This window comes from Pezoporus wallicus, unplaced genomic scaffold (genome assembly GCF_028554395.1).
Source record: "Pezoporus wallicus isolate ANWC-B61680 ecotype Strahan unplaced genomic scaffold, APGP_CSIRO_Pwel_v1 contig_8746, whole genome shotgun sequence".
Taxonomy (NCBI): domain Eukaryota; kingdom Metazoa; phylum Chordata; class Aves; order Psittaciformes; family Psittacidae; genus Pezoporus; species Pezoporus wallicus.
Genome location: NW_026642307.1, coordinates 1 through 144,179, shown reverse-complemented (window position 1 = coordinate 144,179; position 144,179 = coordinate 1). Strand labels below are relative to the sequence as shown.

The following is a 144,179-nucleotide window of genomic DNA, read 5'->3' as shown; positions in this document are numbered from 1 at the left end:
CCCTTATTCCAGGTTCCTCAGTGTACAATCAAAGCCTCTCAACTTGCCCAAGTCACAGATGAGTAGCTGCTAGCTTCCTTTGATACTGACTTGGTTAACAATCCTAAAACAGGATGGGATAAATAATTCCTGGCACACCTCACTCCACCCTCAGTCATGATCAAAGGACTTGGAGTCACAGGGGCCAGAGTCTCCAGCTGGAAGAGGACCATGGAAAGTCTGCATTTCTGATCCCTCTCACTGGATTTTACTTCAGAGATTTGGAAAGAGTAGGTTAATGCTTGACAGTTACAGCCAGCTAGGAGTCATTCTTGCTATAGAAAGCAGTGGTGAATCCTGCTTGTTTTCAGGACTTTGTATTTTGGGGGCTAAGTCTTTCAAGCCGCCTGCCTCAGATTGTCATCTTACTTTGGCAAATGCCATTTCCAACATATCATTCAAGCCACAGCAATATGCTGCCTTGTAGACCTGAGCCCATGTGTAATGCAGGTAGCTTATCTTGGCTTTTGGAACCACTGTAGTTTCCATTAGCTGACTTGCACATCTAACTTTCAGTGTGCTCTAAGTACATTATAGCTGGTGTTAGCAAGAACTGCCTTCTCTCACTGAACCTTTCCTTATCGCATCTTTAAAAATAAGCAATGGTACTCAAGGGGACCCTCTTTCTCCTCAAAGAAACACTCACTTTTAATTACCATCTACTAAATAAAGCTGTTCTCACTTGTTTCAGCTACCAGAAAATATACCTAATTAGATAATACACCACACACTCATAAATAACCTGTTAACGGGGACACAAGGAGAGGGAGATACCAAGCGTAGGCACAGATGTATTCATTTGGAAAGGGTATTACATCCTTATGCAAGAGGTAAATGCTACTTTATGTAGCCAAAAAGTGCTAATAAAAGGACTGTATATTTACTGTTTTTGTTTATGACAGATTTATAACAAATCAGCAAATTAGAAGTAACAGAAGCAGTGTTTATTTTCTATCCAAAACCACAGTCGTTTGTACTCCTGTTTCATTGACATAAGCAGCTTTTCCTACTTCTCTTCATTCCTGACTGATTTGAGTAATTGGAAATTATTTTAGACTTGTACCATACAGCCAGCTATGCCTGATGTTTTTATCCTTGGTACTTCTCTGCCCTTTTTCCTAATCAGAGAGCACTTCTTCTATGTGAAGGTTTAAACAAATTACATCCCTCTTACCTGACATGAATACAGAGCAATCAGGAGTAAGTGGTGCTGAAACAAATGGTTTTGCTTCAGTTCCTTTGACTGGGGGTATGTTAACCTCTTGGTGAACAGTGATTACAGGAAGAGGACATGGTGAGTGTGATTCAGCAAGCGCTAATTTGGGTTGTCCGCACTGTTTGGGTATAGATCTACAAGTGAAGGATGAGCAAGGGTCCATTCGCCCTGCAGGTTACCCTACTGTTTCTCAACCAGTCAGCAGTGCAAAGCTGTGCTGCTTGCAGCCCCAGTCACCCCAGCCTGGCGCCGTGAGGCTGGAGTTCCCTTGCTCCTTGCAGAGAGCAGCAGGCAGCACACGTGCATAGGCACACACCTGCACACACATTCAGAGGACAACTCATCACCAGCCAAGCTAACTGCACTGCTGTAAGTGCTCTGTGGGGATCAGCTTGATCCGTGACAGGTTGGTATGATACCAAGTTTGTGAGCGGGGAGGTGAAGGCTGGCAGTGGTGCTGAACATATAACTGCAGGGAAAGTGGGGGTCATGGCATGCTATGCCATGCCTGGATTGGCATAGCAGTGACAAGTTGTTGCCACCAAGCCTCAAGAAGATGCCGACTGCTTGAAAAATGGCAAGCCACATCCCCTCACTGTTTCACTGGAGTCAGTTTGGGGTTGGGAAGGCAATGGCCCCTCTAGCTGTGCAGGGGGTGCAAACCCTCAGTGAATAGGGCTTGGCTGGTGCCAACTTGGGGTGACGGTGGTGGGAGAAGAGGTTTGTGTGCCTGGGAACACAGCTGCTGTTGGTGCTTGCCCTGGGACATCACAGGACTTTTTGATACAGCAAGTGCTTGTCTGTGACAAAAAGTGTCAGCATAGCCAACTATGGGCCCTCAAACAAGGTATGTTACGCCTTACATAGCTTAGACAGCCTTAGATAACTTGGGTAGGATATACCATATATACCTACTATGGCTATACTTGCATCTCTGATGGCCTTTCTTGGCTACCACTTTGTTAAGTGAGAGAGTGACTTTTCTCCATGCTCCAGATAGCTATGCCAATGAAGCTTTTACCCATTAACCATAGCTTTACAGTATTCATTCTTTGTAAAGGATAAAGCCATTCACAGCTTCACCAACCGGGAAGTATGAGATAAGCAAGTACCCAGACAATGGGGATGATTCTCATGCAGCAGAATGACCTATAGCACTGGCATACCAATGTCAGCCCTCTAGGGATGCCCATGGGCTGTTTTCCCTGGGCATAGTCCTGCAGTGCCACCATCCAGATGACATTCCCACTCAGAGGTAGGGCTGCAACCGCCCTGTCTGACCAGGACCTCCTGCAATCCAGGGCTGTGCTACAGGGATGGGAGGGCAAGTGCAAGACTCGCTGCCTCCAAACCCCACTTTGATCTCTGCCAGCCTGCTGTGTGCCATGGAGCTTGCTGGGGCAGTCAGGCTGGCTGTGGGGGCACTTGTGTATTTGTGTGCCCCAGGGTTTGTGCCAGCCCTGTTCTGCATCTGCTCTGACAGACAAGCAACCTGAGGCTGTCACTGAGCAACAGGGTGATGACGATAATTTAGGAAATGGCAAACCTTTTGTGCATGTCTGCATGCTGGAAAATACATCTGGGAAAGGTTAAATCTGTCTTTGCAGCAGCACAAAACACATTGAAGTGAATATTGTGATGGGTATGCTGCCACTGGAAGGAGATTAGTGCCCCTGTTTGTGGCAAAAGATGCTGCAATGTAAAATCATGTGCCACAAGGAGACTTGCAATGTGCTGCTTGTTCTCTATTTCATGTTACGATGAAGACTGGGGCTGGAGGTTGGGTCTGGATCTTTTTTCTTTTGAATCAAAAGAATTCTGAAGATTCTCAGAATCTCCTCTTGGTGGATTGCTTGTGACGAAAGCTGATGCAGAAATAAATCACTGCCAGATGTTACCTGAAAAACCTGTGGTGCTGTTTTCTGTGTCTTCTAGGAAACAATTGGCAGTTACTCATTTAATTGTCTCATTTCTGCTTGTTTTTAAAGACCAAAAGGTCAGCTCTTACCTGAAGTTTTCCTAGAAGACTCTCAACGATGAAGGGGAAATGGTGTGGTTTGTGAAGTTACAGGCATTAGCAAAACACATTTTCATACAGACATTGCTTAAACTGTGTTTCAGTACTTGTTTTGAGTATGCCCACCTAGTCAGGGATAGAGATGTATGATTAAACAGAAGCAAATGAAGTCTTTTGTGAAGGACAGGGAAGGAAGTGGGAAGCTGATGCCCAAGCTGGTCCCCATCCTCCCTCCTAGGTAAAAATACATGCATGTCCAGCTGTGAGCCTGCTGGACTCACCTGTTTGCAAGCAAATACTCTTCATGTGTTTTGGAGGGGGAAAAAATACCGTGCAGCTTAAGACATGGAGGGGGATGTGTAAGATGCAAGACAGGCCCACCACAGGATAGATTATTCTTGTTAAATCTGATTCTGATACTCTAGATATCAGACCTGGATATCAGACCCTTTCCTCTCTGAGTTCTAAAAAGTCTGCAGAGCAAGGTATAAGTTTACCTGGAAAAGGAGGAGGTTGAGATGGGCAAAACTCTAGCTAAAGTGGTAGGGCCTCAGGCCCCGGGGAGAAGAGTCAGAGCAACAAAGGGTCCTTCCCCAGGGCTGTTTCCAACACTGATCTTAGTCAATACTTTTGTCATAACCTTGACTCAGAACATCAGCATGTGCTAATAAAATTTGCTGATGACACAAAACTGGGAAGCAACATCAATTCAGACATGTTACAGGAGGACCCCATGAACCTAGAAAGTAGCAGAAAAGGGAGGAAATTCAGTAGCACAAAAAAACAAGGTCATACATTTGGAACTACTCATTTTTTGCTGTAAGCAAGGAATGCATCAGCTAGCAGCAACAAAGATTTTTCCCCTGAGCAAAGGGCAGTTATGAATGATAACTTGATGCAGCTGTGAAGAGGGAACTTCAGCTTTAAAATGCTTCCAAAGAGGTATCTCTGTTAACAGTACCTCAGGAAGGATTACATTAATGCCACTGTACAAGCTTTTGGTTAGCTCTCATTTGCAGTAGCAGGTACAATTCTTGCTTCCGGTTCCCAACATAGATTTCTAAGGGACACCAAATTAGGATGGAGAATAGTTATCAGGATAATCAGAAAAAAAAAGGCTGTATTAACAGAATACTTTTACTAAAAGCTTTGGTTTGGGAAACTAGAACAAAATCTCAAAAGAAAATCAGCTGCTGTCTAAGTGTGCTGGGCACAAACACCGAGGAAGAAGACCTGTTTAAGCACCAGGACAGTTTCATCATAAGAACATAAGAATACACATGTTTAGACTGTAAATTAAATGAAATTTAGATTAAATGAAATTGGTTTAGACCACTGGGATAGCCAGAGTCTGGAAAAGGCTTCCTAGGGGATCATGGAGTCAAATAATCCACCTACTCTTATGTGGAGTTTGGTGAGTTAGTTAGAAAAAGGAGCATATACCTGGACTTGGGAGAGTAAACAAACCTTTTCTAATCATTTGTCCTATCCTAGCATGCTTCCTCAGTGCTATTCATCATAGCATAAGTGGTAAAACACAGAGATGTATGGATAGCTTTCAAACTCCAACTTTATCTCAGGTTTCTAAAGATTTTGAATTGAAGGTGTTCATTAGCCACGCAATATGTTCTGCTTGCAAAGTATTCCAGTAAGACAGTGTGGACTCAGGTTTTTAGGTATGAAGTAGCAACACAGAATATAAAAATGAGATTTTTAAAGATGTGTCCAAACCACTTGTTCAGAAGAAAAAAGAAAAAATCTGACTATGTCAAGGTCTTTTAATACCCCCATTGAAAGAATTGGAAGCAGTAAAGACTGAATATTTCTATTTTCCAGGCTATCTTTTGTATTTTCCACAGCAAACAGATTTTTCCTGTTTACCAATCTCCTTTGAAAAACTTCCAAGAGGCTCAGAAGATGCTTCCTATCTGTCCAGTCACTGCAGCTCCACAGGGACCTACAGACCCACAGTGGTGATAATAAATATATATGCCACTCGATTTTTAGGAATTTTCACCTGGCCTCACAAACATGGAGGTTCTTGAGCTGGCAGGTTGGCAGGGAAGGCACTTTTACTTGTGCAGCATTCATTTTTTGATGCCTACAGCACCATCCGACATGACGGAATTGCACAGCTTTTCAGGGCACGTCTTTCACAGTGTTCTATTTATAACGTGTAATCACAAAACTAATGAATTACTGTCACTTAACAACTGGGACTTCCTTCCCTAAAAGCTCTTTGTTTTTAAGTCGTCACTCATCTATTAGTGAATTTTCCAGTAACCCAATGTATTTGGAGACTACATGGAAAGGTATGACTAATGCCTCCCTGCTCATGTTTTCCCACTTTCCTAGTAAATCAAAAAAGAGAAGTAGGCAGAGCATGTCCATCTGAGCATTGTCCACCTCATGGGCTCCTCTTTTCTGTCACATTTTCTGCATATGGTTCTGCTTCCCTGCATCACAGCCTACCCTGCCTCTCTGCAGCCTTGCAAAAGTAATATAGCAAAAGACCAACTGGTAGGTTTTGCACTGCCCTTAGCTAAAGGCTGTTTCTGTGTGACCAGCTCAGGCACACAGCTCTTGTATCCACTCAAGTCCCATTCACAGACCTACCCTGTAAATATGCTTCCTGTTACCTACATACTACTCCCATGCAAGCTGTTTCTCCTTCCAGTCATCCCTAGTCATAGCTCTCATTTTTCTTTCCCTCCCCCAAGACATCCTCTCTTTCACCCTGGGCTGTCTGAGTCCGGTTCTGACACGTCATCTCAGAAGACTTTCCTACACCCATACAATAGCCTCCAGGCTCACTCTCATTAGGCTAGCAGCTTGCCAACGTTTTGGCACTCCAAGAGCTGCAGCTTTTGAATGGATACGTCAATGACTTCTTTTTGAAACACATTCATGCTCTTCACTCAGCTCTCTTGGAACAAGCTTTTCCTTATCTCTACAGATCTTGTTGCTCCAGACCATAGCTGAGAACAATAAACAATTTAAAAACTCCCGGGGAATATCTTAGGTGTATTTTCACATGGCTTTCATTACATCCCAGCACGCTCACACATGTTTATGACTCCAAGTTCCAAGCGCAAAGCCACACTTTCCCAAAAGACTTAGTTCAGATTTTGGTTTTTTTTTGCTGTGCCCCCTGAACTTTGGATGCAACCCCCACTTTGCCAGTCCTGTTCATCTTACAGAGAAAAAATTTCTGTGTTATACGCTGAGAGCCAGGGGTTATGTGAATAGACAGAGGGATCCATCACTTTCCAGATACTAAATCACTTTTTCCTACTCATTCCAGTGTTTCACGGAGCTGTAAGTACGTCCTTGATGCTTTTCACTCTCTGAAACACCCTTCTGTCTTTCTGCCACTGAGGTAAAAAGAAATTTGCCACAGGTGAGACTAGCTAGGAAAGCAAGAGTGCACTGCAGTGACAGTGCCAAAATGCGCATTGTCAGAGGTGTGAAGTTGTCTCATCCTTTGTGATCCTCTGCACACAGATGGCTTTTGTGCTAGGGAAACAGCACCTCTCCTTTTCCTGAAATACCATGGTGTGGGGAGGGGAGAGGCAGATGTTTCTTGAACAGTTCTTCATCTGGCCTCTGAAGGAGACTGGTCTTATTATTACTTTCCTTAAATACTATGCAGTGGCACTGAAAAAAATACCTTTTATTCCACACATTGCTTCCTTCAAAGAAAGATGGTTTCTGGAAAGAGGAAATGGCTTTTCTTAGGTTCCCTAAAATAGCTGGAACACACAGGTGAGGTTTTGGGCACACAGCCCTTTTTATGGTTCCTTTCTCATATAATTGCTTTAGGATGTGTAACGGATGTACAGCACACATTAGGCAAAAAAGAAAAGTTCACTTCAATGCTATTAGCATGAATGAGAGCTTGGCAGCAGGACCACCCTTTTCACTTCTGTGGTACTCTTCTGTTGAAATTAGGAACTGCTTAATTATAGCCTGCTTGAATGGTGCTGGTCATTTGAACTGTGTCAAGGGGAGAGTGGGCAGGTGATCTGCCCCAGCCTGACCTGCAGAGCAAGGGCTAATAGGCATAAGGAATGGTTTTCCCCATCCAACTGCCTCAACCTCTTTATAGACTCACTAGATTGAAATCATTAACAAAGCATTTTCAGACATGTCTTACTATGCAAACAAATGAGCCTAGAAAGCTTCCAGGGTTCGTTCCTAATGCAAGCAGCAAAACAGAATTAGTATCTTAGCTTTCTCCTGGAATATTTCTGTCTGAAATATTCTGAAAACAAGTAAATCCATTGAATTTAGCAGAGGACAGAATCACACTAAAGCCCTTCAAAAGCACTCTGGGAAAACAATGGCACTTCCAGCGACCTTCCTCCAGCACATCAAGGAGGAGAGAACAAAGAACCGTTTTATTAGGCGTGTGAAGAATGGTGTTATTGTTCTTTTATTTCCTACACATACACGCCCAAATAGAAATGAGCCCTTCCTCCAAACACCAGGCAGCAGACGCTCTGTGGATGTCTCAGCTGATAGGTCTCTGCCATGACAGGCAGGAACGCGAGTACCGGATTGCTTAACAAGCACTGAGCAAGCAGCTGTAACCCCTGGCAAGTACATAGTTTTGGTTTTTTTTTGTTTTAAGCCAAATTTGTATATAGGTCTAAAGAAGTGGCTCTAACTTGTCTCTATGTTTGAAATCTCATTAGTTTTTCTGTTGATTCATTCATACCTTAGCATGTAACATGTCACATGCTGAAACTTGACCTCCGAGTGTGTTACAAGCCCAGAGAAAAGTACAGGCTTGATTAGCATCTCCATAAACAACAAATTTCCAGTAAGAAGAAGGATTTCTGGAAGATGATTGTAGCAGGAGCTGGTATGACGTCCATCACACCGCTGATGGCTGTACAAGCTTACCATCCAGCAAGGGTTCCTTTCCAGGTCAGGGCCCCAGTGGCTGCTTACTGAACGAAGCTGTTGATCCTATAGGAGTTTACAGGAGAAAAATGTCAAAAGTATGATGACCACCAGCAAGTGCTACTGCTTTTAGTATGGAAACGGCTGCACGCTGCCTGACACAGTAGTGTCCTAACCCAAGCTTACCAGATGGGAAACCACAACTCTGGTATGCATGGATCCATCCTCTTTTCTTTGTATTATAGCTATGCCCTTCAGCCTGATGTTCAAAGCTAGTGGAAAAATAAAAGCAATTGGAAGCACAAAAAAGATAGCTATCTCTGAAGTAAATTCCTTTGTGGCTCTGAGAAACTCTTCCCACCAAAATACTTGAAGAATCTTTTAACAGAAAAGTCAAACTAATAGGAGAAACCATGGCAGCATTGTTTTCCTCACAGCTGGCCTTTGGTTGCTGAGCCCCTGAATTTCTCCTTTCTTCACACTTCACGCAGGAATCCCGATATGCTTTCTTGCAGTATGAGTAAAGCTAACTGCAATTGCCTTACGATTGCCCAGGCTAGGCAAGGGCACATCACCAGCTAATGCTCAGTAACTCATTTGGGGTGGCAATTCATCTGACCCACTGGAGGCACAGAGTTCATCTGAGCTAACTCTCCCTTTACAACCAACGGAAAGGAAGAGGAAAATCCAGAGCAATTCACCTTACTCTCAGTCAGAAAGCAAAAACAGGCCAGTTGACTCATGCCCAAAACACACCTATTTCTGCCACTGACAGTAAAGGGAGCCTTGGTGATGTAAGCAGCCAGAGGGGCTTTGTTTCTCAAAGAAAGCACTTCCCTCACCTCCAGGAGCTGTATGGAGAGATGTTTCCTGCCCAAGCTCTTGCTACTCATAACTGAGGCCATCATTGCCTTTCATATCTGAAGAAGACCTGTTTCAATGGAGGGTTTGCTGAGGTGCTCTTCAGTGCCTCCCTGCTGGCATAAAGTGCTGGGACCCTTGAGTACCAGTCTTACCACCAGAATTTCGGGTGCACATGCTCACGGCTGCTAGGGCTGCTAGCTCACACCTTCACCTCATCAAACTGGCCATTTGATGACCTCACTTGAGTTCACGGACTTGTTCTTCTCAAGTTTCAATGTCTCATTGATCAGGGCTATTACACCTAATTACTACTGCAACTGCTATTAGGGTTAACAGCAACCCTTGTACCCCAGATAAGCCGGCACAGGTGCTAAGTATCCTCTGTCCCCTGCAGCTTGGTATAGGGCAAAGCAATGTCCTTCCTTCTTCCCCTTCACGATCCTCACTGCCTGCATCCAAGTCTGGTCATGGGGAGAAGCCCTCCAAGGTGCATAAGAGCCAGAGATGTCCAAGATGGCACCCGGTGGCATGGAGCCACAAGGGATCCCCTGCAGCCTGGTGGCTGGCAGGCTGTCTCTAGCCCTTAGAGGGATGTAGTAACCCAGGGAGAGTGCTCACACCTACACAACACACATCCCAGCTCTGCCAGGAGGCACCTGGCAAACACCGAGGGGCTGGAGCATTACATGGGTTTATAAAGACATGCAGTCACTCAGAAGTGTGAAGCTCTTCAGTCGAATAGGTGGGACTTCAGCTAAAAGAAACGAAGGGATATCACCCAGCAAGCAAATGCAGCACAATGAGAATTTAGCATGCAGAAGTAAAAAATAGCTGCTGCGTAGTTCGGAAATACAAAAATAGTTTGGCCGTTCCCTTACCCTTTCCTTTCAAACATCACTCCCTGGCAGCCCCGGGGTTTGTTTGTGTCAGTTGCTATGGGGAGGCTGTGCTGCAAAGCTCGTTCCTTCCACTGAGGAACCAGCCCAGGGCTCACAGCTCTGTAACGACATTAACTCAGACTTTCTCTCTCTCCCTTTGAACATCTGGCTTAGCGTATCTTGATGCAATAAAGCATCACCACATCTCCCCTCCTCACAATGGGTTTTCTGCCCTTTCAAAAGAGCTGTGGTGGCTGTGGAAGGCATGTTCGTATCAATGAATGCTGTTGGGGTGCTCCCTGCAATGAGTGCCATCCACCCCATGAAGTTGCTGTTTAACACCCCATTACCCCTCACAGGAGGAAAACATTCCCTTGGCCACATGCAACCCCGGGAAATACCCTGGGCCAAATTCTGCTGTTCAGGCTGAGTGTGCTGGTAACCTGACCCCGCAGATCCAGCTCTGCCAAGGAAAGCAGTGCAGGGGAACAATGCCTTTCCCCTCTCTGCACCCTCAGGGCAGGATGGAGGCACAGCACAGCAGCCAGGGCACCCATGGGAGTAGAGACATGCCTGCCCCATAGGGCATGGTGTTTGGCAGTGAAGTGGTGGCACTTCCAGCACTCATCACCCTTGCAGCAACACAAATGCTTCTCCTGTGTCTGATAACAGCATTGACAAGTATCTGCAGGCAAGGGCTTGCAGTGCTCTTTTACCGCTCTGGCTCTATTCATAAGTGGCTTGTAGGAAACATCAGGTTCCTTCCCACACACCTTCACCTCTGCCCTGCACCCTCCCAGACGCTGGGTGCCTCAGATCACTGTGCTGGCCAGGTTATCGATGTGGCAAGCTGCACAGCTTAAGCCATTCACCCCTCTGTATCCACTGCCTGGTCAGGAGGCACATACTTTATGGACTGCCTGCTGTCCATCACCTCCTAATAAATGCATTTTGGCACCCTGTCTATTTGCGAGTTTAAACATTCCCATCTGCAATAAACCTGTCTTGCTCGCCCCACAACTGTCTGAGCGCCGTATTTCCCTTTCCTGCAACGTTCAAATACACTGCTTGGCACCTAAAGGTTTCACATTTATATAACACCTTCTATGTTTGCAGCACTGTGCAGACATTCATTGCCACCTCCCAGCACCCTGGCCGGGTCGGCATGCAAATATTACTCCCTTTTCTTGGGTGGGAGGACCGAAACAAAGTGAAAGCAGCTTGTCTTGGAGCACACTGCTGTGCCTCCCCAAACAAGCCAGGTAGCTCCCGAGCCTCCTTCCCCTTTGCAAGAGCATTGTGTTCCACACAGCCCACAGACCTTCTCACACCAGGAGCCCTTCCCGACGGCTGGCAGAGGTGTTTGCTCTCCATCAGCTTGGCTGCCGGGGCAGAGCATCAAGTGAGCAGAGTAGGAGTAAGAAATGTTTCCTGCTGGGGAACTGGGTTAGGGCTGCTGTTTTCACACCCACGATGAGGAAACACCCAGCTCTTGAGGGCAGCCCTGACCTTCTCTGCTGGCCAGGCTGTCAGTGCTGGAGCTCAGCTTCTTAAAAAGGCAAGTGTGAAAAATGTGAGAGCATTTTCCAGAGCTCATGGGTGGTTCAGCTGCCATGCAGGCACGGACAGGGAGGTTGTTATGGGAGCAGGATGGGGGATTTACAACCTCCCCATCTCCAGTCCTGCCTCAAAGCATTAGATCTCTCTAGTCCACAAAGCCAGGTCTCTGATTGCTATTACGCAAAATAGATGGGGTTTTCCACTTTATATTTCCATCTGTACCCTTAATTCTCATTGCCGTAAGGGTCAGGTACCCCGTGACTCAATGAAACAAGAAGAAAGCCGCAGTTGCCGTCCCGCCTATTCTTATACACTCGTATTTATATCTCAGCTCTGTGATCTCACTGCCCAGAGGCTCAAACACTAAACACTGAGTATGGTTTCTGCAGAGCTGGGCTGATAAGGCAGGTAACCATCAAAGCAAAGCGCAGCTTCAACTGCTTTAAAAGGAGCTCCTCTGACTTTCCCTAATGGCTCACAGGTGGGGGGAAAAGGACAACTTTATTCCTTTTCCGTAGGGACCAGCGTTTATACGAGCTGGTAAAATACAAAGGTTTTTATTTCTGGCAAACTCCTTTGCCTCTGGGCTGGCGCAGGTGAGCAGAGCTTGGCTGGTGCAAGGTGTGCCATCCAGCAGCACCACCTATGGTTTTGAGTCCTGTCAGGCGCCGAACTCAAGTGGTTTACAGCTGGAAAGTCTGAATGGGCCACACTTCAACGACTTTCTAGGGTTTTTCCTCCTCACATGAGATTTGACTGAACATGATAACTTACACTGAGTTAATTTTCGATTCAAAAGCTTGGTCTGTATGTATCAAGGAAGTGCTTAATGAGCAACAATCACACCCTTCCTCACATCACCCCCTGCAGCATCCACCCCTGGGTCAGACACAGGTTTTGGATGTGTTGCTGAAGCATTGCACAGCCATGTCCATTAAAATAAAATGAGAGAAAGAGGGGGGTGGGCCCAAGTGCATTAGGAAGTTTTTCAGGAGCATTTCAGTCATTTTGATGGTTCAGCAGAAATTTGGTAGCACACCCACACCAGCTACACATTTACCTGCACTGGAGCTTAGCGTTTCAGATTCCAGGTCATATTATCTAGGCTAGGGCACTGTTTCAAGTTATTAGTTTTATAGGCTGCTTGTAACTACAGAGAGCAATTTAAATAATTACATCCTTGCCACAAAGAGCTTGAAAACCGACCTTGCTGGGCAAAAGGCGAATGGGAAGGTGTGACAGCACTGCTGGAAAAGCAATCAGCTAGGGAAGTGGGCCAGAAGGGAGTGGGAGACATCCTTGGTGGAGAACTGCTTGGGATCTCTGCTGAACAGGCACCTCGCTTCAGCTGTGCCCACAGCAGGTATCTGAATACCTCCCCACTGATACAGGCAGGAGTCAGGCAGCCTTAGCACTGAACAAGCACATTGATTGCACCGTCCACGAAGAAACCCCTTATCACACCTGGTTCCTCTTTAGGAAGAGAGCTCAGAGCTTGGAAACGGATGGTGAGTGCTTGGGCAGGGCTGTCCCCACCCTGGGGAGGCTGAAGAGAGGAGGCTTCCCCCCCACCAAGGATGTGACTTCACAAGCGTTAATCTTCCTATGTAAGACTGGACAAATAAGCAAAAGACGAAGATCTGGATGCAAGGAAAATGGAAACCATGAGGTGGATGTTGAAAAAACCTAGGGAAAATACTAGCTCAGTTTGCACAGGGGAGGGCATGAGCTCTGCAGCAGCTGCTGCCCACAGGCTGTGCACAGTACATGGGGGGAGCCCCAGAAAGGCCTGCTGCTCCTTCCCCTCGCTCTCCCCTCTCTGGCAGGGAACCACTCTTGTTCTGTATCAGTTGCTACCCAGAAAAATCATGGGGGCAAAGGGGAGAAGCCATGCTGTAGCCAGCTCCCACAGACACCCACCACCTGGGGAGCCACTGAATGGGGAGGGTACCAGTAAATAATCCAAGGAGACAAGTAGTTGGCGTTGTGGCTGCCTGGCCAGCCATGCTGTCCTAGGATAGGAGAGCTTTCCTCGCCTGGCTATTTCTCCTGCAGTGGTAGGGATGGATGGGAGCTACCTGCTTGGCCAAGGTCACCTGCATGATGCCTCTGGGTACTTCTAGTATCATGTTTGCCAAGAGAAAAGCACTACAACCATTTAGTGGAAATGATGAGGGTTTATACTACAAAATATGTTTAGGGCAGCGTTAGTCATCTGCTGTGGGTGTGATTCAAGACCAAAGTTAGCTGACCAGATTCCCTATATAGTTAAGAAAGAGACCAGGAAAGACAGGGGTGTGATCCAAAGTGCCTACGTTATATGCCTGAAGCAAAACAGAGTCAATAGTGCCATTGTATACAGAGTGGTATTTTAGTTTCTGGCTGTACTGAATTTTCTGTGGAATCTGTGAAAGTAAAACAATCTTTTAATACTTCATCAAAGTGGTTTTCCTTTTTTCTGCCACGAGCAGGAGGTATCACATGTTTTGCTGGTATGCACTCACCACCAATAAATGGCACCATTTTGCCTACACCTACCAGGTGTTCTTGAAGGTTTCATGCAGAACCAATCCAAAAAACACCCCAGGAGCAGCATTTCTTTCCATCACCTCCAAAGCAGGGCTGGCAAGGAGTGCTGCAGGGGAGATCACAAAGAGGAGCTTTTCAGAGGCCTTAGAAATTCAGTGCAAATACACAGAAGTGGAAGAAATGGAGTGCAGAGAGAGAGAAAAGCACAAGAGCTCTGTGAAAGTTCAGGTTGTAAGGGCAACCCTAGGCAGTTACAATCACTCACAGGTGAAGGGAGCAGGAGCCTGGAAGATAACGAGAATTAGGATTAGTGAAACACAAATGACGGAATAAATGAACCAAAAATGTATCTGCAGGGACATGGGTCATTTACTGCCAGCTGTCAAGAACCTGTGTAAGAAAGAGTTACTATCTTTAGTTACCCATCATCTGAGGAGGCAGAGAAAATGACGCAGTGATGTAGCAGAGCTGGAAAAAAGCAAACATCATTAAAAGTTCATCTATCAGGGAGAAAGGGGCAGGCCAGTTAGCTTAATACTAAGGTTGTCAGAATTCAAAGCTATTCAATATCTAAGCACTTCCAAGGTTATAAAGAGAACAGCCAAAACTCTGCTGCCAGTTTTCTTATCAGATTTCCGAATTCCCTTATTTCCTCCCAGTCAATCATTTTGCCTTCACACTACACTTCAGATTCTGGTTCTTCTTCCCTCCAACATCAACTTTAAGCCCACTTTCCCCTAACTGAAGATGTTTGCATGTTTGTGTCAAACAGCTTACCCAGTGACACCACAATTTTCTATCTTTGGAATACCCAATAACATGTCTATTTCCATACATGCTTTCATGATTCAAAGTGATGCAATCTCCCAGTTAGCATCCATCAATTGTTCTTCAACAGTTCCCTGGGACTATTTGTTATTGGCAATTAAGTTTTGTTGGTCGCATAAAGCTGTGTGCCATTGTTTCCATTTCCTGACTGGAGGACAAGGCAAGTCATTTCAGTGCTAACATTAACACGGCATGATTTTCCATTTGCTTTGCAAACACTTGTACCTGCAGCTTTGAAATAATCATGCTTTGAACCACTGTGGCAGAACAGTTCAGTTGACCTAACGGTTGTGACAAGCACATGCAAATGAAAGGAAAGAATGATTAAGCAAATTTCCTTAATTATATGCACAAATATGAGTGGATTTTTGGTTTAATACTGTTTACCCGGTTCTCCATTGCCACTGTTAGCCTGTTTTCCCATCTTTGTGTTCTCTTTCTTGGTCGTTTCCTTTTCTTCCCACATTCCTAAGATCTCCCTCTCTATTCATTCTGCTACCTAGTGAGCCTTTCTCCTTCCTGAAATGGCTTATCTTCAGCAACCCTTAAAGCAAATGTTCTCTATTACAAACTCTGGTATTACTTGAAATCTAATCTCCTCTTTAGCAAAGTTTGTTTGGGACAGGTCTTGCTTTTCCCTTGGGATTTGCTTTGCACAATTTTTAGCAAAACATTTTAAGTAGTTGAGAAAGACCTCAGCTGAAAACTCTCTCTAAAATAGGACAGCAGCCACAATAACAAAATCAGAGATTGCAAAGGAAGAAAACTATTATTAAAGGTAACATAGCAAACCTGTTACACTGTCCGTTCTGCTTTTGAGAGGTTTGGAAGCAGGGCAGAAGGGGAATATGGTGTGTAACCAAATAATCCACACTGCCAGCTGAATAACCTCTGCACAGCCTGGCCAGCTATTTGCAGTGGACTTAACATCTGTTCTCAGCATTGCAGCAGCAGTAATGTTGCTCTTTTGATGTCATTTGTCTGATGTGTCCACATCTGTGATCATTTTGTTCTTTTCACAGGAGTCTATTCTAAAGATAAGATGGGCAAATTTTCCTGGATAATTGCAGTGTGAAATCTTAAGAGTTAAACATGACTACGGAGGAAACGTCTCTTTTTCTTAGGGGAGGAGGTGTGACTTGCAGAATGTATGCCTTTCAGATAAACACCAGTGTGATGAGCTACCAGTGCGCACTGCTGTTTCTTCCTGGCATGCCCCACCCCAGCAGAATTACATTTTCTGCCCATACAAGAAGTGAGAGCTTGTGGCATACTCTACTTCGTTCAAATGGGACACTCTTAAAATAAACTTAATGAGGCAAGCAAACCTCTATGCTGCGCTATCAAAGGAGAAAGATCTGCACACACATCAGTAAAGAATTTCATTGTGAAATACTTGACGTTGACATGCAGCTAAAGAAACACACATCAACGAAATGGAAGGAAATAAAAATTAAATTGCCCAATACTATTTATCTCCATTCATTCAGCCATGCTCCTACACAATTTTCTACCAACACACTGCAGTGAAACTCAAGACTGCAACAGGCTCTAGTTATAGCTCCCTTCTGGATTTTAGAGCTTGGTAAGGTAGATGTGTTAAATTAGTAGTCTGGTTTAAGCACAGTTTTTGCTTCCTTACTGTCCCAGTCACATTGAAATGGTGTCTGGAGATACAACATTATGTCTTTATATCTTTTATTATCTCTTATTACAGCAAACTCAACACACAGAAATATATAATAGACCTAATAATAGAAATCAGGAACTTGAGACAGCAATGCAAATCCTTGATCTCAGTAATACAGTAAGCACTTAGAAGATGCAAATTTGCCTTCTATTCCCTCAGGAAAGCAGTCAGCCAGCGACTAGGGAGCCAGGCCAGGGTTCACAGGCCTGCACCAAGACTTCCAGTGCAACCAGAGCTTCCTGCATGACCTTACTGCAGCCACTTAATCCTGTAGATCTGTTTACAGTTGGTAGAAGGAGAATGCATGTTTTCCCTATCAGAGGGTGATTATGAAGGCAAAATCCCTTAATTGCTGTAAGGATTTATAAATTCTGAGGGCTCTGGCAACCTCTCACTGTATTTTAAACTTATTTCACTACTGTATCTGGAGGTGCAGGTCAGACTAAGAGGCTTGTGGTCAGGCAGAGCCTCCTCTCTCAGGGCATGGCTAGACACAGTTTTGGTTTGAGATGCTATAGATTTAGAGGTGATCTTACTCCCCAGCTGCTTGCCACAGTTTTCAAACTGGGGTGGTTGTGCTGCCACAGAAGCTGAGTTTGAGGAGAGCAGCCTGTAGAGCTTTAGAGCCACAGCTATAAAATGTACAGTTTAATGATTAGTTAAACTGTTCTGCCATCTACGTTTAGATATGTCTTGTGTTAATCATGTGCTCAATCATCCCTGAAACAGCACAGCCAGATACTTCCCACCAAAGTTCATGTTCTCAGCCACAGTCACCGACCACGGCTGTGCAGCACAGAACGTAACACCCATGTGGGGCATCTTCCTTGTACTTCAGCTGTATTCAGACTCGTGTTAGCAAACTTGCAAGTTTAGAATCATTGACACTGATTTTCATTCAGATGCCTCTACCAGCATGAGGGAAGGTCCATGAGGCTCCATGTCTGGTTATCTCCAAGAGAGAAACAATACAGCCTGGTCAATGAAGGTAAAGTTCACAATAGATTGAGGGAGTTCTGGCTGTGGCTGGCAGGAGAATCAGCTAGTCGTACCATATAGGGTCATGCTCAGCATGTAAAGCTGGGGGAGGAAGCAAGTGGGGAATGTCCAGAGTGATGGCATTTGTCTTCCCAAGTAACCATTACATGTGATGCTTTCCTGGGGATGGCTGAATACCTGCCTGCCCATGGGATGTGGTGAATGAATTCCTTGTTTTGCTTTGCCTGCATGCACGACTTTTTGCTTTACCTATAAAACTGTCTTTATCTCAACCCACAAGTTTTCTCACTTCTACCCTTCGGATTCTCTCCCCCTATTCTCACTGAGGGGGAGTGAGCAAGTGCCTGTGTGGGGCTCAGATGCTGGCTGGGGTTAAACCATGACACTGTGTCAGCACTGTTATGCTGCCCTTCCAATCAGATGATTGGGGAGGGGGGAAAGGGTTTTGGCAGAAGCATTTCAGATATTTACCTCTTTGAAAAGTTTTCCACTGAGTTTTCACCCTAAAAAAGAGGTGATTCAGGTCATGCTGCCTGCCAAGGCATTTTAAATGTGCACAGTGTCTCTTACAGGCATATACCACCCAAATGCCAAGGTAACTATTTGAAAATACAATTGCTGAATTTGCAGTCAGCAGAGTAGCTCATTGTCTTGGGCAAGAGGAGTTCTGCATACACCCCGAAGTGTTTGTAAATACCATTCATGCAACTAGCCACCATTTTGCCTTTAAATTAGCAGGCTAAATGTGAACCTGGCTCAGAATTCAGAGATTCATTTTCTTTGCCTCTGATGCCGTGCCTTCAGCACTCTCCCCTTTGCCTTGTACAGCCCCTTTGCAGTAACAGCACCTCTTAGGAGTGCACACAAAGCTCTAGTTTATGACCATGGGAGCCATGTCCCCCGTCCTACCACCCTGCAGTGATACCCACGTGCTTTTGAGAGTAGGGAAAAAACGGAGAACAAAATGTAAAGCAAATTGACTTCAGCATGCTTACTGTTACATTGTGGCTCAGTCACACCTTGGCATCCAACACAGGCACCTCCTAGAAGAGCCAGTAAGGGCCAAATGAACCAGTCACCCATCACTCCCATGCTCCAAGAAGAGCTCTCCTCTTCCCTGTCTCACTCTACTGGCAAATCTTTGTTTGCAGACAGCTTGATCTCACTACTTCTTCTTCATTCTCCTCTTCCCACCGGTTAGGACAGTCATGTAAAGGAACACCTACTCCCCGATCTCAGCAGTGTCTCTGTTTTACATGCAACAGCCTTTGGATAAAATCCAGAGGAAACATTTGGGTCAGCAAAGAGATGACCCAAATGCAAGAAGAAGCCATAGTGGCTCCTGTGCAGGACATTGCCCCGCTCCTTGGGCCCTGTGAATGGTGCAGAATATGTGCTTCCAGGCTGAGGCAGAAGATGATTGGACATTTGCGAGATCACAGCTTCAAACTTAGTCCTTAAACGGATCTGTGCTTGTCCTTGTGCTTGCCTCTCAGCTCTACAGGCTGCTGCCAAAGCAATGCCCCCACAGTTGAGAGCTTAAGTTGTAAACAAGGCAGATTTTCCACGGGAGTTTCCCAAAGGTCCTAAAAGCAGTGAGATATCCAACCCTCTGTGGTTTTCAGCTGTGCCCATTACTCAAACATGGAGCATTTCAAAGCATATTTCAAAGGAGGCTATTGTCCCGGAAAGGTACTAAGTTGTTAATCATTTGACGTTGGTTGCAGGGAAAGGGGAGTTTGCAATCCATTAATGACTGCAGAATCACTCAGCAGCAGCACATCCGAGGGAGCCTGGGAGATACATGAGCTGCGTATGAAAACTATTTTATTGTGAAAAGTGTTAAAGGCATCCTTTAAACTGCTCCTCCTTGGAAGGTTTTATTGGCAATCCATTCCTGTCACACCTCAGGTTAAGCTACTGTAGATCTTGCAGCCATTTATTTTAAAAAACATATTTTATTTAATTGGAGTCTTGAAAATTGGTGTCTTTGAATCCTGTGTGTGCCCTGTGAGCAGCTGTCTGGGCCCCCTTTCAAGTTGACCTTCACTGCAAGGCATTCAACTTAACTGTGTTTTACTTTGTGTGACTGCCATTACTAAAGGACCACTGCCACACACTGGCAAGCTTTGAAATATATATTTTCCTAAAGTCCCTCTGGTGGGTTTTTTCCATCCATCATCTCTGCCTCCAAAAGGATTTGTGTGGAAATAAAGTTTCTCTCTTTTCTTAACCAGATTTATCCCTCTGCCCAATTATACCAGAGATGCTGCACAATCTGCTCTGCAGGTAACGTGAAGAGTCATCACCACAGCAGCTGTTGGTGGGAGGAGAGGGCTGGACATAGCATGGCAAACTGAGCGTTTACATACAGATACTTTTGCAACACATCAGCAATGACCAGGAAAGTCATAAGGGGAATACTGCGACTGCTCTGAATTTGTGGAGGTCTTTGGGTGAGCAGTTGAGGGTCTTCCATGTCTCATCAGCTTCTGAGAGTACCTGAGAAAGTCTTAGTGCCATAGCACAAGGACAGTTCCAGTTCAAGGGTAGCTTGCTACAGAAATCTCTTGCAGGCTTTCAGTGCTGTATCTGCACAGCCATGCCTGGGAACATGATTAAACTTGTCTTAAAGAAAGAGACACTAACAGAGGTTGGCAAGAAAAACATCACTCAGGCTTCAGGTTCAGCTTGTGCTGACACTTCTCAGGCATTAGAGAAGGACAGATCCTTCACTGATTACCGGGTCAGACAGATGGGACCCTGTTTTTAGTTCAGCATCTCAGCTCCATCATTTTATTCTTCCTCCTGCTGGGCATTATCAGTGACACTGTGGTCTAAACCACAGACCTGAAAGGATAATTCTGGTTTTTTACTACCTTTGGCAAATAGCTTACAGTCATGATTACAGAAGTTTGTTTTAACTGCTTTTGATAATCTGGGTTGTCCTATTTTATGCAACTATTTTGCTTTAACGGTTTTCTAGCTGGACTTTCTTCTTCTTCCCTGAAACTAATGTCCATGACCTTTCATCTTGCTTGTAAGAGTTCCTTGGTCCTGCCTGCTGGGTGCTGTGGTGTGTAGTAAAAGCTTGCCCCATACCTAGTGAAGTTAACTAGACTGCAAACACTGATCAAGCAGCACCGATTAGAGCAGTGCCCCACATCTGATTAAACTGCGCTTCAGACGGAAAACATTTCTTCTGTAGCAGTACGTCAGCAGCTGTTCAAGGCTGTTACCAATGAAGAGGAAAGCTGATGGGAAGAGCAGTTTCAGAAGTTGTTATTATGCTCCAACAACTCCAGCCCAGCCAAGTCAGAGGTGGAAAGAGACCCCTCAAGCCTGTGTCTTTCTGACTCAGTACAAGATATATACAAAATAACAAATGAAATTAGTTCCCCAAAAAACCTAGGAGGGAAGGTTTCTATTAATCATTCCTAAAAGCTTGCAACAGTGAAACTGTATTTCACCTGACTGAAAAGCATCATTCCAGCTTTCTTCTTTTGTTCATGTTTCTCACGTCAATCCCTTGAGCTCTACTGACTTGCAACTCACCTGCCACAACTCTTTTGTAAACACATCCCAAAAGTTGATGCTGAGGTTGAAAGACATGGCTTTTCTTTAAGCTAAATAGTCACATAAAACTTTTGCCTAATTATTGTGGTCAGATATAACTGCTGTGATTTTGTTGCTGTTGTTGTTACGACATTTTTATGACAGCAAAAGTCTTAATATAGACTCAGCCCTTCAAACATACAGATTTGCTTTTGTATATCTTGCACGGGTCACCATGCCTACAATATGTATTGGCAAAGCATTTTTGCCTGTGTGCACTGCCTGCAGCCAGAGGGCTGACCATTACTCTGGCAGAACTTTTGGGTCTAAATGTTGCCCAAACCCCTCAATTCCCATAATCACATGATGGAGTCACCAGGGCTCATGTGCCTGAACTCTGTAGGTGAGTGCTTTGGAAAATGGGAGGAGATCAGAAGCTTCTTTTCCCCTCTGAATTTGATAATTTCAAGTGAATACTCAACATTTTTCTGCAGCACATGTAAAAGACAAACAGCACACCTTTGCTGAAGACTGTCATTTTTCCAGCTTGTTTTTCCCTTTCTCTTTTTGGGGGGGAGGTGGAGGTGGAAAGCAGCAGGTTCATCTTTTCTGAAGTGTCTAGCCTTTAAGTGTTTTTGTGCCGTGTCAGGCATTCATTATAGCCCTTTCAAAGGAGAGGTTCCTGCATGATTTTTCACTACATCTCGTTTGTGCCATGATTTCTAGGGGTTCACCCTCCTTTTGCACTGAGGGACCGTATCCCTTCTTTCTTTTTAGTTGAAAGATTTTCTGTAATTTTTATCAGTTTGTGATAATAGGTGTTTGCGTAACAGATTGGCTAATAATTAATTAGACCTGTGTGGCAATTTTATATGGAAAGCCCGTGTATCTTAGAAATCCTTTTAATCTCAAAAGCCAACAAACAGATCAGCAAGCAGTTTGTCATGGAGCGTCAGTGCGATGGGACCCAAGTTCCTCCAGTAGTACAAACAGCATTCAGAGCAGTAGGGAATGCCATGAGAAATGTGCGTAAGGACACAAAAGGCGCTGGTGCCTAAAGCAGTCTTAGCCTGACCTGTCACACAGGTCCTGGCCACAGAAATGTATTCTTTCTCATGGCATCAGCACAGTTTTCTTGGCTGCATCACTTCTATGCTTAGCTCGACAACCTCCACCAGCCACGACAATGTATAGCTGAGCATCCTTCTCCCAGCTTTTCTTGCTCAGCACCCTCGATGCATAGCAAGACAGTGTAGGCACAGCTCCCTAACAGCTGTGGGTGCCAGCTTCCCTCAGTAACCATGCCACATGGCAGGAATAATCTCCTGTTTGTTTTCACACATGAAGAGATGATCTCCTTAGGTCTTTCACAGTATGCACGTTACTGATACAGCCCAGCTTTCACTGCCTTGGGTTATCTGTGCCACCCTTGGTGTGAGAGCCCTCTGCCCCACGTGTCACCTACCCAACCAGCTGCACAGGGTGAGATGTGAGACAGCTGTATCCTGCCCAGCATGGGCAGGTTTCCCGTGTCCTGTGCAGCACCCTGAAGCTGCTTACCCTGTTCCAGGGTTCCTTAATACCTTCACCTCTTTCCCATTTCACTCCATTTTACCATGGGGTTTCCCACTCTGTCCTTGAAAGCATCTGAAATCACTTATCAAAGGAAGGTACTGGAATAAGTGTTCTGACCTGGTATGTCCTACTGCAACATCATTATTGAACTTACCAGTCAGTAAATCTTGCCTCATTTCTGCACTCTGCATCTGCTGTCTGCTTGCCTGCTGAGATAATTTCTAGCCCTTTTAGCAGTTCCATCCTTCTTACAGCATCCACTTTTCCTGTAAAGCTCAGAAATCCCCATCTGTCTGTGCAGAAGATGCTAAAATGCCAAGTAACAAATTGTTGTCATGCGCTATGCCAGGACCACCCTTGGCATTTCCTGAGGCATTTTTATGTCTCACTTTTAATTTACTAAACTTAAAGCTGCTTGAAGCACAAAGCACATTTGCCCTCGTTTCTCACCCTGGTAGCCAACACAGCACAAGCCTTTGTGTAACATGAGGGGCTGTGCACAGTGAGAGCAGGATTTCTCACCTCCTCTCTTGTTTGGCACCATGTGGCTCCCCAAACCCTGCTTTCCCCATGGGTACTACCCAGCAGGCAGATGCAAGCTCAAACTTCATTCAGAGAGACCCTCTTTCTGCCCCAGGGAGATGGTATTTACACATGACTTTTCTTTGCAGGGGACTTGTGTAGTGCTTTTTAAAATTGCAATGCTTTGCGATGAGATGCAGTTTCCCGGAGGGCAAGGTGACCGTGGATCCACCTTTCATCCCGACATGCTGTTGTGCAATGTTTGGAGAAGCCTCCTGCTTTTATTGGTCTGCGCTTCGTAACTCATCTGCAAAAGAGAGCTCTGCACAGCCAAACTCAATAGAAAATATTCTCCTGGGGAAAGAGAAGTAATCTCTGGGCTTTGTGTATGCCTACAGCAGGCATAAATTAAAAGGGTAGGTAGAGGCTCTGAGGAGTTTAAGCCAGCCAGGGTACTCACACAGTGCGTACATTTATTAAGGATAAGGTTTTTTTTCACAGGGAGCATTACTGCTTCACATCTGGCTTTCACAGTTGTGGTAAAATACACATTGGCACTTTAAGGTGGTGGGATCGCTGTGAAAACCCTCACTTTGAGTGGTTCCCTAGTAGGAGACCTTGGCACTGGGAGAGGGCAGGGAGGAAATCCTGGAACAGACCGAGAACTGAAAGAAAGCACAGCTAAATGTCATAAGATTTAATTGCTGTGAATAGGGAGTTTGCCTCCAAAAGAGTCACAGAGGCCTTTACCTGAAGGAGATAAGGTTGGAAGTTGGATAAGGTTGTTTGGGGCTTTCATGCCCTTTTGCCAGCACACAGCTACCTTCTGCCTCCATACAACCCCAATGGGCTGCAGGCCAATCAATAAATAAGTGATGTCTGTCAATACCAGCACTCACCCCTCACTGTGGCAGACTGGTGAGACTGTGCCGAGCAGCTGAGGTCCCAGCACCAGGAGCCAGCTGTGCTTCCACAAACAGCCTGCAGGCGAAATGGAAACCAGACGGGAACCTCTCCAGCCCCACCGGGCTCGCCTTCCATCAGGTCTGCAATTAATTAAGACTGAAGGGGAGTTTTTGAATAACCCCTTTGTGGAACAAAATACACACAGTCTAAACCCAGCTGACAAACACAACAAAACTGACTTCATGGTTTCTTATGAGAAAACCATTAATGGCTAGAGAAATGAAGAAACACTTTGTTTAAGTCAGTGGTGTGAATGCAGCATATTCAGATTACAAAGCAGTCCTGCCTTGCTATAATAAATATCATGTAGCTTTACCCACGGGTAACCAGGTATATAAAAGCCAGGAATAACACATTAGGTTTTGAGTTAGCATACGGGACCTACTATTGCACTTTCACGGAGTTCACTCACAAAGAGTCAGCGCTTCAACAGCAGCCAATGCCTCTGTCGCAGCAAGCCAGTGACAGGGAAGTCATCCGATACTTGCTGCCATGGCTCTGGCTTGGTTTCAGCTCTTCGTCCATGCCCTCCCTCGGTGTTAGCACCCAAGGGAGAGGGGACTGTACGCTAAAAGGTTTAATAAAGAAAAGTCTCCTTTACCTCAGCGGCATGTTGCCTTCTTTTCCACAGTGGCATATGTTACAGCCTGCTGACAAACAGTGGCAGGTTGCTCGAACAGGCAGGCAGGAAGAAGCAGGGAAAAAAGACTGCATTTGGGGAAAGCATTTACAGTCTCCAGACCTTAGTCAGGGTGAAATTTAATGGTGTGCGTTATGTGACAGATTAGAGCAAAGGCTGTAACAGGTTCCTTTCCCTGTACAGGCTGTGACAGTGGTATTCATCCCGTTTTACCACCACCACCAAAAAGCATCTCAAAAGTGTCCAAGCCTGGCTGTTTCCCACCCCGATGCCTCTTGCAAAGACTTTGTGTGAAGGCTGGTTAGCCTCTCTCCATTACAGTTGTGAACACATCACCCAGGGCCAACCATGACATGGGGAGTGTCAGTCCATGAAATAAATTCAGACCAACACATCGTATTTTCCTCAGGTTCTCAGAAAAACTGCACAGCACTCTATCACCTGCATAGCTTGACAGCAGTCATAACTGTCTACATTTGTCTCCGTCATTGTGGAGACTTTCACACATCAAGCATGCCAGGTGGGATAACAAACAATTGGTTTACTTCCAGAACATGAAAAGAATCCACTGAAAGACAAATGAGAAAATCCTGCTCCTACACCTTTGCCAGTCCTCAGAAACCTGAAAGATTCCACTCACTGAGGTGGTAAGTGTGCAAGTGCAAACTCAATAACAGTTTCTATGGGCTATATTCCAAACACTCACTTACTCACTCCATAGCAAGCCCAGGACTCATGACACAGAGTGATGGTTAACATTATCCTGTTGTTACCTGACAGTTTCAAACATCACTGGTTTTGAGGTGATCACTATAAGATGCTTTAATAAAATCAGTCTCAGGAAGTAAAGACGTGATTAGAAGTTGCCAAAAATCAGCTCTCCTGCAGTTTCAAAACCAAGATAATTTAAAATTAGTATTAGTGCATGGGTTTATCACAGCCACTGCAACAGGCAAATTTTTAGTCAACGGCTTATTCTTCCTCTGTGTTGTGTTCTTCCTCCACTGTTTCTTTTTTAAACACAAGCCCACACACAGATTTTGTCCAAAATACTACCAATAGCACATAAATACTGTTCATGTTGCTATAAATGGCACAGTTTATTACAGCAATTTGTGTGATTGTTGCTTTGCACAAGAATGTTTTTAATGTCAAAGCAAGAAAGCTGCTAAAATCCTGCTTGAAAGCATTTTCTATTGTCCATGGAGTATAAAAGGAAAAAGCCCATGTTTCTTAGCATTTTAATGATTTGATAGAGTACTGAACCTTAGGTCTGAATGCACAGCAAAGTACAATGACTTTGCCAATCCAAAGCCATGCAAAAGCATGGAGTCACCAAAGAAATTGCTCCTGAAACCCCCACATTAAAAGAGACAAACAAGGCCATAAAAGGGTCTGGGTCCAGCTACCCATGGCAGGCCAGTCCTCGGTCTGGAGTCTCTGCATCACACCAGGCATCCATCCAGGGACAGCATTCACTCACCTGATGTTTTATCTTGGATTAATTTTGGACAACTGCAACAAACTCCTCTGCAGCCGCCAGCAGTCTCCAATCTGCAGTGTCAAAACTCAACTGGAGAACCACTAGAGCCATCTGGCTTCAGAGTTACCCAGCACCTCCCGTATGAAGACAGGCTGCAAAAGTTGGGGCTGTTCAGCCTGGAGAAGAGAAGGCTGAGTGGAGACCTCATAGCAGCCTTCCAGTATCTGAAGAGGGCCTATAAGGATGCTGGGGTGGGACTCTTCATCAGGGACTGTGATAGGATGAGGGGCAGTGTGTTTAAAGTTAAACAGGGGAGATTTAGGTTAGATATACGGAAGAACTTCTTCACTGTGAGGGCGGTGATGCACTGGCACAGGCTGCCTCAGGAAGCTGTCAATGTTCCATCCCTGGCAGTGTTCAAGGCCAGCTTGGACAGAGCCTTAGGTGACATGGTTTAGTGGGAGGTGTCTCTGCCCATGGCAGGGGGGTTGGAACTAGGTGATCTTTAAGGTCCTTTCTAATCCAAACCATTCTGTGATTCTCTGGTTCTAATCTGGGATGTGGGGACAGGACTAGGGACCTCCAGAGGTACCTTCAAAGCCAAATCTTCTCATGATTCCATGAAAACCTTGCATTTTTTCCATTGAATCCATTTGACCCCTATTCAAAACAAGTTTCCATTATGCCGAATTTTTTTTTTTAAACCCTAGAAAATGATCTCTCAGCCCTACCTGTAAAGAAGAGGAAAAACAACATTTGACAATTATTTAATTTAACTGAACACCTGCTGCCTTATTATAATGGAGAAAGAAGCACTGCGAATTACATGCAACTCTAAAAATAGGAAGTGAATGAAGAAAACCCTTAAGAAATCCTCTGTGTACAATTTCTGAGAAATACAGTCATTATCTGGCTAGAAACATTAGCTGTCAACTAAATGCAACTTGGGTACATACAGGAAAAAACAACTCAGAACATACCCCTCTGAGTATCTAAAGATGAAATTTCCACACCTTCAAGAGCTGAATCATATTGTGCTTCCTATTACAAAGCTCCTATTCACTTTGGTAGTCAAGTATGCTTGGGAGCTGTACATTTAAAAAGAAAGGAGCTTTTGCTAGACAAACAGCAGGATAAAATGCTGTCATTTTGCTACCTGCCAGTAGAGCAGAGTGAGGTGGACTGGAGACCATAATGAATATAGCATCAAAGGAAAGAGCAACAGAGAACTTGAATCTTCTGCCACAATCTTCTGCTTTGGTGTTTTGGTTCAGCTTTCTTTAAAAGCTTCTGCAACAGAAATACAATCAGATATGTTACTTTTACCACCGGTGGTAAATTAAGCATGCTACACTCATATTTCTACTTGGATATTACAGTAGACCACATGTCAGTTTCCACCTGTCCATAATCTGCTCGATATTAAATCAAATTCATCTCATAAATACAGAAGTAAAGAATTAAATTTCTCCCACAAGGTATTAAATGTGGGTGAGTCAGCTTCAGTTTTAGCACAACTAATCTCACAGCTTCCTCACTGGTAGGCATTCAGATTCCCTCTGAAGTGCTGATGAAAGCACCTCTTGCCAGCAGACACTGCCTCCCACTTTGCCCTGGCCTGGGTTCAGTGGCAGAACAGCAATCCTATTTCTGGGGTTTGTTTCATAAGTACAGATATTGTAGCAACAGTCTGCAAAAGGCTTCAGGCATAAATGCCATGGGACAGGCACACGGTAGGATATAAGAAAGGGAAGAGGATCTCATGCCTGGAAAGCCTCTAGGCTTTTCTCCTATTATCTCTGTAATGAAAGGTATTATTTCGGGTTACCAGTATCCCTGTACCATGCCTATGGCCTTGTTAGGATGACAAGGTTATTCATCATGTCACTATTAAAGAAGGGTGTGCTTGTGCCAAGTGACTTGCACAATGGGGTCAGGACTGAGGTGGCTCCAAGGCCATGCTCCCAGGATGCCCGCCTGTACCCCCATATCCTTGCTGGGAAAAGGGAGTAAAGCATGCATTTTCTCTGCAAAATGCTTGCAGGTCTCTGGATGGAGAACACTTTCAATCGCCCTGAGCAGCAGATGCTTTGCAGTCAGGCTTGAAATACAGTGTTTTCCAGATTCAAGCAAATCTGGTTTTGTAACATGCTCAGGGAACAGGAATGACATACACTGCATCACCTGATGCAAAGACCTTCCTTAGCAGATGAAACTAACAGACCAGATAAATGTACATATTATTCAGTGCAGTTCTTCACCTGCAACACCAGATGAGAAAATAAATCAATTTATTAAACAGCAGTTTACATCCCTGATCATTTCTAAAAAAGGAAACAAAAAGAAAACGAAAACAAAAAAAAAAAAAACCAAAAACAAACCACCACAACTATGTGAATTCTGCTAATCTGCACAAAGAAGAGGAACCCACCCTTCCCAGGTTATTTAATGGACTCCTTACCCATTTAAAACACAAATGCACCCTTCTGAAGTACCTGTCTCTGTTTTCAGGGAGAATGATGAACAAAGACAGTTATTAGGATTTTGTTACTTGCTCCACAAACATGGGACCAGATTCCCTCGAGGAGACAATAAACTTCCCGTTGTACATCCCACTGAGCAAATTATTACATTGACATAAAACAGGAAGACATAAAATTGCCTCATAGAGAGATCTTTCTGGTCCCACATTTGTGGGATAAAGCAACCAATCTATCTTATCTCATCTCTTGAAAGCTGGAGAAGTTGGTAGCAGACCTGTCAATGGAGAAAGATAAAAAAATTGTAGCTGGTGAACCATCCCATCCTGAAGCCAGTGTCTAAAATACCTGGGATTAATCACTCCTGGAAGTTCCTGTCTCTCTCCATTGACTAGAAAGGGGGTTTCATGTGCGGCATCATGGTAAACAACAGTCTTTTGTTGCAACAACAATCCCATTCAAGACACTCCCAAAACGTCCATTTACTGTATGGACTAGAGGGTTTCACCCAGTGTTGCTAGGGCAACCATGGATGTATGTCACGTCTGATCCTGAAGGAGGGTTGAATGGCCCCAGTTCTGCAGGAACTGCTCCAGCTGAGTCAGAGCTGCTCATCAAGTGCTTCCCCTACAACCTGATGGCCAGAGAGGCACTTTCCTCATCCTTTTCTGAGTATAACCTGCATTTCCCATCCCACTCTCCCTGGACCTTCCTTTCTAGGCAGGATGTGTGGCACTCGCACCACCCACAAGCTCAGTAGCACAGCTGCCTTTGAGTGTGCAGGGAAGAGAGAAATGCCAACCAGAAGAGTTCCTCCACTCTTGGGTAGAGATGCTGATGGAAGCCGCTCTGCAGAAGGTTGTGCTTTGTATTCAGAGAAAAAATGGAAGAAAAAGGCAAGCATGTTCAAATAGAAACACCTGTTTCCCATAGGAATACAGAATCTGCCAGGCCATTCTCCTCATTGAATGTGAGGAAGGTGAAACCTGTTAGCAGGGACAGCCAGGCTTACAAAGAGCATCTGAAAACACATTAGCAGATGTAACAGCAGGCTGTTAAGATGTTTAACAAACACATCCAGAAAGGTGCTGGTTATTTGAAATTGTTCATAAAGAAAAGAATAACATCGCTCCTGAAACCTATAAGCTGCATTGAACTTGCTGAACACAATCCTCTACCTCCTCCAGGTGCATTATGACACACTCAGCGGGGAAAGCAAAATGTGCAGCACATGGCAGTGCGCAGGAAGCCCAAACCAGTGTCTTTGGCAGGAGAGTATGCACACAGAGGCAGATAAAGAGAGGAGAGACAGAAAAAACCTCTCATATTCTCCTACCAGTTCAACCAGGAAGTAACTGGTAGCAGGTCCTGTCCTGAACCTTTCTTTTTTGTTATCCTTTCTGTTTGTTTGCTGTGCTTTTTAATGAAAGGCATTGCAGGTATGTCAGCGGAGCTCAGACTGCACCACAACCTTGGAGGGATTTTCCCGGGGCAACCATCAAACCTGGTGAGGAAGAGCCCCTCCTCAGTGCAAGTGTTGGGGACCTGTTTCCCCAGCTTGCCTCTCTCTGCCACTTTAGTCCCTCACACAATGTGATGCACATAAGGCTCCTGTCGGGCTGGTGACCCACCTTAGTCTCCTCCAGAAACTGTGCCCATGCTGGTCTCTCCCCAGCCCACAGCACACACCCCCATTACAGGGTCCCCATAGGCAGCACTTTCTCTTCCTCAGCCTGAGCTCCCAAAGCTCCTCAGCCCACAGCACAGAGGGGTTTGTCACTGCCTGCCCCAAAGAAAACATTTCTCCCTGCACACCTGTGGCCAGCTCTGCTCTGACCTCCACTATCCAGCCCTCTTTCCCAGTGACCCCTCACAGCCCATCCAGCCCCCTCGTTGTGCCTCTTCCCCCCTGGACTCCACAAAGCCTCCTTTAGGAAATGACAAAGTAGCACAGACCCTCTTCTAGAGTGCCCCAGCACCGATTCACCATTGCTGGGACACACCTGCCTTGAATACTGAACATTCCCAAGGTTCATTGGCCTGCGGAGCCACCGACCTGCAAACTACCAGTGCCAACCACTCACCTTGCAGAGTAAAACCCTGAAGGGGGTCTACCTAGGCAGGTAATGAGATATTCCAGCATTTCTTTAAATACTTTGAGGAATGACACTGCTCTATAATCCTGACTTCCCTGCCGGGTTTATTTTTGTCTTGAAATTATATTATCCATTGGGGGATTGCTCACTGCCAGGAAGACTGTCCTTAAAGGAGAAAAATGTGCAGGGAAAGAGACCAGAACAAGACCCACCTGTAAAGCAGCAGCATACTCAGCACTTTATCAGCTCTTAAAAGCAATATGTTGCACACTGGCATCAGATGCAGACTGGGTCACCAGACTGGTAAGCGCAGAGTAAGAAGTCACACCTGAGCCCTTACACTTCCACCAACAGCCGGAGGCTGTGCCCCTGCAGTCAGTGCTGTGTCCTGCACAATGCTCCATGCAGAAAAGAAAACCCTTTTTTTTTCTTTTCCTGAAGTTTGTCCAGCTGTGTACAGCATAAAACTTTCCACGAAGACATTTGGTAGAGGGGAATACTGTAACCTCATTCACTTCATTTAAAGCCTGTGTTGCTTTCCTGTCCAAATAATACGTGTACAACTTCTTAATTAGTAAAAGGAGCTACATGGAAAAAAATAAGGAAGGAAAAACTCACCCCCAAAAACCCGGGTGAAACTTTAGCAACTCAGCTAAAATGAAGACGTGGCTGTCTCTGTTTCAAGCCATTCCAACCTGTGTCCACTGGGTTCTCTGGATTACCGTGGCACCCAAATTTGTCCAGAAATGTCAGACAAATTTACCACAGCAATTAAGCTGTCTGCCATCTGTAAAAGATTTTCCCAAGAGTTTTCCCAAGTTTTTTTCTTTCCCCGTGAAATACATTTAACTTCATTCTTTCAACGTTTCGCCTATCATTCAAGTCCATTAAGTATTGCAGAGCTGGCTAGGTTTTGAGGGCAACTTTTCCTTCTAAGGATTAGCTGTGCACTGGTGCACTGAAATTTTATATACAGAGTAACAGTCTGAATATGAATTATTCTTGAGGAACACTGCGCCTATTCTTGGGAATGGAGAAGTAAAAAATTTACTAGGAATTTCAGCCAAGGAGCTGAGATTAACACCCTTTATTCCTCTCCCAAATGGTGAGTTATTTCCAGAATACTAGACCAGGCTCAAGCTTAATGTCTCCATCACACTGCGTAAAAGTGCCCTACGAGTAAATATGTGCACTCAGCCAGTGACAATGAAAGATGTGGGTCTGGGTTCTTGAGCACATTGGAGAAAGTTTTAAGTTTTCTCAGCAACATTTAGGGTACTTTTGCGGTCCAAGTAAAACAGCAGTTAGGAAAGCTGAAGGGTATTCTTTATGTTCCTCCTCCTTCTAGCTCGCATATAAACTGCTTGTTCCCAACTGCCTAACACCGGTGGGTGTTCTCACTTCTTGCTATGGAAACTATATTTTTTATGTAACTAACTCTCTAAATACAGACTGCTTATGTGACAAATAATCAACCAGTCTACAACATGTTATTTGCTTTCCCTGAGTACTTACAGGGGTTTTGCAACTTTTGTTCTGCCATCGCATACCCAAATCCCGAGTCTCATAAAATAATCTCTGGAAAAGTCATCCATTAACAATTAAAAGACAGGAGACTTGGGGGCACAACCTTGCTCTTGTCACACAGACATGGTGTCCCCTTTGGAGCCTCATTTTGAGAGTTTGGAGTGATTTTATGCCATTCCTATGACTTTGCAGAAACATAAGATAAATTCAGGCCTTAGGAGGATTGAGAATAAGGATCTGGGTTTTAACAACACCCAGTAAATGAGTACATAACTGAGAGGAGTGGCAATTACAAAAAGAAACAGCGCAATCCCTCAGCTGGGTTCAGTGTAGGGCCTTCGAAATTCTTCACTGACAAGATCTACCTGTAAAATATGAAATGCTCCTTTGCTGTCAGAAGGACAGACTGCATTTTGGGAGGGTGATTCTGTGCTGTTAAAATCCATCCCTCAACCTCAGTGATTTCCTGGCTGATGCTTCACATTCATAAAATAAAGTAATAACGTAACACTTCCAGTTCCTTCTTTCAGTTTCTTATCACATCAGTTTTTTACTTTCTGTCTCTGAATTTCATCTGAATGAAGAAGCTCTTTGGACGCTTCATCCATTTCCTAGGAAAGTACCCTAAAGCACATGAAGGGCTGATCACAGATGAGTGGTGGGCTTCATGACCAGTCCCACCACACTCACTGGGAACACTAAGGCAACAAAATTCGGTGCACAGTCCTTGAGCTGGGCCTAAAACCCCAAGCACCATGCAGCAGCACTCACAAACCCTCCCAGCTGCAGGGCTTCTCTCCTCTCCTTCCCTGTGTCCCAACATCTGGCCACATAACATCAGCCCACACCTCACTGCACAGCACATCCCGTCCTCCTCCTGCTCTGGGCTGCCACCTCCGCTGTCCTTCACAGCTGCAAGGTGGAGCCAGACCATCCTCCTCCTGTGCCAAGGGACTTGGCTTCAGGCTGGCTGTGCTTGGCTGCAGCGGGCTGGCACAGCCGTGGCCCTGCTAGCCAGGCTGCCAGCCACCAGGGTTGGGGCAGCCAACTCGCTCTACCTTCATAGCCATCACTCATCACGTCTCCAGTGGATTTACTGCCACTGACCCCTGTACCATGAGGTAGCATCTCTGACTCACAGGTCGTGTGCCACACCAGTACAGGATGGCAAGTGTTGGGGTTTCTTTCTTCTGTCCACAGGCTGCTTTTCAACACAGAGAAGAGAGAAGCACAACTGATGTTTATTTTTGGTTGAGATGTTGAAAGCCATCCAAACAATATATCGAGCGCTATTTGGCTACGTCTCAGTACTTGCTGCGTCGAATACACATGCTTCGTGCTATGCCTGTCCTGTGCTGCTGTATTTACACCTAGGGTTGTAGCACGAATTCTGGTGGAAGAAGAGTTGACAGATGCCAGAAAGCTGCACTGAGAAAGTGCAACCAGTGAAGGTTTTGCTGTTTGTTCTTCTCTATATGCAGAAACGCAAATTTACAGCACCGAGATGTCTCCCTGCCCACTTTGCACACACTTTAAAAAACACTGCTCCTATGCAAAACAGCGTATGTTAGGCACTAAAAAATAACAATAATCAGCAACATAGAACACATTCTTTCCTTCAGATTTTTACAGCCCATGGGCCCAGTGCTGCTCACACCAAACTGGGGACGCAGAATCACAGCAAAACCATCAGAAAGGCCGTAAGCCCCTATCAACCCTGCAAGGCTCTGAAGATGAGACAGGGCAAGCACTGCCATTCCCCAGGCCTAGTATCAGGGCTGAAAAAGACAAGGGAAAACGGGCAGCTGTAAGGATCTGGAATAGATGGGGAACCAAGGAAGGGGATGGGGAAAAAGGTGGCCAGGAATGTCACCGAGAGGAGGTTTATACCCCAGGGCAGGCAGGGTCACGCACCCTCCTGCCCTCAGAGCCGCCTCATTCCCACTGCCACGTGTCTCTCCTCCCTCAAAAGATACAGGGTACACCAGTTAATGCCCGCACTGCTGATTCTCCCCTTCTGGGCTGAGGGTGGAGGGCCAACGATGTGTTAACCTTTGCAGTCTAACCAGTGTAACCTTTCCTGGGCTGGGAGTCCACCCCCTGGCTTGAATGTCTCCCCCTTGACCTGGCAGCATCCTCAAAGCTGGCAGCTGCAGGGACAAAAGCATCCCCCTGCTGTGTGCATCCTCTTGGCTCTGCCCTCTCTTCTCTAAACCACGTGGGTAGAGACTACAAAAGCCCAAGCAATTCCTTAGCAAGCATCTCTAATGCAAAAACTTCAGGGGTAGTATTTCTGAGACAGTTTGGCCATAGCTTTCCACCAAGTCACTGCTGAAGCATTCAGTCCAGGCAGCAGTGACTGAATTGATTCACAGAGATCAGGCTCAGACCCCTGTGGATGCAGCCGCTACTCACCCTCTTCTTTCATTCACTTATTTATGTGTTCATTTGTTCATTCATTCCTTCGTTCAGGGAACACAAGGCTTCTTTTCCTCAGTTACTTTTCACAAGTTACTTCTTAAAGTTATCCCACAGCTCCCTGGGGGCCCATTGACACCAGCACACCACTGGCAGCCTCCCCAGAAAGCCCAGCTTTGCACTCCCATCAGCTTCCTTTGGGGTCCTATGGACACTCCCTGCATCCCAGCTACTGCAGCCAGTCATCCCCCCCCTTGTTTTCAGCTGTGCCAGGGACACCCAGCCTCTGCTGCTCGCTTGTCAGTGGCATAACCGGCTGCAAAGGAGACAAACAATAAGGACCTTTGATGTGACACGAGCCTGCTAGGATCCCTTGGCGAGGTTTGTCTGTCTGCCCTGACAGCTGAACATCCTTCGGAAAACGTGCCAACAAAACAGATCCTTAACTGCACTTTCATTAAAGCAGCTCTGGCTCCTTCATCACTTTAGCTTGTGTAAGGAGGTGCTGTGACCAGAAGCCACAGAAACACAAACATGTACAAAACAAAGCTTGAAAAAATAGTTTTAGAACTATCTTCTCCTCACAATTTGTCCTGTCCTGGTCTCACAGAGACAAGCACAAGGAAGGTGCTGAACACTGAGCCCCTCCAAGGGAGTTCAGCTCTTCTTCCCCATCAGGACAGGCTACCAAACAGCCTGCTGAGACACCCACAGACACCTTCCTCCTGGCTTCTGAAAACAGCTTGTGTTCTTAAGGATCCCCTTCAAATGCTTCCACAGAGGAGGCGTGAAGAGTAACTTCCAGGATCAAGGTTTACCTTCTCTCAGGGGTGCCAGTTCACTTGAGTGCTTTCTGCAGGTGCCTAAAGGGGCAGATTGAGCCCTGGTTTTCCACAACTTTTCACTCACTTGCAAATGTTAGAAGGAACAATTCAAAAACCGTGTGACTGACTCAACCATTTCTTACAGTTTGAGTTCACTAAGTGCAACTGCTATATCATGGAATGGTTTGTGCTGAAAGGGACCTTAAATATCATCCAGTTCCAATCCCTGCCATGGGCAGGGACACCTTCCACCAGACCAGGTTGCTCCAAGCCCCATCCAACCTGGCCTTGAACACTGCCAGGGATGGGGTAGCCACAGCTTCTCTGGGCAACCTGTGCCAGCACCTCACCACCCTCACAGGGAAGAACTTCTTCCTAATCTCTAATCTAAATTTATGCTCTTTCATCTTAAAGCCATTCCTCCTTGTCCTGTCACTACATGCCCTTGTAAAAGGTCCCTCTCCAGATTTCTTGTAGGCCCCCTTTAGGCACTTGAAGGCTGTTATAAGGTCTCCCTGGAGCCTTTTCTTCTTGTGGATGATCAAGACCAACTCTCAGCCTGCCTCTATAGCAGAGGTGCTCCAGCCCTCTGATCATCTTCATGGCCCTCCTCTGGACTTGGTCCAACAGCTCCATGTCCCTCTTGTGCTGGAGGCTCCAGAGCTGTATGGAGGACGGCAGACAGGGTCTCACCAGAGCAGAATAGATGGGCAGAATCACCTCCCTTGACCTGCTGGTCATGCTCCTTTTGATGCAGCCCAGGATACCATTTGCTTTCTGGGCTATGAGGTCACACTGCTAACTCATGTTGAGCTTCTTGTTAACCAGCACCCCCAAGTCTTTCTCCTCAGGGCTGCTCAATCCATTCTTAACCTAGCCTGTAGCTGTGCTGGGGGTTGCCCAAAACTAAGCGCAGGATCTTGCACTTGGCCTTGTTGAACTTCATCCTTTTATTGGACAGACAACCTGAGTCACTTTCCTTCCCTTACCCTTGTTCATTCCCATGTTATTTGTTGCTGGCTAAGCTTTCACAGGAAAGAGACACATAACTTGTGCTTTACTCCAGTCTAGAGAATAAGGAAGGGCTATACAAACACACAGTACCTACCATCTGCCATATCTGAGATCACACCCTTTCTTGCAAAAGTAATTCCTTCAGCTCCGTGGAGCCATCCCACATCTCCACCACGGCGCAGTCCCGCTCAGCAAACCATTTGTGTTTACAGCAAACAGCAGCCACGGGAGATGGGAAGAGATGCAGAGGCCCAAAGGGAGCAGGGAACTAAGGGTTACCACATAGCCTGTGCTCTTAAAATGAAGGACACAATCAGGAAAAAATTAAGATAAACCATCTTGTCTGAGTGTCTGTGGGGAAAGGTGGTGCGCACAGCACAAGTGCCTGGTCAGCAAAGGCTGAAGCTCAGCTGCTGATCTTGCCCTTCCATTAGACCCCCTTCTGGCTTGAAAAGTCCTGGCCAGAAAATCCAGCTCCTATGGATGGCTCTCCCCTGCCTCTTCTCTGCCTATCTGCACCCTGTCATTTTAATGGCCTTCTGGTCTCTTTCTCTATATGAAGAGCATAAATTTCTCAATTCCCCAGACAGCCACATTCTGCCACAGCCTTCACTGATCTCTGCTAACAGCCCCTGGCACCACGCTAGTCACTACAAAGTTCTTGCCACACCTGGAAAAGCAAGGACCAGAAGTCCTGAACTCAAGCAGCCTCTGGAGGTGCGAACAGCCCTTCCAAGCCCAGAAGGACAGCACCTGCAGGAGGAAAAAGCTGGTGCTGAAAATCACCTTTTGCCACTTGAATTCAGAGTCCATTCTTTGTGCCCACCACAAAATGCACTCACCAGGTGCAGGGCTGGTTTGCCTGTGTGGTGTGAAAGCAGCGGTTACCTCCTCAAGCGTCAAGATGCATCCTACTGCAGCGGTGGGCTCCAAGCAGGTTCACTTGGTAGTTTTTTGTTTCTACGCAGTGTGCAACTTACTTACATACTTGGAAGGCACTGAATACACTGTTAATGCTCCCCAGGTTTTACTGTTATCCCATTTGCATGTGCATTTTGCCCTGCACCTAAATGTGTGGAACATTCAGGTTAAACATTAAATATATCATAGACCCACCTGAAAAAGGAAAATACAGCTAAAAGCCAATGCAACCTTGAGTGCCCAGCCCCAGATCATTTGATCAAAGGCAAAGCTCTTACTGATTTCACCGATACTGAAAGGAATTCAAGCAGGAAAATGGCAACAATAATTTCAAATACTGGCTTTCTGTTTCTCTCGACGGAAATCAATGTAAAATTGATACTTTGCAGCAAGCACCCCCCCCCCCAAAATAATTCCATAAATCAGCCTAATATACTTTATCATAATAGACATGCACAAGCAGACTTATGTATATGCTTGTGCACAGGCTGAAGGCTGGCTTTTTGATTTGTATATTATTTTTAGTGTGAGTTAAAACGCTGTCACTGAACAGCAGGTTATGTGTTCTCCCTCTCCTCAAATGAAGCCTCTTACAGAAGCATATAAATGAACAAGGTCCTGCTTATTTGTTTTCTATTTAAAACGTGTTTTCTGCAGGAACTCACCAAATTCACTTTGGGCACAATCAGACATAGTGCAGCTACGCTAGCAGCAGGTTGCTCCAAAGCATAACCTGTAAAACCAAACACCCAACGTGAACAACATCGCTGGTCTAAGCAGCATTCAGTACTACAGACAAAAGAAAACTTTGACTCATGGCATCGTAAGCCACGAATTCATTTCACAAAGAAACTGTCCCGGCAGGGACCCAAAACTGAACTTGGAGCAGAGGAGCAGGGAGCAAACACCGGGGTTTCACTCAGCAGTGCGGTTTCCCCGACGCCGGGCTCCATCACATTAAATACCGCCGCTTAGAGGGCAGCGGGGGTTTAAAGGAAAGCAGCAAGTACCAGAGCACTCAAACTCATACGACGTGGCAACACTGCCCTCCTGCTTCCTAGTGATTCCTGCCCTTGCATTCAACATACCTTGGATCAAGAGCTGTCCCGAGCAGCTTCTGCCACCACAAAAGTGCTGAAGGACTTGACTTGCTCTGTGTTTCCTTCAGTCTATTCACATCTCCTTGTTTAGGCAACAGAGATGCATCTCATTAGGGAAAACAGGATAATAAAAGCCCAAAGCTTTAATTTCATGGTTTTTCTCAGGGGGAATACAGGCAGCTATAAAAACCATCTCAAAACCCGCTGTTTGATTTCTGGGTTCAGCTTCAGGCTTTATAACTGAATTAATAACAAATAATAAAATTATAATTGTTCCACCTTAGAATTGAAAATGGTTTATGTCTGTTCTTTTCATCTGGTGAAATGCAATGGAAAATGACAAAAAATGGGGGAAACAGATCATTGGTTGGACTAGACTAATTCTGCTATTTCTGCATTCAGTGTTTGAGGGATGGCAGGAAGGGAAAGACCCAACACTCCAACCCTGGCGAGAATAAAATTAAAAAAAAATAATTAAATTAAAATGAAATTGAAAATATTAATCCCTGTGACCTGTTCCTGTCTGCTCTTATTGAAACAGCTGTCCTCTAGAGGCCAACAAAGCAAGCATCCTACAAGAGAAAGAAGAGAGGACATGTCCCGCTTCCTGCTCCATCCGAGGACAGGCCCTGCAGCCACTTGCAGCCCCTGATACTGCTTCAGGGAAGGGGCAAAGCCTGAGCACATCAACATGGTTAATTTAAATATACGAAGAAGTTTACTACTGTAAAGTAAAACAATGATGAAAGCCGTACCTTTTATTCTGTACAATATTTTACGTGAGCCTCTGCATTTCTTCCTTCTAGAAAGAAAAACAAGCTGGGATGTGCAAATAAACCAAGCAAACTGGAGGGAAGGAATAGCTTGCAAGGCAATTGTGAAAAACAAATAATGAGGTAATGAGGAAGGAAAAGAAAATGCTTCACAAAGAGAGGATGTGGGTCAGGATTTAGGGAAGGCTGGAAAGACTCAAAAGGTGCAGGAAAACAAAAAGCTTGGAAAGGGATATTGAACCCAGGAGGTGAACAAGACTGAATAACAGAATAAGGAAAAAGAGGTTTACAAAGAAAAGAACCCCTGTTTCCAAGCTCCTGTAGATCAGGCTCTGGGTATTGCTGCTGACAAACCTGAGACCCTCATGCCCATGTGTCCCAAACTCCCCCAGCCTTCTGACCTCCTTCAAGAGTGCAAAGCTCTCCGCTCGGTTCATCACATAAACATTCACACTTGAAAGGTAAAGTTTTACCCGTAAAGGTTGTCTGTGTGCTATATGCCTTAGGAAGGATATTTCCACTTCCAAGGGAAAGAAGAATGCTAGAAAAAGCAGATATAGGCACTAGTTTGTCCACTTCATTGCCTCAAAGCCCTATGGGTTTCTGATCTGAACCGAAAACATTACCAGTCTGTGGATCCCCAAACTATCCACTCCAGCACTCGCTCCCGTATGTCCTTTACCCTCCACTGTCATCAACCTGACCAAAGCTTTTCTGGTAATGAGCACAGTCATGAACCAACACAGCCACTCTCTGCTGGTGCAGCCCCAGTTCCCTCCTTCCCTCCAGGAGCACCATACAGACATCACCAACACCTCTCATCCCTCTGTCGGTCTCCCAGTGGGAAAGCCATGTGTGTAGCACTGTGTTTTCCTTCCAGAGAGCCTGGGGAAGAGAGGCAGGCTCTGGGAGTCCTGCTTGTGCATCTCTTCCTCCACACTCACCAGCATTTTGCATTGTCAAACACCACAGCTGAATGGTCCGACAGCTATTTTCACTCAGACATTACCACTCACTTAATTAGCATTGATCTGCACGTTTGCCTCATGCTGGCTATCACCTTCTAGGCTTTCCATACATGTCGGGTCTTCCTGACATGTGGCATTACTTTGATGCCTGGGAGCTTGACTTTGTTCTGCACTCGAAGGTCACGCAGAGTGCTTTTTCAAAGCATCCTTCAAGCCAGCTGCCTGACAATGACAAATCTTGGTTTATTGCCTTTCCTAAGGCCTCACAGTGTTTCCTAACAGACATCCTAGTGATATTCTCAAATCCGTCACTCTTGAAGCCAGATGTAAAGTAACCACAGAAAGCTGTATACAGCCATCAAACCATATGACCGGTTTTATAACTACTGGCAACCCACTGAACATTAAATATTGGATTAACATTCAACAGCTCTGCTGGTGCTTCCTGCACTTTGGCAGAGAGCTTTCCTCACTCTGCCGTAGGCTCAAGGAATGGGCTACAACTCACTTTCAGGAAAAGTCTCAAAATGGAGGACTTCGCTTGCACTATGCTGGACTTCCAACATGCAGCCAGAGGGAGAAACGCAACAGGACCACAGGCTGGGAGATGAGCCTGCTGCTCTCTTCAGCCTCCATGAAACCACTCTGCAACTCTTTCTTTACTTGCATGGCTGGCCCAGGCTTGTGTTCAAGCTGCCACCAACCCAAACCTACCCTCTCACATTAGTTTTGGTTCATTCTTCTCCTTGCATTCTTCTGAGAACTGCAGTCCCTTTGGGATCAGAACTGATTTTCCTGTGTGCTTGACTTTTTTCTCCCTGCGCACCTTAACATGAGCACTTCTCCAAGCAGGAACAATTTGCTCTGAGAGCTGGTTCCTGGTGTCTGCATTCAACTGATACAAGCACAAGTCCCAACATTGCCTTGTGCCTCCTGCCTACTTTTAACCAAGTAGCTTCCTCAGCTCTGTGTCCTTCATCCCTGCGTGCTGCTGGGTCAGGTGCCTTGCCTAGGGTCAAACCTGCTGCTGGTGTGAGGTGCTACAAGACCACAGGCACTAACCTGACCCTGTTACATCCACCTCTCTCCTTCATAAAGCACAGGCAGGTGAGCTGCGGTGAATGCCAGTGATCCTGCCAACACAGGTCATGCACTGCAGTCATCACCTGCACCTAATAACCCAGACTAGGAAAAAATAGACTAGAATAAACTAGACCTAGCTCAAACTCGCAGGGAGAGGCCTAATCCCAGGGGATGCCAAGCAGCTCTGTAGGAGAAACTGCTGTTGCCTGTGCACACGCGTTCCTCCTGACATGCTGCTTCACATCCAGATGCAGGCTGCACCGTTTTTAGAGGCAGGAGACTGACGGATGGACTCCAGCACACAGCCCAGCAGAACATGCCAACAGACCCATGACAGGAGTAATGACCGCGTTTAAAACACCATTTAAAGAGAGGTAACCTGTCAAGTTTGTTTATGTTGTAAGGCTCAGCTCCAGAGGACTCCGGCGTATTTCCAACACATCGAACTAATCGTAGTTTACATTTGTTTCACTCTCTATTAGAGGTGCTCCACTTTCCAGGAAAACTAATTTGATCTGCAGTGCTTGGCCGGCTGCAGCTTTCTGCAGGAAACCTGACCACCTCTCTGCACTGAATGGGGCTTTGGGTACCGCCGTGATCTGTGGCATGTCACCCTGAACGCTGCTACATGCCAAGAATAGTTCCAGCTTCCTCCACCTCGTGTCGTCTGGAAATAAAACATATGGAGTTAGCACGGCTGCTGATTGGATTTTGATTGTTCTGAAATGCTGCCAAGTTTAAAGTGGAGAGTGCGGCCTGAAAGGAAATACAGTAGACACTAGACAATTTATTTGTTTCTGAGCGGGGACCTGGCTGACAGGCTGCTTCGAAGGTGGCTAACAAGAGCAGCATGTTCCCATATGGAAACCATATGGCGAAATCGGCCAGGATCTGAAAACATGGCACAATATATGTTATCGTGGCAACAGAAAAAGCAGAGCGCTGTAAAAAAACAAGTGCCAATCACAACAGCAAGCTGCTGACGGATGGCGCTGATAACTAACTAAAATAGCTGAAATGCCAGCAGGGTTTAGATAAAGCGCCTCAGGAGCAGGAGAGGGAAATGGCGCACAGGGGAAGAAATCGCTTGGGCACCGCCAGCCCGGCGGTGTATGGGCACAGCCCTCGGGGCTCGACACGGCGGCGGATACCACACACCCAAAGGCTCCTAAAATCCTGAAAAGGGGGGGGGGGGGAAGCAATCCCAAGCGGCTGTGACCTTACAAAGGCACCTATTATCGCCTTGTCTCTTGAGAGCCGACACATCAAACAGGCTGAAAGTGCAAATATTTACATGTGGGAAAAGCGACTCCGAGCTCCGGAGCGACCGCGACTCACCTAGTCCCGGCCCCGGCCCCGACCCCGGTCCCGACCCCGGCCGCCGCAGCACGCTCCGGCTGCCGCCTGCCGCTGCGCCACAGCGCCGCCGTGCGGACCCACCGCAGCAGAGCGCCAGCAGCCGCAGGCCACGCCCCCTTGAGGCCACGCCCCCTCCCCGAGCCTAGCCCCGCCCCAACCCCGCTCCCCTAAGCCTGGGGACTTGGGAGAGGCGGAGCGGGGACATGCTGGGATGAAAACAAAGGGATTCCTTAAATTTAGGGCGAATTAGCTCATCGTCTTAACAGAGGAATGAGGAGGAGTAAACCCTTTCCTCACATCTAGGAATGCTGCATACCGGTACTTTTGAGAAAAAAATCAAGTCAACTTTGCATGGATTTAATAATAATAATGATAATAATAATAATAATAACAACGATAATATTAAAGAAATAAAATGGATACTTAATCTCAAAACAAATTAAACTTTCCACCGAATAACCAAAAAAACCTTTAAATTCTTTTTTTTTCTTTTCATTTTGTTCTGAAAGTGGAATTTTTTCATGCTTTTATGGACCCAAAATAACTTTTCCAAGGTTACTTTGCTTCAGTCAGTGAAGAAGAAATACCCACGTCATTTCAACTCTGAGGGCAAAAACAAGAGAAGGAAATAGCTAAACACACAGAAGCACGGTGCATCAGCAACCTGACAGTTGCCAAGGCCACGTTTCATACTGCTCATTAGCTGCCGAAATGTTTCTGGGACAGAAGCATTTTGTGCAAAAGCAGCATCGAGAGAGCTAAAGTGCATGACTATATATAGGTTACGCTACTGTGGTCTGTTAGGAATAAGATCTCCTGTTTTCTCATTTCAAGAACTACTGACTGATTTTTCATTATTTTATGATTTCGAAAATATAGGGAACAAAATACTTTAAACGTTTGTCCATGAAAAAGGCATTAGGTTTTCCACATTAACACTTCAAGACTTACAGCTTTCCATTTTGCCAATAACAGTTCAGGAACTGTTTTACCAGTTCTGCGTACTTCTACACATTCAGCTCATGTCTTCAGTAATATTAAGACCAAAGCAGTGATTTTGTGTTTATTAAATTAATGTCTGGTATATGGACAAGGAAGACTGCTCCAAAGGCCACAGAAATCAACAGCATTTACGCTGACTGAAAAAAACTCTCTAGGGAAATGAACATATTTCATTACAGTTTTGACTGGTCCCAAACACTCCGTTCACTCTTCCTGGAAGACCATTGTAGGATGACTCCTGCATGCTCCTACCCTGCATAACTTATGAAGACAGGCTGAGACAGCTGGGGAAGACAGTTGGAGAAGAGAAAGCTCTGAGGAGACCTTAGAGCAGTTTCCAGTACCTAAAAGGGGCCTATAAGAAAGCTGGAGAGGGACTTTTCACAAGGGCGTGAAGTGATAGGACAACAGGGGATGGCTTTAAACTAGAAGAGGGTAGACTTAAATTAGACATTAGGAAGAAGCTCTTTCCTGTGAGGTGGGTGAGGCACTGGCACAGGGTGCCCAGAGAAGCTGTGGCTGCCCCATCCCTGGCAGTGTTCAAGGGCAGGCTGGATGGGGCTTTGAGTGACCTGGTCTAGTGGAAGGTGTCCCTGCCCGTGGCAGGGGGTTGGAACTGGATGATCTTAGGGTCCCTTCAAACCCAAACCATTCTATAATTCTTACTGCCAGCACTGGGGTCAGTGCTACCTGAGATACAAAGTCCTTAACAGACACCATTGCCCTGGCTCACAGATGTGCTGTTGGTGAGATCCAGGCCCTGATGTTTTGGGTCCTCGATCACTGGGATGCAAGTGCCTGCATATGTCCCACTTGGAGAGTCTGAGCCTGAACATCAAATCCAAAACCTCTGAGAAGCATCAAAGGTAGAGGAGATGAGAGAGATGTCAAGAGAAACCCAAACATGCCACACGTATCAGAGATGGAGTAACTCCTGGTTCCTGTCCGAACCAGGCAGAAGCCGGGCGGTTCTTGGTCAGGACAGGAACTGATGTTTGAATCACCCGGTTTCCTTTTTTGTCGTCTCATTTTAAAGGAACAATAGTACCACTCATCCACTGTCCTTGTCTGTGTGCCATTTCCGTGGGCCTTTCCTTTATTTTCCTTTCTAGTTGCTGTTTGAGTTGGTTAGCTATCACTCTGGAGGTGGGGGGAGCAGGATATGCACAGTAGTGACTTAAAGATCATCAGTTGTATACACATGCAAATAAATCATGCCATTACAGCTACATTTATCAGGTCCCAACAAGCACATTTAATGCTAAACTATAAAGCCAAGAAATCAAAATAGAGATCTCAATCATTGCTTGTGATGATCTACCTGGTTAAGTAAACTAGCGTTTGAGAGGAAAATAACACTTATTTCATGCAAAAGATCAGAAGCTGTACGTTTCCAACAGCCTGTCGATACAAGCTCAGCAACTTTAAATCCATGTTTATGTTTTAAAAGTCTGTAAATGATTATGTAAGTCTATAGATACACATGCATGTTTACATTCACTGCAACTGGGAACACAAAAAAGCCTCTGGGATGAGTTTTAGCTTATTTCAGGATAAAGCAAAGGTTATCACATATTTCAACATCACCTCATGCACCACAATGCCATAGGATGATGCTCTTTTATTCCAGACATGAGGAAAGTTTTGCACTGATTAATGATAAAAGAGGAAAAGTTTGCCCCATCCCTGTCTCCAGCTGCAAATTCTTTTTGCCTGTGTAACACCCGTGATCCATCTCCTCCAGAAACAGAAAGGTCACACCCTGGTTGACACTACACCTGCTGCAGAAAAAGCCAACCAGACATATCTTTATGGGATCCAGCAGCAGCACTCACACTTTTCACTCCCTGAGACAGATTTTCAGTGGCAACCTTTAAGCACACCAGTCAGCACAGCTCACTGACTGACTCTCCTGTTTCCTTTGTGAATTCAGAAAATATAGCAAAATTCCAAGTTTTAATTAGTCAAAAGCCTCTAGAGTATTCCACTCTGCTCCTTAAGCAAAGCACATCAACTCTAGCCAGAGGTTGAGCACCTGCTTTTTCATTCTTCCCCTGGATGAGATCCTTGAGGTTGAAGCAGGTGAGACAATCCAGTTAGACCTGTGCATGCTCTGCTTTTCCAAAAGTTATGGCCAAATTGCCTTTGGACAAATAAAGGCAAAACTGAAGACCCTATCAGGAAATACTGGTAGAATCATAGAAAGCTTTGGGTTGGAAAGGACCTTAAGATCATCTAGTTCCAACCCTCCTGCCATGGGCAGGGACACCTCACACTAAACCATCTCACCCAAGGCTTTGTCCAACCTGGCCTTGAACACTGCCAGGGATGGAGCATTCACAACCTCCCTGGGCAACCCATTCCAGTGCCTCACCACCCTGACAGTAAAGAACTTCTTCCTTATATCCAACCTCAACTTCCCCTGTTTAAGTTTTAACCCGTTACCCCTTGTCCTGTCACTACAGTCCCTAATGAAGAGTCCCTCCCCTGCATCCTTGTAGGCCCCCTTCAGATACTGGAAGGCTGCTATGAGGTCTCCACGCAGCCTTCTCTTCTCCAGGCTGAACAGCCCCAACTTCCTCAGCCTGTCTTCATGCAGGAGGTGCTCCAGTCCCCTGATCATCCTTGTGGCCCTTCTCTGGACTTGTTCCAACAGTTCCATGTCCTTTTTATGTAGAGGACACCAGAACTGCACACAATACTCCAGGTGAGGTCTCACAAGAGCAGAGCAGAGGGTCAGGATCACCTCCTTCGACCTGCTGGTCACACTCCTTTTGATGCAGCCCAGGATATGCTTGGCTTTCTGGGCTGCAAGCGCACACTGAAGCCGGCTCATGTTCATTTTCTCATCAACTAACACCCCCAAGTCCTTCTCTGCAGGGCTGCTCTGAATCTCTTCTCTGCCCAACCTGTAGCTGTGCCTGGGATTGCTCCAACCCAGGTGTAGGACCTTGCACTTGGCTTGGTTGAACCTCATGAGGTTGGCATTGGGCCACCTCTCAAGAATGTCAAGGTCCTCTGGATGGCATTCCTTCCCTCCAGTGTGTTGACTGCAACACACAGCTCGGTTTCCTTGGCAGACTCAATGAGGGGGCACTCAATCCCACTGTCCATCTCTGCCCTGCCAGTTGTTGTCAGTCTAGCATTTGTTCTTTGCATTTAACAGCACCCCACCAACTTTTTCTTCCCAGAATTTGCACTTGCCTGCCATTGCTGCCAGCACAAATAAATCCCAGGGAAAGGCCAGGGGTCTTCTCACTAAACAACATAGTCTGAAGGTTTCCTCTACAACACCTGAGACTGGACACTGTCTGAAATGCAAGGATAGGAGGGGAGGAAGGGCAGTGTGAAAGGTGGACAAAAGACACAACTGGAGAAGGAAAAATGGAAGAGTGGGGCAAGTGTATGAAGTGGTATTTATCCCAGACTAAAGAAGCCGGAGGTGATGCTTCCTACAAAGAAAAAGAAAGCAGCTGAGGGAAGGGGTAGGGGCTTGTACTCCATTTAATGCTGAGTTAGACACATTTACTGATCTTCCTAAAGCCTTAGCTCCTAAAAACACGTGTCTTCACCATAACCTGAACTTTCATCACAAAGAAAGAAAGGAAAAGTTCAGCCCTCATAGGGTAAAATCAGCTTCTCAGGAGGCAAATTAAACCACCACAAACCATGCTCAGATTTTAACTGTCATGGTTTCTAAAGCTGATTCAGAGTTGGCACACTGGAAGCTTGCTACATCAATGGAGAATGTATATATATACATATATATATATATATATATATAAAAATATATGTGTGTGTGTGTTTGCTTGTCAGCGAAGTCTTTACCTTTAAAAGCAGGACTTTGCTTTGCTCCTAAAGAGACTCGGTACCCAGTCATGTCAGACTGGAATGTTTGCCTCTTGCCAGCAAGCTTTCCATTTCTGCCTCTCAAGTTCTGACCAAAAGGGTAATTTTTCAGTCATCAGAGAATGAGTTGGATGCTCAGGACTTAGCATCCCATAATTACAGCTTCAAGGTCAGAGAGCTGAACAGCACTAAAATAAAATATTAAAGAAAGACAGCTGAACTAAAAGAACAACAGCTGAGAAAGTTGGTGGAACAAAATACAAAAAAAAAAGGCTTTTTATCTTTTAAACACTCAACTAATTTTGTCCAACTGCAGTAACTTTTTTCATCTCATTTTGGGCACACCTTTAAAACAAACCACAACAATGGATGAGGCTTCCTGCATCCACTTCCTGCTATGAACCTTTCTAATTCTTTGAAATAAATATGGTTTGGGTTATTTTTGAAGGGGCAGTGTTTAATATCTGTCCCCCAGTGTGTAAATGTGTAGAATACACCAAAGATTTAACATCTGCTACAAATAGTTTCACAGAGGATCTCAAGTTCTCTAAGATTATTAGGATATTGTACAGGTGGCCAAATTATTAAAGCATGGTTTAAATTCAATGCTGATGTGCTTTCATAACATGCATTGGATTTTACAATCTGGTAGCCACATGTCAACACTGGAAAACACGAGGCTGACTTGCTGGAAGTTCAGACATTAAAAGCCACTTCCAAGCATTAGACTTGCTATGCAGCATCACAGCTGGGGCAGCAGACTGCTCTGCAGAAACACTTAGCAGCAGCCCCTGCTGCTACAGAGGTACTGTAAAAAGGCAAGCTCCTTTCCTTTCAGAGAAGTGACAGTTCCTATGAGCATTACAGCACTACTTTCTCTACCCCATACTGATCAACCAATCTCAATTTTAGCATCTAACTTGAAGTACGTTCTGCAAGTGTTAACACAGAGTGAAAACTGAGGTATACAAAGTCATGCAACTGCTTTTAATCCTGTTTCTTTGTTCACAAAGTACCATGGAAGCTAAATGAGGGAGAGCTAAATAAAATTGGTAGTAGAGACCCTACTTACTCTGAGTAAGACTCAGTAGTTATTTGTGTTTTGAGAGAGTTGCTTTGTAATGAATAAACACAGACCTCTTGCCTGATGCGCTGATGCTGTGCAGATCTCTGGGGAAATGGCTCAGGAGTCTGGGTCCTGGCTGGAAGAAGCACATGATTCACACCAGCATGTGCAACGTGAAAACTCACTTCTGCAGCCTGTGGTTTTACTGGGCTGCCTGAAGACCACAGAAAGTGGTTTTTAGTGTAAGAACTTGTGCACCTTCTTTGGGGGAAGCACGAGCTAAACTGCTGTGAAGGAGAAGAGATGCCATACTTGATTCCCTTAGTCCCATGGTGTACAAGTGGATGTCATTATCTCAAGAAGCAGACTACAGCACTATCTGAGCTCCTTGGGTCTGAGCTCTCAGCTGTTGTACATCCTAATAGTCAGCGTGCGTCTTTGTGCTTCTGGACGATCCACAACTGGGAAAGGGAATAGCACACGTACGAAGGGGAGCTGGGGTGATACTCGGTGAAGGGGCTGTTGTAGGCCCACCTGCTGTAAGCCATCCTGTTCACATTTTATCTTCCAACACACATAGTTTTGAACACACTCAGAGTAATCACATCAAGTACAGGACTCTTACTGCTTTACGTAGAATAACATCAGCTACAGCTGAGCCTGAATGAGAGCAGAGTCAAAAAACATTTCTGAACTGAGCTGATGAGAAATTCAATCTCCAGCATTGAGTTTGGGAAATATTTCCATCCAGATTTATTTTTTAAGGACAATTACAATTTCCCTTAAAAATTAAATGAAAAATTAAATGAATTAAATGAAAAACTAGAAGAGATGAAAGCTAAAAATATTATGAGCTTAGAAAGCAGCATCTCCATGAATGAGCCCCACAGAACTGTCTGGTCAGACACAAACCAAACCATTTGCAGTTAGAGCCAAGAAAAGTTTCACTGAAAATTATGCTAGGCAAACCTGCACCACATAAAACTTCTTTATGTGCCAGGTGGGAGCTCTGGGGATTCATACTTGGGTTTTACTTGTAAGATCCCTGGAACAAGCCTTGTATAAGATGACATTTGAATTCATAAAGATAGAAAATGTGCTTACCACAGCATCTGGGTATAAGTCTGTTTATTAACCATGACATCCCCCCCTGTGCCTCACCACCCCCACCCCCTCCTTGCAGATTGGAATTTTAAAAAATAATGCTATTTTTTAATAGTTGTTAAGAATAAATATTCCCCACATACACTCTCATACAGCTCCTAGAGAAGTGGAAGAACATAAAGTAAAAACTATAAGAGCAGGTGCTGAATCATCTTTTCTGTTGAATCCACTACTGCAGAGCATCTCTTCGCACATGGTGGCACTGCAGGGTGATCTCAGATGTGCTTGCGTCCTGACACTTGGAAGAAAACCCCAACAACAACAACCCAACAACCTGATGGAGCTACGCTGGGGATTGTTAATTCTGGCTGAAGACATTTGCACCAGCACTTTCTAAGTAACAAACAAAAGAATTGCTTGTTTCTGACAGCATCTGCAGTGTTTCTTGCAAGTGTCCTCCAGGGCTTAAGGGTGGAAATAGCCAGGCACAGTATCTGTGCTTGCTCACTGTGCTTGCTCACTGTGCTTATTCTGCACAAAAAAAATTACCCTTTTCAATCCAATTTGGAAGTGAATTAAGCGAAGCAGCACAAAGGCATTCTTTGGGACCTGTGAGGGTGTTACTCAGGCCAGCAGAGAACAGCTAACCCACCTTACAACCTACTTTTATTTCACAGCACTCACAAACATTAATTTTATAGGACAGTCAGTGCTAAGGTTTTCTTGACTGTGCTCCCACCTTTCCATACTGGCTGCCTCTGTTCTCACACAACCTTCCAGCTACAACCTTCCTACCCACAGGGTTTTGATTTCTTTCTTTTTTTAAGTGAGGCTGTTCATTCACCATTCATCTGTTCAGTAATCGAATTGTTGCCTTCAGTGATAGTGACTCTATTATGTTCATTCCCCTTTTTGTTAATTCCCTGTGAAACAGCAGATTGGATTTTAAAGTCTATAGAGATAATGGGAAAAAAGATAGCTTTCATTTCAGTAGACCATGAAAAGGGTTCTGAGTCCAAATCAGACCTAAGAGAAGAATTCAAGAATCAGTTCTGAACAGAAGAAACATAATGAGTTTAGCGCATTAAAGCACACTGTAATCTTTTGATTAAAACACAGGGGAAGAGCCCATGATCTTTTCAGGAAAGCTTATGTTAAGAAACTGCCCTTTGAAGGTACATCACTATTCTTACAAAACATTTTCTATTTTAAAGCAATTACCAGGATAAGGGCATAACATCCCCAGAAAGAACAGTAAAACATTTGATTATACAATTATTTGAAAGCAAAAACTTCGAGACTGTGGCCAGCCAATTTACCTTTAGTTTTCTTCCACATACGTACTATTTGGTGTCTTTGGTGTTCTTCTCTCACTGAAGACATCTCAGGATATGTTGCTGTTTAAGCAAAGCAAGTGCTTTCATTTTTACTCCTGAGAGTTAATGGCTTTCCACAATATTTATTGTATGGAATTCTCAAGCACTTTTTCTCATCAACTATTCTATGACATGTCAACAGCATCTCAGTGTTATACTGTAAGTATAACAGTAAGAAAGTCTTACCTCACAGCTCTGATCTCACTTGGCTAGACAAAATGCCCATTAATGCTGGTTGCTGTTATGTGCAGCAGTGTTTTTAGTTTAAAACTTTTAAAGGGGAAAAGAATGCAGACCTGACTGCACTGAAAAAAAAAAAAAAAAAAATCATTTCTCTCTCCTACTTTCATTTCATTCTTGGCTCATTTGGATTTTTCAATGCCTTAGACACAAAACAAGGACATATAAAAAGTCAGAAAGGACACCTGGGGTTGAAGAAAACACTTGCCTGTTTAAAGATTCTTTTTCATTACCTGCAACATTTCAAACATTTCAAATTTTCACATAATAATTCTATCCCCTACTTTCAGCATCTGCATCCAGCTTTGTTTTTACAATTCATCTTGTGAGTGCTCAGCACATCAGCAAGACAGCTTCCAGATACTTCACCTTGCTCACCCACAAAATACATGGATACCAACTGCGCATCAAATTGTCATTTACAGGGCTTGCTTAGCATTACTGAAGTAACTTTTGCCTGAAGTTGAGGCAGAAACAAATTCCTCCTTTATGAGCCTTAGTGGCACTCACTTGGCTTAGTCATCACACCCTCCAACACGGAGCACAAATGAAAACAGCAATCTTACCCTAAGATTCCTTCCTTCCATATAGCCATAGTCAAGTGATGCCCTTCAGGAGGGTTGCTTTGTCTGGGAAGAACTGCCTAACATTGTGAAGATGCAAACATCTTCAGGCATGGGGTTGGTGACCAAATCAAAATTTGCAAGGCAAACTCCCAGGATTTCCCTGAATTTTGCCCGCTTGACTTCCCAAATGTTTTAATAGTTTTTGGCATAGAAGTTGTAAAATCATGTATCAGAAGTGAAGTTCTTCCTCTGAGGCTTTGGCAACAAAGCACTTTGCAGGATGAGGCCCAAGATATTTGCTTCCGGTATGGGAAGGCTGGAGACAAGGAAGACTTAAATTGTTTGCTAGAGCCATGAATGAGCTAAGGAGACCTTCACACAGGAACAAGGAAAAGACGTGCAACATGCACTGGCATCAAGGATAGACTGACAAAAGAATAAAGTGCTTTTCTGTCTCATCTCCGTAGTGCAATGGGCATGCATGAATAAGGTTCAGGGAGCACGTCGCTCGCTAGAAGACAGGCAGCAGCTGAAAGCGACCTTCAGGACAAAATCTCCAAGATCCCCTGCTTCAGTGCCACAGGCAGCTTGGGATCCAACAGGAATATTTGGGCTCATGCTTTTATGCATGGTACCAGTGCTCCTGCTGATAGCACACAGGAAGGAGAAACTGTACAGGGAGGAGAACTGGCACATGTACAATCCAGAAGGAACATAATGGGATACTAAGTGCCCAGGAAGCAGAGCAGGGCATAATGTTTTCATGCTGCATTTTCAACAGGCTGCAAGAATTTCATTACTGGAGAGTAATTGCACTGTATGTGACCACAAAAACCATAGGGAAAATAAAAGCAGAACAGCATCATTGCTGTTTTGGGCATTCAAATGTGTAGGGTTTGTAACACATTCAAATAAACCACAGATTCGGACATTACCTTCTAACTATGTCTGTTCAGTCCTGTACTTAGAAACCTATGACCTGCACTGCACAGACACCAAAATGTTGCAAGCCAAAAGCCTCACCAAGGAGTAGAAGACAGTGTGGTGTTAATCCAGAAACAAAAAACCCACAAAGGGCCAGAGGGTTATCATAGCAAGTGGCTTAGATGGAAAACTGGAAAAAGAAAGCTCTTCCAATTTAATACTGTGTCTGGTTTCAGTATTTGCAATTAGCCCAATACTTTAAGAGACAAAATTGTGTACAATCACATTTCAGACACGCAGGCAAGAATGTACTTCTTTCCCCAAAGCTTTTGAAACCATCTGCCACATCTGATGAAAGAGCTTATATACTCGAAGTATAAAAGTATAACAAAATCCAGCAGCTGTTAGAAACAAAGAAAACCTTATTGCAGGCTCCTGCTAGAGACTGGAGAGCATAGAAGAATTAGAAAAAACAAAACTACAAACAAAACCCCACTTTGCAATGTTGATGCATGAAAAAATCTTCAGCCAGTGCTCATATCTTTGGAGATACCTAGGCCTCATTATTTCTGATGCTTCCAGAACTACCTAAGAAAGAAATATGAGCCACTTCATACATCAAATTATGGAGACAGAAAGGAACTGTAAATTAAAGTATCTTCTTTCATTGTCCTATGACGCTTACCATGTACTGGAAAAGGTTGGCATTTCAAACTTACACAGCACAACGCAGTTGACACTGATGAGTCTTACTGACTATACAGTGTGTGCATGACTTCCCTGGCATATATAGTTTCACAGCAGAGAACTACTACTGTGCAAAACTTGATCTCATCTGTGATGTGGACCACAGAAATATACCTGGATATGCAGGGTGAAACCCCTAGCTCAATAGTATTCAACAGAGAAAGCACCACATCCTGCATAAACATTTCCTGAACACTGGAGAGACACCACACCCTTTGAAGTAATAATCACGCTTCAGAGCATACTGCCAATACACCAGCTTTCAGTCTTTCAAATTTTATCATTCAAGTTGCCAGTGTTTTGTCTGCCACTTCTATTCAAGGTGTTTAAGAGCATTCTCACACCTCAGCATAAACCCAGTCAGTGAAAACTAAGTCATACTTCAGTGAAGAACTGGTCTGAAATGTTGCAAACTGCATGGGTGATAAAAACAATACTAGTTTTACAGTTCCTGTAAGAGCCTGCATATTTATTATTAAAGATATTTCTTGTTATGTACTTTATTCTGAATCAAACATTCAGTTTGCAAATAAGAAAATGGTGCAGGAAACATACAACTCTTTCAAAGCAACAGAATTCTCAGCTTCGATCACAAATACAAACAGGTTTTAATTCAAATCCTCCACAGAAATGGGAAAAAACACAAGATAACCAAACAAAAAAAACATGTCCTGCACATCATGCTTCAGTTTGTTCCAAATACAGTACCGCTTAAAGCAACAGTTGCTTATCTGTAATTATATTAACAGAATTTTAAATCAGTGTCTTAACTGATATGCAATTTGATCTCTTCATCAAGAACATTCTAGGCCACTGAACCTGTGATACAGTGTACAGTGGGGTTACTGAGGCTTGGGGTTACTTGCTTCTGTGGATGTTGACTAAGCTGACCACTTTCAAATCTGAAGGGATGGCAACTTCTGTTGCAGGAATACACTGTTCAAAAACGTCCACTGGACACCTAATATAAGCCCAAGTTAAATTAGTAGAGAACTTTGTTACCCTTCTGCTCCAAAAGGGTAAGTGGCATTCAGTTTAAAGATCTCTGCAGTGACACCAACAGCAAATTACCTGGTAGCAACAGAAATACTCTTAACACCATTTCCTTAAGCAAAATGTTAAACAGAGGGTATATATATAAAGTCAGAACTGCATGCCAATCCTAATACTTTAAATACACTGCTTAAATTGCTACCAACTTTCAGAGCATTTTTTGAGACACCTCAAAACTTGAGTTTTTGCTTTCCTACTACATACTCAGCATAAGAGATCTTGTACTGTTCCTACTGTTGCCAGAAATATGGACTTTTAAAGTGGAGAGATTAAATCAGTTTGCCCTGGCAAGTCCGGCTGAAGCACCTTCCAAGCCTACCAGCCTGTTTTCACCACGAGATTCCCAGCACTGAGAGAGATCCAACAGCAGGGAATGCTCCTGTGCCTCTACAGCTCCTGTTCAAGGTCTGAGGCTGAAGCTGCCAGCAAGGCTTTCAGCAAGGATCTGCAGATGGGAGCTACAGCATTTGAATGTGGGCACATCTCTCTGCCTGCCAGAGCTGCAGGAAGCAGAAGCATTCACAACATCAGTGATGATCTACTCAGTGAATCCAAGTCCCATGAAGTTCAAAACAGCTCCACATTCCTGCCTCCTAACTTGTGAAGCAAGCTTATTTTCCATGAGTAAGTTTTTTAAAGGCATTTACCCTACTTAATTTTGTATCAACACACGTATTAAAAAAAAAAGTATGTGCACACACGTGTCATTCATACATACAAACAAAATCACATACATAGATGTATGTAAAAAGATGCAGCGTGTTTTCTTCATCACAGACAAGTCTCTAAAGAGAACTAAATATTAGTAAAATTTTTGCTTCTCAAAGTAAAAAAACTAATAAAATAGGTGTTCTCATTAGAGCTGGACAGAATTCCTTAACTGCATTTCCTTTTTATATTTAAAAGGTATACATTTGGACAAGACAACTCCTTCAGGAGAAGAAAAAGAAGCTGTTTTCATATTCAAGGTATCTTTCCTAAGATTGCTCCAGAAGAAAGTCTTCCAAGCATGCAGAAGAAATGTGTGTGTTCGTAGTTATGAATTTGGAAGTAACAAAAATGAGTGCAGAAGTAAAAAAAAAAATCTACTGGAATTTATTCCACTTTTAAGGAAACAACTACAATTCCAAAATGTTCTTCGGTAGACAGAAGAAACTGGAGTTTATGAAAGTGCAGTCTGCATCATAAATATCTTCTTCAGATATAGATATTATTGTGACTTTCACTGGTTATCAGTAACTTCTTCAAGATCTTCGTGCTTTCAGATACATCCTAGGAAAAGGAAGAGATGATCAGCATTAGCTACACTGCTGGTAACAAAACAAAACAGCCTCACTGTCCTCCATTTCATTTTTTATTACCTTTAACATCAGTTTTATTAAAATGCTAACTCTGAGCAAAATTCAGGTCTTCTGAATGAAGGTTTTCAGAGATCTGCTAAAGGCTTCAAAGGAATTTGCAGTTCAACCACAGAAAGGGATTGATTTGTTGTTTTGCATTCCTCTTTGCTTGTGTATGAGAGGAAGAGCCAGCAGATTTGCTGTTTTCCATCAGAGTTTAAAAATTTACATACTGCTCTATCAGTCTGTGTAGCAGACCAGTAAAAAGCTATAATGAAAAGCATGCAGGAACTGAGAGTTAAAATAATTACTTTGGTACACATATATCTCTTCTGGCGTTTAGATGCAAGTTCAACTGGCAAAACTGAGAATTAAAAACATTTCAGGAAGAAGCAAAACGTTCAGTTTAGTAGCTATAATGCCATGATTTCACAGCTGCTTGATTAGTGCAAAATTCGTAAGAGTCATCTTTAGAAATTCAGTCTTTTAAGAAGTTACAGGCCAAAATAAATTTCTTCAGAAGCTGGCATGTGTGGTTAAGACAGGAGATACAGAGCTAGGAAAGAGACATTGTGCATATGAATGTGAATATAAAAAACATAATATGCTTTAAACATTTTAACATGACACACCTCCAAAGGAAACTACAGCTTAAATGATCACAAGAAATCACTCCCTGATATATAAGAGCCTGAAAAGTCAAAATGAAGTTCTGACAGAAGCTGCAGATGCATTACTTCTAAGCAACTTCCAAACAGATGTCAGAGCAGGGACTGTAGCAGAAATCACTGTCCTCTGTAATTAAAATCTGTATTTTACTGCCTTTTTAGGTGGAATCCTCACAGGAGTACATTAACAGCAGAACACAAGAGATGACAGACAAAAACAGACAAAACCTCCCATTAATTTTTAAACATGAAATTTTACCTTGACTAAACTCCTCAGGACTTTAGAAGAAAGCAGAGGCTTGAACGCTTCAATTGTAACAGTGTCCAGTTTGATGATATCAGTGTAACACTGATACAACACTGCAGGAATCTGCCACACTTGACAGTAACTCAAAACTAAATACAAGTCAAAAGAAAATGCGTATTACATTCAGCAGAGAAGGAATCTAAATTCTGTGTTACAGTATCACATTTGTTCTGGCCAGAACTTCAAAAGCATAAAAGCATAGAATCACAGAATGGTTTGGATTAGAAGGGACCTTAAAGATTATCTAGTTCAAACCCCCCTGCCATGGTCAGGGACACCTTCCACTAGACCAGGTTACTCAAAGCCCCATCCAATCTGGCCTTGAACGTTGCCAGGAGATGGGGCAGGCACAGCTTCTCTGGGCAACCTGCTCCTGTGTCTCATCACCCTCACAGTGAAGAATTTATTTCTAACATCTAATCTGAATCCACCTTCTTCTAGTTTAAAGCCATTGCCCCTTGTCCTGTTACTACATGCCCTTGCAAAAAGTCCCTCTCCAGCTTTCTTGTAGGCCCCCTTTAGGTACTGGAAGGTTGCTATCTATATATTCCATAAATTTCCACTGGAAGCAATGCCTGAAAGTTTATAAACTAACTACTCAGGATCTTAACCGCTGGACCATTCTTCATTCCCCAGGTACATGAGAAAATAAACCACCAAAATTTAGTCAAACATTGCTGGTACTTCTGGCAAATACTGTAGCTGGAAACTGTATTACTGGTAAACAAAAATGAGATTCTGTAAAACAAACAAACCAACAAACAAAACCCAACCCCCCGTAGAACTCAAAGTGTGAACAAGATAAACATCTTCTGGACAAATTATGCACTTTGAGCTCTTGCCAGAAACCTTTTCATCATGATGCTGCCACTAATTTGGTCCCCTATAATGAAAAGCCTGGCCCGGTTTATGACATTACATAATAAAAGTGAATCTAACTTTCACATGAGGTCGAGCAGTAGCACTTTGAAATCTGTTACCTGTAATATGCAGAAAGAACCTTATGAACCTCAATTTGGGTGTTCAGATGAAACCAACTCTTACTAAAATATACTTAGTTCATGAGCAAAATGCTCCCCAAAGCCCTACAAAGCATGCAATACGCTTTGTGAGGCTATGCAGAAGCATTTGCTAGTACTTACACCCCACACATAAAGGGTAAAAGGATTTGAGGGTGGTTTTGAAATTTGTCCTTATTTCACAAAGCAATATGCAAGATGTGAAACTGTTAGGAATTATTTTTCAAAAAGCTAACTTGTCAGCCAGTTTACACAATTAAGCATAAATTCTGATCATACTGGGATGCTCTTCAAAATTTATTTTGTGTCACCACCAGCAGCAATTGTTATTATTGGAACTGCAAAATACCAGCAGCAGGAAGATCTCGCACAATGTTGGGTTGTTCCAGCAGTGGGCAGCAGACCTGCTCTTTGAATTCTTTTGTCTTTAAGGCTTTCAGAAAGGGAGATGGGAGTGTTAAAGTGGATTCTTGAGTTTTGTAATCAGCTACAGGACACGTTGAAAGAATGGTTACTTGCAAGCCCTCCTTTCTCATACAACCAAAAACCTGAAATAAAAATGTTAATAGGTAAGCAACATTTATCTTCTCACTAACAGAATAAACCCAGAAAGATTTATTTCAATTTCAATGGAGATGGCAAAAGGCAGCTTAATTCAGGTTCCCTGGACTAAAATTCGAATTGCAGCCTTCAGGTAGAAATTTCACATGCACTGATCTTGGGATGGAGACAAAAAACCCCAAAAGGACAGCTAATGTATTTACCAAGCCTAGTGATTTTCTTGAGAGGCTTTAGGTTTTCAGCATTTCTGTTCACCTGCAAATATATTAAGCATTACTATTTTTACTAATGGTGATTGTAGAAAGAAAAAGGACTCTGTATAAAACCAGGCTGCTTATGACAGGAGAGCAGCCTGCTATGCTGCAAGACATCTGAAATTGAAATTGTGCTCCCCAGATGTTCCACAGTACTTAAGAAGAGTCTTCATTTTAAATACTCAGATTTTATTTAATTATATCGAAGAACCTTCATGTTTTTCACAGTCCTCCCCAAACTCAAAGCAAACAGTTTCAAAAACATTGTACAAAGCACACTTTTGGATCCATTGCATGCCACCACAAAACACCAACACACTACACAGTCTCCTACTGTTTTCAAAGAACAATGTCAAATATGACAGAATGTCATATGTCAGAATGAGCAGAAGCATGATAAACCTGCACCTTCCCTTCAAACTATCCTCTTCAGATTTATGACCAGTAAGGAAATAGGGAATTTGGTAAACATTACAGAAACTCCCCTGTTGCTGTATATGATACCAATCATGGATAGAAGGGAAGCTGACTGTTCCCTCAGATCAGTGCGTTACCACTGTAATATAAAACTGAACTAACTTTTCAGAAGCACATATATTTTCAATTTACCTTGCTGGAAATGCTATCTGGTATGCATTACTGCAAAACTTCAGCCTCTGAGTGCTCATTTTATGCTGAGAAAACACATACAAAAGTAAAAATCTGACTCAATAAGATAAAGTAAATGTATAATGTGAAGATGCTCAGCACATCAGGATTTATGAAGCATACAGGTCAGGTCTGTAACACAAACTAAAAGCAAAAGATTACCAGCACAGTGCTTCTGCTGATTTAAAAATACCAGTAACTATGAAGTCTAAAAATACTCAAGAACACTAACTTGGTAAAACTGCACACGCCTACTACTCATGAACACCCACATCTGAAGTAACACATTTGAGCAAACAGCTGGAAAAACACAAATGGGAGGACAGCAAACCGACCATCATCTTTCTTTTGTAATCCCAGTTTAAATGACATGCAAGAATGTGTGGAATACAGCAAACCCAAAATGGTTTAGGTCTTCAGGCTTCTAAACTTCAAAGAGAACCATTACCCCCACCAAAGTGAATGAAGCTCTTCAACAAACAAGGAACCACAAGAGTCTAGTTTTCCAAACTTGGATGTGAAACCCCTGTATCATTCAGTGAAGTTACCCCAGTTTTCCATCCTCTTTGTGTTCCTGTAACCTCTTTGGCCACTCACATTGAGCTGCTTGTACGGCTTTCCCTTGCAACCAAGTAGTCCTTCTCACACGCTGGCTGGGCCAGCTGGCAGCTGGACTGAGCAGGTACCACTCAGCTTAGGCTGAGGACTTGCTCTCAGTGGATGCCCTGCTTTTTACCTCACTCTCTGTATCTCTACCAAAGCCCTACCCAGCTTCAGCATAATGTAACAGCTTCAGAATCTCTGCTTGAACAACGAGCAGAGATTTAAAGGAAGGTAGGTTAGCAGACAGACAGCAGACAAAATAAGCCAATACTTCCTAAAGGCTAAGCAGCGACTCAAATCCATAAAGAAAATCAACAGTCAGAACATACTCCCCTGGCTTCCATCTTATTAAAATCAACAGGATGATATCTGGAGGGACCTGAATAACCCAGCAGCGTTCATGTACCGAACACATCCATTTGTCAAGGCATCATCCATCCTAAGTTTCACAATAGGTTTGTCTGGTCTTTGGCAGATGCACAAATACAGTTATGTTACTGTTTTTTAAAGAAGGATTCTCCAGAGCTGAAGTAAGCCACAGGAAATTTAATCCAAACAGGAAAAACGCTTGGAAAGTAGTTAAGGGTGACAAAACTGAAACTCTCCAAAAGAACTAACTGTACAAAGTTGGTAAATTACAATGGGCAGAATCTAAAAAGGAATTTCACAGAATCCGCCCATAGTAAATCTGTAGGATATTTAAGAGAGGCACAGGGAAAACAGTTATTTACAATGCTGTCATATTGAGAATATCAGAGAGGAAGAGGCACTTGCATCAAGCTGAAGATTCCCACCGCTAAGGTTTCATTACTCAATTTGTTGTCTTGCTTGTTTTACCTTTTCAAGCCACTGGAACTGCTGATCCTCAGCCACGTAACAACTGCACTGGCACAACCAAACCTTAAAAAAAAAAAAACAACCACCAAAGAAGTTGTGTAAGCAAGTGGTTTAAAGGGCACAAAATAGCTCATAATCACATGTAGAGATAACGTGACTGCAGCAAACAACTTGATGGCTTTCTTGGGCTTCTTCAACTCCATTTCGACAAGAGTTTTTCATTTACAACTGATGTGAAGCAACTGTGTTGTCAAATGTCTTCTTTGTACTGAACTGCACACACTAGAACTTGAAAAGTTCTAATAAGCTTAATGACCCTTCAGATTTTTTATTACATTAATCCAAAATACTGCAGTTCCAGTGGCTGCTTTGCCCTGGGCAGGGTAAGGGCTGGACAAAGTTGCTCTCTTTTACAGAAAGCTAAAATATAGAGGAATTCATGCATAAGCCACTTACTGTTGGATCAGATATTAAGCGGTAAAACAAACAGAAAGAATCTGTTGGGAGGACATTTGCTGTGCTGGATGTTCGACACCACTCATTCCACAGCTTCACAGCTCCAACTACTTCCCAACATACAGAATCCAGGATAAAAGAAGACAAGAAAGCTGCGAAGAAGAATAAATGCTGTTAATTTATCAAGAATAAAGTTTCTGTTCTACAAATAGATACCCAAACTGAGTTAGATTATTTCTTTGCAATCTCAAGTTAAAAAGAAAAATACAGTAATTAATTTTTAATAAGCATTTATTGACCAAATCCAGAAAATATCAAAAACGTGAGTAAGCTTACTGTATCAAGATTTAAAAGGTAAAGAGCAGTTCTAAATATAGAGATTCCTAACATCAAAACCATACATTCTCAGGAATTACATCACCATGGTCAACTTTGATTCCTTTAGCATTTACACTAAGAATGTAAATACTAAAATCACAGAATGCTTGGCTTGTAGGGGACCTTAAGAGATCATCTGGTTTGAACCCCCTGCAGTAGGCAAGGACACCTCCCACCAGGCCAGGTTGCTCAAAGCCCCATTCAATCTGCCCTTGAGCACTATTAAGTGTTTAATACTTCTTAAGTCTCTAATACCTATTAAGTCTCTAATACTTCTTGACATACCAGATAAAACAGATTTCTAAGAAATAAATAAATAATAAAAATGGAATCAGAAAGGCAGAACTATTACACTGGCGCTAGGAAGCAGAGACAAGAGAATGCATGACTTAGTGGCAAAAAGGGATCCTAAATCAAGTGTTCCTAAATCAAATTCCTGTCAAAAGTCACCCTTAAACAGAAGGCTGATCTAAATATCTAAAACTGGTTTTCAAGGAAAAACCTGAACAATGGGAAAACAAGTGAGCAAAGCTAACTTAGATATCACTTAAGTGTCATCTAGATGTGGCCTAAATGTAAGGAAGGTTTAAAAGTTTTTTATATTCACAGCAAAACAGCTACTGATACACTCAAAACCTTGCTCAGCATGTGTGGGAAAGGGTGAAGGTGTTTCAAGACTGCAGGCCTAATGAGTAAATAGCCACCTCAAAAGAGGTCATTTTGAACAAGCGAGGAATTAGAATGTGGAAAAGGGACTGACCAAGAAAAAAAGTAAAATAAAATAATTGTTGATTGGAAATAAAAGCATACTTGACGCACAATTTTACGTATTTGATGGACCCCTATTGAAAACACTAAACTGCACTGAGCAACTTGCTACTATTAGAAGACAACTTTCGCCTATTAACAAACAGTCCAGGAGAGTCTACCAGTCTCAGATGAAGGAACAGGGGGGTTGTCCCAATTAAAATCCAAACTCAAACCATACTTTGCTTCAGCCCTTCAACTAAAGATACATCATTTTACCATGATCTGATAGGAGGAATAGTAAGCTGTAACAAAAACTGCATTTTGTGTTTTACACACTAACTGGTTTCTCTGGACAGCTCAGCTGCCTCAGGGTTAAAACTCCACTCCCTAAACCAAGAGATGGACACCCTTAAGGACCATCCTCACAGCAGAGACCAACATTAAATATGTCAAAGGGAGCGTCCTGGCACACTTAAAGCTTTCTTCCAACCTCCCGCCTCCTCAAATTTAGTCATCGAAGGGCAACAGGATCTGAGAGTCTCAGGCGGTTTGCTTCTGCAGTCTGCATCACTTACCTGCAGCATTACGTCCTATTGCAAGTATAAGTTTAGAGCAGACAAACAGCTCGTCGGCAGAGCTTTCCGTAGGCACTCCCGACTTCAGTGTCCAGCGGACGTCGATCTCCCTGGCAAAAGATGTGGCGCAAGTGGCGCAGCGCTCCCCCTGCCCTGTCCCAGGCCGCCGCCCAGTCACAGCGCCAGGCCTGGCCACCTCTGGAGGACCATCCCGGGGGAGGCCGCATCACCGCGGCCGCGGGGCCCCAGGGGCCACGCCCGCCCCTTGGCCGCTACCTTTTCTTCTCCAGCTCCCTGCGGATGTCCCGGTCCTCGGGCGTCTCCTCGCACCCCTCCTCCGCCGACTCCTCATCGTCCACGCCGGCGCGGGACGGCGCCACTACCACCTCCCCGAAGAAGGTCGCCATAGTTGCCTCTTGGAGGACAGCGCGCCTGCGCGGTACCGCGGAGTTCCGGCTCCGCCCGCTCTGGCCCCGCGGAACGTGGAGAAGCGGTGGGAGCCTTCCAAGGTTCTGCTGGACGCGGACGCTTCCAGCGTCGGGCCCCGGCGGAGGCTGCAGCTGCGGCACCGGAGCACGGCTCGTCCCCGTCCCTCTTCCGAAGCCGCCATGCCAATCACCGCTTTGCGGTCCGGCGGGGAAGCCCCCCTCCTTCAGCTCCCTGCCCCCAGAGGGGAGCCCCCGCCGGCCACTGGGCTGCTAACACAGGGGCAGGAACCCAACTACAGCCAGGTTAAACGTGCCAGTCGTGGGCAAATAAGAGTACAGTTGCCGGTACAATGTACAGCTTTACTTTGGTCCGCTTCTACGGGTACATCAAAGTATTTAAGGAACTCGATTCTCTGACGCTGCTGTCTGGACTTTTAAAGTTTTCCTATGCCTGTTGTCACTGCTCTAGATTCAGGTCCTGATTTAGAACAGGCAAACTCCCCCCACCCAAAAAAACCACACTAAAAATCCCCAAACAAAACAAACAAGAAAAAAGCTAAAACAAACAAACAACAACAGAAAAACCACCAACATCCCCCCCCCAAATCCATTGCATGAACCAGCTTTAAAGACACTACTTTGCATGACTACTCCCCGATTTTACTTCCCTGAGTGCAGCTAAAGCAAATACAGAATGCTGTTTAAAATTACCAGGAAGATGAAAGAACAGCTTTCTCAAAGGCTTAGATTACCAGTTCTGAGGCTAAGCATGCACATTTAAATAAATGATTTAAAAAGCCCAAAATACAAAAAAAAAAAAAAACAACCACCATACATCAAACTCCCAAGAGAGCAAAACAGTAAAAGTCCTTTTCCAGTTTAACCATGCCTCCTCCTCCTGTAATTCCCTCTTGGACACAGAAATACTGAGGCTAGACCCTTCCCCTAGCCTTCAGGGTGACCATGTAACATGCAGTGCCCAAGTGTGGTGTGACGGCAAACACAGCAACTAAAATTGGTGAGAAAGGAAACCATCTGTCTAAGCCCAACCTGGAAATACAAACCTACAAGCCCAATTTTAAACTTAAGATTAATAAACACTCTGACGTTCACTTAAGAGCCAGTATTTATTCCTGCACTGGAGGTTATACTCCGAACGTAGAACATGGATCATAAACAGCTGCTGAACAATGCATTTGGTTCATGGAGAATATAAAAATACCAGTTGACCTACTCTCTTTTAACAAAGCTGCCCCTAAAAGGTCAGATACACAAAACCACCTTCAAGTTTCATCACTTCGTTGGTTTAGAAAACAACTTAATGAATTCAGATAAGCATCTATCTTGAATTTACAAAACTCTGCTGTATCACAGTAAGGACTATGCTCTGAATAAAATTCCTAGGGTGAGAATGATAAAAAAATAGGTTGGTTTTGGAGTTCACATAGAAGCTTTAAGGGGGAAAAAAATTCTCTCTATACTTAAATAACATTTTAGATAGCAATAAATAACCTTTTGGCACATAACACCAGCAATGTTGTTGGAGAGAAGTGGTTCTCACAAAGTGCTGGTAAGTTGTGGGTGGGCCTCCCTTTTCCATCACTCCCATTTGCAGAAGCATTAATGGCACTAATGACTGTCTGTGCAGCTGCATTAGCTCCCCCCCCCCCCCCCTTCCAGAAGTTACTTCAGTCCAATCCACTGGAAAACCAGTTCACAAACTTGCTATTTCAGTTAAAATGAACTGGGTGAGGATAAATCTAATACTCTTTAACACATCTCCTGCTGAGCAATGACCTCAGAAATGACTAGATGTTGCTGAGCGTGAGCAAGGGAGCCACTGGAGCCAAGGGAGGAAACCCACAGTGGGGAATGGGAAAGGAGTGGTATCACTACGCGCCTGGTGCTGAGCAGCAGACTGGGAGTTCCACCAGCACAGCTCCAAGAAAAAGCAAGGCATTCAAAAGTGCCACATGTTTTTGTAGTTGACATGTGGCCAACCAAGAATTGGCACATTTTTCCTGGAGAAATCTTCTCCTGCCCTCTACACAAGAATTATTTCCTATCAACAACAGCCACCTCAAACGTTTTAAAAATAGGAGATGTATTATTAATTATCAATCATTATTAATAATCAGAAACTGGTAAGGTTTAATCAGTGAGAAGTCTAACATTAAAGCACCTAGAAGTTTTAATCTGGAAAAACAACAGAAATGTAGCAAAAAGGTCTGGAATGTAAGAATCCTGCACCTCCAGTTTTTCATGCATAAAGAAAACAGAACAAGTGTTTGTTTGTTTTTCTATTTTATAAAGAAAACACACAAAACCCCTTAGGCCCAAGAGTTCACCTGCATTTCATACTCTTAAGTTTACAGTATAGAAGTCACATTGATGATGATAGTACTACCTGTCAGCAGAAACCCTCTCTTCACCAGTGCCAATAATATGCCTCTGCAACCAGCAACTATGCTTTTTCACTGGTAGCTGGTTGTGGTTGCAGTTACCAATAATGCACATACAGAACATTTAACGTCTGTACTAACACAAGTTGTAAAGTTACTAGCCTAGTGACCGTTCGTTACTCTTTAGATGCAATGCCAGCATCCACTAGATTTTTATAGTGTATAGCATTATGTATAAGCCTGTTCCTATTGTATATGATTTCATACAGCATCAGAGATGTTTGAAATCTGTTCTTGAATGTTGCATGACCTAGGTAGTATTCCATTGCAGCACCCATAACAATAATACTCAACATACTGCTATTAACCTGTTGCGCAGTGTTTTAACTTTTTTCCTTTTTTTTTTAAACTCTTGTTATATGTAATAAAATACCAGTAAAGACAAAAAAATTGCCCCTATAATGAGGCACATTTTGGCATCTGTGCTAAATGCTGCTACATGGGCAGGCAAGTGCAAGTCAAAATATGAAAAGGAGAAAGTCATCATCTAATCACATTCATAACTTTTTCATAGAAAAATATAAATATATTCCCTGAAATGTAGGACAAAGAAGAGCCAGCATCCATCATGAGTTCTAGTGCTATTACCAAAAAAAAAAAACCAACAAAAAAAAAACAAAAAAAAAAAGGTGGGCTGGCTTTTCCTTTTAAGGTTACGTTTCACAGTCTACATCATCTAAACCTCTGTCATCATCATCGTCATCACAATCGTTGTATCTCACAGTCCGTCTACCTCCATTCCGAGTTCTTATCTTAGAGCGCTGATTAGCTCTTCTATATTTGGTGTAATCCAGATCTTCAGAGTCATTTTCTTTGTTAGGTTTCCAACGTTTCCTTCTCTGGGGTCTTCTGGAAGGCTTCAGTGAGTTGGAACTAGTAATTTCTTTTCTAATCCCTTCCAATTTCCTTTTCCTTTTTTTTGTTTCTGTGGCATCACTGTAGACACTGTTACCAGTTCCAGAATCTGAATCAGAAGAACAACTGAAACTGGCTTTTGAAATCCCTGCGGTCCCAGGTGCTTCCACATTTTCTGATGCTAAGCTTTTTTCATCTTTCTTCCCCGTTTCAGATTCTGATGATTCTTTGAAGTCATCCAATAATTTTGATCTTTTGAAGGAAGCTCCACTTTTTTTATTTGGTACTTCGATATTTTTAGTTTCGTGTTTAGCTAAGTCAGCATCTACCTCCTCTTCAGAATTGGCTGTACAATGGTTGTGGGCTGAAGCTAACCGATTAGAACTTCTCCAGTTTCTCCCATTTTCCATCTTGTGGTTTATGGAATTGCCCTCTGAAGAGTCAAATTCAATATTTTTAAGAGCTACAGCACAGACAGTTTTGAATGCCTTCTTGCAATTATCATTCTGGTGCTGAGTTACTTTTATCTCTGCTTCAGATTCTGTTTTTTCGTTCTCAGACTCACTAATGTACTTTCTTTTAGGAGCAGATGATTCAGGGCAGGAAAGTTTTTTTCTGCCAGAAAGCTGTTCTTTTTCATTTTCAGACTTTAAGCAACCATCTACCTCTGAGCTGCTGATCACCTTCTTTCTGGATGCTGTAGACACACTGCCATGAAGCTGCATTCTGTTCTTTTTTACTGTGCAAACACTTTCTGAGCTTGATAATTCCTCCTTTGTATCACTCATTATCTTAATCTTATTAGCTGCCAAAGTGGCACATCTGCGTGGATTCTTCTTCTCATTAGACAGCTTTATGTGCTTCTTGTAGTTAATGATACATGTCCTGCTCCTGAGCACTTTCGCACTTTGTCCGGTCTCCTCAGATAGAGATTCTGCAAAATAAAGATTTAAAAGTTTAGCAATTTGCATTCCTGAAATAATTTGTTTACTAAGCACAACACTACCACCTCTTATAAAATACACAAAACCTTTTTCTTTTTTACTTCAGCTGTTACATGCAATTTGCCTTAAGCCTTTACTAAAAATACAGTCAGCTGGGCACAGGCTGACTGTATTTTTAACTTATTCTTAACTCTCAGGATTACTCTTTTAGTTTGAGTTAATGAAATGGTTTTAAAGTAACATTCTTTAGCATTCAATCTAGTAATTACCTCAGAAATTTCAAATTACCTAACTTTGCAAACAAATACTGTCATATTTCTAATACTTTTGTCATTAAAAGCGATAATTTTCTTCGTAGAATGAACTTTTAAAATTAATTATTGCATATTTTAAGCCTTCTTATTCTAAAAAAAAAGAGATTATAATATTTTATGGAGACACAAGCTCTGGATGGATTTCACAGTTGTTTCACATACACAGAGAACATTTAAACCCTTCAGTTCCTTGGTGACTTGCATTCCAGAAAGGCAATTTGCAAAGGTGGAAAAGACTCCCCAGCCTTAATACCAAGTACTAACTTAATACCCTTTGGCTATCTGAAGAAAAGAACGCTTAAAACTTAAAGACAACATCTGGAACTATTCCAAGAAAGGGAGTTAAAAAAAACCAAACCAAACCAAGGAGTAAGAATGCACACAATACTTTTAGCCAGGTTTTCACAGACAGGTGCAAAACACAGTTGTGTGTTTTGATAAAAAAAAAAAGATCCTTTATCATAATAAAGACATTATGTGTATTTTCAAAATTTCAGAACCCATAAGATTAAATGCAGTACTACATGATAAAGGAGTCCAGCTTTCCTGCAACACACTACTAGAATATTAAATCTATACTTTGTATACAGAATCTTAAAATAGGCGCAAATTTGTGTAAAACTCATCATTTTGTTTTTAATTAAAGATTTAATTAAAATTTAATAGAACTGTGCAAGGAACATCCTAAACTGAATTCTCCAAAAGTACAAACAAACTGCATAGGCAGGAAGAAGAAGGACTGAACAAACACCCCCCCCCCCCAAAAAAAAAAAAACTGGGAGAGCATTTAGAAGAAAGGCAATAAGATATGAAGGCATTGTTCATCAAGTTTACCATTGTGACAAGCTTCCCTAGAGCTCATGCCATCAAAGTGTAAACCTGGAAGTCCCTGCTGCAACTCTGGGTAGGCATATCCAGCCATACCTCCAGTGAGGTAATCTGCAGAGTGTACTACTATCCACAAAGTATTTCCCATTCCCTACTAGCAGGCTACACAACTTTTTAAATCTATAGAGAAGCATGCTATACGCTATATATCTGTAATATATATTACATAAAATAGACTATACACCATAGTACTATATATGCTATGATTTATATAGTAAAACATACTATATTTTACATGTAGTGCATATATATTATATGTATTAAAAATAACCAAGGCAAAGTTCCCACATAAAATGCTTACCTGGTTAATTATTTAGTAGATATGTAGTTATATAGAGATAGAGTATATATTTACTTGAAAATGAATGTTATGTAAATACATAAATACACATTAATATATGTGTCTCTATGCATATATTTATATAGAAGCATACACCTACTCCAGCAGTACTTAATGATAAAAGCCAGGTGTTGCATCTATTGACTGCTGAGGAGAAAAATGAGCCATAAAGGGCATCTGCTAATTTAACAATAATTATGTGACCACATAATGGTCATATAATTTGGTAATATCCCAAATTAGCTTAAAAATTAAGAAACTGAAATGGAAAATAAGGACAAGGGGGAACGGCTTTAAACTGAAAAAAGGGAGACTGAAATCAGATACTAGGAAAAAATTCTTCATTAGGAGGGTGGTGAGGGGCTGGCACAGGGTGCCCAGAGAAGTTGTGGCTGACCCATCCCTGGCAGTGTTCAAGGCCAGGCTTGGACAGGCCTTTAAGCAACCTATTCTAGTGAAGGCGTCCCTACCTGTGGCATGGGGACTGGAACTAGATGCTCTTTAAGGTACATTCCAACCCAAGCCATTCTGTTATTCTACGATAACTACTGTCCAAAGTTACATATCATTTAATTTCAACAAAACATCGGGGGAGTAACTCACAATACAAAGAAAACAAAATGCCTGAAAGTTACTTGCCTTTAAGGAACACTGTATAGGACACTGGTATATTCCCCTTTCATGTGAAAGAAGTTTCAGACTTGGCCCTATGTCTTTAACTATCCTGGTTCTGGACATACTGGAAATTTACTATTACAGTTTCTTTACTAAGTTAACAGTATACTGAGCCCTCTTGGCAGGTGACTTTGCAATAAGACCCAAATGATGCAAGTATTCACTACTGTATTTCTTCCTTAGTGACTTTTAAAGAATATTTCATGGCCTTGTAGAAATGTACTGATACTTGAGCTTTCTCCATAGTTAAGAGTTTCCTTTATATGGGGCCTCTTCATTTGAATCAAGTATTTTAAAAGGGCACCAGCTTAAAAATTTTGGTAAACCAAACACAGAGCGCAATCTTACTTCAGGACAGATACACTCCATAGCTAAGCAAATGCAAGTTAAGTATGGAAAGAACGATCATGATTTAATGACAGGGTTTTCATGGAGAAACATATTGCCTGAAATGTAGAAGAATGGTCCGCACAAGAACTGTGCAAGAATTCTAAATACTACACAGCTACACCAAAGAGTTAATAGTTTTCTCTCTGTACTGTGTTTGGTAACCTCCCAGTTCCAAACATGTCTAGACTTCTAGACACTGATGTCAACATCATACCTTACAGTTCTCCTTCCCACATAGTTATTTTAAAACAAGGAACACTATTACACTTTGTGTAGTCCAAATCCCCCCAGTCATTATCCAGTCATTAATCTTGTTATCCCCTTCATCTAGTGAATATCAAGAGTTAGACCTATTAACTTCAAAAATTTTACCTTTTCTAATTATTTTTGTTTTTCCTTTTCTCTTCCTTTTTCTTGTTTTTGAAGACGTTTCACAATAATTACTATTTTTTGAATCTGTCTCAGATTCTGTACCAGAAACGTGATTGAAGCTGGCACAAGCTCCAGATTTTGAACTCCTTGTAATTCTACTTGGCACAAAGCTCTCAGAGACAAAACTTCTCCTGTCCTCTCTGTCTTCTGTTTCAGATTCTGCTGTGTCCTCTAAGTCACTCAAGACTTTTGCTTTTTTTAAAGGAGCAATAAACTGCAGACCAGTTGCTGTTCTACTATTCCATCTATCCAATTCAGAATCCACTTCATCCTCAGAGTTGCTCACTGCAGGCTTATTATGTGCAGATGTTGACTGGTCAGAAACTTTCTGACTGTTATCATCCTCTGAATTATGGCTTTTGGAGTCATCCTCCAAAAAGTCTAGGGTGGGACTTTTCATTCTGGGAGATACAGAATGGACTGTCCCACGTAACTGTTTATGACCATTGCTCTGCCAGTTTTTCTGCTTCATCTGTACATCTGTCTCAGAATCTGAAGTTCCATTATCAGATTCACTAACAAATCTTCTTCGTGGAGCTGATGAACCAGGTTGAGAAAGGCTTTTCTTCTTAGTAAGCGGCTCTTCTATTTCTTTTTCACTTTCAGACTTTAGGCCTACATCATCCTCAGACCCCTCCAGTAACATTCGCCTGGCTGCAGCTGAGGCATTTCGGTGAGGCAGTTTTCTGTTTTTGCACCCTATGCCAATACTTTCTGAGCTTGAAACCTCTTCCTCCACATCACTCATTAGCCTTAACTTATTAGCAGCCACAGCAGCACTTCTGCGTGGAGTTTTTCTATGTCTACCAGTACTGTTACTGAGTGACTTGGATGTCACCACTGAAGTATTTTCAGAGTCACTTCCATATAACCTTTTTCTGACAGTTTTCCTTGTATTCCCATTCTCCTGAAGAGCTGCTCCTGCAAAGAAAAGGAAATATTAATATCATAAACATAAAAATAGCAGCTTCTTAAGTCTTGTCAAATCTGGAAGAGGTACAGCCCACACACGACAAATGCAAAACACTCCTGGTGAGTTATATGCTTTTGTTGTCTGCCACAAGAAATTACTTAGCTATGTCATAAATTTCAGATTCTTTCTAGTTTAGTGACAATTAGAACTTCTTTATGAATTACTGCTTTTACTTTAGACTGTTGTGAGACATTCCCTTTCACCAGGCTCTTGCTTTCTACTCTCCTCCCCTAAGAACTAATAAAAATGTATCTTTTTAAAAGCTGAGTGTAGTATTTCCAGAGTTTCAGAACTACCAACAGATAGTATCTGACATAAACAATTAAAAAAAATCCTAATTACACTTAGTTACATATATATATACTCTTGTGTCACTTGCCATTCATGAGAAAACTACTCAGCTCTTACCTGTTTGCTTTCTCTGAGCAGCTCGATTTCTAGTTATTCTACGATTGCTGTTCTTTCTTCTACATACACCATTGTGTAGAGGAGGTGACACAAGAGCTGTAGAGCTGTCTTTGCCATCTTCTGAGCTACTTGTAGAAGATGAAGTAGATGAAGAAGCCAAAGAACCTTCTATTTCACTTTCTGTTAGAAATAAAATAACAGTCAATTAGAATTCTATACATATGGTTAGCTTCCAGTTAAGAGCAACATTTTGCTGACCCAGGAAATCTTCAAAATTGCCTCATGATATTATCTTACAATACACTATTGGGCCTTAATGTCTTACATGTATGCAACTGATAGCTCTACAAAATCTACCACTCCATACTGATACAGTGTTCAGTGATAGGAGGCTTCTTTAACCTGTATATAAGTTTGAAGTAAAATAACTCAGCTGTTTCCAAATAGCAGAATTGAGAAAAGCATATTAGAAAGCAACAAAGAGATCTGACAGATCACAGGACTAATGTTTCTTGCTGATTTTTTGTCAAGCTGAGGTGTAGGGCCAGAAGAAAAAGATAGGCAAGCTTTTATGTCTTGTGGAACTTAACGTCATTTGCTAACTGTGGATGACAATTCTTATGTAACACACATGGGTGTATAACCTGTACTTCATATAGGACCATTTATCAAACACACTACACCTTCCCCTACATCACAGAATCATAGAATAGTTAGGGTTGGAAAGGACCTTAAGATCATCTAGTTCCAAACCCCCTGCCATGGGCAGGGACACCTTACGCTAAATCATATCACCCAAGGCCTTGTCCAACTGACCACCTTCCTAGAAGAGCTGCTTGAAATTAAGAAATTTTATTATTCTAATTGATGAAACTTAAAAGCATCAAGTAACCATGTGGTTAGCAGATCAACTTTTTCTTATCTTACTCAACTGAACTTTGCTGTGAATCCCCATATAAAAGCTGAAAAAAAAACAAATAAAAAAACCCACCAAAAACCTGAAACCAAACACAACCACCCACTTGACTGCAAAATGGATATACAACCAAGACAGCTCTGCCTCCAAGAAGCAAGCTATCCTACTGACAGATTTCCAATTAGGTGCAAGCTTTTCCCTTAACAGAAGTTATATAAGGTTACTGCATTCTATGGGATTTTAAAGCAGAAATTTCTATGTTTAGTACACAGATATTTTTATAACATTTAATAACATAGCAGGTGTCCACAAAATACACAAAATTCTGTATTACCCAGAAAACACTGCACAGAAACCTTGTCTAAAAAAAATTTCATGTTACAAATGCAAATCTCACAACAATTTAGAATACAATTGCAAATTATGGAAATTATAAAGGAAAGGAAATATTTATAGACAATTCATTGGTAAGACCAAGATGAAAAACCTCATCTGAAACAGATGCCCTTTCTGACCTGATGATAATGCAGAACAATTTGTTAGTGTTGTGGATCTAGCTTTTCCATTCCTTTCAAAGGATGCCAGGCATGCAGAATCAGAGGATTCACCAGAAGAACTATGGTTGTAATTGCCAGCATTTGATTTATGGCTTCCAATACAGGCAGCTCTGCTTGAGGTAGGTTGAGTAGAAGAATCTTCCTGCTCAGATTCAGTTTTTGCCTGAGGCTTTAATGGTTTCTGCTTCAGATTTCTAATGAAAGAGGAAAGAAGTAAAGGCAACACGAGTTGTTAAACTATGAGAAATGATGACAATTACGTACTTTAACAATACTTCTCTCTGAAAGCTTAACTAACTGTATGCCATATAATTTTAGATTTATGGAAAGGTAGTTACATTTGTGAGCCAACAAGATGTTTGACAATTTTAACTTTGACAAGGATATGCTTCAAGTACTTTAATTAAAATAACAGTCTAGACTCCTTGTGCTGTTGTGTGAGAGAAGACATTCTTTCTCTGCTCTGAGAAACAAAGGAACTAATAATGCCTTCTAGACAGCAATGTCCTTTTATTGTTTATCAGGAAATTGTAACAGCAGCCTCAATTTCTCTTGAATTCCCAGTCTCTTGTTAATTGCACAAAAGCCTCAAACTAAGTGCTATGCATACAAACATTACTCCAAAACAAACTGAGTTTCAAAGACACAAAGAAGGTGTACCTTTAGAGAAAATCTACTGTCTAAAATAGTGTTTGTAGATAAGCTCACTGATTCGATTCTTCCTTACTGTACGTGTTAAAAGTGCAACATGCAGTTCTGGAAAATCACTTGTTTTCACATTCAGAAGTACTACTTTGTCAGTTGCTCCCTTACAGTCACAGGTTTTCATATATTCATCGAAGTTCACAATTTGTATATGCTCTTTTTGCTATCCAAGCACTCTCACAAATAATCCCACACCTCAGCCCTACTAAACACCACTGACTTGTAAACAAGTTATATACAATTCCTCAGATAAGAATAAAAGGGTTGTTTCAAAGGAAAATTTCTTTCTATCCTGGTGTGTGTGTTTATTCCTCTGGGAAGATGCAGGAACTCAAGGAAAACTCCCAGGAAAGCTTAAAGCTCATTGCCGGGTATGCCTGTAGCATAACCCAACATGTATGGGTACATTTGAAAATGTACAAGTAATCGGCTGAAATTTTAAGATGAGAAAGCCAAACATGGCAAAGAAATGTTTTCGGTTTGGTTTTTTTTTTTTCTTCTCCCTTAAAACTCTGATTTCTATCCTTCCACTGCTAGAGACAAAAGGCTGGACAGTAGCAGAAAGGTATAAACAGAGTTTCACTTAAGCTTTTTTTTTTTTTGCTTATTTAGATTTCATCTCATACGTGAATTAAGAATGCAGAGTTAATAATGTCAATCACTACTTGTGTCAAAAGGTTGTTTTCCTTCAAAAAAGACATTATTTACCTACCCAAAGAATGCTACAGTAAGTACAAATTTCTATAAATTACATAGAACTTTCTCCTGCGTGTGATAAAACACAGAGTGCATGCAGCTTTGCAATCTTTGTAACATATACAGCAAGTAAATCTTTGTTTCATTCCTCATTATTTCAGTCGAATTAAATATTGATTCCTGACTGAAATATTAAAAAAAAAAAGCCAAAACAGAAAAAAACCCGAATGGAAGAAACCCAATCTTTTTCTACTCTTCGGTCCCTTCGCTCTTTCGCAGTACTTTCTAAACTATAAAAAGTATACCACTGCAGGAGAAGTTATAAAAAGTCTCACTTTTTTGAGCTAACCATTTAATAAACCATTATTATTTTCTTCATAGACTAAATATGACAGTCAGTATGAATATTAATCAGCTGTAATGTATCTCTACATCTTCATAATTCGGTTACCTGAGCATCTTGGTAGGTTGCTGCACTGAGCTTTGATTATGCAATCGTCTAGTATACCTCTGGTTTCTTCGTAGCTTTTCATTCTGTTTCTGACCATTTTTAAAATCTGAAACAATTCTTCTTATTTTCTCTTCAAATAGTGCTGACAATCTCAAGGTCATGCTATAAATCTAGATAAGAAAGTGGCTTATATTAAAACCAGAACCTTTCATCAAAAATAACACTTCCAAAATTAAAAACCATATAGAAAGGAAATAGAGAAAGCATGGCACATAATCTCATGTAATGCTAGATAAAGAAGCGAACAGATCTAATAGTTTATCATACTTCTCCCACCATTAATTCAGCCAGCAGCTTTATCAAAAATACTGATACACAAACTAATTCCAAAATAATTTCATTAAGACAGGAATAGCCCCGCCCGTATTAACAGCTACCTTTGACTTTTTGTTTGGAGTATAAGATTTTGCATTACTAAATATAAGCCTTATATCTTTGCACAGTTCCATTGGAGTGTCATAATTTCCAGCTTCCAGAGTTTCTTTCACTGTACCAAAGTCCATTGGAGTGTCTATAATATGTCTGTAATCCTAGAAAAAACATATGAAAAAAAAGATTCAAGAAGGTACAATGGAAAAATAACACTTTCAAATTTTATTTCTATAATTTCAGGGTAATTAAAATGACCACAGATTATCTTAAACATCAGCTTCTGTTTTCAGAAGCAATGCTTTTGCTAACTAGCTGTTTAAAGTCTCAACTACATTATCTCATATAAAGTCTTGCTCATTTACAAGGCAATCTTCAGAATTCCCAAAAGTTCATGAGCTGATACAATGTCACAAGCTTGCACATGCTGATGCCCAGTTTCAATTCTCCTGAGTTTCTTCAATAAAAACTACTCAGTAACAATAACACGCAAGTCAGTGTTTTTATTGTTAATCAAAATGAGAAATCAGACTGCTATAAAATGTCATGTAATCCTCTCCTTGGTGCATTTTACTATAAGAAAAACTGATCTGGTTTAAGAAACAAAACAAAACAAACCCAAACCAGCAAAACAAAAACCACAAAGCAAATCAAAACACCTTTCTCTCCTGTTAATGAGTTTTAGAGATGCTCAAGATGTTTTTAAAACCTGAAGACCCAAACTCAAGATGTGAAGTTCACAGAAGAACACCTGCATGCTTAAGTGTTTTTTCTTTGAAAGTCTTTTGGGTTTTTAGACAATAAAGGACCAAATTGTTAACAAGAACACGATGTAAACTAAGATAAAGAGAAGGAATAAATCAAGTTCACAGCTCAGGCTCAGTAAACAGGTTTTGTAGATAGTTCCTCAAGAAACTACTGTTAATTAAGAACATACAGATTAATCTAAAATCCTGTATTTCCCTGTAAGGGACAGTAAGAAAACAAGCAAAAAAAAATATTTGTAGACACCGTCACTGCTCTACAATTGTTTTGTGTTCTGTGTCAACATTTTGATGGATGTTATCTTAATGCAGTAGAGTACACAGCTGCTAATTCTAAGCACAGAGCAGAGAGATTTCTTTCAGTGGTTTGGGACTAAAGCCAAGAAGAGAACAAATAGCATCAAGAGCAATATGCAGATTTTATTATGGTACCAAATGTTAGAAGGAACACCCCCCCTTCCACCTCCAAAAAACCCAATAAAACCGGAATAATATTTATATCTTACAAGGTTAATAAGAACAACTTACAGGATACTGATCCAAATCAACTGGCTGTCTGAAAGGTTCAGAATCTTCACACTGGAAAATTAAATTCACAAGCTCCATACATTGCTTCTTCCAGCAGGTTTCATCATAGCCAGTTTTCACACTTCTTCCTTTTTTAAAGCCCCGGCCCTTGACAAAAAAATGTCAGAAGAAGACATTACTGAAACGTAGCAAGAAAAAGTAAACCTGATGATCTCTCTGGGATTATTTCTGTAGCAGAAAAACACATCTGCAATCATATTGGTTTATAACAAAAAGAGCATTACTAGCAGATTTTTTTTCCTAATATTAATAAACGCTGACAAATTATACAATTTTCTTTTACTGTCTTTCAAGGTATTGATTTTTAACACTAAGTCACAAAAAATACACCTCTTGACACCAATTTATTCTCAAAAGATTTGAGTAATATCCATCACTCAAAGTATTTTTTTCCAAGCATCTCAGCTGAATAATGCTTTTATTTCCATACCATACAGGCAAGTGAAAACTGTTACATTAAATGGCACTGGTATCTAACTTGTAAGAAAGATTTTCCTATACAACCACACAGAACAAGTGTAGAAGCATTAGCACAGCAAACATCTATTTAAGCAAGCCTTGTACTTCTTTAACATCAGAAAAATCCTGTTCTATGAATGTTTTAAACCCAAGCATCATTCCCACAGAATTTCAATACAGTCTCATTAACCAGTTTTTCCTGCCAGACTTGATTTAGGTATATATGGTAAAGATTAGCCAACTCACTTTTCTTCTTCTGTATGATGTTCTTGGAAGACATTTTTCATCATCCTGCACAAAATAAAATGAATCATCTTAAAAATTATGTATGAAAACACAGCTAATGGGTGCTCAGTGTCATTAAGTTTGATACTGTGGTAAAAGTACATTTTCATTCTAATTTCTTCCAGTAAGACAGAAGGTGAGCATATTTAAAAAATATAACATAGCATTTGAAAGACTTGGAAAGCAAGATCCTAGATATGACCACTGAAGATTCCCAACTCCAACTCTTCATACAAAGGAAAAACCACTGCCAGAAATTGCAACGAGAAGATACACATCAGGTTTAGGCCTCAGTGACTAAAGATTATCAGTAATTCAGTTCACTGGTAATAGATGCCACAAAACTTTGATTTTTGTTTGTCCTGAGTTTAGGAAATGACATCTTATGATCAAGTTACTTTTGGTAAAAAAACCTTACAACATGGAAGTACTACGGCAATGCTGTAGTAGTCAGATAAAGAACTAAAATGACTCAGTATAATTTGTTCTCTACATATTAATCTGCAAGGGAGAGCAACTACTTTGCAACTTTACAAAGTCTTATTAGTAAATGCCAAATTAGAAGTCAAAATGTGAAAAGGACATCAGTTTGGGCAGCTTTGGATACACTATTAATAAGCATACAGCACTGCAGATAACATTCACTGTGTAACAATTCTGCATTTTACCTTTATGAAATTCAAGATAAATGCATGTTAGTAAATTCTCAATGAGGCATGGAAATCTGATGCACAATTCATATTGTGGTATACAGAGAAACTGAGAGCCAAAGCATCACTGCAATCGTTATACAACTTTTCAGCTTTTAGCATTTATAACTATATGAATGACAATTTTTATTTTAGAAATAACCAGATGCATATAATTAAAACCACAATGAAAATAGCTGTTCATATATTCGAAATATTTATATCATGTTTCTGCACATTAAACATGTTTCAGAAATACAGTGCCACTCACAAAACACAGAACTGCTTTAGCTGATAGCAGTCACAGTACAAAATACATATTTATTTTACTTCTTAAAATTGGCAACTCAACATTACTTTAATAAACCATCTTCTCACATCATTCCCCATATTCATAATATAATCCACATTTAACTATGTAAATGGATAAATACAAACATCTCTGTAAAAACAACTAACTGAACAATTTTACCAATAATATTTGGAGGCTAGTGGCATTTTCTTGCCATCATACATTACTGGAATTATCCACAAAAAAGCTTACCAGATCAGCATCAAGGCAATCTTGTTCATCATCTGTTGTGCTACATAGTTCAAAAATGTTTGTACAGTTCTGATCACTGTAATGCAATTAAATCTCTGTTATTGGAATAGCAAAAACATAGCTATAATTTCCTAAATTAAACCCAGCCACACTCAAAAGTTATACTTCTACTAGAAGACAGTAACTAAGAATTAAATTAAAAACAAAACTCAAGATGATTATAATATTACATCTGAAAAACTGCTATACTGTGCATTTCAGAAGTAGTGAGGGGAAGAGGGTGAAATTAGCATTAGGGATTTGAAAGGGGCCTTCATGTCTGATCTACCTGCAGGAAGACTGCCTATGCTAACTTCTTTCAAAATAATCTTTGACTGAACTGAGTCAGACAAGCTACCACAACAACTTCTACACATGTGCTAGACAGCACAGAACTTAACTTTATAGGTTGAGCTATTTTCATTTCAAGTGACACTTCAATACTATAAATACTATAAATACCAGTGAATACTACTAAGGGAAAAAGTTAAAATGTCTCTATGCTGAATGTTTAAGCATTTTTCCAGTTAAGATAATACTCAGAATTATTCACTTGTCCTGCAGGGCACTGAATAGTAAGAAAACAAATGAAACAGTATTCACAACAAAGTGATGTTAAGATATTCTCCCACCATTTCAGAGCACAAGTATTCAAACAATAAATAGATTAAAATGCCACTTACTTGATAAACTTTAAGAGCTGGGTAGTGATCTTTTTTGCAGCTTTAGCGATAGCACTCCCAGGTTCATTGAAGGTCCTAGCATTGCTTTCAATATATCTGACTTCCCAAACCAATGCAGAGATTCTCCTTAAAATTAAAAAATATTGCACCTTTAATACTAAGCTAAAAAGCTTAAAAATTGCAAAAAACTTGGCAATTTTCTGTCCTGTTTAAGATAGACATCTTCTGGTTTAAATCTAATTAGACCAGTAGAAAATGCTACAAATTGAAGTTATAACATCATAGAGCTAGCACAACTATGTAATTTCATTTATAATTAATTTTTTCAATTCCTTAAAATTGTGAAGCAGTGATACCCCAAGTTCGCAGCTCTTTGCCTACAGAAATTCAAACTATTTCCCAAGACATTATTTCAGTCTTATGAAGGAGGAAAACAACTACTAATGACTCTTTGCTGTATTTATAGACAAACTGAATGCAAGTCCAGATGAAGAACACCCTTAAAGTTTCTTTTAGAACTATATCCAGCACATTCAGCAAATCATAACTCCATCATCACTACACTTCAGTTTCTTCCCTCTTTCTCTGCCATTAGTGTTTATCATTTAAAAAGCTGGTGCTACTATTTAACATGTCATCTCTGTGTTTAAGCCTATTTCTGAAAGTAATAAGTGCTTAAGGTCTTAACCCTCTTCAAGTTCAAAGCAACTAAAGCACAGCACTTCAAAATCTGATTTAAGCCCTCAGCACTGAGATAACTTTATAGTTTGTTTTATTAAAAACATTTATTGATTTACAAATTTCTCAAGAGAGCGTCAGTGTTCAGGTAACTCTGTCAGTGTGAGTCTGGAAATAGTGCCAGTGTAGGCCGAAATCAATTTCCTTAGGAACTAAGAAAATTCTTCATTAAAATTGAATACATTATTTATCAAAATTATTCATTAAAAATGAACACAACATTGCAGTTATACCAACCATCAGAGCCCTGCAACAAAGCACCAGTAATGCTGAATTCAGGTACTGGACTACTGGCTTTCAGAATGTTTGTAAAAAGAACAATTGCTCTTACTAAAAAAGCTTAATCTTCCCACAGCAGAAACTCAGGGCCACATTTGCCCTTGTTTCTACTGCTAGCACTGACCTGTAAAATCTGTTAGCCAGTCTTGTCCGGATGGTGTTCAGGTCTGTTGGATAAGCAATCACAGTACAGTACTTGGGATAGGTACACAGGTCAACTGGAGCAGCAAAAGCTGCCGAAATGTCTGTTAAGAAACAGCAAGATTAATTTAAATATTTCAAGGCTTGCATGCATTTGACAATCAAGCCAGGTGTTGAACTGCTTCTTGATAAAACCAATGATGTATAAAAATATAAAAAACTCAGTACAAACAGAAAGAACTGCACATGATGTATGAACATTTCTAGTACTTTGTCACAGAGAATTTTTAAAGGATGCCGTGGATGTTCTAGGGCGGATATTCTATTTGTAAATGTAACATTAGGAGAAAACTACATAAAGTTTAGATGACATGCTTACCAAGAGTCATAAGCTGATCAATACCACTGATAATCCGCTCACATGCTTCATCACGAGATCTCATCCCCCACTCCCCTTCTTGTGGTTTGTATAGTAGCTTCTCCACCTCTTCAAATGTCACGGAAACACTAGCTCCTAATTCTTCAGGCTGATCGACTGAAGAGTGATAGCAAACAGGAGAGGGTAAGGAGTGAGAATACAAACCAAGATAAATTGTTAAGCACTTACACATATTAATTACTCACATGCTCAAAACTGACAAAAAAATTGCCTTAAAGTGGAGTTTGAAGCCAAGACTAAAGGGAAAAGAAGTACACAAAAGGCATATAAAAGCAAAGATATCCCTTATTCACCTTTTCTGCAGTTCTGAATTTCCAGAAGTCCCTTTCCTCTCTATCTAAGCACTGGACTTAAAAGAGCTGTTCATATGCTTTTTTTTTTTTTAAATGCATAACCTAACCTTCACAGGATTTTATCTTAATGAGTTAATTTGTGCCCTGACTTTAACCACATGCAAGACAGGCAAAATACTTTGTGACATTCTTCCTGGTATTAACAAGAGTGATCATTTGGACATTTAATAAAATATTTGTTTTGAACACGGCAGATCAATCATTTCAAGGCAGTAAGAACTAGTAGAAGTATCAAGCTGTAATGTATGGTTCTGTGGAAAGAGTCCACTTCCAAAGACTAATGCAATCTGGCCAATGCAGAATGACTGAGTAGATAATGTGTCATCCCTGGTTATCTTTCCTTATTAACTCCATAGATATTTTTTACTACATCTGCAGTTTCTGCACTTTCATTGTTTTTGAAAAGCTAAGTTCCTCATTTCATTTGAGCACTTGAAGAGGAACAAACATTTGAAGGTTCCTATCAGACACCGTGGGTAGGCAATAGCATTTATTTGTATTGATTAGGACAACTGGAATTAGCAGATAAATTCTTTTCATTAGCAGATAAATCCAACAGTATAAAGCATGCAGGCTAACAGTAAGAACTTCCATTAGCATCTGAGAGTCTGTCCATTAAAAATGAAAGCAAGAAACAGGATAGAGTCCTTTTCAGTGTTACGATGACTAATCCATGAACATGTTACATACAAATTCTAAAATACATTTCAGCTACAAATACTGTAGCAAGAAAAAAAAACAAACAAACAAAAAACCCAAAAAACACCAGCCCAAAAAACTATACCAACTAAAAAAAAAAATACCCCAAGTTTCAGTGGGGAATCTTCGAAGTTTATGAAAAGGACTATTTTTCCTTCAGCTGAATAGGGTTAGTCTTAATAACCCCTGTTCAATATTACATTGATGGAGGCCTAAGAATTTGTTATCCACTGAAATAGTATTAGAGATGAAGCAGTTCTTCAAGAAAAAAAAAAAGGATAAAATACAAAAAGGTGCTGGAAAAGCTGAAGGGACAGAGGTGACTCACTTAGATGATCCTTCTAAGTCATCTTCAAGCTAAAACAAATTCTCCAACCAAACTTCCTGAAGACAACACTAAGAGAAAGCAGCAAGTAATGCTTCTACACTTACATAAGGTTGTGTCAAGAAGAACTCAACATGGTATCTGGCACTCCATTGCATAAGCGCTCAAGAGGGATTTTCTCCTGCAGGAGTAACAACTAAAGCAGAATGACAGACTAAAACAAACAAGACTGTCCTTCTCAAGCAGCACAAATATCTCTGCTTCACGTTCTTTGCAGCACCCTGGTACACGTGTCACAGAAGACTTGTCACAACTCCTGGCATTTTATGTATATTTTCATAGTATGACCACAGTCCTAATCTAATCGAGTAAACGGGTCACAAATCAGCACCCCAAGGAGGGTTGCAGTACTTATAGTAGTACTGCTACTGACAGTTAATATATGCAACAGCCAGTTGACACCAATACTGGACTACTAAGAAGGCTGCTAAAAACTGAATTTTCAGGTCCATATGCACCAGCTTTTCCTCATCCTGACAGCATTGTCTGTGACAAGAGTGACACCTAATACTGTATCTTCATAATCATAAGACAAAACTCATGTTTACCAGATATAAAGGGTAACAAAGTTGTGGCCTGCTAGTTAGTCCAACTTCAGTGCTATTCTTCTCCCATACATCTAACTTAGCAAAGTGAATAAAAAATGCTTTAAGAGAAGAGTGGCAATCATGAGGTACAATTTTAATTTGATCTGCAAGTCATTGAATTGAAGAAAGAAAGAAAATGCAAAGGAGAGCTAACCCCTGTTTTGTACTATACTGTTAACATAATAATGCTTTCCATAAATGCCCAAAACCTCTCTGCAAGAAGCTTTACTTCCCTACAGTGCCATTTTCCATCAAAAATAAGGAGTTACAAATTGTCTTCAGGCAATTTTTGTTATTCCTCTAGCCTAGTGGCTGCTGTGGTCCTTATCCTTGACCTGTTCAGAGGATGTTCTTCTCAATTCTTTGACCTTGTCAACAAAAGACAGACTAGCTTTTAGAGCTGTGTTTTAGGGCTGGGTTTTTGTGTTTTTTTTTTTCTTTTGTGTGTGTGTGTGTGGTTCTGGGTTTTTTTTTGTTGTTTTTTTTTGGGTGTATGTGTGTGCCCCCAGTTTTTGCATGGTAAGGTCACAGCTCCTCAGATCGATCAAACCTTAAGCTCTTAACATAAGGTAGTAACTTACTAGATCAAAGAAAGAAGTTAAAATTTCTCTGATATAGTCAGTAAAGGATGACTTACACATTTAATACTATCCAGACTTAAATTAGCATCTGTAGGATGTCTGTCATTACATTGCCAGCATAGCAATTTCAAGAATCCTAGTTCTTCATGCTATCAAATGTGAGTGGTTAAGAACACTACTTTTTACATTTCAATCCTTAGGAGGAAGAGCTGATATAAACAGCAACTTAAACCATAGTTAGTACACAGTGCTCACAAGAAATGGATACAATTTGTCTTGCTAGCAAAATAAATCCCGACTTAAGTTCATACATAAGACTTGTGAGCCTCTAGTAATATGACAGTCACTCAGTGACATATATGGGAAGCATTAACCAGTTCACAATGAATAAGAAAAGCTTCTGTATGTCAGGAGGAGACAGACAGTAATGAGAAAAATCAGATGTTTCAATTAAATCTGTGTGTGTGCAAAACCAAAACCCTGCTGATTATTTGTCTTCTATGAATTAAAATGTAAAATAATTTCAATGTAGCATTTCAAGACTGGTTTGCAGAATTTGCCATCGCAAGATACGACTGAAGCAGCTATCTAACACTTTGAAGATTGGACAGGTGGCTCCTGAGAACATCCACATGTATACAATATACTCATATTTAAGAAATAAAAAAATACAGTGTAAGCCTCCTGGTGTCTGGGAAACAAGCCAACTTCTAGCAAAGATTATTAAGAAAATTAGTATCTTTGACAGCTTATTCAGTAACTGCTCTCTCAATGCTTCACAAACTTTCCCTCCTCCACCCAGCTGGTACCAACAAGCACTGGAAAAGTAAGTTGAATAAGACAAGCCAGGAATGCAACTGTTTCATTTACAGTTAATATGGATTTGACCAGCAAACTTTATGAATTGCTGGGTTTAAACTACATGAAGGAAGGACTGGCTGACAGGAAATTATTTTATACATTCTTTTTATGCATTCTTCCCCCACCCCCTTATACCATAAGGTATTACAAACCAAGTTTTTTGAAACAGATGTTTCTGTTTCAAAGATGAAACTTGACATTTAGAAGTAGCAGGTTTTACTGCCTAAGATAGAGCTACGCATTTAAACTATTTCCTTCAAAGTTGCTCTGGAAGATGTAAAGGGGAAAAAAATTAAAATAAATAGGTATACTCAAGATATTTCAGCAAATCTGAAGCAAGACTGTCTTCAAGAACTTTCTTGCCTGAATGCACAAAACCACCCTGTTGACATTCTGTATGATCTAAAGGATAACTATTACCTCATCAGTAGATATGCACTGTATTTGGATGACTTAGCGTCAAGAGTCACAAAAAAGATAGAAATCGCCTAAGGTCCACTACGTGCATGGAATGAAGGAACTAGAAAGAGGAAGAAACACAAACTGTTTTACTGAGTTTCTACCTACCATTATCAGGAACTGGTTCCATGTCCCATGGGCTAAGTTTTTCAATTTCACCATTGTCCCATCTGATGGTCACCAAGTAGAAAAAAAAATAAAAAAAAATGTTAAGGTTATCTTGACTCAGAAGTATTCCTCCAAGCAGATTTAAATCACAGCTATATTTAGGTATTAATACAAATATACTGTATAAATGTGCATATAAACAAAAACATTAGCTAGCAATCAGCTGTCACAGTGCAAAAAGGAAACATTCTTCATAATGAATTCCAAATTAAGATTTGGCTTAATACTCCTATCCTCCTGATTTGGCTGTATGCGACTTGACATAGAAATCAATTTTACAAAGGACATATGAGGAAGTTACAGAAAACAAACAAGCCATACACTTGGAAAAATAACATCATCACGGGGATGATATAATAAAAGCACACAGGGAAAAAGATTTTTCTTTCTGCTAACCACAACGTAGCTGTTCAAGTCTATGGAATGTTTCAGAGAAAGAACAGTAAGTGATGTGTTTGGTATATTAAAATTTCATAAGGCACGTGAGATTACGACAAAGAAAACATTAAATATAAAATGACGAAACTGAAGTTAAGTAACAACCAAGAGGAAGCAAAGGCAAATAGAACTGATATTGACAGTGCACTTATCTATGACTTATGAATATAATTTTGAGGTATCTCCAAATCCTACCACATTTGGGCAGATTTTTACATGTTTTTAACAACACAAAAAGTATCAATGAATTTTGGTATTTCAAAGACATGAAATACCTGATTGAATCAGCTTAACACCCTACTGGTCCAGCTACACAAGTAATGCGTCTTTGAAACTATTACTGGGAGATGCTATTTACAGAGACCATAATATCCTGGTATAAGTCAATTCTACTTTTACTTCAGCATTCATGATCACTGTATTCCTCTAGGCATGTTTGTGAACACATCCCAGCCTATTTCCATTAGTACATGTTTACTCTTGTCTAATACCTTTTTGACCCTGTTGTTTCCACAGCTTCCTGTGGAAAATACATGTCCAAAGTTCACTAGCCCCAATGTTAAAAAAAAAAAAAAAAAAAAGGAAAAAAAAAACCAAGAAAATAAAACACAACACCCAAACTACTTTAAAGAAGTCCCCTACAGATTTCAACATGCACCTCTAGTTCTGTCATTACAGAATCTGGTGACTAATTCTTCTCTATTCACCATGCCTAGAACCTTTGACTTCATGAACTATGAACACACCCCTTTCACCATCACTTCCATCTGAAGAGAGAACTTTTTTTGGGTCTTTACCCACAAAGTATCTGGTACACAGAATCATAGAACAGTTAAGGTTGAAAAGCACCTTTAATTCATCTAGTTCCACCTCCCCTGCCATGGGCAGGGACACCTCACACTAAACCATATTGCCCAAGGCTCTGTTCAACCCAGCCTTGAACACTGCCAGGGATGGAGCATTCACAACCTCCCTGGGCAACCTATTCCACTGCCTCACCACCCCGTAATAAAGGGCTCCTTCCTTATATCTAAACTTCCCCTGCCTACGTTTGAACCCATTACCCCCTGTCCTATCCCTGCAGTCCCTAATGAAGAGTCCCTCCCCTGCATCCTTGTAGGCCCCCTTCAGATACTGGAAGGCTGCTGTGAGGTCTCCACGCAGCCTTCTCTTCTCCAGGCTGAACAGCCCCAACTTCCTCAGCCTGTCTTCATACGGGAGGTGCTCCAATTCCCTGATCATCCTTGTGGACCTCCTCTGGAGTTGTTCCAACAGGCCCATGTCCTTTTTATGTTGAGAACACCAGAACTGCACACAATACTCCAGGTGAGGTCTCACAAGAGCAGAGTAGAGGGGCAGGATCACCTCCTTCCACCTGCTGGTCACGTTCCTTTTGATGCGGCCCAGGATACAGTTGGCTTTCTGGGCTGCGAGTGCACTCTGAAGCCGGCTCATGTTAATTTTCTCATCAACCAACACCCCCAAGTCCTTCTCTGCAGGGCTGCTCTGAATCTCTTCTCTGCCCAACCTGTAGCTGTGCCTGGGATTGCTCCAACCCAGGTGTAGGACCTTGCACTTGGCATGGTGAAACTTCACAAGGCTGGCATCAGCCCACCTCACAAGCGTATCAAATACATGCTGTCTACTGTCGACTTTGTTCATACACTTACCAACAGAGTCACAGAAGTTCAAAAGGAGGAGAGGCAGAACTCCCCAGTACATATGCAGTGCTGCTCTTTCCTACAGCTGGGTTTAATCCTTATGCTCAATAGCATTAGTCTTTATTATAGGCACATATCAGAAACTGAAGTCAAATATATCAGTTTACAGCTCACCAGTTTTCCTCCAGAGCTTTCTCTGTTGGCAGGAGTTACAATAGCAATCTGACAGTCCTCTAGTACAGCGTCCAACTGTACGACAATTTGCAGCTCTGCCAGGAGTTTCGTATCAGAGTTCTTCAAATGCCTGGTTGAGTGCCATCTACTTCTTATGACTTAATAAACTTAGGTATTTGATCTAATACCTCCTGTGTATTTATTTCAAACAAATTGAAAATTGAGATGCAAGAGCACCTCTCAATTATATTGGATTACCCATTTACTCCAGGGGAAAAAAAAAATTAAAAAAAAAAAAAAAAAATCAATCCAGCAACATTCAGCCTGTTTAACATTTATGCACTAACAGAGTTCTGAAGGTTCATCTGTTTGGTACTCCTCCCCAGTTAATGTATGTACAATACTTCAAAAGTTGTTAGTATTCGTAAACATATATACTAGTTCATAATATTGTATGAAAGATTTTATCAGTACAGTTAAGTACAGCATAAGACCCATTTAGTTTCCCTGAAGCTCCATTCACCCACACAACTTAAGTAACAGTAACGCAACTTGATAAATAAAACTGCTTACACTACACAAACACCTATTTTTGTCTGCCCAATAATACAACAAAATATTTCATTCATACATCTTCTATTTATTTATTATGTACACAACAGTGGTGTTGATAATTTGAGATGATTCCCAAGTGTGAAAACCTGGTTACTGATAAGAATTTTGAGTTACATGCCAATTACTCCCCTTCATTTTATTTAAATGTGGTTTTCCCACAGTCTCCATCACTGAGTTTTGAAGCCAGCTTTCAAAGGTTGTTTCTGGTATAATATAAAAGCACTTCTATTCCAATAAAGCTCTTTGTCTCAGAAGTGGCAAAGAACAATTGCAGACGGTCAAACTGAGCTGGATTAGCAGAATTCTACCATCTAAAGAAGCACAGTAACTCAGATCCTGATTGAGGAAAACAGCCAGCACATTGCAGTTTTGCCAAGAAAGAGTCTCAACCATTTGTGGTTACTTTTTCCCATTTAAATAAATGTAAAACTTGTTTTTAAATATTTGTATTTAAAAATATCTTTGTATGCAATGTATACAGTATATGAATGCAAATTATGAAGCTACTGCTGCTGAACCACATGCAGATTCTTGGGTAGACAAGACTCCAGATTCTTGAACAAAGGCCTGTACTTAAAAGAAGAGTGAACCACCCAGCCAAGCTGTGAAACCTAATTGTACCTGCAAAACACTAAAATATTTTCATATACATATTTTAGGAATCTTCTCTAGAGGAGCTGTTTGTGAGTCAAGGTAGAACAAAGTCACGTTCTTTACAAATGCAGCACAAATCTTTAAAGAGCTCTCTTTTGAAAGTGGTCTTTAAAGAGCACTGCATTCCTTACCTGTTCAATTATTAAGCTAACTTCAAAGCAATTCTAGACTTCACCCTCGTAAAGGCTGGTGTATTAAAACATTGAAACACCCTTTAGAGTTCACAGAAGAAAGGAATCTAAGAAATTGACTACAGGCTCTTTTTCATAACTGGAATCTTGATTTTTAATTGACCAAGAAAACAACTAATAACCCCATCTAAACTTACTCTGAAGGAACACCTATGGTAACATAACAAAACATATGAAAGGTATAACATTCAGAAGGTAACACATTCTCCATGGCTTGAGCTACTTAACTGATAAAATTTAGTACTTTGAAATAAGATTCAGTTGTATTTTCACACTGGTACCTGGACCCAGTGGACTTTTACTCTGGACATCATTTTACAAGACAAGGGAAAAATATACTAGCCAGTAACTTGAATAATTTACCCCGACATCACCTGCAGGAGATACACACTCCTGTATATCTATCCTGGGACATGGATAAGATGTCAGTAAGCATCAGTTACCATTTTAGCTTGTCAAGATACTCTCTTTGGGCAAGGCAAAAGTCCAAAGCAGAATGAAATCAATGTACAAATAGTCTGGATCTCAGGTTTTTGTCTGTATGTACATTCTCATCATGGGTGAGTAAGCAACTGTCAGAAAGTGGGGAGGAGGGAAAGCCCTCTAACAATGCAACTCTGAATATCAAATATACTGTAAAAGACATGGGAAGAATCCCTGGTCATGACAGAAATAGGAATATTATGTATTCAATGATTATTCTCCTAGCAATCCTCCCCTGCTGGAAGAATCCAAAGCAAGCAAGATCCCAGAACCATTCCAGACAACTTGGAAAGTGTCTTCATTTCAGCTGGCATAGAGTTAATTTTTTTCATAGTTACTGGTACAGTGCTGTTGACAACATCCTGATTCTAAGCACCGAGGGCCATAGTTACCTTTGTTCACATTTCTTCTACTTTGTGTGAAGAACCTCTTTGTCAATTTAAAGAGGGTGCACAGGAACACCTCTAATGTTAAACTGTCACGGGGGGATAGTATGAAGTAGGTTTCAGAACCTGCCTTGGTAAAGAATGTAATGGTTCATGTATGTTCTTACTAGTTTGACTCAGATGTTCCTGGTCTTCGTTTAAACAGGTTTTTTTTCTACTCAAACACCCTTTACTTAATTAGTATACTATGCTTTGAGCAATGCACTTGATACTATATGCCTTCATCCAGGTGGTATTATCTCCTGACAAGTACACTGGTCAAAGGGACTTGCGCCTCTTACAGGGTCACATTATCTGCCAGTTACTCAGCTAAATATCACCCAAAGAAGAAATCAAAAGAAGAAACCAAAAGGTGAAATTGCAAGTGGCATCTGCAAAACCAGGAATATGGCAGAACACCACTAGGCAGTGAAGAGATTAAAGTTCCGTCAAGACAGAACAGACAACAGTCATGTGTCAAGCATAACGAGAACAACATTTGGAAACCTCCTCTACAAGAGTCTCAAATGATAGCATGAGATCAACTTACTTGCACATGTGGACTACAACATGAAGACAGAAGTGCAAGAATTTGAAGCATAACAAATATGATATCAGTAACAGATTAAGAATGCCCCATCCGAAACCAATTATAATTAACATACACAGAAAATTGCACTGCTTGCTTTGTGAAAGAGATCTACCACTAGTCATTACAGAAAATGATCTACAAATATGAAAGATATCAATAACTTTTTACCATATTATTCACTGAAAATTTGCCAGAAGTTATTACGTATCCACACTGTGTAATATTAGCAATTTGAAACCACTAAAAACTGATAATCACTAGAAACAACTAAGAACTGATAATCACTTGAAATCACTAAGAAGTGATAATATGACCAGTGAAATCATTTGAACAATACATTCTCATACCAAATGAACCAGCTATGTAAGAGGCAATCCACACTACTCACATTAGAAGTGCAAAATCTTTTCATACTTACTTAACACTGTAACACTGAAAATGACTATCTGGATATTGAGGCTGATATGGTTCTTGACCCAGAACTGTTCCAAACCACCATGCATCATCAATAATGGATCGGAACCTATCAGCTAGTGCAAAAAAAAAAAAGTCTGCTCAGATATTTTACTAAGAAAAATTATTTAACTATGCTTCTTCTACACGCAATTAGAAAAACTTTTGATTGATTTTTTTCAGTTTGAAGTTCTAAATCCACTGATACTCAAAAAAAGATGAAGCAACTATTATACCAAAAGAACATCAGTGCTAAAACCCAAGTTTGCTACTAGCTAAAAGTAAGAAAAGAGGTACAGTAAGGCCTCAATATATGTTTTGAAGACTGTACCTTAGATCTATAGTAATCCCTCCAAAAGGCTCAATACAGCAGTTATTAGGCTCATACTTCTAAGGGGCAGAGAGACTCCATGTACCAGAGAGCCCTCTGAAGTTAGAAGCAAGTAGTATTTAGCATATTTAGCAATTAGCCAAGGAAAAATTTTTTATTTCAAAATCATTTGGTAAAATATTTAGTACACACACTTACAAGCTTGCCAGTTCCTTTGCCGTGCTTCATCATAGAACTGACGTAATATAAGGAAATCGATAACATCTGGCATATCGTGGTATCTAAATCAAAAAAAAAAAAAAACAAACAAAAAACAAACAAAACCCCAGCATTTCATGTGTGCACCCTAGGGCTTTAGGAAGCAGCTTAAAAAGAAATGCAGTTTTAAATATTGGTCAGAAAAATAGAGATGCACATACCTGATGGAAAATGATTTGTCTGTATGTTTTCCAGTGGCATGATCTATAAAAGCAAGCTTGAGGCAACACAATGTGGGAGGCCCAACTTCATATCTAATTCCAACAATTTTTACTAATTCCTGATCCTACAGGTGAGAACAAACAGTTTCAGCAAGTTCTACTTTCTGGATTATGCACAGAACTATCAATTTAACATTAGTTAACCAAGCACATGAATTGTACCCCCATGCAAAAAGCCAAAAACATTGAAACTGTGTAAAAGTTCAATGGAACACAGTCCATCAGACTTGGCAATTTTAACACAGGTTATTTGGGCTTTCCACAGGTAACTCTGGTAATTGAAGTCACTTTCCTGTATTGTTTCCATAGGGAAACATTGTAAGAAACAGTATAATATCACAAATCAGTATTTTGTGAACCATGTAACACAACTCTTCTTTCACATACTACTATTATTGAACCCACTGTATCTCCAACGAAAACCTACCCTAAGGACTACTTTTCTCCATGGCTCCTTGTGTGGATTCAGTTCATAAATGTTATTTCTTCTAACTGCTTCAATGTAAGCTTCATGTCCTTGTCGGAAATATATTACCTGAGAAAAAAAAAAAAAGCCCAAATGGTAAACGTTTTCCTACATTAAGTAATTACGTTAGGTAACACAAGCATTTAAAGATTTCTATCGATATTCCTACCTCATCACCCATCTGAGGGACAAAAGGGGATCTTCGAAGAGCTGTGTCTGTTATCCAAACAGGAGGATGCAAATCATATGACAATTCCAAGTTTACTGGTTGTGTTTCAGCATTTGCCTTCACATTTAACAGAGAGCAAAATTAGGCATAATGGACATATTCCTGACATGAAATCAAAACAACTTACTCCATTTTAATTTGGTAGATAAAAACCTTAACTTATAACAAGACTAAAGTACTTTTCCAGAAAGTATTAGCAGAAAAACTCCAAGGCTTTCACTGAGTTGTAACTGTATTTGTAGTACTAATACTAAGCATTCTTTCCCTTTATGAAGATTTAAGTGAAAAAGATTACTACTATAATCCTATTAGGCTGCAAGAAACTATTTGCAGATTAAAAACTATGAGATATCACACAGTAGATATTCACATTAAAACAGTTCCAAAATTGTAATTTTGAGAATACTTGGAAGAAAGCAAAACAACAGAGAAAAACATACCAAAATTACCCCAAGTATTAAAAATCTGTATTTGTCCCTTTTTGGTAGAAAACAGCAAATCACAGCTACTGTAATTTAAAAAATGATAATTATTTAAATTAACTTGAAAATTTTCATAAAAAAAGTAAGCATTGTAACTTACAAAAAAATTAAAGTTCAAGAATAAAAACCCAAATATACAAATACAGTGACTATATTGCTTAAGTTTTCAAAAAGATATTACTTAAATAATTCTACAGATTATTACATTAAAGCCCTGTTAAAAACCCGATTTAATTTATTTAACTCTGCTTTTAATTATCACATTTCCCCTTTGATAGCAGAAACCTTGAGAACCCTTTTTATTTGAAAAGTGAGAATGACTTCACTTGGAATGTATATTTGTCCATACAAACCTGCAGATACTTTGCACTTGGAATAGTCTCAATTTAATTAAAAAGTACACTGTATGCAGTGATACCAATATCCTTGTCCAATGGCAATAAAAATTACTTTAACAGGTTCAAGTGAAGAGGTCTGAAAACCTAAGAGAGTAATTTATTAAAGAGTGACTAGAAGAAATTAACTGTATACCTCCTCCTGCTTTTTTGGTTTAGGTTTTTTTCTCCTTTTTCTTCTTCTTCTCTTTGGAGGAGAAGATTTCTCTGCTGATACTTCCTCTTCTGAAGTACTGCAATACCTGATAGCTTTCCTTCGAGAAGTCCGTACTGGAGGTTGCAAATTAATCCCTGCATCAGCTATCCAGTCGGAGTATCTACTTGAAGAATCACTGTCCGTAGCGGATGGAGCCAGGGACAATACAAACACAGAACCAAGCTGTCAGTATTTCAGAATGCTAAATTCTTTTAGACAAATAACTGCAGATGCATATTGCTGTTGAAAGCTCTATCAGAAGAATTAAAATTACTTTGACCTGTTGTAACAATTACTTCACTTGATGCTTATCATAAATTTTGGGGAACACCATACTTAAAAGCATGGGTTTTTTCTAAGGAATCAAGGCTGGTGAATTCCAAAATAAGTAATTTATTCAAGAAAGTTGTGCAATGAAATTCCAGACTAGTTGGGAACCCTCCCTAAAGAAGACACTAGCCAAGAACTACCTAATTCTTTAAAGATAGTTATATAACATCTCAGGGATACACATTTGCCTTTTTTATACCTCTCTCTCTCTATACCTCTTTGTTCTACTACTGTAGAGTTCTAGAAAGAATATCTAAAAAAGCCACAGCAGAGGGATTAAAAGGTTATCTATAACTTCAGTTCTAAACAGAATTATAGCCTTATGAAAATATTTTTTTTTCCAACCAACCATTTTGTAACAGCAATTGGCAGTTACTGCATTGTTAACAAAACATCCCCCCAACCAAACAAAACCCCACACCCCTCAAAAACCGAACACACTATAAAAACCATTCCGGACCATCATCTTTCTCCTTGCCATCTAGCAAAACAGTAAAAGTATTTGAAACTATATAAAAAGACAATGCTTTGGTGAAATGGAACACTAAATAAAAATACAATGTCTCAGTGCAGTACTCTCCAAAATATTATTACGTATGAAGCATGACAGAACTTCGATACAACTTCTCTAAAACTTGTTACAGTTAAAGCCAGGATTTGTTCACTTTTACCTAGAACTATTACTGTTGCTTTTCTTGTCACTTCTCCACTCTTCCTCTTCATCAGATGAGCCAGAGCCCTCACTTTCTTCAGCTTCCTGATTTTAAAAATATGCAGAGTCAATCCAAAGCTTTCTCATACCACATGTTTTAAGGGTTTGAAACATAAAACACATTCTCTATTCATGTCTGCATATTAATAAGTTAGCAAGAAATCTGGTAAAAAGAGTTCTTGAAAGGGAAATGAAAGTAGTTCTTTTTTGGAGCAGTCTTCAACTTACCCAACAACCCCAGGAGCGCACTATTAATCAATAACTTCTGTATGTTCACTCACATTGTACTAGCCATGTGGGTCCACCTGCTGTATTCACTCTTTGCAAAGCAATACTCCTATCCCCCTACCATATGACAGTTCTACTTTTTCTAGTCTAATAATAAGTTCACATCATTCACCAGGACAAAGTGGAACGTGATTTTGATTCCTTCAAATTCCAGACTCATGATGCTGTAATTAGGTCATGTAAAGTACAGAGTAAAATCTAGCTCACTAGAATGCAACGGAAGAATTTAAAGATTGCACAAGACAAGAAAGAAAGGCACGTCTCCCATTTGCACACAACATAGCTTTTCTCTTGTTACAGGAGTAGTACATTTTTTTTAATCAGTTTTGCAAGCTAAAATCATGCGATTTTTCTGATTCTAGTATCAAGTGATTGACCAAGTACTAACTGGGTGTTGTCATGCATATATTAAGAGGCTAAACTAAACAGTCAAGATATATCAAAATATATTACAACCTAAGTAGTTTCCTGATTGTTGTTCAACAGTTTATTTGCATTATCATGTTTTACTTGTTTTCCATAACTGAAATTACCAAGTATAATACATTACTCATGTCTCAAGTTACATACTGTCAAGCAAAGAAATCAACCACACAAAAAAAACCCCAAGATTTAACTTGCAACTTCCAGTTTGATACTGTTTCAGTTAGTCCAACTGATTGCTATTTTCAGAGTAACACTGTTAAGTCTTTCCCCTAAAACCTGTTCACACAGTGTACAGGATGAACAATACTGAGTTATTTCTTCCTTTCAACCTACCATTTGTAGGATTAAAAAAAAATAAATAAAAAAAACCAACCATCTACATCAAAGCTCAGCTTCTTATAGTATTATTAATTTAATTATTATTAGATCTAACATCACTTCAAAAATATTTCAGTATATGTAGTATCTACTGGACAGTGTTCATAACTCTCTTGTGTTATTTGAATTTGTAAAGTTCCAAAAGTCTCCTGCAACTACCCTTCCACCCGATTCCCAAAATAGGAAAACATGAACTTTTCATTAAAGTGATTTTTTGTGTTTAAAAACATCAGAATTCTTTATTACGAGGCTAGGAGAAGAGAGTCTATTACCAAAGAATATCATTCTTAATCTTACTTAAAAAATTCTCTTATCTCCCAAATATCACCCATTCTGTTCATGATTCTCCCTTAAGAAAGCAACTGGTCCAACAAGTCCAACCTTCTCTACTCCTTCCACTTCTTCCCCCTTTTCCCAGTTTGAAACTATTTCCTTGAGTGCAAGTCAAGAGAACTGTAATCCAAGCAGTCCTACCACTGATTTACAGCATTTGATTAACACAACAGTCAAAAGCTCCTGCCATCTACAGCAAAGTCCTGTTTCACCCCAAGCCAGGACTCAGCAGATAACCGGACTGTGGAAGAATCACATTACCTGGCAAAACAATGCTTTCTGAAGAACCTTCAAAATTCCCAGCTTTAGGTGTGTGCACAAATTTGAAAGGTTTTTGTAGAGAAACAGCAAAACATCTAAAATCCAAACTTGACTAAGCCAAGCTTGGCATTTTATATTGGTTTTTGCCTCGAGTTGTGGATTTGTTTTAGAAGATACTCAGCAAAACCAGTTCAGCTGTTTATAAAATGAAGGAAATAAATACTGCTATTATTAAAGCAAGATACCTAGGTCTGAGAAGTGTTAACAATAATGGTATTACAGCAACCCTTTCCCTGGTAAAAGATTTTATTTCTTCTATTTGCTTGTTTGTCTTAAAAAAGAACACACACATTTACATGGAACTTCACTTATTGGGGTACTTAAGCTCAAAATACCTAACTCAGAGAACTTACCTGCTCTATCAAGCCAAAGCAGTTATCTCTTTCTTCATCAGAAGACTCCAGCTGGTCAATGTTTTTCCGTGTTCGGTAACTGGGATATTTCCGTCTATGTAGTCTACGCTTAGATTGTATTAATGAAGACTCAGAGTCACTCTAATTTATATAGGAAGTAAAAAAAGAGGTTACATACAAGTATGTATGTTGCAAACTTGCAGGGATGAAAGGCTGGGTAAAAGCTGAATGTAAACAGAAACAGCCTCATCACATCCCAGCCTGATGGCAAGACTCCTTTTCACCAGAAGTAATTTTCCTGTAAGCCAATAGTTTTAAATTTGCTATTCTCGATTCCAGATTTAGTAGCCATCCTAAGCAATTGCTCTTTATAAACTACTGTGATAGGTCCATTCAAATTACTTGATAAATATATTTACAGAATCAAGACATTAACTGCCTACAAACGTGCAATTCTTAGAGGACCAGAAATCCTCAACTCCCCCAGTTAGCAGGAGGGTGCAGTAGAATTCTTGCATTAAACTGTTTTGTACTGCACGACACAGCGAATCAGGCCACTACAGTATGAAAATTTTACAATAAACAATTTTTCCTTCATACTGTTCTTTTCCAGAAAATGGCTAGTGAAAAAAATATTAAAAACTGAGCAAGTCTGAAAAAGTTGCCCTCCACACGAAACACTGCCATCTGAAGTGACAAGGGAATAGCAATATAGCCTACAGTTCTTCAAATACGGCACCTTGAACTCTTTCATTTGCACCTCAGTCCTTTAGCATGGACCTGCAAGAGCTGTCTTTGAAACTTTTAACTGCAGTGAAACCAGAATGGGCTGAAATCAAACCTACCTTTAAAATTAACTTAGATGGAAGGAGGAAAGATTGAAAGAAAAAAGAATTCTATGCCTTCATAAAAATAAATCCAACCTTGTCCTCCAGTAAGCAGAAGTTGAATCAGCAGGAACCTTTGAAGACCACACCTTCAGAAATACCTGCTTTCATTTTTTAAACCATGATTCATCCCTGGGCACAGAATGTCCATTTTCCTGGAAGCTGTCACCTACCTTTTCCAGTGACTCGAATGACTTTTTCTTTTCCGTTGCATAGAGATCTCTCTCCTCTTCCCCTTTTGCAATCCGATATCCTTCCTGCTTCCTAAAAGAAAGCAATGAAAATCTAATTCGACATCTGTTCTGGCAATGTTAAAAAAAGTAAAATTATCTGTTTTCTTTAAAGGACTCAAACACCTATACCATATTCTCATTTCCAGATAATGAGAATGAATATTAAGAAAGTCTTCCTTGAAAATACCAGAATGTAATAAACTTTCTCAACTGCATTTTCAGCCCACATTTTTCTCTTCAATTATTCTACCTCCCAACACCAAGACAGCTTTTTAGGTGCTTCAGAGATGTGGGAGCACATATGGCTGTACTGTTAAAAAGAACTATTTAGCTATCAATATTAATTCTCCTTTTCACAGATGCATACTGCAAACACATTTGAAAGCAGCAAACTGCTTTAGCATTTCAAGTGCTCAGCGCTGGTTGTCAACACATCACCCCCACAAGCCTCACAAAAGCACAATCCTTCAGGATACACTTTCATCTAAATGAATTTAACCTATATCACTTCACTTTGGCAAGAATCAAAGTAATCTAGCCATCCTCAAGAAGACTTAAAACATTGAAATATGGGAAAATAATTCTCTATTAAACTAGAGAAACCATTGATAAGACCTCACAATGAAAAAGATCTTAAGCACAGCTGACCATAACACTAAACTACTTCAATTTGTACCATGTATCTTTGTTAGCTTAAGTCTAGATTTAGAAAGAACAACTTGATGTGTTCTCTCTAGTCACATCTGCAGCCCTGTAAGCTGCCTACAGACCTGAGTAAGCTTGGTGGTATTTCTGGTACAACAACTCTTCGTCTCCAAGCCTGAAGATCTCGCTCAGTAGCCATCTGACTTCGTGGAGCATTCTGATGCATCTGACGTACACCTTCAACTTGCCCACTACGTCGCAGGCCAATATTGGGAGGAGACTGGATGTCTAAACTTGGTCTTCTAAAAGCTAAAATATAAAAATACAAAAACAAAAACAAAACAGAATTTTTTTTTCCAGGCTACAGAGAATTAGAATCTTGTTTCTTCCTTCTACAAGATAAAAATTTCACACTTTACATACTTTTAGCTCCATAATCCTAAGTATAGGACTAATCATCACCTTAAGAAAATTACTGTGAGATTACACATATACTTTTAAAGTGGTTATTTCTACTACTATTTTAATACAGTGAAAGGAAGTATAATGTGACAGAGGTGTTTTTCTGTATTATTTGAGGCAGTTCTGAGGTTAGTGGGGTTTTTAAAGAGCACTTTTTCTGGAGATAAGCTTACATAATCAAAACTACAAGGACATAGTTCAGAAGAGTGTCTGTTTTAAATCTATAAAGAAGGGAGAGGGAAATCCAGTTTGAATAATACTGTACCGTATTATTACAGAATAATACACTAAAATATTTATTCTGCAAACTTTAGAGGAGAATAAATGTAGCTCCTATAAATGTTATTTGTTTTCTTTAAAAATACTATTAAGCATGAGGCACTTTACAAGGAATACAATTAAAAGAGAAAACTCTTTAAAAGGAAAAGCAAAGCAGCTTTGTTTTGTGATTTAATCACAGGAGTAGCAGTGTTTTAATGAATAAAAAAAAAAAATCTTAATCAGCTATCACTATGTTAAGGGAATCTTTGTCCAGGATACAACAAAGTTAAAACCCATTTGAAATATTTCACACAGCATAAGAAAGATACGAAAGTTACTTAAGAATTTACCAGCCAGTACTAACCTCTTCTAGGTGTTCCTTCCCCATTTTGTGGAACACTTGAAGCAGATTCTTGATCTGCACCAATTCTCTGATCTTGTTGTAGTTGCAATTGTCTAATCATGCCATCAAGAATGCTGGGTTCCAAGCCTTGCTCATCTTGATCAACAGTCTGTTGGCCTATAACTTGTTCAACCACTTCTCCGTCACCTTGCAAGTATAATACAAATAAAATGAATGGGTACAATTAACTGACTCCTGTAAACTATTTAATCTCATTGTTCACATCACCATGAGACAAGTTCTACAACTAAACACAATGAAAACCATTCCTAAAATTATTCCGATTGCTTATTCCAAATAAGACATTTACAGAGCTTACAACTTAAACACAGTTTGTGCATGTCGGTGCCTGCAGACAGGATTAAGACATACATTCGAATACATTTTTTTTTTCTGCTTGTTTAAAGTCATATTCACTGTGAGACTTTTCAGCATCTTTAGTGAACATGATAGATAGTATATGCGAAAACAAAGGCATTTTACATCACCTATGTCACATCTACTCAGTTTCCATTGAGAATTACTACAGTAACTCCCACTTCCGGATTTTAAGTCCTCAGTGATAGTGTTCTTACTTGTTGCTACATAACCAAGTTGAGGAATCAAATGTTCATCTGCACAGTTCTCTCTTCCTGGCACCAATCTTTGATATTTTGTTGGATGAGGGTTTCCATCCACATCTACCAAGAAGGGAGGGGGCATGAGATGAGGAGCCTGTTGAGTCTGCTCATCTAGAACATAGTTGTTAGAGTCTCGAATAAGTGGCCGGTAGTCAGTGTGGAAGAACATCTGATCAGGAATCTAGAAAGAAATTAAGTTTTATGTTATCAATTTGAAAAAGAGTATGCTAAAGAACAGAGAAGAACAAGTGACAGTAAAATATCCAGAATCTCCTTAAAAGAAAGGGCCAGTTCACAATATGAAGAGTTACACAGAGCTACAATCAACCTGTATGCATGTTGCAGTACTCAATTTTTTTGCTAGTGCTTTGGCAGGCAGCAAAATGCTTCTAGAAAACAGCAAACTAAGGTAACTGAAAGCAGAACCACTGCTTTACACTTAAATATTTTATATCTCATTCTGTTTCTTAAAGCTCCACACAAAGAAAAAGTTTCCCTGGTTTCCATGCAAGAAAATCATTGCCTTAAGTTCATCATAAACTCTCAAAATTTCTTTCTTAATTATGCAATGTCCACCAGTAATTTTTTGCTGTAACTGAAACAGTCTGTTAAATTCATGCAGCTGAACGAAAATGATGACATACATATTAGACCATAGTATCTTTGCTCCAGCAGTGATGAGCAAGATGAAAAGCGCAAGTTTCAATTTCATCATAGAATGGTTTGGGTTGGAAGGGACCTTAAGGATCATCTAGTTCCACCCCCTGTCACAGGAAGGCACACCTTCCATTAGACCAGGTTGTTCAAAGCCCCGTTCAACCCGGCTTTTTTTTCAAAAAAATTCAGCAGAGTGAAGAGCAAGAAAAAAAATCTTTAAAATGCCAAACACGGAATTACTGTTGCAACTTAAGAGAGAAGTGAAGAAAAGCATAGATCAGAACTGCACTTTTAAGAGCCATTTCAAAAAAAACCAAACACATGTATTTATCAAAATAAAAAAGAAACATACTGATGGATTCAAAAAAGCATTAACATTTATGCCATGAACATTTTTCTAACATTTCAAAACCCACAGTGTTGGAAGAATATTTATTTTTGCTTATTTTTATCAAACTACTGCAGCAAATTTGTGTTTGAATAAGCAAAGGCCTAAAGAACTGTAAATTCTACTAACTGAAATAAACCAGCAAATTATTCTTAACATACAACCAGCATGCTTTTTTGTCAATTAGGTAGGAGTGCTCACCACCCACCAACTGATACCCAGCCAAACCCAAGCAGTGATCTGGCCCTTCCCGGTAACTCTGCCCAGTTAATATACCACGCATGATGCGCTGTGGTATGGAATGCCCCTTTGGCTACTCTGGGTCAGGTGTCCTGTCTGTGCTTCCTTCCATATTCCCCTCCTCCCTGGCAGAGCATGAGACTCAGAAAGCTCTTGATCAGGATAAACATTATTTAGCAACAACTAAAAACATCAGTGCGTTGTCAGCACTGTTTTCAGACTAAGGTCAAAAACACAGCACTGCACCAGCTACTAAGGAGAAAAATGACTGCTACTGCTGAACCCAGGACAGTGATACATTTCAATCTTTAAACACCAAACTATTTTCAGAAAATAGAAATAAAAGTAATTTTGAGGCTGAATAATTAACATGCAATTAGCTGGCTGGAAGATGTATTCCAGAAAAGTTCTTGGGAGCTACTCCCAAGGGAATGTTAAGACACTGGTTGTTTCTGCAGTGCCAGGACCATACATACAAGAGAACTCAGTCATCAAGGAACCTGTTATATTTTAATCCCATACCCATACAAAACCTTTTTTTTTTTTTACATATGATGTTTTAAAGGAATAGATTTACCTAATCTAATTCAGTTAGAAGCTTGAATAAACAAGTCCAATAAAAAGCTAAACTTACCTTTTCATAAGGCCTGCTACAGCCAAAACCAAATATCAGTAGATGCCCATGAGAATCTGTACATGCAAAATGCTGCCCATCTGGTGAAAATTTACAGTCAAAAACGGCACCGTGTCCCTGGCCTTCAATCTAGATTGAAGGAAAGAAAATTAAGACGTGACCATTTTTTTTCTGAACAAATGATAGTGCAACATCAAAAACTAATTACTTTATCAAAAGCAGTCATGCACCTGTTAAATATCTCCATTAAAATACAAATAATCTCATTATTTCAGTTTTTTTCTTTTCCCCTTGACATGCAAGCTCCTGAGTTGTAGTTTTAAAAATATGCATTCAATTTTAAAAGATGCACTAAAGGGTATGGAAACTTGGTATTATGAAAAAAGAAAAAAAAAAGAAAAAAAAAAAGAAGAGGTTTTTGGAGGCTTTTTAGCTGTTAGTATACTATATAAAAATAAATTGCAGCTAATGTATACTGATTTTGAAAAGCACAGGGAATCTTAAAGCTAAAGAAAAAAAAAAAGAAAAAAATCACTTCACTATTGACTGTAACCAGAAAAAAATATTAAAACCTTAATATGAACACTGGATCAGAACTTAAGTCTCAAGGAAAATAACCTTTATAAAGTGTTAATCATGAGTTGTCAAATAGAGCAAATGTTATGGGAGCTCTCAAGAAGAACTGCACCAATCCACTAATGCTTATGGTAATAATATTACAATTTTTAAGGCTGTTGAGAATACAAATATTTGCCCATAAGACACTTGAAATTATGGTCTAAACCAAGACCTTTCACTCTTTTAGATGAGACCTCATCTCAATTAAGGGGAACAGCTACTGTGAATGAGGTGCACAAAGATCTTTAGTAACAAAGAGCAGAAAAGCCCCGGTGTCACTATTCACCACACCTCACAGACAGAAGGTCAAGTCTGAAGAGGTCAGACGTTGACTGTGATGAAAGTAAAGTCCTGTTCTGCTCCCCTACACCTCACAATCCTCACACCTAATGGCAAATTCTTACAATGCATCTTCCTTGGCTCAGAAGCTTATTAAGACTTCCCTGACCAAATTCAACTTGGGAAGCCTACAGGAAAGCAGCAGTGGAAGGAAGTGAGGAATACTTTCGCAGATCAGTGAACTACCTCAAGTTAGTGTAAGATTCAGTGAGAGGCACTTGATTCAACGTAGAGAAAAGAAGTGGCCAGCTGAGAGCAGAGAAAGGAGGCAACATTGGCCCTTTTCTGCCACACTAAACTGTTAAAACTGGCTCCTGATCACTTTGCACCTACAGTTACAGTAACCAAGATATTCAGTGGTAAAAGCTCCAGGGAAAAAAAAAAATCATAAATTATGCTGTATTGGTTTGGATTTTTTTGGATAGTTGTTTTTTGGTGTCTGTTTTACAAAACAGAGCAGTGGGTGTGTGTGGTGGTGCAATTCTTCAAACTAATATGCGAACACACTACTGTGCACTAAGAAAAGAAATGGCACTTATAAAAGGTCTTACCATGTTAAAATAATGCTTTGTTTTTGTGCCTCTGGTAATGTCCCATATAAAGATGTTGCCATCATGACCTGCAGACAGCATTATCCTGGAATCAAAAGGATGGGTCTCCAAGACAAATACTTCATCCGCATGCCCCTAGAATTTAAAATTGCATATCATATGCAAACACAAGGACATAAATTCACATCAACACGATATTTACAGTAGAGTCCAAAGCACTGTACTGTCCTCTTCTGACACTCAGACTTTCGGAAAATTAGAACCCTACATGCTGCCCCCAAGAATACATGGACTTTTCCCAATTCATATTCCACCTATCTCGACTGCTACCTGTGGCACCTAAGTAGAGCAAACCTCCAAGTAGTCAGAGAGACTATAATTTGAAATTTACTCATTTTCTAGATTCAAGCAGGAACTCTAGAAATATGGATATTTTGCCAAAGGACAGAAAACTATTCAATGGACAAGTATGTTACTGCATAAAAAAAATTATTTATTCCATTCCAGAAGCAAGTTCAACACAGCAGCTAGGAAAAGGATTGATCAAATCCAGGAGGAAGCAGCTAGTTTTGGTTATTAAAAAAAAAAAAGGTAAAAATAAATAATCTAACAAACACTATACCTACTTTATCATTCACACAAAGCTTTGAAGAGAAATCAGATCTAGTTACAAATTCGGTGTGCACATATCATTGCAATTCTAGGAAGACCATCTACTTCAAAAAGCAAGTAAAATTACATACCACCAAGTCATGAAGCAATTGCCCTGTACAGGAATTCCAAACTTTGAGCAGATGGTTATTCACAGCCGTAACAACATAGTTATCGTTTTGGTTCCAAGCTATCATGGTTACTTTAGGCTTCATAAATTTGTCTTCCTCTGAACATGCGTCACTATTTTAAAGAATTAAAGAGGATAAGATATTTTTAATTTGCCCATTTCAATCTCTAAGCACAGGAAAATAACTTGTTTTCCCATGTTAATGATCAGACAAGGATATGGAAGAATTAATTTTGAAACTCTTGCCCATAAAGTACTTCTTTTTCTTTTTTTTTTTTTTTGAGCAATCAACTATAAAGCAGATCTGGATTTCTAGCATACTTGTTTCACAGGACATGCTAACCTCTTTCTCATTTCAGATGCAAGGCAAAAAGGCTTTTTAGAGCCTTGTCTCTTTTAGAATCAAAAGTGCTAACATAATTTCTTTAAAAAGTTGGACTTTTTACCATGAAGAGCTTTGAAACTGTTTCAGAAGCTAACCTCTACAATAAAACATTGTCCTCGGTTCAGCAGTAGCAACCGTTTTTCTCCTTTTTAGTAGCTGGTGCAGTGCAGTGTTTTTGACTTTCAGCCTGGGAACACCACTTGATAACACCCATGTTTTTAATTGTTACTAAGTAATGTTTAGTCTGACAAAGGGCTTTGTGAGTCTCATGCTCTGCCAGGGAGGAGGGGAATTCAGGAGGAAGCAGAGACAGGACACCTGACCCAAACTAGCCAAAGAGGTATTGCATACCACAGCACGGTATGCCCCGTATATAAACTGGGGGCAGTTACCCGGAAGGGCTAGAACACCGCTCAGGTCAGGCTGGGTATTGTTTGGCACGTGGTGAGCAATTGTATTCTCTTCCCCTGTTATTTTCCTTATCATTATTGGTGGTAGCAGTAGTGGGTTTGTGTTATAACGTAGTTACTGAACTGTTCTTATCTCAACTCGTGGGAGTTACATTCTTTTGATTCTCCTCCCCATCCCTCCAACAGCGGGGAGAGGAAAGGGGGGCAGGGGAGCAAGTGAGCTGCTGCGTGGTTCTGAGTCCCTGGCTGGGCTTAAACCATGACATAACATAATTTCTTTAAAAAGTTGGGACTTTTTACCATCAAGAGCTTTGAAACTGTTTCAGAAGCTAATCTCTACAATAAAACATTTTTTTCTGACTCCCAACGTATATACGTTAAAGATAATACTTTCTATTAATGTCAATCTATCTCCTTGTTTCTCTCCCCAAAATACATTTATAGGGTGCATAACACTCTCTCTCAGCATTGGTCAACTGAAACAACAAGCTTTCTTTGAAACACAGCTTCACACAGTATTATCTATATTCCACATCAACCAGTAGCCTGGTTTAAAAAAAAGACACTCTCTAAAATGACATACAACTGTGCATATTAACCCAGAAAGACACCAGTAAGGTCTTACATATTAATACCACTTAATAAAACCACTTTACCACTTTATTTTTTTTTTCATGACTGCATCACAAGAAGAGCTTGGAACCACTCTCCAATCACCTCATATACCCAAGGGTTTTTGTGTTAGTTCCCCCCTCTCTTTTAATCACCTATAAATAAATTTCTGGTTAGTGTCTACAAAAGCTGACTGAGCATTCTGTACTACCGTAAGTCAACCATCTTTCACGTTTATCCAGTGCCACGCAATATTCTGATCTTAATTTGGAATACCATTTTTCAAACTGCATGCTACCAGTGTATTTCATTAATACACATTTTAAAAAGTACAAAAAAAAAATCAATTAAAATAGTCAGCAAGATCAGTTCTTGATGAAACCCACCCATTATCCATCATTACCACTCCAGAAAAAGGTTATGATCTACTTTATTTTTACTAATTTTAAAAATGTTTCTCCAGTCAGGTGTCTGACTGAAATCCAGATAAAGATCTACTGCACTTTCTAGTAACTTTTTTCCCTCATAACAAAGGAAATACGATTAATTTGGCACAATGTACATTTGAAAGCTATATATATATATTTTTGCATTTAGTCAAGCACAGACTGAAATTAGACTTAATTTATGCATTTAGTATAGATTTATGCATTTAGACAAGCACAGACTGAAATCAGAGTTTGCAGACTTAGCAAACTGTTAAATGACCAGAACACTCATTTCATCCCCCTCAAAGACCACACTACTTCATCCTAATATTGATGAGTTTTTCAAACTTTCTGGCTTAGTACAACAGATGAAAATGAAAAAAAAAAAAAAAAAAAAAAGGCAACTCTTCACATACCCTGGTAATCGATCAGACATATCCAACAATATACTCCTCCATTCTGCTTGCTCAAAATGCCAGATTCGAGCTGTTCCATCTCTACTGCCACTTATGAACCTTGAAGAAGTTTAAAAAGATTGTTAATTCACCTTCAAAAGAATTTGCTTTTAGGTATATTTAATTACACACCACCACAATTTAAAACATTACAGTGGAAGACTGCTAGAATTGAAATCTTTGATTTCCGTGCAAGAGAATTCTTTATTATTACCAGTCCATTAACTTTCTTTCCAGTAGCCCAGGAAAGAGTTTTTCTGAACTGTAGTGTTCTTGGTAACAGTTATCTGGCTTTCAAGAAGAGAAAAAATCCCAATTAAAAAAAAAAAAAAAAAGCAGCTGCAATTTAGGGTTACAAGTGTAAGTCTGCCCTGAAGGCTGAAATCCACATCTTCATTAGTGATAGACAAATCAGAGATCAATTTTGATTCCATTCTGTGCTAGAAAGATCAGTGAAGTTTTACAAATGAAATTTATACATCTCACCCTTATCCCCCTTTTTCTCCCCCCCCCGCCAAATAGCTGTAAAACTCTGTTAAATCGATTTCCTTAGAAATTAATAGAAGGCTAGGAAAAAATTAAAAGGATTAAAACTGATTTTAGATCATTTACATTGCATTGTTCCATTTCCTATTTTGGTCCAATACTGAAAGAAGGGGGAAGAAGAGGTTTATGAAGCCACAAGTATATTAGGTATATTAAAAAGTACCCCTCTAGGTAAATAAAAACCCAGACAGTCTAAAGACATTGTCAAACGAAGATTAATAGCTAAGAAAGCTGAAAACTGTCTTCTCATGGATTAGTCCAAATTTCCCCTCTAAGTTTCAAGTAGAATTTTCTTACTGGAAAACTGCAGGTGAGAACAATAATATATTTTTAATTCCAAATAATGTATTGTTTGTTCACATTTCAACATACCTATCACCACTGTTAGAAAACTGAATGCTGTCAACTTTATCCTGTAAGAAAAAATACAGTTTGTTAGAAATTCTATTTTTAAACAGAAAATATGATTTCATATTTTTTCATATTCACAAATCTGAGTTTATCAAGATCTGAAACAATGAAAAAATTGCAGATTGTATAACTGCTAAATTTTAACTGCAAGGTGAAACAAGTCCAACAAATACCAGAATTCACTAACTGTTAATGTATTTAAAATGCAAGCTTTTAAAAAAGTCCCAATTAAATATGAATGACTGACAGATGAAGTAACTATCCGTTAATAACCTGGCAGCCAATTAACTAATATTGAGTATATATTTCCAATATCTTAAGACAATTAAATTGAGAGGACTCTGTTGTTCCCACTCCTACTTATACACTCCTTAAGAAATATACAATTAATTACTTTTTTTAATCACAATATGAACTACGGGAAAAGTAAATGGCACACTCAGGTATCTTCAGATCTGAAAGTCTTCTCTAAATCAAAAATACATATTGATCAAGCCTTACCACTGTAACATAAATGGTCAAAGTCAGATTCAGTACTCGAGAAAACATATTAAGGCAAACAATTTTAAGATGGCTATTTTAAGAGCTGCCCTTGAAAGACCTGTAAGGGTTCAACAAAATCTAAATTCTCCACAGTAAAACTAAAGATTCTTTGTGTATCAAATGCTGAAAAAAGAAAATGACCCAAGCTTCAGCACACAAACATAAGCAAAGCTTCCCTTAGATTCCACAGCAGGGAAAGTCTGAGGTATACAACACTAAGGTACACAAATAAAAAATAAGAGCATTTTATCTAAGAAGTTGTTTTCCTAACAGGTATCAGTTGTATCAAGAAAGCAAGTAAAGACAGACACCACACACTACATAAAGCACATGGGAAAATAACGCTAAACCAGCAAGCTGACTTACTATGTAGGAAGCATAAAGTAGCTTGCACAGCCACTGAAAACTTGAGTAAAGGTCAAGATAAACACAAGCAAAATTATAGAAACTCAATCTCATTTAAACATTTGATACAAAAGGCTTCAGGTAATAACCTGAGTAATGAAAACCACATTCTCAGCCTATCTACTTCCTGTATACAGCATATAATATATAGGCAGCTAAGTACACTTGCATCAGAGGGAAGCAATAGAACAAATCACCCAGTTTAGAATTAGATAAATGTATGACATCCAGTTGGAAAGACGGAATTCTAAGTATCATCTTGATACGTTCCAGCCTTTTAAATGGTCATCCCATTGACGTAACTGGCTGAAATTCTGCATAAGTTCTAAAAATATTCAATAAAAGAACATGACTACAAACCCACTAACAACATTAGCTGGCTGGACAGGGCTTTGAGCAACCTGGTCTAGTGGAAGGCAGGTTGGAACCAGATGATCTTTTAGGTCTCTTTCAACAAAAAACATTCTGTGATTAACTTGCAACTTCAATACTGCTTGAAATAACCGATTATTAGATTTAACAATCTTACTTACAGCATGACTTTCCAATTCAGCTATTTTCTCAGGTGTTTCAGAGCCAAAAAAGTACATCCTGATGACATGGTCAGTGCTACCAGTTGCTAAAAACATACCACCTGTAAAAAAAAAAAAAGCAATAATTAAGCAACAGTATAAGAAATTAAACACATCACCAACATTTCTCAGATGCTTGGTTTAACAAAAGTAAATTGAAGAGTTAAAAATAATCTTAAGAGTGTCACATTTTTAATGTTCCTCCACTGATATACAGATATGGAAGGAAGCCCCCCTCCTGCTCCAGAAAGCACTCTCAATCATAGCAGAGAAAAAAAAGTCACAGTCAGTGTTATAAAGTTTTAACAATATGTACCTAGAAGAATGTTGAAACATTTGACACCTCTAACTGCACACAGAAGCCATTGGTTATGGGGAATATTTCTAGTCACCAACATAACGACCTAGCTTACTCTTTCACTGTAACATGTGTCTCATTTGGGGCACATAAATTGCTTCAAAACTGGGTGGGAGCATAAGTAAACCAGTCTAAGTACACTGGTATTTAGCCATGGGGGCAGCAATACTACAAGCTGCCTCCTGGCATTTGAAAGTGCTGTCAAAAACAACCCAAACAAAGAAAATTTCAAACCCAAACAAACCCAAACAAACCCAGGGCTATTCCCTGACAACACTAACAAGCTACGGTTTGATTTCTATTTTATTTCTGCAATTGCGAAGTTTGTTCTAATGTTCCTAGTGTCCAGTACCAGTAAGCCTTCCCACAAGCCACCCACATGATTGAAAGAAAGAAGACTGTAAGGTAGGAGTGAAGCACATTTATAAGTATTTTTGTGGATTCTTAAGAATGGATCTTTATGAACTCCCTGCATACAAGCAGCACAGAATCAGGATCTCCTGCTACTGGCTGTAACCACTTCCACTGCTCTTCACTGTGGTTATCTTAGAGAACTAATTTTGCCCCTGACACTATACTAAGGGTTTTAAAAAAAAACAAACCAACCAAACAAAAAACCCAAAAAACAAACCAAAACCTCACACCCAAATCCAGTAAAAATGAATACAAAGTAATCAAGCACCTGGTGACTTCTGTAAAATTACCAATGGCAAAAGGGAAATAATATCACTTAAGTTCAACAGCCTTCAACTGTTGACTAAGGCAAGTAACGCTATTTAATGTCATAGGCTAACAGTACACATATATACAATTGCTTACTTAGACAGCTGCTGGTTTTCTGTATTTTAAAGCTGTCACCACCAGAGTATTACAACTGCTTATGGGGAAAGACAGAAATCACAATGCTAAACTCAAACTGTACGTGACTTACCTACACTGAATGAAGAGCAAAGCATCTGAACACCTGGTCTAGGTTTCTCTGTGAATTTCACTGGCCGATTGCTTAAAAAGAAAAGATGTTTGAAACAGGACAAAATAAAGGTATGCTTCTTCAAACATCTACATAACAGGTACTTCTTAAACACATGCAGTAACTTCCGTAAATCTTGTGCAGGAGGATAAGCAATAAGGTTTACTTTTCAAAAGTAGTGTACACACATACACAAATAGTATTTGAAGTCCACAGAGCTTATGACATTTTCTGCAAGACGCTATTACCTCACAAGGATAACATGACATGCCAAAGAAGGTTTATTCTCACTCATCCTTTGGCAAGTATGATTTACACCCTGCACAACATACCCATGAAGTAGTGAACTCTTGACCTCAAATTACAATCAATCAACAGTACATTAAATAAGGCCTACCAAATAGCATAACTGCAGAATACTGTGCATAATCGTAACATTTTACAAAAGTAACTAAAAGTTTGCAGCAAAGCACACATGATGATTTAAAAGACTGGTTCTTGTTCTGCAAGTCACGTACAAACTCTTCCAGTTGACATGGCCATAAATCTCACAGAAAGTAGATAATAAGAACTCCATTGAGGAGAAATCCTGCAAACTGTGCCACCTACAAACATTATAGGTTTCTACTTATTATTCTACTGCTTTTCTGTTCAAGCGTTTTCTGTTTATCAAAGGAAATGTTGACACCTTCAGTAAAAGAACATTTCGTTGTTTTGATGATACAAAGTATAGGAGATTCAAATCCTAAGAATGCTGCTTTGAGACCTACCAATGCTAAATTAAATTTAAGTCCATGCTTATACAACTTTAAACAACTTTTACATCTCTTACAGGCCTCTAAATTAATTTTAGGAGAATAATTAAACACACCCCTCCTACAACTTACAGCCCTAAAAGGTTCTTCATATGAAGCTATGCCTTTGATAGTTTTTGCTGCAATTCGACTACCTTAAGATCACAACTAGGAATTAAAAGGCAAAACAACCGTCTGCTTTCTAAAGCACTGATTGTTTTTTATTTTTTATAGCTGCTTTAATGTAAAATGGATAATTTTATACCAACTACCATCATATGGCACAATACAAGATACACACTGATCATCCCAGATCTCTCTTTTCTGGTAATAACCTAATTGTTTATTTGTACAAATAAACAGCAATCACATACAGAGCATTAAAACCTACCTTGAACATACTCTGCTGCAAGTTCTTTAAGAGATATCCTAAACTACAGGACTGTTGAAACCTCAACACAAACAAAAAGCTTTATTATGCTGTCCCAACATATTTATGTTTGCAGCAATTCTAGTTGTTCTATATACACTTTCAGTGTAGCAAGAAATTTATTTCCCAACTAACCTCCCAGGACAACAGAATAACATACATTTGTATAGTTAGCAATGGTGCTTTAAAATAATTACGTAATAGATTACTTTCACAACATCTTTATTATATTATCACAACAAAAAACTTCTTTTTTGCTAGTTAAAAGCAACTGACTTAACAGAATATAGCATGGAACAGAATTAATCAGCAACCCATTTACATACTTGAATTTCATTGAATCTGTATCCCATTGCCAAAAGCAAACAGTTCCATCTGCACCAGTAGAGACCATGTATCGCATGGAGCCTTTCACCATTGGACTAAACTAAAGAGAAGAAAGTAAAGTCACATACAAAAAAGAGATACCTAAAAACCTTCATAAGCTTCTAAAAACCTTAATGTAAAACCATGATTTACTTTGAATTTTCCACTAAAACTGCTAAAGCAGTTGTTGGTAACTTACTGTAAATGTTTACAAAAGAACATCTCCTATATTTTAAAATAAGTTGTGGTCTATGTTTCAATTATTGCATTATATAAAACCAATTTATTCACTGCTCTGAGGTCTTAACTAACCACATTTGTTCACAAAAAATTTTGTCAATGACTGAAGTAACGAGCAGAGCAGACTGGAAATGAAATTAAAAAAAAAAAAAAGGAAGGTAGTTTCACTAGACAGGCTAATTTTTTTAAACTCTATAATAAAGCAGAGCTTCAGTTGTGAGACAGTTCAAGTAAGTGTAACCCAGCATTACAAATGAATTTATAGGACGTCCTCACTCATACTTGTTTAAGACATGGCTTTATCGGTATGCATAGAACTGCCCTTCAGAAAACTTCAGAAGTTCTTTAAATTTCAGAAGTTTAAAGAACTCAAGTTACACAAGTTGCTGTAAATTGTTCATCCACTACTACTACTGTTGGGAAGGGACATATAAATTGTATATATTGAAATTACAGTACTGGGACATATTGTCTAGGTCATGCTTTGCCAAGAAGGTTGGACCAGATGAGCCTTGAGGTTCCTTCCAACCTTGGATTCTATGACAAGACACTTAAATAGAAGAAATCCACTACACTACAATAAAATAAACACCACGAATAAGTTCTTTCCCATTAAAAAAAACAACAAAGAAACAGGAGAAAAAATGCAATTAATGCCACAGAAACTCTGCAAATACAAAACTTACTTTGAGAGGCAGCATTCTGAGAAAACAGCAAAATTATTTTCTGCACTGAACTTAAGTTGTCAGGCAGCCACTTCACCCCTCAACATCAGCCTGTTTGTCTCACTGGATAACATAACACTGGATAACAACAAATCTGGGTAATGAGCTACTTATGCATTTATGTGTTAAATAAGGAATTACAAAGGCCAAACCAAGACTGAATCCAAAGGACTACCAATAGCTCAAAGTATCATAACACCTTCAAATTTACACTGAACATCTCTGCACTTTTGAAATAACTCACATTTTTGAGATTAAATGAAATACCCATATCACAGAAGTTGTAAGTATCACATACTGGATCCAAACACTCATCCACATAAACCAGTATATCACGTCTCCAGCAACAGACACAAGGAAGACACAGTATTTCCCAGAAATTCTCTTTAGTTCTGACAGCTCAAATATTAGAGGTAGTGATCTTTCTTGACTGAAGAAGGATTCCTGTCATTATTTTCAGTTAAGTACTCGGGAAATCCAAGGTGTAGGGAACAGGGTTTTTTTGTGTAGGTTTCTCTTGTTGTTTTCACTGATTTTTGACATTAGTATTTAAATGTTCACATTTTAATATTCCCCAAGAAATAATTTCAGTCACGTGAAAACCAAAGTGACAGGCACAGTGAAAGCTGATTCACTTAGATGTGAAAAAGTAAGATGGACACTTGGCAAGTTACTTCTCCATGTAGTAACAGCAGTCACAAAGTACTTTTCTCCACAAACAGAAAATGAGGCACTAATCTTTCTTTATAAGAAGTTGTAAAACAAATATGGAAGGTTCTGTTGGTGTAGAGCATTCCTGTAACTATGTTTCTGAATTACAATAAGCAACTAAGGAAACTGGTTATTTCTAACCAACATGACAGCTACCTAGCCATAAGGTGTCCCATTAATCTAAATCCTACTACTAAAGCAGACTCTTAACTTCTCAAATCAGGTGCAACAGCATTTTCCTTCCCTCCCCCCAAATTATTCCTGATTGTCTACTATTTGACTAAAATACCTTTAAACTTTCCAGACCATGCTGTCATATGAAATTTATCTGAGTTTCATGGACTGGCTGCTTCTTACAATCCATTTACACTATTCGTGCTCCAATACTTAGACATACCTAGAAAAACCCCAAAACCTACCTGTAATGAGGTAATGGACCCTGTGTGCCCATGGAGGACCGCAACTGGTGCACAAGTTCTAAGACACCACACTCTGATCATCTTATCACAGCTTCCAGCTGCAATCATAGTGTTTTCATAATTGACAGCCATATCAGAAATCTCTGCTGAATGTCCTCGTAAAGTGGCAAATAACCTGCCATTATGAGTTGACCAAATCTTCACCAAACAGTCATCTGAGCCCTAGAAAGAAAAGTTTTTTACACTCAGCAAGGATTTTCAAAGATATTCAGGATAAAAGTTTCAGGCTTCCCTTAAAGAACCTAATTATGTTTTTGCACAGCTTGGTAAATTATACTTCTACGTAAAACTATGTATGAGCTTAAAAAAATAACGTCAAAATACTCATTTATGGTTCAGAATTACAGCGCAATCACCACAGATCTACACCATATAATGCAAAAAATCTGGAATAAGTTTGAGGGAATTCCTTACACGAAGGGGCCAATGAAAGTACCATTCTGCAAAATCCATCTCTCCTCTGCCACTTTATAAAGAACATGAAACATGCTTAACATTGAACTACATCACTGAATAAAGCTCTTTCACAATGTCAACACCTGACCAGACAATTACATACTCCATTTCTTACATGCTTCCAACCTTACAATTTACATCAAATTACATCAAATTGTTCTACTTAAGCACAGCAATGGAGCTCATTGGCTACATGTTAGCACTCCTGATATGCACCTCCAGAAGTTTTAACATAACATGCATTTCAAAATTCTTTTCCTTGCATCCATCTAGAGCTATAATCAGATTTGGATCTATTTCATGAACTTACAGTAAATATTCTATGTCCAGTCCTATCGAATGCAACACAATATACAGAAGAAAGATGGCCAAGAATCCGTCTGTGCATCTTGACATGCTGATACATACTTCCTGGAAATGAAGTACTGAACTTTGCATATCCAGTTAATTGTTTTGCTCGATGTACTTCCACTAGAACACAAAGAAATCAAAGAATAAATGTACTGATATTTAAAACAGGTCTATTCTAAAACAGGATTTTATTTAACTTGCTACTTAGCAACTTACTAGAAGTGACTTTCAGAATTTATAAAGTAACATTTTTTTGTATTTGCAATTTTTTCTATGTATAAAACCAAGATTGCATTTTAAACTTGTTCCAATCAAAAAAGTAAAATCAAAACAGTCCCTAAAAAAGAAGTGCTAAGTGTTATCTTTATTTTCCCATGGCTCTCTATGGCTTCCATACCTTAAACCATACAAGAGCTCTTCTATCCAAAGGAGAAGGACTTCTGTCTCCTGTAGGTTTAGCTAGTTAATACAGGGGCTTTTAAAAAAAAACAAAGTCATCTAGAGGCCATTGTCTCATGAGTGCTGTGAGCCGAGGTTTGTACCCAATACATAATTCCAGTGAAGTCACAGAAAGTTCTCCAGATGAGCCTACAGATCCAGCTCTGATCTTTTTTCTGCTGTGATGTTTTCAGCATCACAGCAAGGCCAGTCTCAAGGCACACACTGTGTGTTCATGGCAGCAGTGGTGAGTGTTGCAAAGAGCTTACCGAGATTTGGTGGTGCGCCATAGTTCACAGGAAATTCAGGAGGTCTTCCTCTATGAAGAGCAGCAAATGCAGAGCCCTTCCAAACTGTGTTCCTGCAATCTTTAAAACCAATTGTACATGCTTAAAACAAAAACATAACTACATGTTTAAATGCCAAAAGACGGTAAAGAACATACCTATAGGTGGTTTCAAACACAGTACTAAAACAACTGAAAAACTAGGAACACCAAATGCCCCAAAACTTTTTACAAACAGCGTAGCACCAGAGAAAATTCCACTTAGTATGGTAACAAAAGGAAAAAAAACTAATACAACCAACCACCAATCTTTGAAACCACTCCTAAGTGGAGATGCTCCTGCAGCTCACATAACACAAAGCTAACCTTTCAAAACAATTTTTCCTACTCATCCCCAGTGCAAAGCATTTAAGACTGTTGACATTTTAATGCATATCTGTTCATAAGTATTTACTGAACATTTATTAGTATGAAATTATTTAACTAGATGAACTCAAGAGCTCCCTTCCATCTGACAGTTCTGCGATTCTTAAAAAAAATATCCACACTGACAACTATTTTGACACCCTCACACTGAAATAATTGTTCTATCCTGATTTTCAGGACAGTGGAGTCACTGTCATTCAGTGTGCATCCTTTAGGGCAGTTAGGACAGTTAACTGAAAATGCAACAGTACCCCACAAATCAGTGCCACATCATAGCATCTAGCTACCTACCCAGCAGAACTTCAGACAAACACATGAACTTCCCAGAAACAAGGAGGTAAGTCTAAAGCTAAAACCTACTCTATCAACATTTGTGCCTATGCACTGCCAACCATTCCCTTTAAGTTATGGGTGAGGACTTTCTTCCGCCTTATCTAGAGAATTCACAAATACTAATTTTGATGCTATTTGCATTAACCACAAAAACTTTCAGAAAGCTGGTGTCAACTGTCTCACATTTGCACTGAACTGAATATAACAGCTGCTGCATTCAGAACCATCATGGGCCAATATACTACTGGGAATAAGCTAAAGAAACAGCACCTGTGTCCTGATGATTCATTTATTGCAGTAACACTGAAAACTAGCCATATTCCACAGGCTCAGCACTCAGAGTAACAATACCTCTTGTGATGCAACTTAAAACAATCTCTTCATAACAGCCAATATATAGTTTATGCATAAAATCCTGGTGTTCAAGCACAGTACTGAAACGGGGGGCCAATTCTGGTGAAAGCTCACCCCTTTTAAAAATTCCAAGTCTTCACCATATACTTATGAAAATGTATCATACCCATATCAAATAACAAACAGACCATACCTTTCGCTGTACGTAACAATGACTGTTTCCCTGCACCAAGCAAGGAATTCACTCTAGAAATGCTGGGTGGTATTTCCTTATCCAATATAGGGCCAATACGCTTGCAAATTTGTAACAAATGGTCTGGAGCCACATGTTTGTTGGACAGCACCTGGCAGAAATGAAAGTTTAAATATATATATATATATATGGTATATCCAGAACAGACGACTCAATATTTATTATACGAATACTGAAGCTTTTAAACTTGTAAAACAAAATCAATTCTGCTAAGCTAGTAAATTCAGCCAGTACTCTCCAAGAATGGGAGAACTATGGTAAAAATAACTGCAGTAAACTCACTTACTGCTTTTTAGTATTTTACTACTGAAAGCCTGCCATATTCACACATACGGCTCCCATTCATGCAGAACCCCACAATAAGTGTCTTTGCCCCATTCACCCAGTTATTAAAATATAAAAAATAAAATTCAAACCCTCATAACTCAAGATTATGGAAAATTTTGTTGTAATCAAGAATGAGAATTTATGCCAACTAGTACTTCAGTCACACAGTACTTGTTCAGTAAACTGCAACCCAGTAGGCTTGAGTACAATCTCTCTGAAAACAGTTTCCTTGAAGAGACAGTACTACACAGCCCAAAACTGCCCTACTTCCTTAAGCCAAAAGGATCAAAACAGTCATATATCCAGGAAGGAACTCATACTACCTACATCTAACAGTTGGAAAAAATACATACACACTCTGATGTTTCAGTCAAGAACAGATGTAAGTGGGTTTTGATTATTTTTCACCCTTTACATTCTGGGAATTCAGTGAAAAATAATCCTTATCTAACCATAAAGTCAATCGCAATACTGCAGAAGTTAAATACACGAAGTAGCTTTTACATAGACTTGAGTAAACCAAACCATCAGAATCATAAATTTATGCTACTGGGGAGGCCTGAATCAACAGGCACAACAGGCCCCATGTTTACTCCACTCTCTGATCTTGCCACGTCAAAACCAGTTGGACCCAGAAGCCACACTGCTACTTCAGCAGCCAGACCATTCCCAGGCAATACATCCAAGAAATGCAGCAGGCCACACCAACACAGATATGTGGCCTCTTGCCCATGTAGCTCAGAACACAAGCAGAACTAGCTCATGCTTATGATGCTATTCCCTTAGCCTAACAACAGAACTTGGATGAGGGAAATCCTGACAAGGCTGACTTGTCATCAGAACAGTGGGAATAAAAATACCACATGCTGTCATGTAACAAAAAGTTTCTCAAATGCACACCGAGTATGGAGAAAGTACAATTTAAGCCACAACCTATTATTTGCTTTGATATTAAAAACCCAAGTAAGGTATAAAATCTCAGGGGGTATTGGATGTATTGCTGGGGGAGTGGGGAGGTGGCAATATCAGTAAAATAGTTAACATTACCATACAGCTCAGCAGATACTTGGTTGATTATGAGAAATACATTTGGTAGTCCAAAAGATTACAAAATGCACTTTTTCATCATACATTTATAATTTTTGCCTCTTGAATTGGTACAGAGCAGTACCAGCCACAACCTTCAGGACAGAAAGCTCAGCATACTTTATGCCAAGCGTTATAAACCATTTTGTTTGCACGCCATTATCAGGAACTATATATTCCAAAAGCAATCCCTGATGGAAGCATGCATACAAAACCTTGCAATTCATTTCCTTTTTAAGTAGCTTTCCTCAGATTTTGGAAGGACCAGGCATTTTGAACTCCTGCTCCAATTCCATGAACAAAGAGGAAAATAAATAATTGCACCATACAATTGCATTTGTCTGTGGCCTCTGCAAATTCAGAGCGAGACCAATGAGGCAACAAGCGGTGCCCAAAGACCCTCAAAAGCAGAAACTAAAACCTTCACAAGATCAATTTGATAATGTGAAATACTATTATCCTGTGTAGAGATTTGTTTTAAATTCTGTAGGGAAAAAAGGTAGAAGAAGCATTAGTATCTTTAATATATTAAAGACTTAATGTGACAACTGTATATGCATAATAAACACAGTTTAAAAAATCTGTAGTGAAGTCAGAAGAATCCACAACATCTCCCAAAAACACTACTTTTTTTTTTTCCAAAAGAAATACAACCAACAAACATAAAGCCATCCAAAAAATCCTTTTAAAACTTAATAGTAGTTTTAATGTTTGCTAAATTCAAGTCAGAGCTTGAAAGTATTCCTGTTTAGCAAGACTAGGCTTTTCAGTGACTTAAAGCATTAATCTAAAACCTCATTTGCTCAACTGACCACACTGACAAGTAGAAGAAGCAGAACCCAGCTTATCATTTTAAGCAGCATTTAAATAGTTGAATGCTTTAAGCAAAATCTTCTTCCCTATGCAAACATGATTCTGAGACGTTCAAGAGATACACAAGAGGAACAAGGGGATTTACCTATAACATTACACAAGCTGATGGTAAGGGGGAAGTCAGTCAATCAACCTGGAATGCCTAAATCTTAAGGGGAAAAAGGCGAGAATAAGCATCTGTTTAAAGGAAACAAGATCAACTCCAATAAAGCAGGATAAAGCTACACTGGGCAGGCATCATCAGGCCATCACTTTGCAAGATTCAACTATCAAATATACTCTGCCACTTAAGAACCAGTACAACAGAACACCAAGAGAAAGCTTTCCATTCTGAAACAGATATAAGTTAAAACACCTGAAACAAACATCAGCCATAGAAGGCAAAAAGTACATGCTATTGAGAGATCACTCATATCTTCCTAGTATTCACAAAGCTATGACCAGTGAGTAGGCAGAGATAAAGAGCATACTCATAGGCACCAGAGCTGCCAACCCTTGATTTCTGAACAGCGATTTCGTTTCCTAATCTGTTGAAGGGGACTGCTGAAGCCAAACAGAAAATAAATACCGTCAAATCAAAACGCACTTAACAAATTCACTGGTGAAGCTCTGAAATGAAACCTTGCTTCAGATTGGTTCTTCCCTGTATGTAGGCAGTGGCATGTACCAAAGCACAACGCCAAGCTCCACCTCTGCTATGTAAACAATATCCCCAATTTAAACCACCACTTGTGTTTTTGTTAGTCTAATGTAAAGATATTAAAGGCCCTTTTAAAAAAAAAATGTATAATGTCTTAGCAGAGCCTGAATGAAACTGGAACGTAAAGTTTTCTGCCTACTTTTAAAGCAAAACGTTATCATCCTAATTAAAAGTTTTAACAGAAAAAAAAACAACTCACCAATTCTTCATAACTTCTATAATGCTCATTTCCTTGCCAATCCAACCTTTTAGGAAGCAACTAAATGGAGGAGGGGGGAAAAAAAGAAAAAAAAAAGTGAGTGGTTAAAAGGGAAGAAGGGAGATATCCAACACAATGCGCGTTGAGGCGGAAAAGTTGAGACAGTAGAGTGGAAGAAACTTGAATGACTCGTAAAGTAAGGGAAACTTTTGACTACAGCGAGAGAGATTATTTCATCAGAGCCCACACAGACCTGGTGCTGCTCCAGTTCCTGCACCAGCACCTGCAGAAAAAGGGGAAAAAAAACACTGATTAAGGGACAAGCAAGCCTCCGGCTCCTCAAGAACTGAGGGGGAGCGGGGGGGGGGGGGGGGGGGGGGGGCGGGGGAGGGTCTGTTCACAGCTCCCCTTTCATGCTCCCTGCGGCAGCGAACGGCCGAGGGGTCCGAGCCCGTGAGCCCTGGTGAGTGTGCGGCACCCCTGTACTCACCTTCAGCGCCCTCCTGCAGGGCCCGGTAGTCAGGAAACGAGCTATGAGGAAATAGAGCTCTGCAAAAGACACGGGGAGAGACGGGGGGTGAGGCCGGCGCCGAGGGGGGGGGGGGGGGGGGGGGGGGGGGGGGGGGGGGGGGGGGGGGGGGGGGGGGGGGGCCCCCGGGGTGACTGTAATTCATAATCACGGTCAGGAAGATGGCGGCAGGGAGCGGCGACACCGGCAGTAGCTCTCGCCCTGGCCCGCGGCCGCTCGCGCCCCGCCGGTTTTACCTGATTCAATGAGCGGCAGGGACACGCCGCCGCCGCCGCCGCCCGAGTTAGAAGAGGCCGGGGGCTCGGCCATGGCGGCTCCGGCCCCGGCGGCTGCCGCACGCTTGCTCTGTACAGTCGCTCCTGGCGGCGGCCGTTGCTGCCCGGGCAGGGTTTAGGACTCAGTCAGCGCCTGGCGCGGGTAGGGCCCGGCTCGGCATAGCCCTGTCAGCGCCGCCCCTCCCCCACCGCCAACCGCCCCCCCACTCCCCCCCCTCCCCCTCTGTGCTCTCTCCCCTCCCCTCTGCTCCGCGCGCGGGAGCGAGCCTCCCCCGCCGGACGTCGCGCTCGCGCTCCGGCTGCTCTCCCCTCCCCGCCCCCCTTCTTAGTACAGCCTCTGCGCCGCCGCCATCACCGCCGCGCAACCAGCCACGGCACCGCCGCCGCCGCGACACCTGGCGCCGGGCACGCCCGGGGGAGGGCGGGAGCGCAAGGAGGGGAGGAAGAAAAAGTAGTCCCTGTCCCGGGAGCGCGGGGAGCGGCACGCGGCTGGACGGGGTCGGTGCGCGTGTGTCCGCGGAACACGTGCCGGGAAGAGCGGCGGGGAGAGAGGACGAGGGAGGAAGGGAGAAGCAGCCCCGTGAGGGAACGAGAGGCGCGGGCGCGGAAGGATTGCGCGAGGAAGGCGGCTGGTGACGGAGCGCGCTGGTGGGCGGTGCCGCTCTGAGGTAGGGGGAGGCGGCGCTGGGTGCTTCAGGGTGCGCGCGGTTGGGAGGGTGCTTCAGGGTGCGGTCGAGGGCTGGGAGCCTGCGGCACCGTGGCAAGGCGGCGCGAGCCCCGCCGCTGCTGCTGCCGGTTACGACAGGGACCGGCCGTGTCGGTACCGCAGAGATAGGCTGCGGCCCTTTTCGGGGCCTAGATCTCCTCCTGAAAGCCCGTTACCGTGCTCATTCCTGCGCGTGCCCCGGGTCGGCAGAGAGCTGGGCACAGCGGTGAGAGCCTCTCGACTCGGGCAGCGGGCAGTACAAGCGCGTTTGCAACCACCGCATCGCCAAATGCTTTTACGCGGCATCTGTTGTGTTGCGGCTCCTGTCTGCTCCTTGAGGCGGATCTCCTGACTTCACATGCCTGTGTCAGTGAAGCTCCGTGGGTGCGATGCTCGGGAGCACCGCGGCTCCCCTAAACCTCACTTCAGTGCCTCCCGGAGAAGGGATCGTGTCCCTGCCGTCGCCTTTCGGAAACCAGTAGCTTTGTCTCAATGCCCCTCCCCAGCCCCACATCTGCAAATCGGTGCCAGCAGCGCCTCCACCTCACTCTGGCTTTGGGAGCCTATTTATAGGGTTTTCACTTACAGTTGCTTCTCACATCTGCCCAGCATGAATTCTAATGTAAATGTAGCACTGACTGTGCTCTTGCGTTTTACATCCAAGCCCTTCCTTTGTTTTCCCCATTCCCCACCTGTGGTGGCTTGGTACCCATCTTTGGAACCCTTGAAGTATTTTTATGGATCATTGTAGAAATAGGTGTGTATTTTATTAATCGCTCAACCTTCGATGTGCTTTCAGCTTCTGACAAAGAGCTTTTGTGCACCTGAGGAGCAGGCCCAGCAGTGGGCAGTTGTCCCAGAGGCATCCCAGAGGGCAGAGTCCTGCCCTGCTTCCTGATGGGTTAGTGCACAGGTCAGGTACAAACAAAAAGCCCACAAAAAAAAAAAAACAGCATTCTGTCCTTTTAAAACCTTTCTTTAAACGAGATCCACAGTTTTCTGCTTCCAGTACTGTTGCAAGCTTCAGACACATCATTCTTAAAGACTGCCTGTGTTCCTGTAGATCTCACTGCCAGACAAATGTGTGTTCATCAGCTAAACTTGGATGCACTTCAGCATCCTGGCTGTGCTTGTGTTTTAAGGAGCTGCGATCTAGTTGACTCTCCAAAACAAATTCCAGAGTAGTGCAGTGTAAACACATTTAACATGGCACACTGAACCAGAACTACTAATAGCAGTGTGCAAATACCATCCAGGAACTTTAAGGAAACATATTTTGTTCTCTTCACATTGTATTTAGAAGTGGAGGTTCTCCGTTACATATGTATTCCACAGTGCTGTATGTAAATCTGCATTAGCTGCCACTCTGTCCTTTAGTTGGTGGTGTGGTTTAGACCCACCTGGTAACTCGGAACCACACATCCATTTGCTCACTCCCCTCCTCCTCCAGGCAAGATGGGGAGAACTGAAAGAATGTAGACCCCACAGGTTGAGATAAGAACAAGCCAATAACTAAAATAAAGTAAAATATAGCGATAATAGAAAGAATACCAATAATAATGGGAAACGTGAAGAAATGAAAGCTCAGAAAACATAAGCGATGCACAACACAATTGCTCGCCACCAACTGACCAATACTCAACCTGATTGTATCAACGATCCATCCTTTCTGGGTAATTCTTCCCAGTTTATGTACTGGCCATGACATGCTGCAGTATGGAATACCTCTTTGGCTACTCTGGGTCAGGTGTCCTGTCTCTGCCCCTCCCAGCTTCCTGTGCCCCTCCTCACTGGCAGAGCATGAGAAGCTGCAAAGTCCTTGATCTGGATAAGTGCTACTTAGCAACAACTAAAACATTGCTGTGTTATCAGCATTGTTCCCGGACTAAAGCCAAAACACAGTGCTGCACCAGCTACTAGGAAGGAGAAAAAATAACTGTTGCAGCTGAAACCAGGACAGTTGCTCAGAGCAAATGTATCTGGCATCATTCAGGAAATAATGCCTTTTTTAGAGCATGCCTGTGGAAATTACTGTCTTCCACTCCAATTCTCCACAAGCAGAATGGACACCTCGTGCTGATGTATACAATTCCTCATTTTCCCAGTAGCCAAACTGGTGGGGTTTTTATGGTTACATGCTGGCCTTTCAAGCTACAGTATCTGTTTACTGCGAAATCAATTAAAATTCATAGCTGATTCACCCACATATTTACTAGGCATGCTTTATGCAACTGGGAAAGCTTGTTTCATTCTTGACCCCATCAAGTGGGTTGTGCTGCCTATAACAACTCCCGTGCTCCTGCTGGAACTATGTCTGTTCTTCCCTTCTTCCAGCATGAAAATGCCTCTGTCCTGAGAGAGCAAGTGTCACTGATTTACGCTTGCTAAGCCCTTTCACTTCTATAATAAAGGAAAAATAACTTTTTGTCCCCAAAAGGACAAAAAAAATAGGAAGCAGTTACAATAGATACGCAGATACAAAGATAAAAAAGACAGTGGATCACACATGTCTGAGAGATGTTTAAAGTCAACAGGATCTCGACATCAGACTCAAAACATGAGAATCGGGCACATGGTAAAATGAAGTAAGAGGTTATTTCAGGGTATTTACCTGCAAGTTTATCAGTCATTTAACTGGGGTTTTTCACTTGCTAAAACAGAAAGTAAAGAATGTCATGTAGCTATGTTATGCTACTACTAAATTAAACCACAAATAAGATAACTGGAGGGGTTGGGGGGAAGGGCAGGGGATTAGAAAAAGTGCCATAAAGTTTTTTTAATATCCAAGAACTCAAAGCCACTGCCAAACCCAGGTGCACTCTGCTAGAAACACAGCTGTGCTGGATATGGACCAGGAGTGTACTGGGGTCCACTGCTAAAGAAAAGTTGAACATTGCTTAAACATTCAAAGGTAGAAAGGATAAAATGCCTTCTTGAATTTAAGCATGGTTTAAGAAAATAAGAGGTAAAACTACGGTGTTTTTTAGAACTGTATGAGAATTTGAAAAATGGCACAAAAAATGGAAAGGAAGCAAACAACTGCTTGCAGGTGTTGTTTAAGAGCATAAACAAGTTCTCAGTCAAGGGGAAAAAAAAGAAACAGTTACTTTTTGATCTTGACTCCTCCCAAGATAAGGCGGGCAGCTGTCTGACTGACATTAAATAAACTGGTAAGAGAAAAACATGCTACTACCTGCTGCAACTCAGCAAAATAACAGTAGTGGGAAAAATAAAAAAAAAAAAACAACAACAAAAACCACCAACACCCCCCCCCCCCCCAACAAAACAAACAAAAACAAAACAACACAACGCCACCCCCCCCCAGAAAACAAACAAACAAAACCCAACCCATAAAAAACGAGCCCTGCACTCCATGGAGGAACTGAAGTAACACTGTACTAGATTTGAGTTTTTAAGTAATGTATACTTAATCCTATAGAATCACAGAATGGCTTGGGTTAGAAAGGAGCTAAAGATCATCTAAGTTCCAACCCCCTTGCCATGACTAGACCATGTCACCCAAGGCTCTGTCCAACCTGGCCTTGAACCAACCTTGCCAACCAACCAACCAACCTTGCCAGTGGTGGAGCATTTTCCACTTTGGTCAACCTGTTCCAGTGCCTCATCACCCTCACAGTAAAGAACTTCTTCCTCATATCTAACCTGAACTCCCCCTAGTTTAGTGTGAACCCATTTCCCTTTGTCCTATGCCCCCTTCTGATGAAAAGCTCTTACATCGTCAACAAAATTGATACCATTTTTTCAAATACAGCAAGGAAGAATCAGGCCAGTTTTGTTATTACATGAATTAGTTACATTTGAAACAATGCTTTGCCAACCTGTGGCCTTACATAGCAGGTAACAGCTGTTGTGTTCTAATTTTTGTATTTTTTATGTAACAGAAGCAGCAGTAGGATTTCAAAGCAGAACTCCCCATTATGCCTGCAACTACTGTTTCCTACTTGCTACTCCTTCCCTGCATTACCTCCTGCCTCTTAAAAAGTACATTTTTAATAACAGTTAAGAACACAGTTAAAAATCAAAAACTACACCACTTGGAGTTGTCATAGTCAATGCACGAGCTACAGAAACATCATTTCATAATCAAGATTTATTTGGCTTTTGTTTGGTGATCACAGACACACTGAACAGTTTCACAATTGTTTTTATTCACATAGTTTTTTAAATCTAGAAACTGTAATTCTGTTTGTTGGGGATTTTTTTAACCCAAGGACTACTTCACATATTCCTCAATTTATCTTTGTAGACAAGATGTTCTTTAAAACTGGATATGAAGTTACAGTATCTGGAATACTGACATAACATGTTATGTCTGCCAAGCAGCAACTTTTACTTAGTATTTAAAGATACAATAAGAGTTTCCAATCTTTCTCATCATAGCTACAAAGGTGTTGGAAAAAATAAAGCTGCAACTACCAAAAATAACTTTGTCACAGATATACATCACTCAGCGAGAAATCCAACACTAGGGAGCAGTTTCATTAGATAAGCAATTCTACTGATGGTATAACCATAGATAAAGATAAGTAACTAAAATGCTAAGACATTCTCAACATACCGTTATGAATTCCAAAGTCTGATCCATGTTATGCTTCATTTAATAGGATAGAAAAACTGTCCCTCTCAGTCTATGGAACATGAAGCCTAATTGAGGCTTCAAAGCCCTCTCCTTAATGTAACATCCCATTTATTTCTGGTTTCATAGAAAACAGACAACCAGTACATGATTTTACCACTTAAAAAAAGCATTTACACTTATCTAAATATGTAAAAAAATGGATTGAGTTGGGATTCTCTCCTTTTTAAAAACATGTTTTCTAGAACTACTAAAAAACTTGCATTTACAAAATAGTTGATAAAAATATTCCTCTGAATTGTACAAGAAAGGTATAAGGACCACCAATTAAAGACCTGGCACCAGATGTTACTCAGCCTTTGCTTCTTTCTCTGCTGCTGTGTCAGATGCTGGGGACTGAAAAGAAGACAAAGAAACAGAACACTTGTAGTATTTTTAATGCACAGGTTCGCTAACCTGACAGGCATAACAACCATGACTTGGTTCTACAGACCACATGCTGTGACAATCTGCTTATTCTCTTGGATAATGACTGACTGAAAACAAACTGTCTTAAAAAGGCTTCTATCTCCTCAGATGCATCACACTGAATTTCAGAATGTTGCTACTGTTACTACTTAATACACACTGCAAAGGACTTTTAAATTTTTTGAAAGAAAAAAAAAACATTACTGCCTTTATGACAGGAAGAGGGGGCTTTTTAACCTACCAAGCTAAAATTCCTGCATAGAGTGTTTAGGAAAGACACCACAGGTACACTTCATTCATTTATTCAGTGCAGCACTGTTAACGTCTTCTCAGAGTTTTGCAGTAACTTAGTGAGACTCAGAAACACAGTATAAATATATTAATATATTATATTAATTATATATTAATTATATATATTAATATATAGTATATTGTTAAATGTAATTTTGTAGAAATACATTCAGTGAACCAGAATGGTAGCAGCAGAGCTATACTATTTTTTAAATTCTATATGGTGTATATCTCAGCTTCAGAACAAATTTATACCATCTTAACTGACTGAAACTGCAAACTCCATTTACATCAGAAACTCTTTGCATTTGCAATGTAGATTAAGAAAATGAATGTGACATATCTATTAACATAAAAATTATATTTAATTATTGAAAAGCTTTGCAGCACCACCAGCAGAATAAACCACTGTAGCACCCAAACAGGAACCCCAACACCCGCTCAGCCTTTACTGCCACCTGGGGGAAGCTTCTGAAGGATGAAGTACAGAAGCTATTTCCATTTGCAGGGCTAGCTCTCAGTGAATGTCACCAAAAGTCCTCACGGGCCTTTCACCAGCCCAAGCGCATCAACAATGGCATCTCTGACACCTTTGTCTCAACTGAAAACAGTAATGTCCAACAGGACAGGCTACACTTCTGCCTCTTATAGACTTCAATATTCTATTAAACCTGAAATTTTGGCTGGCATGACCAACATGAGACCAGCAGGAAGATGTGCTCCAGAAGCCATCATCCACTCCTTGCAAATTTACATCATCTCTGCACTAGTGTACTAAACAGACCCCAGCTGAGAAATACTGCCAAATATAACAGTCACTGGTATTGCTGGAACACTGCATGCACAAATTATAAGACCAAATTACATGATAGTAATACAGAGCCAGAGCTGTGCAGAAGGGCAAGCTGACTACAGAATTCATACCTACAGCACAACTTTTTCACAAAGATCACACTGGAAGCTTGCAAATGAAAAACTGTTACCTCAAAGTAAGTGTCTTGTATGCTCAAGTACCATCCTGTACCTTCCCCATCCACCAAACCACATCACCTACCTAAAAAGCAAATACTCTTTTCCTCTACTTGAAGACTGATCTGTGCACTGGTAAGACAGAATTCAGATAGACATTTTTCTACCTTAAAAATTACTTCCCAGTGCAACAAACAGACAGGAAGCATGAATCACATCTTTACATTTAAAAAAAAAAACAACAACAAAAAAAACCAACAAAAAAAAAACAACAAAAACCCAACTCATCTATCTGACCAGCAACTCCATTGAACTCATTAAAATGAGTGAAGGATTCAGTACTGCAGAAACATGAGACTTATTCTAGGCTTACTGCCACATGAAAACTTGTGTTTCATCCAGCTGTTAACAGCTGTCCTAGTAGGAGGCACTGCTTCTCCCTACAGATCTTGTCCTACATTTAAAACTAAATTAAATGTCCACATTCCAGGGAAAGAATACAGTGTGGAGGATGCTTTAAGTTACTTGATCAGTAACTCAAAAAACTTCAGCAACACAGCCATTTTAGCACAGTATTACAGCCAAGACTGATTTAGCATGTTCATTTCTTCAGTGACAACTATTACTGGTTCTTGCACTTTTCTCTTCCACCCTTGCACGAACCTGTCCCTTCTACCAGCAGTGTCTCTATCTAGGACTCCTATAAATGTTACTTCAACTTTGATTAAATAATTTAAACTTCGGGTTTTCAATGAAAAATCCTTCCAGCGCCAAGAAAATGAATATTGCATTTGTCAAAAAAACTTTTTTATCAAGAAGGAACCTGTCATCCGGTAACCACAAAGGCAGACTACAACCCAAACCAAACCCTGTGAAGACAGACAACACACATGAACAGAGAAGTATACCCTCCATACATCCTGTATGTATTATTTTGGCAATACCTTCCTGCAGGGAAACCAGCCCCTCTCTGAAGGACATTATCCCGTGGTAAAATTCTCACCTTTTTTCTCAATTTCAGGGACTGTTACCACATTACAGCAACATTTTTGGGAGAAAATGGAATTTTCCAGGTGCATCTACTAACATTTCAATAGCCTACTTTCTTTTTTGGTGCTTTTTGGTAGGGTTTTTTGTTGGGGTTTTTTGGGGGTTGTTTTTTTTTTTTTTTGTTTTTTCAGAAATAGATTCTGAGAACTGTGTATGTTTCTGATAGGTATTTGGATAAACCAGTACAGGAAGTTATCCAACTGCTTTGCAGCAAAGAATACAGACAACTTTACCTCCTCAGTTTTAGCTTCTCCATTTTCTGCAGGCAAGTTGTCCTTTGTCTGTTCTTGGTTTGTCTCTTCTGTCTGTTTTCCTTTAGGCCCCTTTTTCCCCTTTGTTTGAACCTTCTTGTCCTCAGATTTATCCTGCAATGAAATAAATTTCCAGTACCTAAATTCCTATGACCTACTAGGCAAAGTTTGGAAATAATTAAAACCCACACAAAACCAAGATAGACTTGCTAAGCAGAGGGAGCAACTACCAACAACCAGTGAGTGAATACATAGTTCAACTGTAAAAAAAGTTTGTCAAACTACATATAGACCAACAATCACAGTTCCAGACAGTAAAATTAGAGAATCAAACTGGGATGAGAAGATTATTAGATTCTAGCAGCTAGACAGATTTGTAATATATGATTTAGCCTTGTGGCACATAAAAAATAACAATGTGGTCCTTCTGCTCTGTAAATACAAAGTACTTCAAACACTTTTTTCCCTCTAATATCAACAGGGCAATTTCCATAACCTAACCTAAACTAATGCACCGCCTACAAGTATCATTTCCAGTGCTCCTTTGTCACTGTTTCAGTCGCATCCTCTGTACCCACATGACTGTTGTTAAATGAGTATATAAAAAGTATTTATTCAAGAGCTACTTTCATATAAATACATAATACATCATCCCAGACATTCTCTACAGCAAAATTTTTCAAGAAATGACAAACTGTAACACTTTTTCTGGAAGGTACTATGTGAGTAAGTGGCAAGAGAACATAACCTCTAAGCAGAAGACCATTACACTTAAAATGTGTCTGATCCCATTAAAAATATTGTGTGCATTTCACAAGTATTTTCTCCAAATTGTGTCCTAATTTGTTGCCTGTGACCTAAAATCCACTCCCAAGAAATAATGTTCTTATTTTTGCATATTTTAAGTCATGTAGACAGGTATCTCAGACTACTATTAGGAACTATTTGGTCAGAAGCATTCTGTCCTATCTTCAAGCATTCTTCCCTACAAGACCCATACAACTTTCTTGCTTCACACATGCAACTTTCTAATAGTTATCTGAATACACTTCCAATTGTACATGAATGCTCATGTAAAATTCTGTCTTCATAAAAATACAGTTTTGCCAACGAATTGCAACTACTGAGCAAAAGTTCTAAGTTTTTTTACACCACTGGATACAAACATGCGGTAAGTTACATTACATATACAAGAGATGGCAAAGTAAGAACAGTCAATGCTGAAGCATCTTATTCAGGTAACTAAATTGTCAATGTCCACAAAATTTTAGAAATACTTTCCTCCTATTTTTAGGAATAGGATAGTTTCTGAAATCAAAGAGCACAGTGAACACAGTTGTAACATGCTAATGGAAAAAAGAAAATACTAAAAAAGTTAAAGGCTAAGCTCAGTATTACAAATTCAGGTAACAGACAGTTTCATAACATGAAGACTTCTGTAGTTTGATTGTCAAAATATATTTTTCTCCATTGCTATTTATTTTTTAAAAACTCACCAAGTAACTCCGTAATGAGCAAACTTCTTCAACCCGAAAAATACTGTCAGGGAAGTTTTTAGAAGTTACAAAGTTGATGCAAAGAAACATCTTTTTATGGATCAAATACAGAAAAAAACATAATTTAAAACTTAAAAATCTATCATTTCACTGGTAAGTGAAATATTTCTGCAATCATTTAAAGAAAAGTCCAGAGACAGCTAAAATAAAAAAGTACTGAAGCTGGAGAAGCAAACTACAAAGATTAAAAAGTACAAAGATTTTTACATTAACAAAAAGAAAGTTTTCAAACAGCAAGAGTTAAGTGACAGCACAAGTTCTAGAACAGAGGATCACATGTAAAACAAGTTACACATCTATTTGAATTGCCAATGGCAACAGCAGTTAAAAAAAAAAGAAAAAGATTGTTGACATATTAACATTACAGCAGCATTCCAAGGGGGCATCATGCAACGTATTCTACTTGATATTCTAAAATGACAACTGTTTGTGATGTACTTGGTTTGCACGAGTATGCTCCCAGCTATGAACTGTAGAAATACTTCTTTCTACAAATAGTTACAAGCAGGAAGCCATACCATGCATATCAGTCAGCACCGACCAGCAGCATTAAGAATTAGACGCACCACACAAAAGACACTGAAAAAAAACAGAATCAGAACTGAAGTAAAACTGGAAAACTTCCCCAAATTCTTTAGGCTTACAACTTTGAGAATAAGAATGCAATGATATTCAAACCATTGGAATGAAGGTGCATTACTGAGAAGTAACTGTTCAGTAGGATTAATGAGAACATCAAAAACCCTACAAACCAATGTTAGCATATTTGAAATTATTTTAATCCATACATTAAGAAGAAAACTTGTAATCGCAAAGGAACACTTCAAATCACATATACCAACAAGCCAACACACACACAGCCTCTTTTATTTCTCCCACAAAACAAAGTACTTTGTGCCTGTTATTGGCGGTGTGAAAGCTATATTGGAAAACCAAAAGATCATGCTAACCCACCCTTGTTTATGCACACAATACCTGTAAACTAGACTACATGAGTGAAACTCAGATCTTTTTCAGTAGCTACCTAAGTAATTCAAATATTTTTTTCTAACACACCACCTTAAATCTTAAGCTTATTTTAACCCCTTTTGTTACAGTGATGAAACACAATCCTTTGTACAGTTGCTTTGACGCTCCAGTAGTTCTGCTCAGTACCAAATTACCACCCAGGAACTGGTGTCCATATTTCTATGCAATACCGTGAGTGCTTAGCAAGATCTACTTGAACAGCGGCTAAAGGTACCAGTGGATACTGGCAGAAGGACCTGAAAAACTATGTCTCAGAGAAGTGAGTGTTCACACAAGTAACATGCGAAGAAAACTCTGGGACACCGTGCAGCGCCAGCACGAAACGGGATACCACTGGGCACTTGCACAAGCACTCAACCACCTCCTCTCCCTCTCCTCTTCCCTGCCACTCTCACCTTTGCCGCCGGCTTTTTTGGTTTCGGCTCTGCTTTGGCAGGAGCAGGTTTCTGCGAAGAAAGCACAGGTAAGGTCGAGATTCACCTCTCAGTAATCCCCTTTTCGGTACAGGAAGGCGCACACACCCCACGCACCCCGCTCCCGTACTCACAGCGGACAGCCGCGCCGATCGCCTCTTCGGCTAGGAACCGGGAAAAGAGAGAAGAGAAACACCGTAAGCAGGATGCTGAGCGACAGCGCCCCGGGCCTGGTCCGGCCCGCCAACACCGCTGCACCTACCTCCTCGGGGGCGTCCCCGTCCGCCGCCGCCACCTGCCAACACAAACACCGCGAGTAAGGCGGGGCAGGAGGGAGGGCGGCCCGGCGCGTGACGCTGCCGCTCGCCCGCCCCTTCCCGCCGCTTTCAGAGTTCGAGTCCCTGAGCGGTGAGGCGGCTGGCAAGACCCCGCCGAACCTTCTACGCACCACCGCCGCCATGCCCAGCGGGGCTCCCCCAGCAGGGTGGCAAAGGGAAGGCGACGGCCACAAACAGCGAGCGCTGGCGGCCGCCGCGCCTGTGACCGCGGAGCGCCCGTTTCTCTCCGGGCCCCGTCCCCGCGGTGCCAGACCTCCTTCCTCCTACCCCCTCACACACATACACCCCGCACCAGCCCGGCCCCTGTGTCGCGGTGCCGCCTTGGGCAGCGCTTTTCCCCGTCGTCGGTTCCGCTCGCTTCACCTTTCTCTTCGGCATGGCGGCGAGGCTGCGCGGCAGCGGCTCCCGGCCGCGACCCCCGGAGCTGCGGCGGCGGCTGCTGCTGCTGCTGCTGCTCCCGCGCCGGACACCGGCACCGCGGGGAAGGGAACGGCCCGAGCCCGGTGTCCCCCCCCCCCCCTCAGCCCCGTCCCTCCGCGGAGGCCCCGCTCACAGCCCAGCGCCGCCATCTCGCCCGCAGCCCTTCAGGCAACCTCTGGGCGCGGTGCACCCGCTAAGCGGCCCGGCGCGGCCCTCGGTGCGCCGCCTCAGCGCGCCGGCGGGGAACGCGGGTCTGCGCGGGGAGTTCCGCGGGCCTCGGTAAAACGAAGCGGGAGGACCTCAGGCTCGACCGGGGCCGCTGGGCCGCGGAGGGAAAAGGGGGCGACCGTCCCTGGGTGGGCTCGAACCACCAACCTTTCGGTTAACAGCCGAACGCGCTAACCGATTGCGCCACAGAGACCGCGCTGCCGCCGCCGCTGCCGCGCCCGCGGCTGTGGCATCGAGGCCCCGAGGCTCCGGTGTCCCGGGGCCCTGCCGGCGGTGACGGGAGGGGCGGGGGGAGCGGTTCCGCACAGCCGAAATAGCTCAGTTGGGAGAGCGTTAGACTGAAGATCTAAAGGTCCCTGGTTCGATCCCGGGTTTCGGCAACCGCTTCTTTTCCTGCCGGGTATCCGGCTGCAAAACGCCCCTAAAGCCAGCGCCGGAGAAGGCATCAAAACCCGGCCCCGAGTCATTTTTATCTCGGTAGGGAGCAAAGGAAGCTGCTTTTAGTTAAACAGGACGAGTTCAAGAAGCAGCTTGGTCTCAGCAGAGGGGAGAACGTCCAATAAAGCACAGGACCAGACAACAGCACATTTGCTTTCTTGTACTCACCCCAATGCATTTCATGTGAAACTGGCACTTGCAGCACAATACTGCAGCTTTATCCGATACACAAAAATAATCACCACGTAGTGTGAAACAGGTGGAAGCACCTGGCCAGGCAAGCACAGCAGCAGCATCCTGCTTGGCAGAACTGAAGCACACAAGAGGAACAAGCCTTTAACTTCATCAACCTTTAATTGATTGAACAACACAATCCTGTACAGCTGAGGACTGAGTTTGGGCCTGAGGTGCAAACAGCCCTGTAAGGAACCTGTAACGCCCGGTTTGAAGGTGGTTTTTAAAGATACAAACAGCTGAGAGTGCTCCAAATCACATTCACACTCTTCATCAGCCTTTGGCACAGCACAGTTTGACTTTTGAAAGAACTTGTCCACATTGAATCAAACTGGGATAGTGAAAGGTGTGAAAAGGGTCGAGATGAAGGTAAGGTGGATGGGGAGCTCTGCTGCCATACCAGGGACTGGAGAAAGAACTTAGCAGTACTTTAGGAATTTCAACTGGGAAGTGCACACAGGATCATGTTTTGAAGGAGAGGGAACCTGAGGACAAACTGAGAGCCAAGTCACCTATAGTTTAGGTACTTGTTAATGGTGCTTTGATAACATAAGGATTCCAAATGCATATTAAAACACATTATAAAGTAATTAAAAGTATAATTAAAATATATGTTAAAGATAGTAACTATAGCCAGAATACACATCTGTATCTCAATTTACATTTAAACTTCTGAATTTCAACTTATCTTGGTTTCTCTTGAAGAAGCAGATCATGTTTTCATCCTAAGATAACAAACGAGTCACAGGGGTTTTATCATTAAGTGGCTGTCAATAACACTGCAAGTCAAAGGCAATTTGCAATGTGCCAGACCTCCTGCAAAAAGCTGGACCTACAGGATGGAATTTGTATTTAAATCAGATAAAGACAAATAACTCCTCCTAAAATTATGGCCTCAAAAAAGCACTGAACCAGCATTCAAAACAGCTTCACTTTCACATGGAAAAGTGAATGGGGTTTGTTCTTTTAAGCAAACACTGGATTCCTTTCCCACTGGATTTTACAGCTATCCCATCAATAAAAACAAAGCCTTCGTTATTCTGCTTGCATCACTAGCTACCGATTTTATTTCCCCACACTTCGAGACACGTAAAGCAGGAACAGTCAATCCGGTGGGAATGTTTTTATACAGGAAACCCGCAGACATTCAGTAGTGGTAAAGTCACCCAGCAACACATGGCTATATCCTCCACCAGTCTGTGCTCATCAAAGAGAACAGCCCTCCCGTTGTCAGCTATTTGGCCAAAATAACTCCTATAAAACTCAGCATTCTATCAAGAAGCTCTGCAAAGCACCTGCAGCTCCGTGTTAAGGATGCTGAATGGATGAGGCAGCCACACACCCACAGTGCTCCCAAGGCCTGTTGCATTGTCTTTCACAGTCAGTTCAACACAGCAAGAACAGCTCCAGGGCACAGAATGGGGAGCAAGGACTGAAGACAGGACTGCATCCGAGAGCAGCACAATGACTACCTCTTTCAGAGATACACAAACAGGTTTTGAAGAGTAAGAATTACACTTTTTATACAAATAAGCACTTCATGACATACACTCAGTGCCAGGGGAGCTGGGGAAAGGTTGTGCTGCTGTTCAGACCCCGTCTGCAAGTGCTGGTTTGGTCTTCCACTTCTTTCTTTCTAGGATTTCTTCGTCAAAGATTTCTCTCTCCCTGAAAAGAAACAGAAAGCTCTGTAGTAAAAATAACCTCACTATATGAAACTGTGCAGGGTGTTACTGTAACACAGCAAGAACATTTCCGTGTATAATCATTTTGTTACTTAAGACAAGGAAAGAAAATTGCCATACAGGAGGGAGGATCCTGGACTCTCCTGCCCTTATGCTGCTCTCCACATAAACAGCAAAGTAGTAACAAAAATTCAGAGCATACTAAAAGATACCTCTTGCTCACAGATGGTCCTTTGATGTACTTCTCTTCTGCCTTCTTGTAATCTATATCATCCACAGCAGAAATGGCATAAATGATGGCCTAGAAAAGTAAGTGGTTCCAAATCACTGTTTGTAACTTAGCTTTTATTCCACGAGTATAAATGAACTGTCTCAGTCAATGAGGAACCTTATTCTAAAATCAATCACTTAGGAAAGTTGGATAAAACCTGAAACTTATAAATAACATAAACTTACCCTTTGTCTTTCCCAGGAGAGTATTTTAAAACCAGATTATGATACTCATCACAGTAATTTTGTTTCTACAGAGGTTACTAATGTTGTGCTGGGAAAATTCCTAGGAAGGACACTAAAAGTGTAACTGTAAAAACCAACCCAGCACCTCCCAAGCACAAAGAACCCAAGAAACCCCAGCGATAACTTGCCAAATGAATAAAAACCACCTCAAACCCAAAGACTTTAAGAGTTTCAGAAAGAATCAAATAGACTTGAAAGCAACAATTCTGCCTTTAAAAAACACTGCACTACCTAAAAATTCTCCATTTTGTGCTGACAGCTTAACAAGCCACAAACATAATTTAGGATTATGCAGAGTTGAATAGTCTTTGCCCAAGCTATAAAGAGAAACTAAGCAGCTTCATGCCCCTCGAGCTGCAGGGACCATGCAGGTGTGAACATACCTGCTCAGCTCAATCACCACTCAGCTCACAAGGAACACTGCAAGTCACTGAACTCAAATCACAAAACACTAAAGTCATTTCCTTCCTTTAAGGTGTAGTTTCTCAGAGTTTCTTGTTTACTTACTTCAGGCAAAAGAACATCTGAAATAAATTTTATTCCATCTCCATTTATGTGATGCAGATGTTTAGCCTCTATTTCGTGATACACTTCCTTCAAGTAGTTCACTACAAGGTCCAGTTGCTCTTCATCCTCCAAATAGGTTTCAACACAGGTCACATACTGTCTCGAATTCAGGAATCCCTTCAGCCACCGGGATTGCTTTCTGCTTTTCAAAATAGCCAAAAGATGCTCTTCAGCCCCCTTAGTCTTCACTATAAACTCCACTATCTTCTTATTTGCTTTATCTCTAGCAGCTCTTGTCCTGTCAGGAAGAAGTTTCCTGGAGGGCTTCTGAAGTGATGTTTCTGATAAAGACTCTTCAGTATTTTCCTCTGCCACATCTGGAAAGGTGATTTGGACTAAACCTTGATAACCTTCCTTTCTAACTGGGTAGCCTGAAAGGAAAGCCACAGTCATTCATACTTAAATACACAAAGCATTTGTGTATGCATACATGCTCACATACACAAATTGAACATAAGGGACTTGCTTGATGAAGTGTTGTGGTTTTTTTCCTCCCTTACAAAGAGGGTAAAAAAAACACCACAAAAAAGAAAATTAAGATTTTGCCTTAAGAAAAATGAGGGAGTTGAAGCTGTGACAGGAGCCCTAAAATTAACTCTCCACAAGGTGAAATAAGTGGTTTCCCCAATTGTCTTAATATTTAACTTCTGTTGCGGTTCTGATAACCCTTAAAGTGCAATAATGGCATGAGAATTTTACTGGCACTCCCTCACTGGGTCTGAAGCCTCACTCAACACATATGTAGACACTAGAGCTAAACTTGCCTCCCAAGAGAATACTACAAAAAATAATGGGTTCACTTACTGATATCATCAGCAAAATATTCCAAGAAGGATCCCGTAAAAGAATGACAACCTAAAAAGCCCAAACCAGAGTTATTTATCAGTTCAGTTAAGCCTGGGAAACAAAGCTGACAGTTTTGGTGTTACCTGTTTTCTGATGTATATCAGAATGAATGACATCTCCTTACCTACTCTAATTCGATAGTCAGAAATCAGTCGAATACACCACTCAATCTCCTGGCGATAATCTTCTTTGGCTCGTTCCTATAAAACAAGAGCTCTTTACAGTCCTAAAAGGAGTAGCCTACTGAAGCTTTTAGTCTAGGACACTAACCAGGTAACAGAAATGGCTAATGATAATGAATCAAAGTTTACTTGCAGTTTCTGCATTCTCCTGAAATTCAACTTCTGCCAGTGCTTTGTCACCCAGCGTGAGTGGCTTTGTGGTACGCGGGAAACCCGCAAGTGAAAAGAGTCCCAAGCAACTGCCTGCCTTCCACAGGTATTCTGCACAGCAGCCCCACTGAGATGGAAAAGGGTGTCAGGGGATCCCCTTCCTGCGTTAGTCTCCATCTTGTGGAGAATTACATTTAATTACATCATTGAATACAGCAAGAGGGGACAGAAGAGTGAACAGCCACAGACCAGCCAGCTGCACCAAACTCCTCTCACAGGGGCAGTTACACACTGTGATACCACTTTGTATTTTCCAAAGCATGCACAGACTTGCAGTTCCATGTTACTGGTAGTACTTACTATGAGGTCCTGCTTTTCTTCACAATCAAAGTGCTTCAGACTCCTAAGAGATACTGAGAAACTGGATGAAACAAAGAAACATGGTTAGGGAGAAGAGGCAATTGAGTTGCACCTCTGTATTTACTGCAGTTCTATGCCTCCCTGAAAATTAGATCTTGTGAGGAATTCTGAAATGCAGGTTTTATTAGTAAGGGTTTTCATAGTAAGCTACAACTATGGAATCTTTAACAACCGAGAAGTACCTGGTTTTAAGACAAAACTAAAGGCAGGCTGGTGTCCCCAGAAAGTTTGGGAATCACAAGTAAAAACCACTATCTGGGTCCCCAGCCCTTCTTTCATGCCTCACATGAGCATCAGCTGCTCACATGATGCCAGCTTATCTCAACCAGCAGCCTGCAAAGGACATAGTCCACAACTGCGAATCCTCACCTTGCTTGGTCCCTCCCTCCAAAATCAACCTTTGTTTTAACCAACAGTGCAATTGCGCTGTGCCAGGAAACAAGTACAGGGCACTAAAAGAAACTGGAAGTTTGGAATGTGCTCAGAATCCACAACGTTTACCCTTTTTTCTTGTCATTTGTATTCCCTTCTATTAACAGCACACAGGCCTTTCGGTGTTTCCGCTTCACAGTTTTCACCTGTTGAAAGGATGAAGTCTCATTAGCATCCTAAAACCCTTCCAAAGCAGGAGCATTTTCCATCTATGTTATACACTACACCCCATATGTAAAGGGAGTGACACAAACTTGAAAAAAGAAGTTTGGAAGTGGCAAGAATAGCAAGTTACACCAGTGAAGCATTTCTTGTTAGTGCACAAGGACCCGTCCTCTTTCTTTCCTTAGCTGGGTACAACCACCCTACCTCATGACACAAGATACAAAGGCTCAGCAGTACTGCTTTGCTCTAATAAACCCAGATGAGAATCAACCACATTTATTTTTTACATGCTTTTGTCATACATAAATTTACTTCTTTTCTCTTTGAACACTTCTACTGGAAGATTTTTAACATTTCCAGCTCTACATGAGTCACAAATGGCAAAAGACACTCGAGAACTTGGCAAGCAGCTCCTCATCATCCCCTCTGCAATATCCCTCCAAGAAGGCAGCGAGCTGTTCTTACCACTGCTGGCCAATACGGGTACCTTCGCAATCTGCACCAGACCAAAATCCCTTCTTCAATTGACTGTGGTTCTATAATGAAAAATAAAGAGTCCTTTAAAACATGACAGAAGACAGTTAGCTTGTCCTCTCTCATCAGCCGTCTTTAGGGAGTTTGGCTGCAGTGCTTAACAGGTTTCAACCCCACCACCCCCAAAAATGCAGCCCAAGTAGTTCTGAATAGAGCAAGTAAGAGACTTCATTCCTAGGCCCTTGCCCAGTTTGCACAACAATTTGTATTTCATTCTGTTTCAAAAAGCCTCTCTGGGGCATCAATTAAACGCATTTTATTCCAAGCTTGAACAAAGCTGGAGTGAATTTCTGGGAAAGTTAGCTTTCATCACCATAGCTCATCAGCAAACTACAAGCACATGTATGCTAAAAAGAGCACACCAATCTTGGGTGAAGTCTCACAGAGGTACTCCGACATCTCACCTTGATGTGATAAAACACTAGGAAGTTCTTCATCCTCCTCCTCTTCATCTACCAGAGGCGAGAGGCGAGAGAGACTCTCTGAGGAAAGTATCTTTGAAGACAGGTCAGACGATTCCAGTCCTGCCAAGAGCAGCAAGCACCAGTGTTCAGAAGCACGGAACAGTGACTAAAAAGGATCAGCTTCAGCCCAGGTGAAACATAACCCTCGAAGTGCCCCTGCAGCCCCCAGAGTCACTGGCACACTAGGGCCAGTCCCAGCACTCCCATTCTCAATCCACTGCCTAGGTAAAGGCCTAATAATCTGAATAAAAGATGAAAAGGGGGAAGGAACAAGAAGAGGCTGGTTTCAGGACTTTACACCAGCCTGTTCTTTTATGTAGCGTCATTTTATCTCCAAATGGCCAGCAGCAAAGAAAAAACTAAGCACAAAATCAGCAAGTCCTCTAGAGACGGGTAAGAACTACTGCTAAATACAGGTGTCCAATGCCAAACCTTAAACAGCCCCACACAGCCCCAGTGCCACAGCAGCATTTGGCTAGTGATAAAGTGACTGTGTTTTCTCCGCTTCTCCAAAACTTACACCAAAAGGAACCAAAACCAGCAATTCAAGAACTGCATTCACAAAAGCAATGCAACACTCCAAGATGAGTTACAGTGACCACACCATCAAGCAGGATGAAGTTTTCCCTTCCACGAGGGACATACCCACCTTCATCTTCTTCAAAGTCAGGCAGCTGAAACTGCTTTACTTTATTCATGACCACAGGTGCAGTATTCTTACTTTCCTCTTCTTCACACTGTGAGGATTTGCTATCAGAAAGCACCCCTTCATTAGAAGGCCCAGATGAAGACTCAGGGCAATTCCTGCATTTCCTTTTCCTGTATGAAGATGCAGTTGCACCGATCTTTTGGTCTCCATTAACTTGTTTTAAACTCACTGGCTTTTTCCTTCCATCTAATTGCTTTGCCAGACTTTCACTGCTGGTGCTTTTTTCCAAGTCATCCAAGGCACTTTTACAAGAGGAATCCAGTAATGTCCTTTTAAGTTGACTTCTGGTCTTTGCGCTTCTGACAGGTACCACCATGCCAGATGTGCAGGGGACAGACTGGGCAGACCCCTCCTCAGCAAAAGGCTGTACTTGATCCTCAGGGAAATCATTCCTACACAACACAGGAAATCCCACACTGCTTGGTTGTTTTCCTCCTTGCTTACTTTTTTCCTCCTTTGGTTTAGGGGAGACTTTATTTCCTGCTCTGGTTTTTGGCAACAGTCTGGGCTCGATGGTTTTCTGTCTTGGTGGTGATTCCGATTCCGGTTCTTTGAAGTTCTGACTCTCCGAGTTCAGTGTATGAGACAGGTCCTCAGTCTCACATCTGGAAGGGTTTGTTCCACTTTCATGTGCTTCTGCACTCTCCTCCAAAACAAAAGAACCTTTCCAGTTTGTTTTTTCTAAACTAGTCTTCAGGCTGGGGCTCTTTATTTCTTCTCCTTTCCTCTTGGAAGCCTGAGGCTCCAACCTTTCTTTAAAGAAGCTACAAAAGGGAGTCAGTGAGAGAGATCCTGAATGGTTCTCCTGCGAAAACCGAGTACTTTGCCTGTTTTCTGGAGGTGGCACTTCTTTGGGTGAGTCACTTGGATTCAAAATATCCAGGGCAATTTTAAGAGACCGGCGATACCGCAGCTCTTCCACAGCCTCACTCAAATTATTCCTTTGATCTGATGAAGAACAACATACAATAACCTTCATTCAAATTTAAGAACCAAGAAGTCTCACTTATAGTGTATCTCTTGTTTAAGATGCAACTTAACACTCAAATCACCTGTGATTCTTAAGGCAAAGTATGCAGAGACACAAGAAGCAAGCCTCCAGTGCCTTACTTTAGGGGAAGTACACCCAAGTATCTTCAATGTTCCTCCCAACATGCTACCCAAGGGAAGAGCAAAAGCAGCTGTGATGTTGTTTCATCTATTTTCAGACTTTACAGATGGAATGGAAAGGAGAAAAAAATGCAAAAAGAAATCCCAAACCCACTCAATAAATACATAAGTGTAATATAGATCTACTGTGTATGATTACATTCAGAGTATATACAAGGCAGCAAATATTGTGACATTTCCTCACCTAAATTAGAGGCAATGTTCACTATATGTTCTTCCTTCAGTGGTTCAGCATCTGCACAGCTCACACTGATCCTGAAAACACAACAAAGCTGGCCAAAAATGTCACAGCACTAAACACTCATAAAAGCACAACACTGCTTTCACCTGGCAATAAACTTGGAATATCTTCCCCCACCAAAAAAAACCCCACTTGTTAGGGGAAGCAAAGCAAAAAAGACAAATCTGTGAAGCATGTCTGAGCTAACAGTGAGTATGTTATTCACTGATGTTCCATGAGACACTACAGACAGCTCTACAGAGGCAACAGGGCTTGGGGTTAGCCTCTGTAAATCAACAGTCTGTTCACAGGTATCTTTAGATAAAGGAATTACGTTCTTTTAATGTTAGCATACAAACATGTAACAGTTAAACCGATACTTAACTGTTCTTTCAAACCAAGTATTTCAACTTCCAAAGAAATCTCCCTCGCAACTCCAGCTTTGCGCAAAACCTACATTAAAGAGAAAAACCTGCATTTAAAAAGTCCTTGACCAAGTGTCCCGAGTTCAGCTGTAGCAGTCATTTTTCCCCTTCTCAGTAGCTGGTGCAGTGCAGGGGATTGGAACTATATGATCTTCCCATCCTTTCCAACCCAAACCATTCTGTTATTCTATGTTTACTTGGAGCTCTCACTAACTACACTGTTTTAACCATTTCTAAGTTATATCCATCAACCTGTCCTCATTTAGACACCTGCTTTACCTTTGCCGGCCATAAACGCTTCTTCCAGGTGCAAAGAACATACTCTTGGTCTGTCATGACTGTGTTTCATGTAGTAAAGGAAGATTCCAGTGTGCTCTGAAGACAAAGGGAATAAAGGAGTTACCCACCACTCGGTCCATTTCTGTCTTCCCTTTTTTTAAGGGATACAGGACCTACACAGAACACATGGTTACAGTTATGCGTGTCTGCCTATTGAGATTATCATTACTTTGGATGCATCCTCCCAGGTTAGGGTCTAACAGTGTGTCTTCTTGCAGCCGCGCACCATAAGATGGCTTTACTGCGTACACAGACAAACAGTGCCACACATCGATCCACAAACACCGCAGCGGGCCTGCTCATTCGGCCACACAACAGCGGCCGCTTGGCCCATTCCCCGGTTACGCCCCGCGGTGCCGGTTTTACGCAGTTAACGATTTTAACCCGGCTGAAAGAGCTACGGAGCCCTTCCGAGGTTCTCCGCCTGGAAAAGCTTTAGGAAAGCCCCACCATGACCAAGATGGGTTTCCTGCGCCTCCAAAGCCGAGGCCTCGGCTCTACCGCCGGGAGGGAGCCGTCACCACAGCACCGAACGCCACGGGCCCGGGGCGCGCAGAAGGCTCCAACGGCCCCACCTCAGTCACCGCCTCCCGCCCCACCTTCCCCCCCGGCTTCCACCGCCGCCCCACCGGGACCCTCCGGCCAGGGGGGGCTCCCGCCGCTCCTCACCCCGCCGTTAAAGCAGACGGGCGGCCCCGTGCGGGAACGCGGTTACCGTGCGCGATCGGGACACAGCCACCGGCCCCAAACCGCCTCCG

At 41.2% G+C, this 144,179-nt stretch overlaps 4 protein-coding genes and 2 non-coding genes across 7 annotated transcripts; 1 reads left to right on the top strand and 5 right to left on the bottom strand.

Annotated features, from left to right (window-relative positions):
* Positions 1–55,836: 55,836 nt before the first annotated feature.
* Positions 55,837–63,609, bottom strand: PSMG1 (proteasome assembly chaperone 1). Its single transcript, XM_057428722.1, has 7 exons — positions 63,432–63,609; positions 63,156–63,265; positions 61,453–61,604; positions 60,997–61,059; positions 58,443–58,641; positions 57,027–57,163; positions 55,837–56,031 (listed from the first exon to the last, which is right to left on the bottom strand). The coding sequence occupies exons 1-7, from the start codon at positions 63,560–63,562 to the stop codon at positions 55,957–55,959; spliced, it is 867 nt and encodes a 288-aa protein (XP_057284705.1). The 5' UTR covers positions 63,563–63,609; the 3' UTR covers positions 55,837–55,956.
* Positions 63,610–65,870: 2,261 nt separating this feature from the next.
* Positions 65,871–121,808, bottom strand: BRWD1 (bromodomain and WD repeat domain containing 1). Of its 2 annotated transcripts, XM_057428713.1 has the most exons (41): positions 121,571–121,808; positions 121,296–121,354; positions 121,059–121,088; positions 120,806–120,865; positions 117,561–117,711; positions 116,238–116,336; positions 115,490–115,650; positions 114,664–114,885; positions 112,529–112,629; positions 110,940–111,010; positions 109,612–109,712; positions 108,092–108,132; positions 107,135–107,233; positions 104,846–104,996; positions 104,103–104,237; positions 102,595–102,723; positions 100,631–100,856; positions 100,017–100,202; positions 99,055–99,238; positions 98,225–98,315; positions 97,165–97,305; positions 95,025–95,110; positions 93,964–94,159; positions 92,891–93,007; positions 92,683–92,790; positions 92,196–92,320; positions 91,975–92,057; positions 91,411–91,522; positions 85,700–85,761; positions 81,607–81,762; positions 81,211–81,331; positions 80,070–80,195; positions 79,348–79,423; positions 78,076–78,120; positions 77,311–77,457; positions 76,027–76,179; positions 75,590–75,759; positions 73,696–73,931; positions 72,265–72,444; positions 70,824–71,804; positions 65,871–67,834 (listed from the first exon to the last, which is right to left on the bottom strand). In XM_057428713.1, the coding sequence occupies exons 1-41, from the start codon at positions 121,641–121,643 to the stop codon at positions 66,699–66,701; spliced, it is 6,927 nt and encodes a 2,308-aa protein (XP_057284696.1). In that variant the 5' UTR covers positions 121,644–121,808; the 3' UTR covers positions 65,871–66,698. The 2 variants fall into 2 exon arrangements, with proteins under 2 accessions (XP_057284696.1, XP_057284697.1); XM_057428714.1 differs by lacking the exons at positions 110,940–111,010; positions 112,529–112,629; positions 114,664–114,885; ... (5 more) ...; positions 121,296–121,354; positions 121,571–121,808 and having other exon boundaries at positions 109,608–109,679.
* Positions 121,809–126,445: 4,637 nt separating this feature from the next.
* On the bottom strand, positions 126,446–133,736 carry HMGN1 (high mobility group nucleosome binding domain 1). Its single transcript, XM_057428719.1, has 6 exons — positions 133,641–133,736; positions 133,202–133,234; positions 133,074–133,103; positions 132,922–132,972; positions 129,924–130,055; positions 126,446–127,308 (listed from the first exon to the last, which is right to left on the bottom strand). The coding sequence occupies exons 1-6, from the start codon at positions 133,653–133,655 to the stop codon at positions 127,261–127,263; spliced, it is 309 nt and encodes a 102-aa protein (XP_057284702.1). The 5' UTR covers positions 133,656–133,736; the 3' UTR covers positions 126,446–127,260.
* A 308-nt stretch (positions 133,737–134,044) lies between these two features.
* Positions 134,045–134,118, bottom strand: TRNAN-GUU (transfer RNA asparagine (anticodon GUU)). The gene has a single exon. It is a non-coding gene; the product is annotated as a tRNA-Asn (tRNA).
* A 114-nt stretch (positions 134,119–134,232) lies between these two features.
* Positions 134,233–134,305, top strand: TRNAF-GAA (transfer RNA phenylalanine (anticodon GAA)). The gene has a single exon. It is a non-coding gene; the product is annotated as a tRNA-Phe (tRNA).
* A 1,788-nt stretch (positions 134,306–136,093) lies between these two features.
* On the bottom strand, positions 136,094–143,504 carry PWWP3A (PWWP domain containing 3A, DNA repair factor). The gene is made up of 13 exons (XM_057428720.1): positions 143,362–143,504; positions 143,043–143,110; positions 142,622–142,692; positions 141,208–142,215; positions 140,499–140,618; positions 140,026–140,096; positions 139,465–139,541; positions 138,904–138,964; positions 138,336–138,411; positions 138,170–138,220; positions 137,306–137,736; positions 136,495–136,583; positions 136,094–136,265 (listed from the first exon to the last, which is right to left on the bottom strand). The coding sequence occupies exons 1-13, from the start codon at positions 143,416–143,418 to the stop codon at positions 136,187–136,189; spliced, it is 2,259 nt and encodes a 752-aa protein (XP_057284703.1). The 5' UTR covers positions 143,419–143,504; the 3' UTR covers positions 136,094–136,186.
* Between the last annotated feature and the right edge of the window lie 675 nt (positions 143,505–144,179).

Excerpts from the sequence above, each read along its gene's own strand:
- PSMG1 (XM_057428722.1), bottom strand. The coding sequence starts at position 63,562 with ATGGCGACCTTCTTCGGGGAGGTGGTAGTGGCGCCGTCCCGCGCCGGC. Across the intron at positions 61,605-63,155 it reads AATAGGACGTAATGCTGCAG|CTTTCTTGTCTTCTTTTATC; the intron begins GTAAGTGATGCA and ends TCTTCTTCGCAG. Across the intron at positions 61,060-61,452 it reads GCTTAATATCTGATCCAACA|GTTTGGTTGTGCCAGTGCAG; the intron begins GTAAGTGGCTTA and ends TTTTTTTTTAAG.
- BRWD1 (XM_057428713.1), bottom strand. The coding sequence starts at position 121,643 with ATGGCCGAGCCCCCGGCCTCTTCTAACTCGGGCGGCGGCGGCGGCGGC. Across the intron at positions 85,762-91,410 it reads TTTCAGTGTTACAGTGTTAA|ATGGGACAATGGTGAAATTG; the intron begins GTAAGTATGAAA and ends GGTGACCATCAG. Across the intron at positions 79,424-80,069 it reads CAGCTCTTAAAGTTTATCAA|TGATCAGAACTGTACAAACA; the intron begins GTAAGTGGCATT and ends ATTGCATTACAG.
- PWWP3A (XM_057428720.1), bottom strand. The coding sequence starts at position 143,418 with ATGACAGACCAAGAGTATGTTCTTTGCACCTGGAAGAAGCGTTTATGG. Across the intron at positions 142,693-143,042 it reads ATACTTGGTTTGAAAGAACA|GATCAGTGTGAGCTGTGCAG; the intron begins GTTAAGTATCGG and ends TTGTGTTTTCAG. Across the intron at positions 138,965-139,464 it reads ACAAATGACAAGAAAAAAGG|TTTCTCAGTATCTCTTAGGA; the intron begins GTAAACGTTGTG and ends TGTTTCATCCAG.
- HMGN1 (XM_057428719.1), bottom strand. Across the intron at positions 133,104-133,201 it reads ACGGGGACGCCCCCGAGGAG|CCGAAGAGGCGATCGGCGCG; the intron begins GTAGGTGCAGCG and ends CCCGGTTCCTAG. Across the intron at positions 132,973-133,073 it reads GATCGGCGCGGCTGTCCGCT|AAACCTGCTCCTGCCAAAGC; the intron begins GTGAGTACGGGA and ends CTTTCTTCGCAG.